At 41.4% G+C, this 121,896-nt stretch overlaps 4 protein-coding genes across 4 annotated transcripts; 2 read left to right on the top strand and 2 right to left on the bottom strand.

Annotated features, from left to right (window-relative positions):
• Positions 1-1,351: 1,351 nt before the first annotated feature.
• LOC310997660 (fasciculation and elongation protein zeta-1-like) lies at positions 1,352-1,693 on the top strand (the record flags this gene model as incomplete). The annotated part of the gene is made up of 1 exon (XM_083987441.1): positions 1,352-1,693. One exon carries the CDS (start codon positions 1,352-1,354, stop codon positions 1,691-1,693), a length of 342 nt encoding a protein of 113 aa, XP_083843567.1.
• Positions 1,694-5,969: 4,276 nt separating this feature from the next.
• Positions 5,970-17,408, top strand: LOC310996564 (fasciculation and elongation protein zeta-1-like; the record flags this gene model as incomplete). The annotated part of the gene is made up of 9 exons (XM_083985986.1): positions 5,970-6,046; positions 6,371-6,458; positions 8,879-8,965; positions 10,715-10,880; positions 11,851-12,164; positions 13,369-13,449; positions 16,479-16,554; positions 16,636-16,701; positions 17,392-17,408. The coding sequence occupies exons 2-9, from the start codon at positions 6,444-6,446 to the stop codon at positions 17,406-17,408; spliced, it is 822 nt and encodes a 273-aa protein (XP_083842112.1). The 5' UTR covers positions 5,970-6,046; positions 6,371-6,443.
• A 3,645-nt stretch (positions 17,409-21,053) lies between these two features.
• Positions 21,054-85,776, bottom strand: esama (endothelial cell adhesion molecule a). Its single transcript, XM_083986332.1, has 7 exons — positions 85,648-85,776; positions 30,863-31,014; positions 27,016-27,214; positions 26,776-26,931; positions 25,008-25,130; positions 24,747-24,879; positions 21,054-23,386 (listed from the first exon to the last, which is right to left on the bottom strand). The coding sequence occupies exons 1-7, from the start codon at positions 85,715-85,717 to the stop codon at positions 22,831-22,833; spliced, it is 1,389 nt and encodes a 462-aa protein (XP_083842458.1). The 5' UTR covers positions 85,718-85,776; the 3' UTR covers positions 21,054-22,830.
• An 8,676-nt stretch (positions 85,777-94,452) lies between these two features.
• Positions 94,453-101,312, bottom strand: msantd2 (Myb/SANT DNA binding domain containing 2; the record flags this gene model as incomplete). The annotated part of the gene is made up of 4 exons (XM_083987448.1): positions 100,860-101,312; positions 97,274-97,529; positions 97,119-97,182; positions 94,453-95,410 (listed from the first exon to the last, which is right to left on the bottom strand). Exons 1-4 carry the CDS (start codon positions 101,292-101,294, stop codon positions 94,453-94,455), a joined length of 1,713 nt encoding a protein of 570 aa, XP_083843574.1. The 5' UTR covers positions 101,295-101,312.
• Positions 101,313-121,896: the final 20,584 nt, after the last annotated feature.

Raw genomic sequence — 121,896 nt, 5'->3', positions numbered from 1 at the left:
ATATTTTTTTTGTTTGTTTGTCTTGTGGACCTCAGGATTATAACTATCCTGATAACAATATGCACAAGTATATAACTCTACAAGCTGCTCAGAGCAGTAGAATAAACTCTGAATACATCTAATCATCAGTGTTCCTGGGAGGAAGTTTAATGTTTTTTCTAAACTTGGCTGCACTTGACTGATGTTAATTGTTTGTAAGAGCTCAACCCCAATTTGAAATGTATCATAGTACTCACTGTGCTGGGTAGATATTTCATGTGAAGTTTGTTCTGTGGTGCTATAGACACACACTGAAGATATTAATTCTAGGAAGAAGAACCTAGTAAATCAAACATATTGTAGGCTGTAAATGACAAAGCTTTTCTTCCAGTTAATAAGTTGAACTGTTGTCTGTTTTTCTCAGTCTCAACAACATATTTACCTCCTCTCATGAGCAGTTTGATTTGATTATATCTCCCTCAGTGGTGTGTCAGCTGCCTGTGTGACAAGCTAAACCAAATACACAAGGGACATCATAATAAAATGAAAATAAAAGAGCAGCAAATTAAACCATGGAACTCCCGTGACCTCCTGAAGGAAGATGCTATATTTAATCCAAATAGTTTGAAGTAATTCAAGTGTGTGTGTGTGTGTGAAGCCCAGAACTGGTGAGGAGGCCATGATTTTACGCTGTAAAGTGGGTCCTTGTGTAAAAACTGATAGAAAGGCTTGGATTGACATTGAAGCATGAGTCTATCTCACTGGTCTCAGAGCAGCAGTATAATTATCTGACACAATTTATGACACCATTTGTTAAAGTTGTTAAATACATCTTTACACACGTAACATATAAACCCCAGAAGAAACCCCTACCCTCTGTAAAACATGCCATACTTTGACAAATCTTCCTCTGATTTCATGCCCCAGAATCCTCCAACCTCATCACTTCATTCCCAGTAGAGGCTACTTAATTAACTGCGGTTTACCAGTAAAGCCAACTGGTTGGGTCCTCCCCTGGGACCTGGTCCCCTTCTGGCACATCTACCTCCATCTCCTCTTTGTCTAGACAGCGTGGTGCCACTCCACCTGAGGTAAAGCAGGCATGATTTAGGAGGCGCCGGATAAACCCTTCTGGGATGTTGGTAAATCCAGCAGATGGGGACAGATTTGAAAAAAAAAGAAAAATCATGAGAGACGTTTGTGCTGATCTGGTCTTTGTTCTTAAACATATTCACTGCGGCAGTGGGCCTGAGGAGAAAGTGAAACCGTCAGTTTTACAGGCTTCGCTGATTTAGCAAAAACTTTCAACTCTTCTCCGCCTCTGTGTTGTGTTGTGTTCAGGGCTCAGACTTCAACCTGACGAGGGGACACCATGGAAGCCCCTCTGGTCTGTTTGGATGAGGAGTTTGAGGATCTCCGGCCATGTCGGATGGATGAGCTGGACTATCCAGCTCTGGATCACTCCTCCTACTCCACGACCACCACCACCACCACCACCATCCCACTGGCTCCCATCAGCCGGGAGGACTTCTCCGAGCTGGAGAACTTCTCTGAGATGATGAGCTTCAAGTCGATGGAGGACCTGGTCAACGAGTTTGATGAGAAGCTCAACGTCTGCTTCCACAATTACAACACCAAGACGGAGGTCCTGGCCCCCATACGCAACCAGTCACACAACCAGGAGGATGAGGAGCGGCTGCAGGATGAAGAGTGAGTGACCACTGTTGATACTGTGTAACTGTTAAAGGGGACATATTATGGAAATATCACTATTTGAAGACTCGTTAACTTATTTCTCTTGCCTTCTGGTCCCCAGAATGTAAGAATTCACAAAAAAATTCTGTAATTTTCAGGCTCCCCAGGTTGAAATCCATGTGGTTTTACGAGCTGTTCCCTCAGTTGTCTTCCAGTGATGTAACTAGTTTTTGAAATTGCATAATCCCACCCACATTTAAAGGGACAGACACCAAAACCAGCCATTCTGAACAGGGCTGTTTCATGAGGATGAAAAAAGCTGTGATGTTTGATCCTTTGGATATTTTGACTGAAGCGTGTCACAGACATGTCTTTAAGACACCTGGGAACTATTTTAATTTGTGGAAAGGGGGCATAGTATGTCTCCTTTAAATGAGGCTCAGTTGTCTTTTGCTTTTTGCTTGTATTCATCCTTCAATAAGCAAAAGGACATGCAGCATCAGTATTTTTCTTTATGTCTTTTTAGACCTAGACCAGAAACAAGAAATAAATGCAATACAAATTACATCACAGATGACAGACAGACAACAACAGGAAGAACCAAAACTATGATTATATCTCTCTTATCACTTCCAGCGCTGAAACAACATGTGTTTGGCTGGAATGACACAGCAGGTTTTCTGATTTGTGCACATGCACAGATGTGTGTGTGAGTGAGTGGTTATTACTCTTTGGTCCGTGTCTGTGTTAGTACAGTGTTTTTGCTGGAGGGAGAAACAGAGAGAACAAATTGTGCCATGTTTGAGAACGAACAGGGCCGTAGTCTTAAATCTACAGCTTGGTTTGGCCACTTGTATCATCAGCATCATCCTGGTAGATGTACCATGGGATGTCCCCAGACCATCAGGAGGCCTCACAGGTCTAAACTCTGACATGTTCAGTAGAGGATGAGTTGAAGTCAGTCATGTGAGGCCATCATTACTCTGAGGAGGAGAGGAGGTAAACAGCAGAAATGTTGCTACATCATTTTGTCCTTCTGATTCTTTAACTGAGTATTGATCCAACACCACCAGCTGTAGTGTAGTGAATGAATGATATACTGTATCTGTCCATCATGAAAATGAATGTCAGAATAAATAACACTTCCTACACTTAGTTGTCCCAACACTTACACCTCCAGTTGAAACTGAAGCCTTGCTCACTGTGTAGGCTACACATTGGCCTTTTTGACTGGTAGGACCTTCCAGTGGATCATGTTGCTGCATTGCTGATATTTTGCTAACACATGCTTTTTGCTACACTAATTACTTAAGATCAGTCCTACGTCTCCTCGATATGTTAGTTATCAGTGGCTGCAGTGGGAATTCTGAGTTTGCATTATGCTTTACAGAAAGGAGAAAGCTGTTCAATCCAAGTGTGAAACTATTATTAATAAGGTATGATGTTTATCAGTGCTTGGATTTGATTTTAAAGGCAATATCAGATTCTAGTAATAATAAAAAAAAGAGAGGCAATGTAAATGAGTAAATAGATAAATAGATAGGAGAGACAAAGAAAAAAGAAGAAAATATTAATATTTTTCAATTTCACTCACACACAGATAACAAACAGAACTAATACATTTACATTTGACTGTTTGAACTCTTGCATAATGTCACATTAAGGCTGGAGGTTGGTAGTGCATCCTGCAGGGCCATCAGAATAATAGTAAGGAAGGAAAACAAATATTAAGGCATAGTGATTAATTACAGCCAGGCTCTCAAGCATATACAAAACAGAGCCTGTTCCTCCAGCTCTTTATGTTAATTACACACCAACACAGTCAACATGCTGCTACCCTGGCCATTTACAACAAGATACACACTCGCAGCCAAGACAGGATCCAAACAGGGGCAACACACACACCCACACACACACACACACACACACACACACATACAAAACCAGAAGCCAAAATCTTTCCACAATCGCAACATCCCAAAGAAGCAGTCAATCAGCAGGGTGACGCCGCCCTCCCCAGCTTCAATAGTCAGGCTGCGTGTTGAATTATTCAATGTGCAGCAGTTGTATGCTTCAGTTGGCTTTGCCTGGGCGGCTGTGTCTCTGCCTCTCCACCAGCTGACTGCCAGATCCTCCTCCTTTTTCCTCTGAGGCGGAAACACAGACGTCCTCACGCTGAGTGGATATGAATCAGGTTAAAAATAGCCTCATTGTAGGTGTAAGAGAAGGAGAGCTTTTAGGAAGGAAAGCACATGATATTAAATAGCCGGTCAAAACACGTTTGCATTCCCCGCTGTGACGCAGGGGGTTTGTGCGTGGATGGGATTTGACAGCACTACACTAATCTGCATGTTAAACCTACCTAATGCCATCCGCTGATGTGTTATTATGGCACACGTGAGGAGACAAGTATAGATTTGTTATTCCAGTCCAAACCAACTGGTCCAGTCTCCTCTGGCTTCTTTGTCACTGTCCATCAATGTCAACAATGTCTTCTCATTGTTCCTCCCTCATAATAATTCCTGCATCAGCCCCCCATGCTGTGGTTTCAAATACAGAGTCACTGCTACTCAGATAACGCAAGAATAAAGTGAGATATTACTAATCTTCATAACCTGATGATTTCCTATGGAATATGAGAAGAATCATCTCCGTTAACAGAGTCTGACTCTAAGCTAAATCTGCTGTTTAGTAGAAACCAGTCTGTCACACATTTTTTTTGGCCTAATCCCTGCAGTTGCTTGATTGGAGCCCAGATATGAGTGAGTCCAACAAGCTGATGGAGAACTAAAATATTAAACAGAGTGATTTCTCCTCGGTGGCTGCAGGCCAGCAAACACAGCGGGACGGCTTTGTAACATGGAGTCCCGGCTCCTGCTGGCCAGATGACCAAACTGGTTCCCCTGTGTCATGCTGGCAGCTTGAGCTGTTGTGGTGTTTTGGTTCAGCTTCACATGATGCAATGGTTTGATGCTTCAGATGAGAGACGGACACTTTTGGAAACACTCCTGACCATGTTTTTATTTGAAAACTCACCAGTAGGTATAGGTGCTAAATCTGGATGAGCAGAAAACTGAGACCTTTGGAAGTCATGACGGTAGATGTTCACTCCCTATTTCAGTCTTATCAGACTTGACTACAGTGGTGAATACAACCAGGATAATGAAATACAAGTGTTTTGTCCTTGTTCTCTTTGCAGGTGTTGTTCACTTTTTTCTAATCTACATCTACATCTGTCTATGTTGGTCCATTTGCTTGTAGTATTTTCTGTGGAGACAGTCTGCTTCCTATTCACACCAGTGTCCAGTGTGGATGGTCATGTATCCATGTGTTTGTATGGTGTGTAGACAGAGATTATTTCTATTACAGAGCCAAAACTGTTATCTGGACAGAGATATTATCTATTCTAAATGAAAATGCAGTAGTTTATTACGAGAATAAGATGGTTAAAAGTCTTTATAATCAAACCCGTAAACTAGGGAACTGAGCATTGACTACGGTATATATAAAAAGGAACCAAGTAAAGTAAAAAAAAAAAAAACCAGAAGATAAAATGCCAGAATGAACACACAATAGTATCAAGAGTGAGAAACAATATCAAATAAACGACAATATATCAAAATAGAACAGAAAACAAGATGTTACAAGGTGTTAGGTGTCTTAGCTTAGCATAAAGACTAGAAATAAGGGGAAACTGTTAGCCTAGCTCTATCCAAACATAACTGCACCTCTCTGCAGCTCTATAACAGGCTGCAGGATAAGTAAAGCACACAGTGTGCAGGGCCTTTCACAGCTATTTTGTCTTATCAGCTGTAGTGTGTTTTACACAATTTCATTTTTTGACACATCCCTGACTAATGTAAATTGGTGTTTTATGCTGCTAAATATATTCATCCTCAAACTCAGCTTCTTCTTTTTTTTGTGTTCAGTGTTGAGCAGTTTAAAGATAACAGATGAAACTATTCATGGTGGATAAACAATCATCTGTTGTCCCCAGATTGTTGTCAGTATTAGAACAGTTGTGATTCTCTTATATAAGCTCTTCTTAGTTTGTTTAGTTTCCACAGGGAAGCAGCATATTGAAATGTTGTGCTGCTCTGTGCATCCATGGCACGCAGACATGGCCGGTGAGGTAAGCTGCAGGCTCAATGGTGTCCACTGTGTGAGTGGGTGTGGGCAGTGCCACTGGGAGCAGGGCAGCCGGCCTGAGCCAACCTCTGACCGGAGGAGGAAAAAACACAAAAGCTGTGAGACAAAGGCCGCCTCTCTTCCAGTTTTATGTCATTCCCACTCAGACGGACACTTGCTCCGGCTGCAGGCAGAGACCACTGGCACAATGATGTGAGAAGCTAAGGATACCTTTAAACCAGTAGTAAGCTGTGCTTTTTTTTCCTGTTGTGCATTGTTCCTCTGCAGCCTCCAGCTCTGCACATTGACCACCATCATTGACTTGTCACAGTGAAATATTGACTGAGTTGCAGGCTGAGGAAGACGGGGCTGAAGAGACCGCCTTTATAAGCAGGGGGATAAAACAACACACCAAACTCTGGTCTAATGCTGTTATATAACAGTCTAATTACATCATGTGTGGATACACCAACTTAAAACGGGACTGTCTTTAAAGCTCCAAATAGTGGCTTTTTTGTTGTTGTTTTTTATTTATGTCTGTTAAGTTACTTGTATTTTTTTTTTACAGTGTGTGGGATGCTCTGACTGACAACTACATCTCCACCTGGGACGACCCTGACGCAGAGGGACTCAACGGCAACATGTCTGACCACGAGGTACAAGTCATCTACGTCTTTCTATGTGATTTAGAGCTGGGAAGAAAAAGAGGGTTTGTGAAAGAGAGACCAATCAGCAATCAATAATCTTTCTGTTTAATTTTGGAAAAACTGAATTTAATCATTTTCTTATAATGTTAGGATTTAAAAATGTGTCTATTATTGAAACTTAGTTGCTTTTATTTCTTGTTCCAGCTCACTTCTTGGTGACACTTTATAATAAGTACAAACTATTAAGCATTAGTTAAGCATTGAATATCATCATTTATACCACATGAATACTCATTAGTATGTAGTTCATAGACACAGTTAAAAAATGTTTTACTCATCATTGATAAGCACTAACTGTATCTATAAATTACATACTAATGAGTATTCATGTGTTATAAATGAAGAATTCAGTATTTATTAATACTTAATTAAAGCTTAATAGTGTGTACTTATTATTTTGGTCTCTGCTACTCTATTTCTTGTGCATTTTCTGCAGTGTGATTTTGTGTAGCTGGGCTCAATGTGAAGCATTAATCATGGACCACTGGTTCCTGGCTCTAGTGTCATGTTTATTTACCACTTTCATGCTGAAATGTTATAATAGTTTTATTAAAACTACTTAAGCCAACTCTGGCCCTGAAAACAACCTCACAGAGCCAGGAATTCTGTCACCTCTTCCATATTTTTGGCTTTTTTGCAGTTGTGGGGTTTATTCAGTGCTTATCTGTTATTCCACTGCTGCACTTTGTTGAATAAATGTTTACTAATGTCTGTCCCACCAGTTTAGTGGTGGTTCTACAAGTCTGTTAAAACAACGAGTCACTGTGTTTCATGTTGAGCAGGCGAACCGAGCAGCTCACTGGTTCATTCTGTCGGAGGCTGAATCTCGCTCTGACACTTGAAGACATGCTTGACCAACCTTGACTGGTCTGCTATTCAGCAGAGGCCTCCCTCATCCTCCCCTCATCCTCCCCTCTTCCTCCTGCTCCCTTAATTGGCTGTCACATGCAGCCGGCACTTAGCAGCCTGGTCCATGTTTGGGCTGGTCAAGGCCAGAGCAGACATTCAGTCCAGAGGGAGAAGGTTGTTGTGAGAGGAGAGCACACCATAGTGCTCACATTCATGACTCATACACATGACATATAAATATCTACCAGTTTCTCTGGGTATGGTATGTTTTTTTTTATTTTGTATTAACAGGGTTCTTACGGATCCTTAAAAAGTCTTAAAAGGCATTGAATTCATTAATCTAAAAACAAGGCCTTAATTGGCATTAAAATGTCTTAAATCAATTTTCAAAGGTCTTAAAAATGTTAACACTTGGTAAGTGGGATTTTATGATTGTAATTGGTCTCAAATCTCAAAATAATTGGTAACATTCTGACATAGAGAAGTTAGTGGCGGCCGTCAACGCTAAATTTCTCACCGCCTCCAGCTCCCGAGTCAGTGTTTTTTTTTTTTCCTGACTTTTTATGCATTTATTTTGAAAGGACAGCTGGAAAGAGACACAATCCAATGTTCATGTAGCAGTCACTTTACCTTGGAAGTGGGTCAAATTGTCCCTAACCCTATGAAATTGATGCGTTGTTTTTTTTCTGCATTTGTGTTTATTGTGAAGTCGGTCTTAAATTTAATTTCAAGTGGCTTTAAAAAAGTCTTAAATTTAACTTGGCTTAAGCTATAGGAACCCTGATTAAGTGCACGTTTCTTCTGCCACATTGGACCATTATTTATTTACTGTTTATTTTAAAACGTGGCAGACCAACAGAAGACATCTTCTTTTTGTGAGCTGTACTGTAGATCGTTCAGCAAAAATATAGCTACTATCACTCTGTATCGGTGACTAGCAGTAGATACAAGCTCTGTAAGAATCCACTGCCATGCTGAAGACTCTAGCTGTGATATATGATACTGGTGCTTTGACCTACAGTAGATGCTACCCATGCTAATATGCCAATTAGCCATTGTAAAGCAAGGTACGAGTACAATGTCAATCAGATCATTTAATGAAAAAAATGAGTATTCTAAGATTTGCTCATTATCACTAAACCACAGTAAAGCTGAGGTTGATGGGAGGACATCACCCTACAAGCTGAATGTTTGACCTTATGATAGCCAGATAAATATCAATGAGCGATTTTTAATTCTTTCAAATTTCTTGTCAGTCTGTCAAATAGAGGAGTTGTTGTGATATTTCAGGACGAACGCAGCTGACATGCAGACCCGGTGCCAGATCTGTTCATGTTACACCACCTGCATGAGAGTCAAATATTGCAAATGAGTACCAAATGCATTCATATTCATATTTTCTTCCCACACACTAATCTTGATTTTTAGATTATTATTCCAACGCAGAGGAAGCTTTGACTGGTCGGCCTCTTTTAGTCAGTAAACCATTTCCTTGTTGTCTGATCCTTGTGTTTCTGCAGATCCATGAAAAAGAGGAGGAGGAGATGAATGAGAAGAACGACAACGCCAAATGCCTGAATGAGGAGCCTCTCATCACAGCTGATCAGGTGTGTTCACTGAGACATTGTTGTTTACAACGACTTTCTTTGTTGTACTTCCCATCATAATCTTTTAGATATTTGTGCAGTATATAAATCTGCTGTTTTTGTTTAGTTTGTGTCAGTCAGTGTTAGGGTTAGGGTGAGGTTTTGGGTTAATAATGTAGAATTGGTCAGAGCTTCCAAGACAAGTAAAAAAAACAACAACACTGAATGCCACAGGTAGAAATATGCTCAAATGTCCACATCTTGGAAGAGTTGCTGTATTTAACACAAGCTAGAGGCAGATTTCAAGGGCAATTCAGCAAATTAGGAGCTCTGCTAATTAAGATGGCCAGAGACAAAGGCAGGATTAAGGCTTTATCAATCACAGAGCGAAAGAAAAGCTCTAATCTCGGTAGACACGGCACAACTCACACAGTGCAGCCCAGGCAGGCTGTGGACTGGTGGTGACTGTAGATAAATATGACAACTCCCACTGTCCAAACTCCCACTGTGAGGACAAAAGGTGCTGCCATCTTGTGCTGGTGATGTCATTTGGATCAGCCAGAGACTGTGTAGTAGGGACTGGGTGGTGGAGCTCTGGCAGCGAGATCTTCCCACCTGACCCAATCACAAGCCAGGAAGCTGTCATCTGCTCCATGTTGTCTTTGTTTTTCGTTTTTTTACACGGCTCTATTGAGTGCTGCACTCTGATTGGTCAATTGCTGAATTCTATGGTCTGTTATTTCTGTATAATAGCTTACGGTAAGTAGCCTATAACACATCGTTGCTAGGGAAGCTGCTCTGATCCGCCCTGACAACCGGCTACGCTTATGAATAATAATTTTAAAAAGATGGATTATTTTACCACTGATGAATCATTGTGGGTGGAGATTTACCTGATGTAGGCCTATTAATTTATGAACCAATAAAAGTTGTTGAATATAAATTATAAATTGAAACTTTACCGACCAATCATTTCATTTATTTATTTAAAAAGGACAGTGTGCAGTTGCATTAGTTATTGAAAACAATAAAAAGATGGCTGCACCAGATTTAGCGGAGCCGCTAATTTCCATCTGTAGTCCTGTCGCTGAATCATTGTTGGCAGAGGTTTACCTGATGTGTACATAAACTTAATAAATAACTTATACATGTCGTAGGCAATTTGATGCAATTTATAAACCAATAAAATTCGTATTTTGATCAATATTATATCTAAAATTATTTTTTTCACTTGTAAGCTTTGTAATAAGCGGGATAATATAGAGTGAGCTGGTCGCAGAATTCATCCTGTTAGGGTTTATTTTCCTATTTCAGCTACATAAACTATGAAAAATCTGTGTTCACTGACAAAGTCCTGTAGCACACACTGTAGGAGTAATCTCAAAGTAACATCACTACTGACCCCCAGAGATACAACACTGTTGTTTCTGTCAACCATGGCCACCATCATTTCTGAACTTTAACCTTTAACTGATTTTCAGACAGTGATGTCATTGTGCTCGTAGAGGCATCAGAGCCAGTATCCACATCAATAATGGATTTAAATGTGCTATGTCCACTTAAAGAGGCAGCGTTTGTTTACTGGACACATTCTACTGACAAATGGATTTTTATGGATATGTGTTCTTCCCCTTGTCTCCTCATCACTTTCCTGTCCATCCATCCATCCATCCATCTAACTCTCTCTCTCTCTCTCTCTCTCTCTCTCTCTCTCTCTCTCTCTCTCTCTCTCTCTCTCTCTCTCTCTCTCTCTCTCTGTCTCTCTTCAAGGTCATTGAGGAGATAGTTGAGATGATGGAGAACTCTCCAGATCCTGGTGAAACGGAGGAGGAGGACGAGGAGGAGAGCAGCCACTGCTCCACCAGGACCAGCCCCTCCCTGCTGGAGGAGATCAGACAGCTGTCACAGGCCTCCAACAACAACTGCTCCTACGAAGGTAAAACCACAGCACGGGACGTCCCGACTGTCTGGTCTGGGACGTGAATGGTCACATTCTTATCAAAACACTGTTGCTTTTGTCTCGCTTATGTAAGACTGAATTTTTTTTCATGATGAGTGCATGGTCAGACTTAAACACACACACACACATACACATTAGGGATCAACCGATATGGTTTTTTTCAGCGCTGATATCGATACCAATACTGATACTGATACCAATTATTAGTAATCAAGGAAACTGATAGCCAATATTTATTTTCAGTAAAAATTTAAATTGTGGTGTTGGAATAACACACCTCTGATTAGACTGAATACAGTTGACTGTTTGTTAGTTTTATGTACACAGTGAAAATCTGTGATAAAAAGACCTTTGATTTTTGTAGAATGACACAAACTCCAACACAAATCGTGGTTCAGTGGTGACTTAAGGCAGAGAGACGGCTGCTTTTAAATAAAATAAAATACATATATTTTATCAGTTATCGGTTTAAAAAATTGGCTAATACCTATTATGTAAAAATGCAGAATATAAGCCGATATTATCGGACATCTGATAATCGGTCTATCCCTAATACACATACAGTACACACACATACACCAGGCTTTGATTTAGTAACCCACATGGTTATATGTTATTTAAACTTTGCAAATGTCAAGGTCCTATTTGACTTGTTTTCCCATTGTAATGTAGTAACTTATATTATGTAGTATTGAATTAATACTAGATTTATATTTTGCCTGACAGAGCTTTTGACTGTCAGAGAGAGAGAGAGGGGTAAGGGGCAAATAAAACCTGTGTCTCCTTCATATAAGATGCCCTCACCCTATAGATGTAGTAAAATGTGTGGGCTGCACTGTTCTCAGTCTCTTCTCTCATTTTTTAATGATGACAGAAGTTGTTCGAATGAAACTGATACTTCAGACTAAATGACCAACTGTCTCTGCCTGTCCAATCCGCCCCGCAGGCCTGAGCCTGATGCCCAGCTCGGCGCTGGTCGAGCTGCTGCAGCGAGTAGAATCTGCCATCCGTGAATACTCAGAGGAGCTGGTCAGCCAGCTGGCCCGCCGCGATGAGCTGGAGTTTGAGAAGGAGGTGAAGAACACCTTCATCACGGCCCTGATGGAGGTGCAGAACAGGCAGAGGGAGCAGAGGGAGAGCAGCAAACGCCGACGCCGGGACAAGGCCCTGAGTCTGCAGGGGGGAGGGACGCTACCTCTCAACGCAGGGAACACAGGCTCCTTGGGACGCACCGAGAAGACGGGGACCATGCCTGTCAAGGTGAGGACACATGAGGGACAGACATCTCTTAAAGGGATAGTTCACCCAAAATTCAAATTTCACTCATTATCTACTCACCCTCATGTTGACTAAGAGCTGTGAGAATTTTCAGAGTCCTCCGTGCCCCGGGGGGGTCCACGTAGCAGTATTTGTCCATAATGGTTGTCAATGGATACCAACTTTCTTCGTCCAAAAAGACACACCAAAAAACATCCAAATACCTCCATGCTGCTTGTCTGTAATGTCCCTCTTGTATTGAAGCCCCAACATGAGAAATTGTTCCGCCGGTCAGTGCAAATCACGCAAGATTTGCACTGACACAGGAAGCGCAGTGAACTGAGACACTGGGAGCTTCCGCTACAAACAAGCTTAAAATATAGACTCATTTAATTTTTTTTAGAACAATTTCTCATGTCGGGGCTTCAATACAAGAGGGACATTACACACGAGCACTATGGAGGTATTTGGATGTTTTTTGGTGTGTCTTTTTGGACGAAGAAAGTTGGTATCCATTGACAACCATTATATGGACAAATACTGCTGCACAGACCCCCCTGTAACTCAGAGAAGGAACGGAGGACTCTGAAAATTCTCACAGCTCTTAGTTGACATGAGGGTGAGTAGATAATGAGTGAAATTTGAATTTTGGGTGAACTATCCCTTTAAACAACCAAAATGCGTATTTCTGTCTCCATTCGCTGTGAAAATGTACGTCCATGTTTGATCCTTGTGTAAATTAGAGAAAGGTGAAACCGCAGGGCCTGGCAGCTCTTCCTCCTCCACTCCACTGTTAGTATAATGGATCTGGTCCATTAGCCTCTAAAGTAACTTCCAGGAAAGATCCTAAAGTGGAGGTGACCCATTGTCTTCATACAGTAAGAGCCCAGTCCAGTCTGCTCCCGTCCAGTAACAAAGAAAACAACCTAATGGATTTTCCTTCCATGTAAATCTAAGCAGCAGCAGCGTTGATTAGTCCTGAGTACCTGAGGCTGCACTGCTGAAACAATGTAGATGTACAGATGACACAATGATACAGACGCAATATAAACAGGAAGACTAATGGTATCTCAGAGCACGGTTTGTGAGTGCTGTATTTAAATGAAATACATGACTCATCATCAGATTCCACTGCTTCATTTTAATCAAGGAGCTAATTTAGTAATGCTGTCTGTCTCTGTCTGTGTGTGTGTATTATGACGTGCAGCGTTTCAGCATGGAGGGATTGTCCAACATCCTGCAGACGGGCATCAGACAGACATTTGGAGGCACAGGGAATGACAAACAGGTGAGGTCAAAGGTGGACAAATATATTTTGACATAAAGGTGCTTTATTTTATTATTATTAGTTTATTTAGGGGACATTGTGCAATGACATTAATCATTTACAGAAAATGAAAAGATGGTTGCACCAGATTTAGCTCACAGCTAATTTCCATCTGCAGTCCCAACATGTAACATATAACAAACAGACAAGAAATGCAGACCACAAACTACTATACAAGAGTGATACACAAATAGACAGTAGACAGCGCATAGACAATACCAAAAACAACAGTTTCCACATCTAAAAAGACCAGATCAAGTGCAACACACCTGAGATAGGTGTACCCTATCCTATATAATCAATGGAGAGAAAAGCTAAGTTTTACAAGATACCAAAAACATTTTAAATTTCCACAATTCATATTCCATAAGATTTATATAGCCCATCAACCACCATCAATTCTAAAATTTACAGGGAGCCAATGTAAAGACCTCAGAATGTGTGTTAGGTGATCATACTTCCATTGTCCATTGCCATAATCCCTATAGTTTTAGGAGTAAGTTCCCTTAATTGTTGGTGCAAGCTATTTTTAGAACGGCGGAGCAGAGCCGCAAGCTGCTCAGAGCTACGCTATGGAGGCTAATGGGATTTCTTGGTTTCCCTCCTCAAACTCATCAAATACACAATCCAACAACTCCAAAACACTCTCGTGGGCAAGTTGTGACCTGCACATTCACCACGCTATGAGATAATAACAGAACGTTACAAGATGGAGTTGTTTTAGAGGCAAATGCAAACTGCTTGCCAAAAAACTGCTCCCGACAGAAACGCACATCAGCGGTTTTGCATGAATTTACCTCAAAAACAACTCTGTCTCATAACATTCTGTTATTATCTCATAGTGTGGTGAATGTGCAGGTCACAACTTGTCCACAAGAGCGTTTTTGAGTTGTTGGATTGTGTATTTGATGAGGCAAACCAAGAAATTCCATGAGCCTCCACAGTGTAGCTCTGAGCAGCACACGGCTCTGCTCTGCCGTTCTAAAAATAGCTTGCACTGACAGTTAAACGGTAACGAGCTACTAAGACTGAAGGGATTATGGCAATGGGGCAATTTGCCAAAATGTTGAACTATCCTTATAATCACAGTGTAACACAGGGAGGCCTGCAGGAGCTAGTAGACAGTAGTAATAATTGATCATAGTGAGGATGCTCCTCATGTGGTATAGATGTGATGTAACTTATTCCGGGTGGGACAGAGACCAGCTGTGCTGAGTTCATTCATGCACAGGCCTTCTCAGGCCACATGCCTGCGGCTGCACTGTCTGTGTTTAAGCCACTCCCTCAGTCCAACACACAGCTAAGGTCACACACAGGGATGATCAGCCTACTGTGTGTAATTGGATCTGTGGTGATAGCGTAAGCAGTATGCTCACTGCCTGTTTCTGTTCATATGAATAACAGGCAGACGCACAGAAGTGAAGGGTCTGGTGTGAGCACTTTGATAGTTTTCATCATGAGGAAACCATCTTAATATAGATTTAGTAATTAGCCAGTCTGTTAATGTAAACAATCAGATAAAATATTTTACTTTTTCCTGTTTGGGAAATATGTTTATTTGCTTGCTAAAACAAAGATGACAGTAAAGCAATATGCTAGTTCGCTTAGCTTAGCCGACAGCTACTGTAGCACCAGCACCTCTTAGCTCTCTTTTTATTCATGTAACCTCTAAGCTAGCAGTCTTCTGTCTCTAGCCTCGTGGTGTCAATTTTTTTTTAATAAACTCAATATCACAAAATCTTCCCAAAATGTTGAATTTTAAAGGGATAGTTCACCCAAAATTCAAATTTCACTCATTTTCTACTCACCCTCATGTCGACTAAGGGTTGGGAGAAGTTTCAGAGTCCTCCGTGCCTTTTTGGAGTTACAGGGGAAAATGAGTGAAATTTGAATTTTGGGTGAACTATCCCTTTAAGTCCTTTAATTCTGTTTTGTCATTGGGTCATTCCGCCAAAAGAGTGCCATTTGCTCATTGTAACTCTTAAAAATTAAACTTCATTTTTCATTCCATTTCAGTATAGAATTTTTTAATATACACATTTACTCATTCAAAATGAGTACTGGTCAATCTCAGGCTACTTTATTTAATTTATTGCTGCTTTTATCATTGCATTTTTGAAGAAAAAGTAACAGCAATGAGGGTAACAGCAATGAGTTTTTAGCATAAAATCAGCAATTGTGTGAAATCTAGCCAAATAGCATCTATACTAATAGCTTGAGCACACAGAGCACATTCTTAGGATTTAACTGAATATTTTACTTTTGATATCAACAAACACTGTCTAGAGATAATTTAGGTAACATGAATGAGTTTTAAGAGTGACGGACCCTGACATAGCTACAATATCATTCAATTTCAGGAAAAATAAATTACAGAATTTAATGTTGGTCTTCCCATGACTTTCAAAAGACCTAAATGATGTCACTTCCAGCAGAACATGTCACTGCTGGAATGTTCCAAAACTTTTAGAGTGTAGAATGTGTTCGGGTAACAGCACTGAGTGAAAACCTGGGGACGGGACTAAAATGTGAATTTTAACCAAAATATAATTAGGTTTTAATTTAAAAAATGTTATATAAATGTAGATATAATATAAAGTCACACTAATATGCAAAAAAAATGAGATTTTAGAAGGATTTTATTCATAATGCATTGCGGTAAACTATAGCGTTTGGCTCTGGGGACATGCAACAAAGGCTATGTTTCAGTGCTTTGAAAGCCTTTTTATAGTAATTAAAAATTATATATCTTTAATTTCTACAGTGATTCATGTGTATGGTGCTTTGTTTATTAATTAAATGCAATTTATATTATATTATTACATGTTTTTATACATTTAATATGCTGGGGACAGAAATGGCACTCTTTTGGTGGAATCGCCCCATTACCAACAATTGCATAATTACTCAAAATGATACCAGAGCATTACAGTACATGCTAACTATCCCAGCACTTTCTTAAATTCTCTGATCTTCAACTTTGTTTTCAGTTTCTAAACACAGTTATTCCATATGAGAAGAAAAGCACCCCTCCATCTGTTGATGACCTGCAGATGCTCACAAATAGTAAGTGTCCAGTCTTAAATGTTTGTATCAGAGACAAATCATTATTACTGAGCTGACACCGTTTGTTTTTCTTCAATCTAGTTCTTTATGCCATGAAGGAGGACAGTGAGAAGGTTCCTACACTGCTAACTGACTACATATTAAAAGGTAAATACACCAACATGCCTTTTTAGTCCTTCTCCAATGTGGCAAAGAAAATGTCAGTGGTTCAACATCCAAAGATTCAGTTTCCAGGTTTCAGTTTGTATACAGTGCAGTTGACCCTATACAGTGCAGGGGGAGTTTTAAAGTATAGTTTTAAAATATAGTCCATGTTGAGTCTGATTATAAAGCAGGTTGATTCTATTTTAATACTGTGAAAATATCATAGCCTCAGTCAGTCCACATGCACACAACCTGTGTTTAGAAACTGGGCCTTAAAACCAGCCGTCAGGACTTTTGTGACTTTGTGATGTCACAACAAATAAGTTATCGCGGCCCGCCCACCTGGACCCACCATCCAACCTGCAGATTTTGGTCTCTCTACATTTCCAATCAGAGGAGAGACTTTAGAAGTCCTGACACCAACCTGATGTTACTAAAGCTACTACTACTACTACAAAAAGATGTGAAACTAAACTGAGATAAATATACAAATATATCTTGTTATAGATCAGCACTTTAAATAAACCACAGGGGGAGTAAAGTGTAAAACATGAAGCTACAGACTTGAATTAAAGAAAATCAATGATGACAGTAGTTCAGAGCTCTTGTAAAAAAAAAACTCATTCACTACTCAAAGTAACTCTGTGACACCGTATCCCATAGTAACTACTTTCTGTTGTTTTCCCTCTGCAGTCTTGTGTCCTACCTAAGGCACTGGCATGCCAGGGGCCACGGCGTGACGGAGAATTCTTCCCCCCCGAGGGCCTTTCCAACCCTCCTCACCTCTGGCCCCGAGCTGCATGACATCCCCTGTTTTACCATTATCAACCATGGATCCTCACCATCGACATCATCATATTCACCTCAACTATGACTACTGCCTTTCGCTGAGCTCACCTTCTCCCTCCCTGCACATTACATCCAGGCCACATCCCCAAAGATGGCCGCCATCGTAATACTTAAAACAATTGGGATGGTCAGTCCCATTGTACAGGACTTCACTAATGGAGCATGACATGTTGTTAACAATCACAACACCACTTTGGTACAGGGATACGGTGTAATCGCTGCTTTTTTATCCTTGATTTCTTTACTTTTGGTTCCTTTTTTTTCTCTTTTCTTTCTTTCCTATAACAGAATTTCAATGTTGCCAAGTTTTGAGTCTTATTCATAAACTGACTTCTTAACCACAGCTGATTTTTTTTCCATTGAGGACATTTAAGGACAACACAGTAATTAAAAAGAAATGCCATACTGCATCCACAGCCCATCATCCTCCTGTACTGTTCCAGATGAAAACAAAAGCCATGCACCTCTCTCTGCCAACTTAGTACTGTAGCTCCATGTGAACAGCCAGAAACACACAACTATTACGGGTGCAGAGCATTACTAAGCTGTTTTTGTTTTTTCTATCACTTTTTGTCTTATATCCAGTGCTCTTTTGACTTTTTTTTTAGTAATGTCTTTTTATTTGTATCTAAATATTTGATATCAATTGTGTTGCTGAGTTTCTATTTCCTTTACCGTCATCAGAGCGATAGGCCTTTAGTGCATCCCACCCTGTCTAAGCCACGTGCAGGTGTATCACTCAGTTTCCTGGGGTCTGTCGTCCCCTGATCAGATGAGCTCATTTCAGTAAAGGCGTGCATATTTGCATATTACCATATTTATGACTTCCTTTGCGCCATGTAGATGAATGTTACATTGCTAATCGCAAATTCTAATAAACATTCTACCCAAATGCTGTGTGTCCATATGCTCCTTTTAAACCTACTCATCAGTGATGTATGAATTAGTTTTCTGGAGAAAAAAATGATTCACTTCGATATTATGAAGAGTCTGATAATCTGATAATGTATTTATAGATCAGAAATAATCCTTTAAGCCTCATAGCAACTTCATGGTAGATGAGTAGGCGATAACAAATATATTTACGTTAGAAAACTGAACAGATGAATGTGGAGATTTCTCCTAATGTCTGTAATCTGTATACAGATGACCAGTGAAGCATCAGTGTCCACCCATCACTGAGTGTACTGCACACTCTCCATACAAGAAGGCAAACTGCACTACTTAACCAGAGGTAACAAACTGATAGTTTAGAAAAATAAATACATAACACATATGCCCCTGAATAATCACTTTTTTATGAAACTGGTACTTGTATCAAGCATGTTAAAGGTGCAAAATAGTCATATACTATATCTTGTCCTTTGATGGCACAGTGCTGTTTCCTGTTTTCCTTGCCAAAAAGAACAACTTTGCTGCCCTCTGGTGGCTGATGAAGAGAACAAAATCACAGCAGCAAAGGTCGAGCAGTTGTGCTACAGTATACTAAGCTGTACTAATAGTTTATGTTTACACAGTTCACATGCTTGAGACTTCACTCCCACATGTACCTGCTCATTATGGTCAAGTTTGATCTCTAATCAACAGACAGATTTCTACTACAAATCATCATGTGGCTTCTGTAACATAAAGATAAAGAAACAGGACACTGCTCAGAGCAACAAACATTCAGTTTCTTCAAGTATTTTTTTTATTATCCTCTCCACTTGATATTAAAGATATTAAAGATGTCTGCCACCTCAGCAGTAGACTGTCTTCAAGCTCTCGATGATCAGCACTTTGGCCTGTGGTTGAATCTTGGCATGTTGTCAGAGGTCAGGTTGCACTTGTGTGTTGTGGTTCTTTTTATACACACCTGAGAATGTGTTAATTTGTCACAGGTGAAGCTGTAATCTGCGATTGGTGGAATCATAAAATATGACAGGACTTTTGTACTTGCAAAAACAGATTTTATGGTCTTTACCAAGCTATGAACATCAGGACAATTTTTTGACAGTTTCATTTTGCACCCAGTTATTAATGTGAACATCCTTGGCATTAAAATGAACCATTCATTGTAAAAATTGATTATACCACCCTGAGGTTTCTCCTGTTTTTTCTTGGGAGTTTTTCCTCAGTCAACGTGAGGGTCTAAGACAGGGTATTCAATTAAAATTCAATGAGGTCCAGTTACTAAACTTTCATCCAAGTAACAGGTCAGAACCTCATAAAGAGGTCCAGATTGTATAGCCTACCCGTATGTCCATTAAATCAGCAATGTACATTTCATATTCACTGTCAATTTTCAATGTACAAAACCTTTAACATAGTTCACTTCAGGAAACTTTTAACATGGTGCATTTGTATGGCACTTTAGCTATTTTACCATAAAAAAAACTGTTTGTAAAAATGGGCAATACAAATAAACTTGCCTTGCCTTTTGAATTATATTCAAATAAACACACACACATGATCATTTGTATTTAATTGAAAATATCATACAAAGCATTTTCCATGAACATAAATATGGAGGATACAAGTGCACACTGGATATTAATGTCCACAGTTTAGACCTACTGTATAAATAAGCATGTTTGGCCACCAGTTTGTCCACAGTTATACAATCCATTATAGCTCATAAAAACTTTGACATTTACTATTTATAATTTCTGGTCATGTGCTCTCATATGTTAATATATAAAAATAAAGGTTTGTTTTGAATAGTTTTTTTTTTTTTTTAATATTCAACATGTACACTTTAACAAGTTAACAGTTAGCCAGGTAACTGTAGCTGTAGTAAGTCCAACCTGTCGAGAGTATGAGCTCAACTTTCCCTTTTGCTCTAACACATTCAGAACAACACAAACCCATCACAACTTCAACATACAACTACATTTTGCGTCTGTTACTGTCCTACCAAGCGCGTGTCAAACAATATTCACAATGTGGGTCTGTAAAGCAGTGGTTCTCAAAGTGGGGCCGAGTGCTCCCCAGATAACATGGGAATCATTTATGTTCAAGATAATTCCATCCATATGTTTAAGATCCTTGACGTCAAAGGTTCTGAGTTTTGAGAACCACTGCTCTAAAGGAAGCTCAAATCTTTTATTCCAACAATGTGGAGTTTCACATGGATCGTTTTCTGAATGGTTGCACCATTGGCGCACCATTGCTGCGCACATTAACAAAAACAAACAAACAAAAAATATGCTCCAGTGTCATGACAATCCAGCAGAATAGGTGGGGATGTAGATCACTATCATGATATATGAACAGCCGCGGAAAAAATTAAGAGACCACTTTCACAATGTTTCTTTAAAAGCATCTCTACATATGGCACTCATTCCATTCCACTTTTTTTTTTAAATACCAACACGAACACATTCATTTTTCATAATAAGACACTGATTTGGGGATCACCTAAAACATGTTATAGGGATTGCCTATAAAAACACTGCTGGGTTTAAATATTGACATGATCCCAACAAAATTGAGTTATTAACTCTTCCTAAGTTAAATATTGGTGCTGTGTTTTTTAGGAATGAATATGAATAAGTTTTCTTTGCATTATCCAAGGACTGAAAAGACTAAATATTTTTGTTATTTTGATCAGTTGTCATTTTCTGCCAATAAATGCTCTAAATGACAATATTTTCATTTCAGTTTGGGGAGAAATGCGGTCAGTATTAACAGAATAAAACAAAAATGTCCATTTTACTCAAACATATAGCCTATAAAAAGTAAAACCAGAGAAAGTGGTCTCTAAATCTTTCCGCGGCTGTATATGCTTTTAATTCTCTTCAGACCATGAGGATATTTACTGAGACTTTCTATAGCATGAGAGTGATCAAAATAAGATTAACTATCAAAAATAATCCTCAGATTTCAGTGTTGTTAAGGAACATTGATTCATGTTATGTTCTGGGACTTTTCAGTGTCACACTGGGGCTCTGTAATAAAGGCCTCCCCCAGCTTTAAGGAGGACTAGTGTATCTTCTCATCCTATGGTGGCCCTGAAGCTCAATGCACTGCAACTTAAGGGAACACATGCAAATGCAGACAACACCTGAACAGACTGAACAGAACAGACTTGTTTTGAGACATTGTTTTGTAGGGACTCACTGCATGTGTTGTCTTTTTGCAAGTTGCTGTGAGTTGAGCTCTCGGGGCCACCGTACCATCCTCCCATCAGAGGAAATGGTAGAACATCACTGACTAGGCACCTTCATGTTATTGTTCTCATTCAGAGAAACGCTTTATCATTTTTTTAATGTCAATTAAATGGGTGAGATAGTTTGTCTAAAAAAGCCTGTAGATGATGGTAGTGGAAAAAAACCTACCACTACAAACCACAGCATAGAAGAAAGCATGTTGGCATAATGAAGTGATACATCCTGTGTGTCTTTGGTTCAGTAGGATCCAGTGTTGCAGGCAAACATATCACCACCCATCACATGTTCCACACAAGCTGCTGGCCGACGATATGCTCCACTGTTTGTTACACATTTAACAGAAAATAAATATCGTATTTACAATCTCACCACTGCAGGCAACTTTTTAAATTATTACAACCCCGAGTTGTGGACTCATGTATTAGCAAAGTCGTCACACTGCAGCTCTGAATAGTGCTCAATATTATAAGAAGCTTTCGCTAATCTGCGTTTGAAGAATTGAGTCTAAGAGCGTTTTTTTAGAAGCTGAACCACCGACAGAAATGAAGCCAAAAAAAGGATTAGGATGTTTTTGCAATGCCAAACTTTTTCATTATATGTGTAATGTTCTCTTATCTTTCTTTCCATAAGTCTGCTGCAGAAAATATAGTCGTTAGTACACAGATCTTCATATATTACACTCAGTTTCACTAACTTCCTTTTATGCTTGCACCTATCCTGGTGTTGATGAGTTTTCCTTCAGGTCCTTGTACGTACAGCTGACCTGCATCATCAAGCCCCCGGTGATGGTTTGACGTTGTGTCGTTAATATGGCAGGAGGAACAAAAAATAAGGTTTCTGGATGAAATAGTTAAAAGATAGATTTGAAAAAATAAAATAAAACATTAGAAATGCATCGATAAAGTAGAAAAGAGGATACTGGACAGATGTATGAAAATCATGTCTATACACAGTTTGCAATGCAGTGCATACGGAATATAAAAGACTGAAATATACTCAAAGCAAGTAAACAGTCTGTGTCTGAGAGTCTTGGCATGAAAGCTGAAGTGAATTTGACATTTGATCATGTTCCCTTTAAAAAAAGGACCCACTGTTTGTCAACAGCACTGTTTTCGCCAACACTGTGTGGCGTTTAGACCAGCGACCCGGCCTGGTTCTGTGCAGGCACCATGATGGGCACGCCTCCCATCCGGGCGATGTTGGAGGTGGTTACGCCCGAGGTGGGCAGCGGCGGTGGGGAGGGGGCGGCCTGCAGCTGCATCTGAGGCTGGCCGTAGGTCTGGGGCAGGGCGGCGGCCTGGGGCAGCTGGGCGTAGCGCTCCGGTCGGGGCAGGGAGCTCCCGTTGGTGCTGCTGGCCTCGGAGGAGAGGGTGTGTCCGCGGGGCAGGGTGGTGTTGTTGTTGTAGTTGTAGTGGGTGGGGGTGGAGGCTCCGTGCTGGCGGGACGGCCGGTAGCCCGCCATGCTGCCCGTGGCGGTGATGATGGAGGCGGTGTCGGAGGGGGGGCGCTGCGGGTACTGCTGCAGGTGGTGGTTGTTGTGGTGGTGGTTGTTGTGGTGGTGGTTGTGGGGCGGCTCTTTGTGATGCGGGCTGGAGGCGATGGACGACAGGGTGCCGTTCTTGGAGATGATGTCGGAGCCCATGCCGCTCTTAGCCCACGACACTCGCTTCGGGGCCTGGGCGTCCTCCCTGGAGGGGGGACAGGACAGAGGGGCTGGATTTGTCTGTACGGCACAAACACTACAGACTTCCCATCCCATAAAAGCTACATAAGACACATGTGTGAGTGTTAGAAATCTGGATGGAAATGCATCAAGTTTCCATTGGTCATTTTGTACAGTTCCTAACTTCAGGTTTCAATATCAGACTGTAAAATAAAATAACTTATTTGAAGTTTAACCCTTTCTAGGCCACTCAAATTTGCAGCTCTCAAGTGTTATAGGAGGATACTACAATACTTTTTTTTTTTTTACTTTTGTCACTTTTTTCAAAATCTTTCATTTTATATTGCAAATCAAGGTCAATGAAGTTACCATGTATGATTCCTCGTCCGTCTAGAGTAAAACATTTTCAGTGTTTTTACATAATATTCATTTACAATATTTTTTTGTATTAGTATTTTTATTTACAGTATGCTACTTTTAGTATTTTCACAGTATTCCTATTCACAGTATTTTTTATAGTATTTTACTGAATTATCATTAATCATCAATAAATGATAATTTACTGTATTTTCATTTCAGTATTTTTGAAGAAGAACACTAACCCCAACCCTAACGCTTAAGTTTGACATGCTCCAGGCCACTGCTGATTGGTCACATGCCAAGATATGACTATGTGTGATATAGCCTGATCTTTGATGATTGGCTGTGAAAAGTTGGTGTGGTTCTAGGACCTCATGGGGGGGCATGAGGTGGTCTTTTTTGGAAGTCTGCTGAAGTTACTAAATATGGTTCTTCGCCCCTGATTCATGAATACTGAACTTTGAACTTAGGTGTTTTTACTATAGAGCTAATTTATTCCTCTTTTTATTCCCATTATAAAGGTTAATTGTGGTTTAATTTTCACAGTGATGTGTTTGGAAGAGATTGATCAATGAAGGGTTTGAGAAGATATACACTTTATCTATCAAGGAAAAATCACACATGTTATTCCAACTTTATGGGAAACAGTGTATAATTCATTATTGGCTTGTTGCTTGGCTACTTGGCACTTCCTGCTCCTCACAGCACAGGCACAACAATCAGCCAAGTCACTGTGATCCTGAAGAGAGAAATCTCAATCCTGTGGGTCATGAAGCCTGTCTTCCTCTAATGCTGTTTGGATATCTCTACTCAGTGTCCACTTCCTGTTCATGGTCAAATCATAGAATTGCTTAAATCCCTAACAGGAGAAACACTTCACTGTTTAAGAACTTTAATTGTCCCATGTGTATCTCTAATTCAAAAACAGCATATGGTGTAAATTTTGTTATTTGATGTTTGAATCACAGATCTACACACACCTCTGTTCAGGCTGATTGAGATGGGCTGTGAACACAAGAACTCACTTGATTTCATTGGCCATGTCGTCCTCGTTGTCTCGTCGCCTCTTCTGCACGTAGAAGAAGCAGATGAGGAGGAGGAAGATGAAACCGATTATCGAGCCCACCGTGGCTCCAACAATCATGCCCACGTTGGTGGCTGTTATCAGAGGACACACACAGAGAGATGACACATCAATAAAGCTGATAAAAGGCTCTTATCCCATAAAAAAAAAAAATCCTGATTTCTGAACTGGTTGTTTTGTGTTGTTGCTGTGTGTAACGTACAGGAGACGATGTCCAGGTCGATGATGCAGTCCTCTGAGCCTGCAGTGTTGCTGGCTGTGCACACGTACTTCCCTGACATGTTGCTGCTCAGGTTGCTCAGCTTCAGAACGCCAGTCTTCTCATCTACAACAGCAATGGACACAGACGACACAGTCAAACACAGGATGACACTGTGTACAGTACCACACTTTGTGTGTGCAGACACACAAAATGTTCTACAAAATACGTTATTGTTTCACATTTCTTCATATATATCAGAAATGAATGTTGAGCCATTTTCGGCACTCCAGGAGAAGGATGAATTTAATACAAAATAATGTAATTTCTTTTGCATACTGTACATAGGCTACATCATGGCTGAAAGACCTGATGTCATTTCTGAAACTTGCAAAGTTTTAAATTTGCTCTCTGTGGATCCATTGAAGAATTGAATGAACACTGGCAACTTCTCATATCACAGTTTGAAAACATGAAGTATATTCCACTTGATTAAAACGTGAGAGGTTATCTTCAATGAATTGTTCTACTGCTTCATGATGTGTGTACATGTGTGATAATGTGTATGTGAGCAATTATGGACATACTGTAGATGATGCATACATGGAAAAATGCTTATTATTGTTATTCTTCTTATTACAGTACTATCTTATTAATTCATGTTCTTTCTTTCTTTCTTTCTTTCTTTCTTTCTTTCTTTCTTTCTTTCTTTCTTTCTTTCTTTCTTTCTTTCTTTCTTTCTTTCTAACCCCCTTATATGTCCATTAGGATAACGTTTGTGTGTGTTTGTGGCACTATGAACTATATACAAAAAATAAAACGTCATTGTAGTGAATTGAGTCTATATTAACAGATAATATTTTATCCATTTAGAGATAAGTGTACAACACAGTCAAGTAGCCTAATATGCAAAAGGTGAAAACGCTGTACATTCAAATTCCTGTTTATAGTATTGTGACATTAAAGTTCTTCCAGATATTTTATCTCACCATAGACCTTTATCTATGTATTTTCACTATTTACCTGATCGAGAAGAGAGACACACATATTAGGCAAGCACTCTTACTTTGAAGTAGAGCTTCAAGTGAATGAATTTTGTTTTATTCTGAAAATGTGATAAACCACACACTGTGTTCATTAAAGGAGGAAAAGCAGTCACAGCAACTCCTCCACTGTCAGTGTCCTAATGACGCTGAGTTAGAAAAAAGATGAGGCCAGGCCTTCACCAGGGACCATGATCTGATCTGAGGTCTATGTTTGAAGGTTTAGAAATCCATTCATTCATTTATGGCTATATATGTAGGCTTTGAGGCATAACCTGCTGTTAGCCACTCAGTCATTCAGCAGCTTGTTTCAGAGACATTAGGCTGTAAATGTGGAAAAATACAACAGTGTATATGGAACAGTAGTATTTTTAAAATCAAGTGCTCCAGTATTTTAACTGAGCTTATTTAACCAATCTCTAGGGTGCATGTGGAACAAGTTAAATCTGAGCTTTGTGATTGATTCTGCAGAATAGAATCTCACCATATATATTAGTCAGTACTGCATAAAAATAAAAGACACATGAAGTTTGGAAACACAATGAACAAGTGCTGAAACATTAAAAAAAAAAAAAAAAAAAAAAAGTTTTCAAACCAGATATTGAACTCCTGCCCTGTGTGAGACACTTTACAGAAACTCTCAACAAGAAAGTCAGTCAAACAACTGACTACTGATTTAAAGTTGCTCTTTTGGGTAAAATGAGGAGCGAGCGAGGATTTTTACTCACTGAGCATGGGTGAGAAGAAGACCTCCGAGGTGGGGCTGGTTTTCTTCCACTTGTACATGGGGAGGGGTTTCCCTGAGCTCGATCTGCAGCTCAGAGTCACATTTCCTTTCAGCACCGGCTTCCCTGACAGAGAGCACTTAGGAACAGCGGGAGGGACTGAGGGAAGACAAGAGGATCACCAGATGTTTATTTTGTTAGATTACACAACATACTAAGTCATTTAGCCTCAGTGTATCTTACCCTTCACATCCAGTCTCAGCTCAGCTGTGAGGACGCGGCTCTCAGACGTGATGACCTGGCAGGTATACTTTCCTGAGTCAGACTCCTGTGTGTTGTCGATGTACACGGACACGTCCCCTGAGGGCATAGGGTTGATGAAACCCACCCGGCCAGTGAACTGTTCGCTCCCATTAGTCACACCTTTGTTGTATACGATGACCTGGACAAGAGAACACAGAGTCACACTTCCAGAACTGCAGAGGGGCCAAGCACCACTGAGCTTCATCAGTACGATTGTGTTTGGCGGTTATCCTACAGTAGGTCAGAAGAATCAGAGGACTTTTTTAAATCCCAACATCTCTTGGCCAGGAAATTGTGATCGGCATTTGTGGGAGTTGAGAACAGTTGTACCGCACTGATCATGTGTTCTCACATACCTGGGATTTATGACCAGTTTTAGGTTGGATTTAGGAGGATGTGATGTCACACAGTGAGACTGATGAGGTACTGGATCACAGGATGAAAAATAAATTCAAACCAGTGTGAGCACAAACCTCTGATTTTAAAGGAGACATATTATGCCTCTTTTCCACAAATTAAAATAGTTCCCAGGTGTCTTAAAGACATGTCTGTGACATGCTTTGGTCAAAATCCCCCAAGGATCAAACATCACAGCTCTTTTTATCCTCTCAACACAGCCCTGTTCAGAACGGCTGCTTTCAGTGCCTGTCCCTTTAAATGCAAATGAGCCACTGCTTGCCCCGCCCCTTCCACTGGTCCCAGGGAGGGGTGGGGTTATGCAAATTCGAAGACATCTGAGGGAACAGCTCATAAAACCACATGGATTTCAAAAATTACAGATTTTCTTTTGTCAATTCTCGCATTTTGGGGGCCCGGAAGGCAAGACAAACACCCAAATTAAAGAGCCTTCAAAAAGTTATATTTCCATTATATCCCCTTTAACTTCTGAATTGTCCTATACACTTCAAAACGTTAGTGCCTCACTCGAAAATGTCTGTGGATTGCAAAAGCAGAGAACGTTGCAGTTTGGTTCACCTTTGCTCGGGCCGTGCTTGCAGACCCCATTTCTGTTGTGTAATTTAGTGTTATTTAGGGATAACGTTTTTGTGGGTGACCTGTGGGGGGTTCAGTGTGGTGGTTGTGTTTGTATGGCTGTGTTGTGATGTTTGTTTTTCTGTCATTGCCATTATTGTAATTTTTCTTTTTTTGTCATGTTTGTCATTGTTATGTTAAAATAAACAAAGAAATCAGAAATCAAATGAAAAATTTATCACAAAAAAAGTTAGGCCCCTGAATAGTAACCAGGAGCTGAGTCTGCAGGTGTTTTAAACATGACAGGAGGAACATCTCAAACTCCGTTGTTCCCAAAAACTATAACAACACACAGCACTGAGTGATGCTCCTCCTGTTACAAAAAACATTTGCCGCAGGAAACAACCTCAGCTTTAATTAGAACATTATATTATTTTTCTTATGATTATATTTTAACAACTGCATACAGTAGAACTGGAATCAAACAGACCTCATGTGAATGTATCATTCATTCAGCGCCCGCAGCAGTGTGGTAAATGGCAACAACAGCACAATAGCACATTGTAGATCTAAATTTAGACAATCAGCTTCCTCCATAAAGGGCTGTGAAAGCATCACCAGCTGAAATCAAATTAACCCCAGATATGAATTGCTTTACAACAAAGGTTAAGTGCTGCTAAAACAATGTCTTGGTAATTGTATTGTATTGTTAATTGTTTTATTAGACTACTTGTCTCCTGTTGTGCTATACTTGTCTTGTGTTGTTAGACGGTTCGTCCGTATATATTTAGCCAATTTGTAAGGTATTATCAGCTGCTTTCTTTCTTTTTATTGTTGCTGCCAACTCTCACATGTGTAGTGTGAGTTTTGTCGACAGGGCTTCACGGTGAGAGCTGGTTGTCCAGCTGTAGATCTGTGATGTGGTGTTTTACAGGTGCTGTTCACCAGCTCCTTGTTCCTCTGTCACAGTGTTTCCTGTGAGAACATCTGGAGAGACTCTGAGGCTGAACATTAATGAACTCACTCGAGAAACCAAAGATGAATAAAGCTCTAAACACTGAGAAGATGGTGTCTCTTCAGTGATGCCACCGGACAGGCCCTCTGTCCATTGGAGCTCAAATTGTGATACCATATGAAAAAAGATTGAAAATATATTTGAGTGTGTAAATAACTGTGCTTCCTGTCTTATTCATAAAGCAGTTAAAGTTGGTCTTTATTGTTTAGGAACTCTTCTTTTTAGACTTTTTATTTATTTTTTTTTACACTTTCCAATCCCATTCAAAACCTATTTTCTCTGATACTCCCTGTAATCAGCTGAACTGATTACAAAGATTAGCAGGACGTCATCAGGCAGCCAATTATATTCCTCCTCAATCTCAATCAACTGATCATGTCATGTTCCTCTCTCCTGCTGTCATCTGTAATTTCAGGCAGATTGCTGTGATCCTCCTCCTCCTCCTCCTCCTCCTCCTCTCCTTCCTCTCTTTTCACCTCCTGACCCCAGAATCAATTCCTCTTCATCCAGATCTTTATTTCATTTGCTTTAATCAGCAGAAGTTATGAAGTCTGTGCAACACATTTGCATGCTTTATATTGGATCTGTGTTAAATTGCATTGCTCACTGGCATACCTCAAAAGCACCCTGCTCGACTGCAGCTGCTCCACATCAGCTGCTCCAGTTTTAAAGGGACAGTTCAACGCTTTGGCAACTGCTATAATCCCTATAGTTTTAGGAGTAGGTTCGTTACCTTTAATTGTCGGTGCAAGCTATTTTTTTTTAAATGTTGGAGCAGCGCTGTGAGCTGCTCAGAGCTATGCTATGGAGGCTAATGGGATTTCTTGGTTTCCCTCATCAAACTCATCAAATACACAATCCAACAACTCCAAAACGCTCTGGTGGACAAGTTGTGACCTGGACATTCACCACGCTATGAGATAATAACAGAACGTTAAGACACAGAGTTGTTTTAGAGGCAAATTCCATCGGGGTCAGTCTCAGCATTTGCCTCGAAAATAACTCTGTCTCGTAACATTCCGTTATTATCTCATACGTTTTTCTTACTTGCGTTGTTCCTGTTAAATACACTAAAACTCAGTAGCTGATAAGAGGCCTTTACCTCATGTTGGCTGCTGCACTGTGCTGAACCACACTGTGGGAGAGTTTGTTCTTTTGTTTCATCTCTTTGGCTCCAAATGAAGGCGGAGCAGAGCGGGACAGCGGACGACTGTCCTCACCTCAGTTCCAATCGTCTCTCTGGCGTCTCTGTTCCCCTGCTTTTACTTTTTGATTGCGTTCCTCTGTCGGGCCGTCCATCTGTACAGCCCAGTAATCTGACCCAGGCACGGACGTAAACTGGGCCACAGCCAGGTCCCCCAGGCCACGTGTAAAAAAAAAACACTATACAGGGTGTTGGTGTTGAGGAGGAGGCTGCTCAGCTGGGCTCGTTACGCAAAAACTCCTCTGCTTCATTTCATGTTTTACCGCAAGAGTTACTTCACAAATGCTCTGATCTGGACAACAACATCTATCTCAGCCCTTAATGTCCTGACACAAACAAACACACAGTTGCTACAGCGGAGCAGTTGAGTAATATACTGTGCTCGGGTGAAGCTTTCAGCCTTTTTTGTCTTGGATTCATTTCTCAGTGTTTACAAAAGGAAAAAGATTAACAGTATAAGAACAAGCAGACATCCTTCTTAACGTTAATCTCACGTATAGCCACAGATGGCAGAGTAAAAAGATTTTACTGTCAGGGTGTAGATACTATGTAGCTATAACCCACACACACACACACACATACACACACTTCCTTACCGGCTGCAAGACAGGAGTGGCAAGGTTCCACAGCACGGTGTTGGCGTCCAGGTCAGAGAAAGGTGTTGGTCTGTAGGAGGCTCTCAGCTCCACCCGCTCACCCTTGATCACATCAATACTGGGCTGGGGTATCACCAGCTTGGCTAATACACCTGGGTAGAGGAGATGGATAGAAAGAAAAGTGATCAGCCAACTGGATCTGCTTCAACTGCAAAACTCTTATAAATCTGGATTAATAACAGCACTAAACATGATACAGTATGTTTATGGCTTTTAAGAAATTAGTTCATAAAAATTTCCCATCCTCACATGTTTAGAAAATGATGCTATTTCGGCCACTGACTAAAAATGAAGGAAACACATGATAGCCTAATAACATGTCTCTACTTGTGCCGTCACATGAAGATGCATAACACAGTGCTCTGTACCAACCAGAGTCTGTACATCAATGGTTTGAGGGTGGATATAATTGTTTACTATCCACCGTTGTGTTTGCAGGTGCATCTCAATAAAGTAGAACATAATGGAAAAGATCATTTATTTCAGTAGTTCAACTCAAACAGCGAAACTCATAGCCTAAAGTAATTCCATACATATATTTCTATTTTTAATGTCTTTATTTCCTTTAATTGTAATGATTATAGCTTATATTTAATTAAAACCCCAAATTCAGTATCTCAAACTCAGTATATAGTGAAAAAGTTCACCATTGGTAACCTAATGGTGTCACACTCTAATCAGCTGTTTGACTCATAACACCTTCTCTTGGTGTGATATTCTTCTGATTGTTGTCACAATGGGGGGAACAACCAAAAAATAAAAAATAAAATAAAATAAACTTTAGCTAAAGAATCATACATTCAGCTCAGTAGTTTCTCTAATAACATAATTTAGCTCATTACTGCATCAGCAAATCATCACAGTTCAAGAAACTACGAGCTGAATAAAACAGAACAAATATTTGTAGATGTGTGTTACATGGAGTGAGTGGCCTGGTATGAACCACTGTGGGCACAATGGCAGAGTCACATGTAGTTGGTATGTATGGCCAGAGAGGGGCAGCAGAGAGTCAACAGACTCAGAGCGGCTGTGTGAAATGTTTCTGTTGACATTTTCCTCTTGTAGTCACTTTGAGGTCATTCCAATATTACTATACATGTATGACAATTTATGTTTACTCAAATAAAGAGCACAGATGAAGTTGATCATGGTCATGTTGTGAATCAACAGGAATTACAACAAAATCTCCCCTTCTGCTCAATAAAACCAGCATGGAAGGAAGGTGAGCCCAAGTGGTTTATGATCAGTGCAGCTCTGGGTGTGTGTCCATTAGAAAATGTAGAGATGTGGCAGGTGGATGCACATTTCTTATAAAACCGATGGCATTTTAATCAAAACACTCCAAAAATAGAGTTTTAAATTGCATTAGCCTGCCTCGGTTAGATATTCGTACTAATTAGCACTTTTGTTTGGGAGCCACAGTTGTCACTAACTAGAGTACAGGAAGTGATGCAATTAAATGTAAGTGCGGTAAGTAAGGTAAGGTACAGTATAGACACCTGCAGTAAAAAGAAACTTGGTCTAACTAATCTCATGGTGCATGACTTCTGGGTATTGAAGTCTCCAGCATTCAAATAGCTGCCTCAGGCTGGCTGCCAGCTGGGGCCACCCACCTTCAAAGTTCCCCGCTGCTGCTTTAAAGTTACATTTTTGAGGCATCCTGCTTGTTAATCTGTTCCCCTCTGAAACTGTATATCAGTACGGATGAGTTCAAATACTTTTATATAACTGTGTGTGATCAATGTGATGTTTCTGACCATTTAAGCACTTCCTGATTTCAGTTTTTTTCACAACCCTTGTTTTAACTTTTGGACATTTGATTTTATAATGAGCAAGTGCAACAAATTTGAAGTCTGATTCTCCAAAACCTCCTGAATGAAGACCGTCAACTTAACTCACATATACCAGGAAACTACACAACTCAGTGAGTGATGCTGATGTGGTTTCTAATGAGCTTCTCTTACTTGGCACAAGTGAAATTACAACTGCAACAATGCACCATGTAAAGAGATCCCTACAGAGGGAAGGGTTGGGTATCAGTTTCTCCATCACCATGGAGACAGATAGGATGGATCAGTGATCAGAGAGACAGAAAACGTGTGGGCTTTTTACTCCTGTGGGAACACTGTCGTTAATGAAGCGTTGTGCTAATTAAGTCATTACTTTATGGATAGATTTAAGGAGGGAAATTAATCTTGGTGGAAAAAGGAAAGAGAAATGAAAGATGAAAGGAGAGAAGGAGGAGAAGAGATGAGTCAGCTTAGAACGTGAGAAGACGGACGGGTGGATGCGAGGGAGAGGGTCCGGTTCATCTGTGGTTGGGACGGTTTTTATTATCTGTTTTCCGTCGCTCCTTTTACATTTACACAGACAGTTTACTTGAATATTAGTTTACTGTTTTAATTAGATCATGATCTTTTTTGATTTTCTTATTTTAAATTAATATTTTTTGTAATTTAAAGAAATCTTGACCTGATGAACAGAGGTATAAATCCCTGACAGTTGTGAGCTGGAGAGTTGTTTTAAAGCTCAGAGTGAGCTGCTCCACTGGTGCCGTCTTGGAATAGTGCCCAAATGATCATTAAAATAAATTATTTTCCATTCAGATCGGAGCCTGAAACTCTGTGTGTCTTCCTATCTGTTCGTGTCTTAATGACCCGTATAAAATCTAATGGAAAGGGGCAGGGAGTGAATATTTCTCCAACTAATTTAGATTGATCACATTACTTTCTTAGAAACTGAGCTCATGTGTTAAGGTCAACTAATGTTCATCTTGTCCTGTGAGGACATTTTCAAAAAGGACTTAGCTGTTCTACTGCTGCAACTATTGTGGAAAAGGAAGTGTATTTTGTTCTTAACCTGCAGTTCAGGACCTGTTAGTGACAGCAACATCTCATTGGAGAAAATGGGGCCAAATCCTCAGCTCCTCATTAGTGTGGATGGGGCTGCACATCCCGATTTGTCCTGATCAGCTCTGCATAGATATATTATCTATTTTGTTTGTCATAAAAATCTTGCCAAGTGCTGCTTTAAGAAGATTTCCTGACAGAAATCCGATGAGAGTGCACCGGAGAGATGGAAAACCGAAGGGATAAATAGAGAAAAGAACAAAGCCACGGGGATCACATTCATAACATTCACTCTTCACTCTTAATTTGGTCAGTGAGGCTTAATCTTTCCCACTGTGGCAGGTCTGAAATCCAATCTGCAGGCCGCGGGACGATTGGCTTTAAATATTCCATGGTGACTGATGGCGAAGGCAGATGGGCGTGAGTTCGCTCAGTGTGACCAGAATGAAGTCAGTAATGAGGTCTGGATGTGTCACACTGGAGACTTCACTAAGTCTGATTCAACAAGGTGTTTCAATCTGTTAGAAGTGAATCTGCTCCTATAACAAGACCTGCAGGTGCAACACTTCAAGGATTGAATAGGATTCAGGTAAAAAACAAAACAAAAAAAACAACAACTTTGTGAACAATAAAACTAAAGAGTGACTGTTTCTGAAGTCATATTTGGTCCCACCCTCTGGTTGTTTGCCTCTGCCAACCCGCCAAGTTACAGGAAATATTATCACAATCTCTCCTTCCTGACTTGCATCATTGGATAATAACCAGTGTTTTTTTAAAGAATGATATGATGTCACTGTGAAGTTGATCTTTATATATATAAAAAAACAAACGTCATTCAAATCATTGTTGTAATGAGATAATAAATTCCTGAGTTATAAACAAAAAATGTGTTGTCATGTGAGGTCATAGTGACCTTTTGACCTTTACTCACAAAAGGCAAATCATCACTAAGTGGTAATGCCAAATCATATGGTCAGCCAGTGCCATTTTTATTGTCTTTTATCTGATTTTATTTCACTTCACTTTATTATTATCCTTGTTTTCAGGACTAATCGTTCCTTGATTGATGATGGTCCTATGCTTTTATCCTGACTGTTTTATCTCACTGTGTAGCAGATCAGGTCTTTGGTTTTATGTTTTTTTTATGTTTCTGTTGACTGTAGCCTATTTGTTCTGTAAAGCACTTTATAACTGTGTTTTGATAGGTGCTATACAAGTAAAGTTTATTTTATTATTATTATTTGGTGACAATTTTTAAGAACCATCATAATATCTTATAAAGGTGAGAATGTATCCTCTCTATGTGTGTCCTGTACAGAGACTGAGAGGAAAGGCAAATGTATTAAATGTTTTAATTACACAGATTCAGTGCATCAAACTCTACCCCAGTGTCATTATGTTAGATTACCATGTAACAAAGACTTTATTAATGTCAATTATAACTTCTATTGTATTTTATTCACTGTGTGTAATCAGTAGCTTTCAGTCTTTTAATGTTGAGTTCTTCGGTCATGTTAAACTATGTCCTGATAGTGAAATAGTGACACTGGCTCATAATGAACAAAAAAAAATCACAGAAGACAAAGTGGATGCACATTATTCATTCATTATCAGTGTCTGTCTAGTTATAATGTAGTTAAGGACCCGAAATACGCTGCAAGTATATGACGAGGACGTGAGCCAACATCAGATGAAGCTGTCATCATATTCCTCAGTTTGCTGTATGAACCTCAGAGCCAAATGTGTGTTGTACGCACGAGTTGGGCGGCTTTCCTCTTCGCGCTAAGGAGCCTGTTCTTTCCCTTGATGATAGTTTGCTTCGTGTGTGTGTATGTGTGTGTTTCTGTATGTCCAAGTCTCCTAATTACAGGAAATACTTTAAATTGAGCCTGTTTACTTCTACAGGCCTGACTGTACATGTAGATAAAGCAGGAGCTGAGCAGCCTTTGATGAGAGTGACCTTAACTAGCATCTTTCATGATAAAAAAGACAGGGCGGGGTGGGCTAGTCGCTTCCCCTGAGAGCGTTATCAGCTACTTTGAGTAAACTTCTACAGAGAGCAATGAGGATGGAAAATGAGAATGTCATAGGTAAGATGTTGTTGGGTCTCTGCCTACATCCTCATTTCTAATACATCTCCTCATAGTGTCATTACAGACGGAGAGTGAGGAGATGAGAGGATGACAGGATGAGTGATTACAGACAGAGAGGAGGATTATATGATCTGGATGATCAGATGTAGTTCAGTTTGAAGAGATATCCCCATGGAGGGAAGCTGCATCCTCTCTCTGGAGGTTGGGTGGAGATGCGACGCCGCATTCCCTCACGAGAGATAAACCAACGGACCCAGTCAACCCAGATTCCTCCAGATTGGACTCGCGATCTGAGGCCCATCTGTCCTCAAAGCAGGAACTACCGTATATGAGAAGGACCTCAGGACAAAAGCAAACTTTGCCATTGTTGTTTAGATGAATGGCGGCGTGTAGCAGTTTCATGTCAGGAAGCTGAGATGGCTCTGGGAAACCTCAGGCAGATGGAAGAGGTTGATTGTCTCAGGAACTCAGTTTGAGACACAGACGTGTTTGTTTGCCTCAGGAAGCTGCAGCTTTATTTTCTGCCTCACAGGTGGTGCCAGATGTGCGCGCACAACTGTCTTGCCCAGGAACTGATTTCTAGTAGTGTACAGTATGTAAAGTAGGCTGCTCAATGTAATGTGAGGACAGAGTGTGCGTGTGTGTATGATGTCTGTGGACTCATTTGAATGTTGTGACATTTATAACAAAGTGTGTCGACTGGATCAGTGGGGAGAAGTACATATTACGGAATTATGTAATATTCATTTACAGTCCTCAATACTCAGCTCACCGATCTGCTATTTTACTTTTTTTGTTTGACTGCCACAAACATTTCCAACCAGCCACGACACATTATACACAGCAGTGCTTTATCTACCCTACATTACTGTAGTATTAATTTTAACATATTAAATAGCTTTTATATTCAGAGCTGAATTATTTATCCACACACACTGCTAGAACATATTCATCCATTACCACTAACATGTAAAAAGTACTATCTATAGATGTGACCAATGTTGTTCTGTGGCCTGCCCTGAGCGGGTTTCGAACCTGGGTCTCCCGCACTGCAGGCGACGATGCTAACGGTTTCGCCAAGAGGTCAATGACCACTTGGCAAGTGGATTAGCATGTCTTTTATGGGTGATTGAGTTTAACTTCAGTACCGCTAACCGCCACACGCTGACGCTTCAGTTCAACTAGAGAGATGATTTAATTGGGCAATACACCTTTAAATTCAGATGTATAGCTAATACACTTCAGAAGCATGAGCTGCCCTGTTGTCTTAGCTCCACTAAGATCCAGGGATTTTAGTTAAGTGCTACGTTAGCGGCACATTTACACACAGACAGAACAAAAACACTTCACTGTGAATAATTGATGGGAGAAAAGTGAGCGTGGACACACTACTGAAACAGTGGCCCAGTCCTCATGCAGTCAAATCAAGTGTAGACGTCTGCATTGACAGTTCATTTCTGTCGGTTTCTGGTGCTAAAAAACTCAAATTATAAATCAAGACTCGCACGCACATCACTAAGTCTAAACGCTGGGTGCCGGACAACACAAGTAAATGATAAGAAAAAGGAAAGTCCGCACACCAACAACAGCTCCAGAGCAATAATTTATTATCACCCAAAAGGAGGAGTGACGTTTCGGGTTAGAAACCTTTCCTCAGACTAAAACAGGTGGGAAAGCAAGCCTCTAATATACCCACATGATGAGTCACCTGATTGATCATGTGACAAAATATACACGCAAGTGCACAATATTCAAAAAAGTTACGTAATAGGACACACAATATGAAAAGAAAAGAGAAAAATGTGTGCACAAGCCTGCCATGATAACAGTCACATGACATAACATCAGGCATAGAAAAACCATCATACAGTCATGTAACGGATACGTACATATCAGGTGATAAACAAGAAAAAAAGAGAAAAATTGAAAAAAATTCATCTGATGTCACCAAAGTAACAGGAAACAGAGATCTTTCCTGTCAATCAATGGTCACACTCAACGACATTTCCACCAGAATGCCTCTGTACCGTGAGAATATAATATTAATATTTTTTCAAAAGTGACTTCAATCTCACTATTGTTGTACTGTATGAACATTTAGTCCGTGAGTGCTCCTTCTCTCTCTTCCACACACACACACACACATCCACTCACAGCTCCTGATTTGCACAGAGGACTCAGGGCTGGAGAGCGAGGCAGAGCTCATCATCTGATAAACCGAGCGAGTGCCGCTCCTCTCACTATAATTAAAGCGGAGACACAGCGGTGAGAGCGTTGTAGAGAAAGAACGTGTCATCTCTGTCCTCGAGCTGCACAACCACCAGCCACTCATCAGCCGGGTGCACCGAGCGAATGAGAGAGAGAGGAGAGGAGGAGAGGAGAGGAGGAGAGGAGGATGGAAACATCTGCTTAATTGGGCGAGCAGAGATAGTGTGAGGCCAGAGGGGTCAAGCAGTTGCATGTGTTTGGAGCTGTGCAACTCTGCATGTGTGTCCATATGTTAATGAACATAATACCTGCGATACACATCTCCCGCTATGCGACAGATGCAAAGAAGTGTCTTGGGACGCTTCCTGAATGCTTCTGCATCTGAGGTGGTGCTGCTCCCTGACTGCTCCATCCACAGACTAACAAGTAGTGTATGTATGGTTGGCTGCACCGTGTGGAAGGTCCTGTTGTCCTTGCACACTGTGCAGCAATACGTACAGTATTTAAAGGGATCGTTCAACATTTTGGCAAATTGGCCCATTGCCATAATCCCTATAGGTTTGTTACCTCTAATTGTCGGTGCAAGCTATTTTTAGAACGGCGGAGCAGAGCCGCAAGCTGCTCAGAGCTACGCTACGGAGGCTAATGGGATTTCTTGGTTTCCCTCATCAAACTCATCAAATATACAATCCAACAACTCCAAAATGCTCTGGTGGACAAGTTGTGACCTGCACATTCACCACGCTATGAGATAGCCTAACGGAGTTATTTTCGAGGCAAATGCAGAGACTGCTTGCCAAAAAACTGCCCGTGACGGGAACGCGCATCGATGGTTTTGCATGCATTTACCTCAAAAACAACTCTGTCTCATAACGTTCCGTTATTATCTCATAGCGTGGTGTGCAGGTCACAACTTGACAGACAGAGCCAGCGCTGCTCCTATCTGTGTTCAGACACTTTGCTATCCTCGTGAACACCTAGGTCTTCATAAGTGTGCACCACCTCAGTGTCCTTCCCTCAGTGGTTGACTGGCTGAAGAATGTATGTAATGTAATGTTTGTTATGTAATTATTTATCCTCACATCCTAGACAGAATTTCTGTTAATGTTAACAGTTCAGCAAGTGGAAGATGAAATGATCTCCAAAAGTTATAAAGTTACAGATGATACATTCCCTTTACATTAAGTATATACAGTATATAGCCTATCTTTTATTTTCATCTTTTACATTTTCAAGATGACGGAAAAGGAAAAGGGCCTGCAGTCAAGGTTTGGCCACCCTGTATAGTAGTCCCCCCTTTGGAAAAAATCACAGCATGCCTAGTAGCCTAAATATCTTGTCTGATTGGTCAAAGTTATCTGAGAGCTCCAGTCTCCTGGGTTTCCCATTCTTATGCAGGCTGCTGCTTTGTTTCCCTTCCATTCTCCACTCTAAAGTTGTAGAAAACAAAATAATAGACTGATATTGCCACGCTCGGGCTGAGGAGGTTAAAATATTGCAAAAGAGTGTTTCATGTTTAACTTTATGTCTTTTGGAGATAATTTCATCTCCCACTTGCTGAACTGTTCACTTTAACAGAAATTTCAACCAGGGGCTCAAACTTCTGCATACTGTAACCTCTGTTCTTCTGCTTCAGAGCTTTATTCAGACATTTCACATCTTTCACAAGAATAAATTCCTTGTGTTTTCCTCTCAAGCAACATCATGAGCTCCGTTCAGTCTTTATAGAGATCTCTGACCAAATAAAAGCTCTACCAGCTCTACTATATTCAGTGTTTATTACTCACTGCTCGTGCTAAGCTAAAACGATGAACATGATTCATGAACATTATTCCTGCTACTGTACATACATCAGCATGTTAGCATTGTGGTTTGGGGCAGTGTTTAGCTCACAGCCCCACTCAGCCTCCGGCCCGACTGCAGACACGTAATCTTGCTATTATGGAGACCGCAGGAACTCAAGTCACGATGTTCTGTCGGGGCTAGCCTCTGTTCCAGCAGCTTCTGTAACTCAATCTCATACAAATCTCTCACTTCTTTCATCAGTGGTTCTGAAAACAGGAAGCCAGTTCCTGGAGTTTATGTTCCAGTACGGCTGATATAAGCTGATGTGAAGCCGAAGTGATTTCAGCATAGTTTAAGAATCGCTTTGTTAGCACAGAAAAAACTCGACATCTCTCATGAGACCACGACAATCTTGGGTTTATCAAAAATCAATAACACTCACCACTCTTTGTCAGCTTTAGTTGAAGCTCTGATACTTAGTCCTGTTGGTACAAACCACAATCCCTTAAGTCCCTTGCAGACTCCATACGTCTATGATGTTTAGCCTGTAAACATGTCTTATGGGAAATAGTGTCCAGTAAAGGCAACCAAAAACATAAACAATGATCAGATGATTTAAAAAAAAAAAACAGAACTACCACCCTTATCCAAACTTATGAAGGGAGCCACACAGCATAGCATCCAGCTGAGACAGATTCCACTCCAGGGCAAGACTTTGTGAAGTCACAAACATCATTGAGATGTTTTTTTTGTTTTGTTTCTTATTTTCTTTTATTAATTCTTGTTTCATCTCTATAGGGTGCCGCCATCTCACTGTGCATTTGGTACATCTCATTAGTTCTACCTTCATGGGGTCTTCAGCAGAAACACTGTCAGCAGTTGGCACAACATGCTTACTGTAACTCCCATCCAGAGTCGTCTGCTGTCTGATTGGTCACACAGTGAGGGAGATTCACTGTCAAATGCTAGAAGTCTGAACATACAGGTGTTGTCTGCTACTGTTCCAGTCATGTTCAGCTGCGTCAGCGGGTTAACTCAGTTCAGGAGGAAGAACTTAAAGGGATAGTTCAACATTTTGGCAAATTGGCCCATTGCCATAATCCCTATAGTCATAGCAGTAGGTTTGTGACCTTTAATAGTCTGTGCAAGCTGTTTTTAGAACGGCGGAGCAGAGCCATGAGCTGCTCAGAGCTACGCTACAGAGGTTAATGGAATTTCTTGGTTTCCCTCATCAAACTCATCAAATACACAATCCAACAACTCCAAAACGCTCTGGTGGACAAGTTGTGACCTGCACATTTACCACACTATGAGATAATAATGGAACGTTACGAGACAGAGTTATTGTCACACTAAACCTGTAGCACACACTCGCTATTTACTTAAAGCTATTGTTAAGGGTTTTTTTCTGGCTTTTTGGGGGGCATTTTAGATCTAATCCTGGTGATAGTCAGCCAACACAGGAAGACACATCTTAGATGTTTTAACATTCATACAAAGTTACCTTTATATGTATTGACATTATTAGTTCTTCACTGTTCAATCTAATGGTTATGTGAGGAAAATCACAGAAATCATATTGTGTTTGCATCCAGGACAGGCTTTCTCTGACAACCTCAGCCCCTCCTTTTTGCCCCTTCTCAACTTATTATCTCTGGTCTCATATTCTAATGCAGCAGTGTCCGTATGCCCGGCTGATGTGCAGGTCCCTGATAGCAGCTGAGCCTTTAGCGAGAACAGAAAGTGCTCTGGTTAATTGGATCTGATGGAGACATCATGGGAACTGCCAGTGCCAGAGAGGGGAAATTACTAAAAAATCTGTTGATTGACAAAGCTTGAAGCTCTTATTAAACACATGGTACAGATAAAAAAAATGGAAAAAAATCCAAGCCCTGTTCATCTTACAAATCATTCTCATGAAGCGACAGAATCAGTGGTTCAATTCTCAACTCCAATCCAGCTTTAGACCAGAAAGACTTTACAGCAGAAGAATAAACTGCTCGGCTTTTGTTGATTAGAAAGAGAAGTGAAAAGCAGCAAAAGTCAACATTATCCACAAAAAAAGAAAAAAAAAATCAAAGACGTTCTCCAAACTTTCTAAACACACACACACGAACATGAACACACACACACACACTTCCTCTGCATTGTGTGGACGGTGGCAGGGAGGAAAAAGCTGGGCGTCCTGATAGTGCAGTGATGAAGCTTTATTCCAGGATTAGCCTGTTGTTACAGTGCAGTCCAGTAGCTAGTCGGGGCCGGGCAGGAAGTAGCTCACACTGAAACAGCCTTTGACACACTACCTGCTCGCTAACGGCTCCCACATTTGAATCATGACTTGCTGAGGTTTATGTAAACTTTATGCCTGCAGAACTCCGGTCTCCCCCTCCTGGCAGGGAGAGTAATAACGCAAACAGCGCTCAGCGTCAATCGTTTATCTCTTTTGACTAGAACTGGAGCACCAGAAACTTTTTCATGCTTCTGGTTTTTAACCCTTTGCTGCATCTCCTGTGATGATACAGTCGCTCCAAGGCAATGGTAAATGAAGAAGTCTCACACTCCAGCTTTTTAGCTAAGCTATCAACACCATTTTACAATGAACAAAAATCTATTACCATAAATAATAAATTCACGATAATTAATCTAAGCCCCCGCTACTGATGCTGTTTCATTTATTTGCTCCTTGGTTGCTCTGCTCCTTCAGTAATAAAGACAAGAGTGAAATATAGATTTGAAATAATTCCGGGCTTCATTGACTACAAGAGTGAACAGGAAGTCAGGTACAGTAGGCTTACAGCTCACATTCCAGCTCACACTCCTTAACATCAGATTCTTGAGTAATCTGACACACTCACACAATAATTATACTACCGCTACTAGTCCTACTACCTGTACTTTCACTACAGTTTTTAATATCATACTCATAGTTCCAGGGACTTCCCCTATGGAACTTCCTCAGTTGACAGACATATCAAAAGCAGGGTGGCTGCTTTTCACACCACTGGTGTGCTTGTGTAACGATGACCTTTACAAAAATAGACATCAGAACCTGGACGGCACCATTAGTCCATCTGTGATGAAAAAAAACAACAACTCCTGGGCTGCTCCTGACTATTGTCATTTGCAGGTTTTTAATGCTGGAGTAAAACAAAGCTGCAGAAATAAAGTTGCATGTTTCACCACCAGTCAGCTGAAAGTTCCTACAACCTCAGAAAGTACAACACACTCAGCAAAGACTTTTTGAGGGTGAAACCATCTCCACAAAACTTCATCTGGGTCCTGATTCCTCCAGTGGAAAAGCAGGTATGTAGGTTGTGTTTTTGGGAAAGTGAGGCTGGATAGAAGGCAGCACCATCGCACAATGCTGGCTGCCCAATAAACACCTAAACCTTTTTATCATCCCTACCTGTGGTTACATAAACAAGTGATTGCAGCTTCACAGCACAGCTCAATTACACGCTCCATAGATCTATTTGGAATTCAAGCAGTGCACGACAAAGCAAGTGCAGGAAGTCATGACCCACAGAAAGCTGCCATCTGGACCAATCAGTGATAAATATGCTTCCTTGGTTTGGCCTGGACTTCGCTGACACCCTGGGTTAATGAGTGTCAATTTGAAAAACACAAAGGTGTGAGGCAACATTTCCTGTTTTTATTCAAGATGAGAGTAAATCTGACATCCCCCAAGGTTTCATAGTGGATCTCACTGAGTAGGTGTTAAATAGCAATGTATTTCTATTTCAAGACATTGCTGAAACAATACAAAGGGACCTGTGTGGGTACGAGCTCTCCCTCTGCACATGCTTGGCTATGTTTTGGACTTTGTGAGTGTGAACTCAACAATATTTTTAGACCTCCCCATTTACAAAGGCGGTTGACTACAAATTACCGCACTCACAGTTATTCCCTGTTGCACTATGGATCCTTTCATCCTCATTACCTCAAAAATCAGATCCCATATGGCCAATTTCAAAGGCTGCGAAGGATCTGTGACACAACTCTGATGTTAAAAACACAGTCACTATATAGGACGAGATGTTTTTAAAGGACCAGTGTGCAAAATGGGGGGAACACTGTGTTATCTAGCGTTCAGATCAGGAGCATGAGGTGAAGATCTAAACCATTTTACAATATGTCTGCTGTTTCCTACTCCTTCTTTCCTTCCGCCTTCTTCTTTGTTGGTGTATTTATGAACGTGAAACGTGCTCTCTGATTGGCTGGATTTTCCATTCGGGCTGCCGTACAAACATGGCGGCGCAAGATGACAACACTCTCTAAAGCAAGACCCTTGCTATATGTGTACAGTATATAAAATAATAAGTATAACCTACGAAAACCAAAAACATTTTATTTTATAGCGATTATACACTTATACAAATATATCCATGGGTAGTGTATTCACATTTTGCCAATAAACCTTGTTAATTATTACACACTGGACCTTTAAGACAAATCATATGGATCATTATCTCCACAGGCCAGACTGAAGCAGCTTCATCATCCCCTCCCTCAATGATCAAAAAAACACACTTCAGGATGTTGTCACATGTCAACAAGTTAGATAGATTTTTCCCTCCAATCTCCTCAGAAGTGACCCCTCCCTGAAGGAAATGTTTTTGTACCCTATGGCACGCCGCCTCATCTGTCATAACAGAGACAACAGCCTCTTGGATTTGAGAGATACTGAGCTTGTCCAAATAAATGACTTCAGAGACATACTGTACTGGATTTTCAAATTTGATGGTTTGGTGTATCTAATTAATGGATTCAGACTTTTCTTCTACCCCCTCTATAATTAAACAAATAGTATAATTTCATTGTGAACTTTTTTTTTATTTTTTTTTATCAAATACTGTGATGACAGTTATTAAGATCTTCATGTTTACACATCTTACACTTGTCATGCCACTCAGATCCATCTATGATACATTTCTCTGTGTGAGTGTGCATGCAGTATAAGCCCTGCAGCTTTCTTGTGTCTATGCCAGATAGATGGTTTTTCCTCTGGGCACTTGGGGATGAATGCTAATAAATATATAATATATAATATATAAATATGAACCAGGATGACGTGGACACATGATGTTGTTAGTGTACTCCTGGACACTGTGTAACACTGGTAAGTAAACCCATTGAAACAGTATAGAATCTCTAATATATCTATCTCTAATTCCTGTGTGTTTAGTTTCAGTGTTACCTTGACATCATACTGGATCAATAATACATTTGTGCTGCAGCCAGCTGACTGTGCAGCTCTGAGCTAACAAACGCAAAGCCAGGCTGAGGTAAACCTGATTAGATACGGTTATCATCAACATAAACTTTCATCTTAACTCCACCGATTCTTTGACAAAACGCTTTCATCAAAAAGAAAAAAAGAAAAAAAAAAGCACAGAAAGTCAACTGATCCTTGGGGAAGAGAAAGCTGTGTAGAAATATGCTGTAAAGACACAAAAGCGCAGGAAATTCTTGGTTTTTTGGGGGGAAGATGAAAGCAGTTCGTCTGCCGCTGAAGGAGCGGATGAGGTCCATAATGACGCCATTTGGTCCTCTCATGGTGCAATGCACACCCTGTGTTCGGTCCGCCTCCTCTCTCTCAGAACTAGAAGCAGCAGATGTTGATGTTTGGATGGCTAGCTCATGGTATGTGTGTGTGTGTGTGTGTGTGTGTGACAAATTTACCTGCCTTATTAGGAGGAAAGGAGTGTGTGAACGCATAAAAAAAAGAAACATTTCAGATTCTAATGGTCTTGATTGGCTTTTTCCTCCAAGTTCATTTAATTTCCCAAAGGACTTTAATAATCTGACGGCTTCCCCTTATTAGGATTTATAGTTTCCGTCTTCTTTTTTTTTAGATGTTTTATTTAGTGTCACACATCTTCAAAGACATAACTCTTTGTCTTTCAAAATGAATTTCTGCATAATTAAGAGCCCGGGCTTGCGTACCCTTGAAAAAGACGGGGAAGGAGAGAGGAGGACGACGCTTAGAATCAGAGATAAGGGCTCTGCAGTCTGAGAGGGAGAGGCATTCATCTTGTTTTGACACAAAGACTGATAACATAGGATCGGGGGGCGGATGGGGAGCGTAGATGAGGTTGTCTGCAGTGTTAGTGGTGACGTTAATTGGAGATGTCAAACATCGTGTGTGGGGGGGGGAAACTCTACAGTTAGAAACATGATCATATATCTCAAAACAGCAGCAGGCGTTTTGTGTTGTCTGGAGGATATCATCGCTGGTGGAGCAGCGGTGGACAGATGGCGAAAATGACAGTGAGCCCCGAACAAAGGAAATAAATGAGAGCGACCGTGACACGGAGCGCGGGACGGGCCTGCAGAAGGAGCTGGATTATAATAGATTATCAGAAACTGTTGTGGTTTTCCCATGACATGACAAGTCAGTCAACACTTATGACACTCTTGGTAAACACACTTCCACAGCCACAAACCACACACACGCACATACACGCACACACACATCTTTACAGAAGGCTTAAATATCTTCAAGAGGATTACCAGTGAAATTTAGCCTGTGGATACACTATGTCCCTGTTTTGACCTCACAATAAACGCATTTAAAAGTCTGACCTTTCATTAATGAAGAAGAAAGTAAAAAAAGTCTGTCATGACCCTTGAGGCTCTGACATCTTGTTGTGTGGCTCAGTTGAAGACAACCTGCTTGGGACTTGGGACATTAAAGGAGACATGTTATGCCCCTTTTCCACAAATATAAATAGTTCCCAGGTGTCTTAAAGACATGTCTGTGACATGCTTTGGTCAAAATATCCCAAAGATCAAACATCACAGCTCTTTTCATCCTCTCAAAACAGCCCTGTTCAGAACGGCTGGTTTCAGTGCCTGTCCCTTTAAATGTAAATGAACCACTGTTTGCCCCGCCCCTTCTACCGGTCCCAGGTAGGGGTGGGGTTATGCAAATTCGAAACCTGGTTACATCACTGGAAGACAACTAAGGGAACAGCTCGTAAAACCACATGGATTTCAACCTAGGGAGCCTGGAAATTACAGATTTTTTTTGTCAGTTCTCACATTTTGGGGGCCAGAAGGCAAGACAAACACCCAAATATATGTTAAAGAGCCTTCAAAAAGTGATATTTTCATAATATGCCCCTTTAAAGGGAAATGTGAGTGAAATTCTTGTAGAGAAAATGAGACATCAATACTATTTTCATTTTAGCATAAAGACTTGCAGGAGGGAAAAACAGTGAGTCTGGTTCTATGCAAAGGTGACAAATTTAAAAGAAAGAGAAAAACAAACCAAAAACATTCAAGTGGATAATATTTGAATCAGTAGGAGATGACGAGAGATATTTGAGAACTTATCTCAGTTTTTTTTTTCCATCTAAGATATAAAAGCCGAGCCATTAGAGCTGACATGATAAACATTCAATCTGTTCAACTGCACATCTATCACAGCTCTGCGCTCGGGCCCCAAGCATCCTATAATAACATACTCTCTTTCATATAGAAGAGGCTGCACATCCTAATTAGCAAACTCTCAAATTCCCAGAGAGAGCGTGTGGGGTGGGGGCATCAAAAAACAAACAAAACAGCTCTTGGAGGCGGGAAGTGGCGGCCAAAGTTCACTGTCTCCAGAGGAAATGGTTCTTTTTTTTTTTTTTTTTTTTTGCTGTTTTGGTCCCTGATATCCGAGCTGGGGACAATGTCCTTTTTTCAGTCCAAAGTGGAGAGGCTTGTCCTCATGAGAAAAAATAAATTAAATCTAAATAAAACAAAAAACACCTGAAGACTGAGTCACTACATCAGTATGGCAGGGGTATTAGCCTCCAGAGACAGTAGGAAAACAGAGGAGAGCCGGTCCCTGGTGAGTTCCTGACAGGCTATCAAAGAGCTACTTGTGGGTGGATTATTTAGACGCACATCCGTTTCTGATGACTCTCTATCATTGAACTGGAGGAATTGTTTACGGAAAAATACCAGTTTTACTCAGTGTCAGGTTTGTGTTGGCAGAGGACCAAGAGAGCTGGCTTTGACCAAAGATAGATACTGTATGTCAGACAGAGTATATGTTAGGGTGAGTGGTGCTCTTTATGAAAGAATTATATGGAAGCTTGGGTACGTGTTTAAGATATTTGAGCTCTTGTTGCTTCATTAGATCGTATTACTGGCTGTCAAGTTCAAACTTGACGTGATTGTTTTTTTTCTTCCCAGGCCTCGACACTGAGATAAAAGTGCTGTTTGTTTGCATGTTAATGTACCTGTGGCTGTGGAAGTGACAGTTTGGAGCTGAAGCAGAAGCCTTTAATCTACCAGCAAATGCATCAAGTGTTGAACAAAAAACCTCACCTGACATGTTCCACACTCTGCAGCGTTTATTTCAACAGCTTGACAGTGGTGTTATTAACAAAACACATGAGGTTCTGAGGTATCTGACTATTTTCATTTTATGCTCCTTTATACTTACAATAAAGATATGTTGTACTAACATACACTGTATGAGTATTTATTTATGGTGTGACATTATATTATTATTTTTTAGGGCCGGGACTCGATTAAAAAAATTAATCGAATTAATTAGAGGCTTTGTAATTAATGAATCGCAATTAATCGCATTTTAATCGCATATAAATATTTGACCTGAGAACAGTGAGAAGCATTTTTTTTCCACATGGATTTTAGTATACCATTGAATGACTGAATACATAAGCTTAAGCATTCAAGGTGGTACTTAACCAAGACCGACAGACTAGGGATGCAAATTATCGATTAATTCATTAATCGATATTTGATACATACAGATTAAATGGTCTTTCCTTCCAATACACTATGATGATTACTGTAGTATTTAACTAGGCTACTTAAATCACAGTAGCTAAACTGATTTGTTGAACTTAGCCTGATGTAAACATTAATAAAACTCAGTAACCAATCACACAGGCAGCTCCATGTTGTCCCTGTGTGATGTTCAGGGACAGGTCAGGACAGTCTGAAGACAGACAGCTCTGAGGGTGAAGTCCTATCATAATGAGATGAGATGCACCTGTGACAGTGACAGGTCATAGATATAGCGCTGCAGCTGAGCAATTAGCGCTATAGCGCATTTAGCGTGCGCCCGTATCTGTGTATCTATGTGCAGGCAGAGATCAGAGATGGTGTTTTAAATAACCATGCTAGCGTTTCACCAGCTCTCATCTTTGCCAGTCAGCCTCTCTAACTGCCGCCTCTCTCGCGTGCGGGCGCACCGTACGTAGACACACGTGAGGAAAGAAAAAAAAAAAATGTATAAGTGCGATTAAAATGCGTTAATTTTTTTAACGCGTTAATTTTTGTGTAATTAATTAATCATAATTAATGCGTTAAAGTCCCGGCCCTATTATTTTTATATAGTGTGTTGCTTATTTTTCTGTATGTGCGTGTTGCGTAAGTGTTGACCACTGTTGCACAGACAGTTGGCCCCTTGGGGATAATAAAGACTGATTGAATTGAATTGAATAGAATTGGATTTTATATTTTCTACCCCACTACATTTACAGTATGCTATATGCAGTTGGCTGACCTCCTGTCTGTTCCCTGTTGACACCAAGCCTGTCCCTGAGTGTGTTCCAGAGTCATCTGCATGGTGTCTCTTCCCAAGTCACCCACTGGTTTCCAGTTTGCTGGCCCAGTTGACACCAGCTGATGGCCCTGATGACACGCAGCCAGACAGTTGGTCAGGCTGACTGCCTGATGTTCCAGTTTCCAGCCTCTATCTGGTTCTTGGCCTGTCACTGGTCACCTCCTCTGGACCCAGTGTCCCGTTCTGCCTCTCTGTCTGTCCTCTGAGTTGTCCACCTGCAGGTCTCCTGTTCCACCTCTGACTGCCCCCCAGGCTGTCTCCCCGAGGCCCTCAGTTCTGCCCTGCTCAGTCCTCAGACTACCTTGAGATCCCCAGCTCCAGTCTGAGGTTCCCACCACCCACTCTGACTCGTCTCTGCCTCACATCCCATGAGCCTTTGTTCCTCTCTGTTTTAAATAACCACTGAACTAGAAGAGAGTCTGTGTTCAGGTCCCTTCCTCTACTTTTGTTTCCCTTCTGGCATCAGCTAGGGCAGTGTTAATGCAACAATGGTCTTTGTTTAATAATGCATTACATGACAGTACAGTTTAGTAATAGTTGGCTATGTCTGTATTTTTACCATCGACTTTTACTTTTACCATAGTAGTATGTTTTGATATGCTACTTTAAAAGGTCACCTTTTTAAATGTAATTTGATCCCACTATGGGTCTTAAAATTTGTGTAATCACTCATCTATCAGATGATGTAGCCCAAACGTTGTGCAAAATTCTGTTTTCGAGTAAATCTGGGGTGAAAGTGGGGTAGTTTCTTTTACACATTGGATAATGCAGGCGCACAAATTATGTGTCACATTGCTCATGATTCATCAGCCAATATCAGGATCCATCATCTGTCAATCAAACGTTTGGGAAAACCAGGAAGCCTCGACGGCGAGTAGTAGCAGATCCCTGCGGTCCATCATTTAGCCTAGCTAAGTTCGCAAGGTATAACATAGCTAGCCTACTACCTAACAGTTAGCTACGTTAGCTAAACACACACCGAGCTGGACAACAGCCAATCAAATTCCTGCGAAACACTATGTCCCGCCTGGTCCTGCCCCAAACACTGAATATCCTGCCCACTCGATAACGCCCAATTTATTTGTTTTCCTTACAAACAGCCATTTCTGAACACCTTCAAAAGTAAATCATAACTCTGGTTCAGTCTTTCTGCAGTTGACTGATGTTATCACTGTCTGGGGGATTTTGTGCTTCTCACAAATAATTTTGCCAATATATAAAAAAAAAAAGCTTTAACTGTGACTGGGAGAGCAGGAACACCGTCCTCCAGTGACTGAGTTCAGGAGCAAGGTGTGGCTCCTGAGGGCTGTTCAGGCCATCAAGTGTGAAAAATGTAATAATAGCAATCATGCCACATAATTATGTGTCTGCTGCAGATGGGGGAGGGTTAGGGTCAGCCCGTCTATAACTGGAGTGTGTGAGTAGCTACAGTATAGACCGAGGAACCTATATTTACACCGTAATTGTTGTTGTTGAGACAATTATTCTGTCACGGACATAAAGCTACACATCACCACAGAGAAGGTAATGTACACAAAAGTGACACTGATCACAGTGGGCCCAGCACCTTATTCTATGATTTCATCTTCTTGTTGCTCTCAGTGAATGTAAAGGACCATTAAAAAGCTGACATCACTCTTGATTTACCTTTTGAAGGCTTTAAACATTATTCAGAGCTCGGAGTGCAAATGTAATGTAAAACGATTTATAATATATAGATAGAGATAGATAGATAGATAGATACAGTACACCGCATCCTGACATACAGCGAGCGAGCGCAACGGCGACGTAATCTCGTGCAAAGGTGATGATTTTGTCACGAGTATATTCTATTGATTCAGAATCCAAACCAATCAAATTATCGAGGGACGTAAACAAACTTCTGGCACTATTTTGAGATTCCTGGTTGCCATTTTTCACATCTTGGAGTGTTTTTTATTTGTCTCATATTCTCCTCTCTCTGCTAACTAGCTTGTCAACAGAACTTTCAACCAATAAGTGTTTAGGGGCGGGACACCGCCGCAAAATGTTGTCCAGATAGAGACAGAGCAAGTGATTTTTTATAGATAGATAGATAGATAGATAGATAGATAGATAGATAGATAGATAGATAGATAGATTCACTGATCTGAGTGTTTTATACCACATTTATACCAGTGGCCACTGTCTGAAGTGGATATTTAAGTATATGAATATGTGTAATCTGTGCCCTGCATCTGGAAACATCTGTAGTAACTGTCAGATGATGCATAATTCTTTCTGGATGGGTGTTACAGCTTGTCTCATCGATCACTTAATTACATTTCAATTGAGTTACCAATGTGTGAAACAATGCCATGGCTGTATTGATGATGAAGGTCAATTATGAAGTTATTAAAAGCATCTTGCATTTTTAACATCTTCATCAGGAAATGCTACTATTGATCATACCACCCAGTGAAGATACAGATGAATGTCAACTGCTGCCTCTGCTGTTTGGCTGACCTGCAGCATGTGGAGTGTGACAGGATCTTCTGCTGCACAAACACGTTTAACCCACATATATCATGTTTTTTTCTGAAATAAACAAAGTCTGGACTTCCTGGGTCATTACACATGAACGTCTACATCCAGTTCTGTCTCCTAATTACACAACATATGTCACACAATGCCTGTTGTGCTATAAGAGCTGTCCAGCATTCAAACTAAATCCAAACTAAAGTCTAAATTTAGGCTCTGTTGTTTGTGATGGTGCTGGAGATACAATGTTGTTATGACTGGCACATGTTAGTGCTGTATACACTACATGCAGTATGCATTTCCCCTGGTACAAAGTGATTCCACAGCCGCTGTCATGTTTAAATCCATAGCTAAAGTCATTTCAAGATCCACACATAAAACATTGGTGTTGGATTCTGTTATACTGGCTGCCATGTTAGCTGTGTATCACTTTATAGACACATGACAGCATTGCTGCTGACAGTGTGAATCCAACAAATCCATTCAAATACATCTCTTTTTAAAGAGTCCTGCTTTAGACATTAGTTCTTCTGAAGTAAAACATGACTGGATGTGACTGGGTGTGTGAATGCCTTCCTTATTATGTCAGGGGAATACAACATAAAAGCGCGTGGACAGTGGTGTTAGCGCGGCTCCTCTTCCCCTCATCTCTGCTGCACTCAGAGTTGATTGGGTTAGATGGTGAGGCAGCGAGGACTCTACGCTAAGCCTCGACACTCCTAATCCTATCAGTGTTCAAAGGCAGTGCTAAAGGTAAGGCTCCCAAAAGAGACAAGCACATCTGGTGCAGAGGTGGAGGGATGCTAGGAGCAGACAGGAGTCACATATATACCCTACGTACAGCTGCGCCGAGTCTACCAGCCACGGTGACTGACAGTAAACATGTCACTGTCGGTGATCAAACTCACGGTGAGAAATATTACCAACTGCTGCCACGGTGGAGACCGACACACGGCCGTCAAGTGTTATCAATCATCAAGCAGGTCTACCTGTCATCAGGAGATGTTCTTTTCATGAGACCGACTGGGATGAAATGTAATACGGTGGATTAATGTGTTTTTTTTTTTTCTGAAAATGGAAAAAAAAGAAAAAGAAAAACGAACCACTAGAAAAAGGGAATGAATCAGTGATGTCCTTGGTGAGCACTGAACATATACTGACCATCTGTTATCATTTATTGAAGTTGCACAAATATGCTTTCCATATTATGCTTGAATGCACCGGCTTATACCTAAAAGATTAATCCCAGCAACAGTCCTGACACACTGATGATAATCAGGTTTACCCACGGACTGTAAATCAAGATGGACAGGCCCTCTGATGTCATCCACTGGTTTCTGAGGAAACAGCTGTGAAGCTCAGAAGGAGCCGCTTCGCCGTCGCCATCTCTCCGCGGTCGACCTGCCTCCACTGAACTCCCGGCTAATCCAAGAATAATCAAAGATGTGGGCGTGTGTGAACCAAGATGTCAGTTTGTGGCAAACATATGCTCACCCAGCTGTCACTCAAAGCAGCCATGACCTCAAATACAAAACTTTAACTTTAAACAGGTGAGTGATACAGAAATCCACCCCCATACTGTTGTTGTGAAGGAGGAAATTAGCCAGACCAAAACTGTATTTGTAGGATATTAGCATGTTAGCATGCTAATAGCATGCTAATATTGCAAATTATAGACTTCCATTAAAGGGGACATATTATGGAAACATCACTTTTTGAAGGCTCTTTAACATATATCTGGGTGTTTGTCTTGCCCTCTCTCCCCCAAAATGTGAGCTGCGTAATACCACCCCTACCTGGTACCAGTAGAAGGGGCGGGGCAAGCAGTGGTTCATTTGCATTTAAAGGGACAGGCACTGAAACCAGCCGTTCTGAACAGGGCTGTTTTGAGAGGATGAAAAGAGCTGTGATGTTTGACCCTTGAGGTATTTTGACCAAAGCATGTCACAGACATGTCTTTAAGACACCTGGGAACTATTTTAATTTGTGGAAAGAGGGCAGAATATGTCTCCTTTAAAAAAAAGTTTCCTTTCTTTTTCATTAACTTTTTCATTGATTCTCTACAGCATTATCCCATCAACATTTTACATCTTGTACACAAATTTCCCAAATATGAACATACCCACACACAGGAGCAAATACAGAAATAGGCACAAACTCACAATTAATCATAAAGTAGAGTAAATGAGAAGTAATATGAATTACTTGTAAAAAGATGTGTCATTGTGGGCTGAATGACGGACTGATACTGTCATCAAAAGAAATCTAAGGAAATGATTAGTCTACGCACCACATATTGTACAGTGACTAACGAAGGACTACAGCATAATGAGACAGATGATGACAAAATGACGCATATTTCCTTTGTGAAATGGAAAGTATCCAAGGTCAAAACATGTGCTTTGAAATCACAGAGTGAACTCTGAGACCAACAGATGACCCATGAGGTCATGGGAGAATTGGTGTGATGTGATTCACTCTGTCAGCTTCAGCAGACGTCCCAGCTGCAGCAGTGTCCTAACACACGCGAGGCAACAACACAGAGCTGGAAGAGGCAAACTGTGAATGACTTCCCCCCTGATCCCTGAATGAGAGCATGCTGGAGAAGGTTCAGCTTCCCTTTACACTGAAACAGGACTGTAATTTCTAAGTCAGCGTCAAGGTCAGAACTGTCATTTATTGTGAAGTTCTGGCAGCTCAGACACAATTTTGCTCTATAACAGAAATAAATGCAGATGTGGAACTAAGTTTTCAAAGATGGCTTTACATGAGATAAAACAGGAAAATTCTTGATCAGTGCTGGATTTTAACACAGCTGTTTAAAGGGATAGTTCAGCATTTTGGCAAATTGGCCTATTGCCATAATCAATATAGTCTTAGAAGTAGTTACCTTAAATTGTCAGTGCAAGCTATTTTTAGAAAGGTGGAGCAGAGCTGCAAGCTGCTCAGAGCTAAACTATGAAGGCTAATGGGATTTCTTGGTTTTCCTCATCAAACTTATGAAATACACAATCCAACAACTTCAAAACGCTCTGGTGGACAAGTTGTGACCTGCACATTCACCACGCTATGAGATAGACATAGAGACAGAGTTGTTTTTAAGGTTAATTCATGCACTCCGTCTCGTAATGTTCTGTTATTATCTCATAGCGTGGTGAAGGTGCAGGTCACAACTTGTCCACGAAAGCATTTTGGAGTTGTTGGATTGTGTATTGATGAGTTTGATGAGGGAAACCAAGAAATTCCATTAGCCTCCGTAGTGTACCTCCGAGCAGCTCGCGGCTCTGTTCCGCCGTTCCAAAAATAGCGTGCACCGACAATTTAAGGTAACTACTTCTAAAACTATAGGGATTATGGCAATAGGCCAATTTGCCAAAATGTTGAACTATCCCTTTAAGGTGAGACCCACGTATTTGTGTGTTTAACATTATGTAACATTATGACTGTTATATTGTGTCATGAGGGAGTCTCAGACCTCTGGTATATCAAATGTCTGGAATGTTCTTTTCATACAAAGTTACTAATAAAATCTTTCTATGAAGGAATATACTGCCCCTTTCAAGAGGAGTGCTGATGAAAACTAACATTCTGGTTATCACTGATGCATTACATTCAGCATTATTAGTGAAAGTTAATGTATTCCTTTTATGAATAAGGGAACAGTTAACCTCTGCTGGTAGCATAGTTTTATCTATGAGTATTTGCAGTTTCTCACTGGAATTTTATGTCATATTAATTGGGTAGAGCCAATGGGTAATGGTACCAATAATGCTTTTTTTTTCTCATTGAATGCAGGTGTTAACATTGTTGTCTTTTTGTTTGTGAGCATTTAATGAATCTGTAATAATAATAATGATTAGATAAAATATAACTGTCAGTGTACTTAGAAATTCCATAAAAATCAATGTGTGTTCACTGTGCAGTGAGTTTAATTGGTTGAAAACCTGCCCTACATGCAGGTTTAGAGAAGGAGGAACTAAACACTCCCTTCTCCATTTCCACTAGATAATGATCACCTCCTCCTCTTTGAAGGCTCATACTACGACACACTGAACCCTCACACAGTAAATTCTCTCTTACTCCTCTGAAGCACTTTCTTTTTGATCCAGACCTGGAGCAGGACTAAAAGTCCCTCAGTCCCTCTGCGGTCTCTATAGCTAAGAGCCTCAGTTTTTTACTAAATCAAACGATTGTGTGAGCCGCGGCCCGCTTCCACTATACCCAGAATCCCTCGGCACAATGCACAATGGGGTCCGAGTCCAGTTACCAAGCACCTGTATGCCTGTGCACATAATCAGAAACAGGAGACAGAAAGTCACACAGTGAGTTTAGACCCCCACCTCTTGTCCCTGAGTCCCTTCACTATAGCTATACCACAGCACAGCAGGGATCCAGTTACAGGAAGGATGGGTGTGGAGCCGGCTACACACTGGCTCAATTAACGGGCCCCTGCTCGATGGGGGACTCGCTCAGGTTCAGTGCAGAAGCGTTCCATCACCTTTCTACATCCATCGCCCACAAAAGGTTAGGAAGTATTGATCTGTGCTTGCTGAGCAGCTGGGGTCTCTCTACCATCTCCACATATTCCACAGTCCACACTCCCTTCTCCATTATGTCATTCCTCTCACTGAGATTGCTGGGTTTTTTTTCTCTCTCTCTCCACCCTGTTACAATAGCGACCGGTATTTGCCAACAACCTCGTGCTTTGTGCGGAGATGTAGAGAAGACAGAATATATTTATTTTGGCGGCTTATAGCTGTTATCGCTGAGATTGATCGCTGTAGGCACGATCGGCGCTGGATTGAGGTGAGAGCGACGACAGGAAGGAGGAATGTACTGGAAGGCCTTATCTGGGAGCGCCAGGCGGCTGTGACGGGAAGTGGAATGTCAGGAGGGGAAAGAGGAAGTAGGCTAGGATGTAACGCGTAAAAACACTCACACACACACACACACACACACACACATATGAATACAAATACACACATCCAAGCGCGCCTGCACACAAGCACACAAGCCCTTCCTGCCTAATCGGCAACGCTAGAGCGACAGACAACTCCCATCTTTCTCCTGTCTCTGTGACTTCACTTTTATTTCCCCTATCTCCCAGTTCTCTCTCCTTCTCCCCCCCCCCCCCCCCCCCTCTCTCTCTTCCTATTTCTCTGCGTCTTTATCAGTCGCTTTTTAATGGAACAGGGACAAAGAGGGAAATTGCAGCATTATGGTGCTGAAGGTGAATATTAAAGCAGAGGAGACAGTGACAGAACTGGATACAATAGGTTTCATGTGTGTGCACAGAGTGATCTTAATGTGTTCTTTTGTCCACCTCCTATATCAATTACTATCACTGATACAGTATAGAATAGTATATTGTGGTAGTTCTTGTGGTCTTGGGTCTGTTTGTCTATCTGTAAAAGTGACCACATTGATGCACCAGTGTCTAACACCAGTGTCTTAAGAGTGTAGTGCAGGCATGGGCAAACTAAGGCCCGTGGGCCAAATGCGGCCGGTCAGGCTTTTTAATCCAGTCCGTCAAATATTGGTAAGGAATTGTCCAAATTATAGCAAAGGGAAAAGCAAGGGTTTTATACGCACATCATGCTGTCTTGAGGTGCAGGGCAATAAAAAATGTCATAGAAAAAGAGAGGGTATGCCCACACACTAAGGTACTATCACAGTGACTTTAATTGACCGAATGGTCAGAACAATAGAATAGAAATTAAAGTCACTGTGATACTACCTGAGTGTGCGGGCATACCCTCTCTTTTTCCAAATTATAGCTACAGTAAGACCACAAACTTTGATGCACTGGCAAAAAAAGGGTGGCCAAAAACACTGCTCCCACTGAAACTGAATGTCTTTGACTTTCAGGTAATGACTTTTACATGTCATTTATATTAGTTGACTCTCCATCCATCTGATACTGGCCCGACCCTTCCGTCAAACAAAGTTCTAAAATCATTAAACCACTGCAGAAGGGAGTCTAACCTGCAACTAGGAAACTGGGACAAACATAGAAAGATGATACTTCTAATTTAATAATCTGATAAATCTCCTTATTAACATGTATGCCTTTCCATTGCACTTTTAATGCATTTTACTTCAGAGTAAAAAAAAAAATCTTATTTCAAATAACAAACTTTTTTGTATTCATTAAATTAAACTTCAATGTAACTCTTCAATGTTATTTTGCAAGTGCAATTTTACATTTTCCACATCCATATATTTCTTAAAAACATAATCATATTGCCTCGGCCTATTCTAACCCATGTGAGTGTACTAAGGGTATTCTAAAACTTAAACTGATGCAGGTGGATCTAGTTCTAACTGGATTGCATCCTGTATCCTCCAACACCTCTGAACATAAAGTAAACTTCATTTATAATAACGCACACATTGTATACCTGATTAAAAGCCGTTAGTCAAGCTTTGCACGTTAGAGAGTAATGAGTGTGCCACTGATGAAGTAAATAACTGTTTTCCTGAGCCATTGAACCAGACTCTAATGTCACCTAATATCACCATCCAATTATAGCAGCCACCACCTAATGATGCATCATTTTCACATCTGAAATGAATGGGCTCGTCGCAGAGCTGATGAGCCTTTACGGAACAATGCAGCAACAAACAGCTCGGCATCAAGGTCATGAAACAGAACAAACAGCTGAGAGAAGATCATCAACAGGAGACGGGCCGAGTGCTCTGCAGGTGGGCGGATCTGAGTCAGTGAGATGACTGACTGCCTCCTGCTGTCAATCATCATGTTGAACCTACAGTAGAAGCCTGTCCTGTGTTTTCAGCTCCCTACAGCTCGTTAAGAAGAGCCTGGAGACCTTCCAACAACCTCAAAACACTTCCAGCAGCTGTGTCTGAGCCTAATCTCAGCTTTTTAGCTGTAGAGCAGGGGTCTTCAGTGTTTTCCAGGCCAAGGACCCCCAAACGAATAGAGGGATGAAGCAGGGGCCCCCTACTTTATGTTATTATAAAATTATGTATTATATTAAACTGGGCCTAATACCATGTATAAACATACCCTGGATTCAAATACTAAGCTATTCAAACAATACACAGGTTCATATATCCATATTTTTATTTTAAAGGCACAGTGAGTAGGGTTGCCATGCCACTGTCATTTATAAACATACCTTCTTATATCAACAAATGTCTGTCAATTCCATGATAATCATGCATACAAGCTATTCTAATTGTCTTTTTTATTTAAGTATAAATGTGGAAACAAAATTGTATAATCAACCAAACATTTTATGACCCCAATGCAGTACCTCTGCAGACCCCCAAGGGGTCACGGACCCCCTGTTGAAGACCTCTGCTATAGAGGATGGGAGTGCTGAGAGTAGCAGTGCAATAAAGCTGGAATACCTGTCGACTAGGGCTGCAACTAACAATTATTTTCATTATGGATTAATCTGTCGATTATTTAAACAATTCATCGATAAGTTGTTTAGTCAATAAAATGTTGAAAAATGTCACTCAGTGTTTCCCAAACCTCAAGATGACGTCCTCAAATGTCTTGTTTTGTTCACAAACCAAAGAGATTAGTTTTGTCATAAAGGAACAAAGAAGAAAATCCAAACAAATTATTCGATTATCAAAATAGTTGACGATTAAATTAATAATCGATTATTGTGCGATTAATCGATTAATTGTTGCAGCTCTACCGTCCACACACACACACACACACACACACACACACACACACACACACACACACACACACACACACACACACACACACACACACACACACCTGCAGACGGGTCCGTGAGGCCGTGTGCACAACAGAGAGACAAACATCCACACATCACTGACACCCCGGCGTCTCTTGGCATTTGAGCCTGTGTGCTGGGCTGTCACTTGCTGTGTGAAATAATGCATGGACTCCAGAGCAGGGGCACTTTCTCTCCTCTCATTCTCCTGAGTGGCCTGACACTGAGGGCCAACATGACTTCAAGCCCCCCACCCCCACACCCACCCCCCCATACACACACACATACATCATCCCAACCACCCCCACCCCTCCTCAAACCAGGACCAACACCACTCTTGAGACATAGGCCCCAGTTAATGGCAGCCACTGGGTCCCCTGCACCGGGACACGACACAGGGAAGTGAAGTATGAGAAAGTGAGGGGTGGGGGGGGGGGGGGGGTGGGGGGGCAGGGGGGTTGAAGTACAGACTAATACAGCAATCTGTGAAAACACCACAATTTGTGCTGACAGAGCAGGAATGACAATGACGCCTGACCGCACCATGTGATGAAAATAACAACCGCCATGCATAATGCAACGTCCTCTCCTTCTACTGAACCCAGCACTCTGGACTCTCCAGGACGTCGCTGTCCCTCCTAAAAAGCCACTCACCATTGGAGGGGGTGGGGTGGGGTGGGGGGGTTTACAGTTTGTACATCTCAGTTTATAGACAACGATCAACCAACAGTGAGCATCCGCTGGGACGAGGGGATGTAATTACGTGATGGCCAATAGTGATAGTGACAGTGATACGGTGCCCTGCTCTCAGAAGAGACTTGTTCTTACTTGATCTGCCCAGCGAGTCCCCATGGGGGCGGCAGGAATTACCCCGCCATGTTGTTTAGCTGTTAAACAAACAAATGGGCTATGAAGTGAGACAAGAGGTGGAGGCTGGGCCGTCACAGCATGACACCGGATCCTGTGGGTTAAGATGCTCTATACACAGTGAAATAACGCATCATTTTCCAAGTGTTTCTTTCATTCAAATTATAAATTATAATTCCTCTGCTATGGTTTTGTGTAGTAGTAGAAATAATGGTAACACTTTATAATAAATACACATTATTAAGCATTAGTTAAGCATTAATACATACTGAATTCATAATTTTAACACATGAATGCTCATTAGTATGTAGTTTATAAACACAGTTAAAATGTTTTACTCATTAACTACATACTAATGCGTATTAATGCGTTATAAATGAAGAATACATTATTTATCAATGCGCTTAACTAATGCTTAATAGTGTGTACTTATTAAGTGTTACCATAATAATAATAATGATAATAATAACAATCATGATTGTTATCAAGATTATCTGCCGTTCTTCACCAAGTATTGGGACACATTTCAGATATGATAATCAAAATCATAATAATCAATCATCACCATCATCATCATTTGCCTGCTGCAGCAGCTCAACATGATCACAACAATCGTAAATTCAGTCTAACATTTGATAATGTGATTATAGCAAGTTATAGATCTTATGTAAATGTGTTTCCATAGTAGCAGTGACAACATAACCTGCTCCAGTACATAAACACACAGAAGACCGATAAAAAGGATCATTTAGGCCAAACATAAAACCTGTTACAAATCCAGAGGTTTTCTCATCCGTGCACTTCCATCAATCAAACCATCTGACTTTTGCAACGAGCTGCCGCAGCCTGCCTTCCATAATGTTCTTGACCTTGCGCTTATGGCTCACACTTGGTGACAGCTAGCAGGGTGGCATCATGGGTTTTGGCTGATATAATCAAAGCTGAGGGATTTGACTTCCTCCACCTTGCAATTGCTTTTTTTTATTAACTATATTGTAAAAGCGGCAACATTCCACAGCCCTGGTTCTTTCTGATGTTTCCATTGACAGTTCTTTGCACAGTTTGGGATTTTTCAGCAGTGTAACCAAGCTACAGAGGCATCACTTCATGGTCAGGGGGAATGATTGCACCAATAACTATCTGAACATATGTGTGTGTGTGGTGTGTGTGTTTGGTGAGATGAAATGCAATCGGAACCATCCATTGAAACTGAAGTGAAACAGCTCGTTTGTCAGGTAGGTTGCCATCTGGACATTCTTTGTTGTTATCATCTATGCTGAATATGCAACATGCATTTTACAATACATGAACAAATGGGATGGAGGAGTTAGTTTGGCTCAACGTACAATAACATCTTTGGCTACACACAAAATATTTACATTAAAGGGATAGTCCAACATTTTGGCAAATTGGTCCATTGCCATAATCCCTATAGGAGTATGATCGTTAATTGTCGGTGCAAGCTATTTCTAGAATAGTGGAGCAGAGCGGCGAGCTGCTCAGAGCTACGCTATGGAGGCTCATGGAATTTCTCATCAAATACACAATCCAACAACTCCAAAACGCTCTGGTGGACAAGTTGTGACCTGCACATTCACCACGCTATGAGATTATAACGATAGAGTTGTTTTCAAGGTAAATTCATGCAAAACCACTGATGCAAGTTCCCGTCGGCAGCAGTTTTTCAGCATGCATTCTCTGCATTTGCCTCGAAAACAACTCTGCCTCGTAACATTCCGTTATTATCTCTTATCTCATCTTATTGTTGGATTGTGTATTTGATGAGTTTGATGAGAAAAACAAAGAAATTCCATGAGCCTCCGTAGTGTAGCTCTGAGCAGCTCACGGCTCTGCTTCACCGTTCTAAAAATAGCTTGCACCGACAATTTAAGGTAATGAATCTACTCCTAAGGCTTAAGGCAATGGGCCAATTTGCCAAATTTAGAACTATCCCTTTAAAGCATATTAACTGTTTGTGGTGAGAGAAGAGCCCCCTCCATTACATCATCACTGGGCTTTTCCTGTTCTGTTCCCTGTTGCTTCTTTCCCAAATTGTCTTTGTCAGTTCCCAGCTCGGCACGAAGGATGAAAATGGGTTAGAAGAGCAGCAAACAAACACAAGCGTTAGTTGAGCGGTGAATAAGTCGCACTGGCGCGGCCCTGGGAAGAAAAAAAAACGTCTACCAACGGGCCCCGCGGTGAAGCGTGTGTGGCGTGGCGTGTGCAAATGTGAGACGATGTCTGCAGCCTGTTAGTGAGCCAGGTCCCAGTGAACGGACCCTGATTCAAATGGACACAAGGTGGTCGCCACAACAGGGGGTTAGGGGGGGAAACACATCCAAGGTGCTACTGTGGGGGCTGGAAATGAGCTCTTATATAAGCAACTTCATCCTGTCCTGTAATCCAACCAACCCCCACCACCCTAAACCCCCCCACCACCCCCCATTTTACAGCATTAATAAGTCATAAGTCAGATGTTTTGCTCTCCATACACCATCTATCCTCATGTAGCAAGGTGCAGTCAAGTCGGGCCGAGGTGAGTGGCAGGCCATTCTTCCTCGACCACCAGTAAACCCATCACATGTGTACAGGAGGTCTGTGTATCAACCTAAAGTGTGCGTTAAGAGCGTTACACACTCGGGTGCGAGTTCGTGCGAGCTTCCGTGCACGGTGTGCGGCATGTCATGGCAGATTACGCTGTGAATGCAGGACTCATCGGACTGTTTCTGCCTTCCCGGCTGCCTGACCTACCTGCTCTGATCAGGTTTCATCTGGGCTGGAGTGCTCACAGGACTGGAATTACTCACTTCAGTTTAGGTCTTTACCTGATGCTAATTCCAGCTGTCCCTGTGCCTTTACAGCTCAGCGGTTACAAAAAAGCTTCCACAGAGCATTTCTGCTGGAGGAGATTTTTCCTGCAGAAATTCTCAGAGCAATATTTACACTGGGCTCCTCAGACTCCAAGGAGTTACCTTTATATGCTACCCAGTAAAACTGAGGTCACTAGTTTTCCCTATTGTGTTTTATAGTAATGAATATGACACATTTTTCTTTCAGCTATGATTTGGACTCCAATCAGGTTGACAGTGTTGGTGCTAAATCAGCACATTTAGGCTACTAAACATACCCATGTGATGGGGGAACAGAGAACTGAATGTCTGCTACCATCGGGCCTAGGCTGATATGATAATATTGAATAGCCTATTGCAAATTTTCTCATAATGTAGAAATATGTTTTTCTTATATAAATAATCGATTTATTTATTTATTTTGGGGCATGTCAATTAAATCATGATCATCACACTTCATCTTAGTTCAAATAATACAATGCACATGGCCGAAAGGGAAAGTGGGAGAAGCAAAAGCTCATCTAGCCCCGCCCCCATTACCCACAGAATAATTATCTTCATCATAATCTTTTCTGTTTCTTTTTTCTTTTTACATTTTAACATAACATTTTATTTTTCTTATGACAATTTGACATACAGTAACATGTTACAACAGTAGGTCGTATACAGAGCTGAAGTATAGCTCTAGACAGTCCATACAGATTATGTGTCTTAGTGACATCACCCACATAAGAGCTGTTCCACCATCACCATCTTAGCCTGACTCCACCCAGCTAATGAAAAATACGGGCAAAGAGGTGAATTGTGTATGAAGCCAACAGTGGCAGGTGGCAAGCATATGCTCACTCACCTGTCAACCTCGAATATGCAAAAACATAAAATGTAAACATGTGAGTTATATGAACAGCTGTCAAGAAGAAGATCAGCTTTAGTCACCAAAACAGTAACCAGGCTGTAAACATGTTTTTTTCTGCTGTAAAGGGTTGGCAGTTTAACATGGGAGTCTATGGAGACTGACTCACTGTTGGAGCCACATCCTAGTGGTCATTACAGGAACTGCAGCTTTCATTTCTTCTGTGTTCAGTGCTTAAATTCTCAGCCTTGTAACTGATCATCAAATTCAACTATATCCAATATTGAATTATATTGAATACAACATTCTATTGAAGCACCAAGTGTTTTTTTTTATACAGTTATTATCTTATACATTAGAAAACAGTCAAATAAAAAGCATGTCACAATATTCTGTACCACAGAGCGACATCATATTTTTTTAGGACCTAGATTATTAATCAATTATCAAAACAGGTGTCCATTCATGTGCTGTGTGATAAAAATAAAGACTCGATTTGGAAATGAAGGAAAATGAGAGAAAAACAGTCCGTGGTATCAATGAGCTGTGACGTCTCCAGTGTTGTGTGTTTGTGTGTCTGTGTCAGTGCAGCCTCTCACGCTGAGCGTTTCAACAGACACCACAAACTATGTCACCTCATTACTTATGTGCTACACACACACGCACGCACACACACGCACGCGTACGCACACACTCGCTGCTGTCTGGTCAAGTACTTTGGCTTTGTCCGCCTCTCAGATTAAAGCTACCGGGCTAATTTGCTGCTATATCGCAATTCCTACATAATCCGGCTCTAATCCTCACAGACTCGATTAAACAGCCAAATCTCCAGCTCAGTATCTGGCTCTATCTGCTGCACTCTTCACTTGTATTCCACTTTCCCTCTGCCCTTCCTTTCTCTCTCTCCATGCCCTCCCCTCCACCTCTGGACTCTCAACAAAATCTCCTTTATCTTCTTTGCGTCGTCTTCTCTTTCAGCCGCTCTCTCGCCGTCTTTTTTTTCTTCTTCCTTTTCTAAACTCTCTCTCTCTCTCACTGTCCCAGCTTCCCTGAGATGCTTCTGTCACATGTCTTCTGGATTCTGGATAAAACCTAAAGCACGTCTCCATGAAAACAACTCGACCATGAGACCACCTTCAGTTTTTCAGTGTTTCAGATCCTTCTGGCAAACTGGGTCCACAGCTCCTTCAGAACCTTGCTTTTTTCTAATAGATATTTCTCTTTATTTGAGCACATACAGTTTAAATGGTTGTTGTGGAGCGCATAGGGAGAGGTAGATTTTCATATCCTTCATTTTTTTTTTTTTTCAAAAATCCTCTTTAAGAAAGATCCCACTGCATAGCTTAGACATTCAATGAGTTTAGTGACTCATGTCTCCTCAAAAAATAAAAACTGTTAGTTACACAGTTGAGAGAGGGACCATGAAGAGGTTCCCCATCCCATTTTGGGAGGGAACTAATATTAATAAACGGGTTCATTTTTAACATGAATATATCTAAAAAAATAACAACTATCTGCTGTTGAGTTGAATTCCAAATGTCCCAAATGTTTCCATCCATTCTCAAACAATTTGGTCGCCTGTTAATGATGTCACATCCTCTATGCATAATATATCAGTGATGTGGTTGCCTACTACAGCTGAATATCGACTTATTCAGTGTTAAGATTGTTGCCTGCAAATTTGAATTTGTATTGGTTTCACATGGCAACAATCATAGATTTCAAACACTGCATTGCAAGGAATAATTTAAAAGAAATTTGTATTCTCTGCTGTAGATGTCAAAAGATGGAATTCATTAACTGTATAAAAAAAGTGATGTACAAATATATTTCAGTTAAAGAATATGCACATGCAGAGAAAAGGGAAGCTACAGTTTATAAAAACATGTTATAATGACAAGTTTTAATTCTGGATGTTATTCTATATATTTATTTGGCCGCATGTAAACCTGACTCGTTAGGCAATTCATCTCGTTTGACTCCCTGATAAAGGCGTGTAGCCGAAATGCGTAGGAGTCTTTTAAAGGTTAACATGACCAAGACATAGCAGTAAAGGCTTTTTAACTGGTCACAGAGAGTGCCTTGGCTATTTCTTCTTTTTCTAATTCATCTTATTTGTTTCAAGAAAGGAGCAGGTATTATAAGTTATCTTCACCTTGCTCCTTTCCAATCACTGGATGGGAAGGAACAAAAAGGTTTTCAACTATATATATTATCTAAATGAAGCCTTGGAGGCCCTTGGAGTAAATGTCCTGTCCTGTGTCCAGTGAAGAGCATCAGTGAATCACTGATTTGTAAAGTGTGGTTATTTAATTCAGTGTTCTCCTGGTTGTTAACAGTGTGTCTGTCTGTTGCAGAGAGGAGTGGATCATTCAGCTCCTGAACAACTGACACTGAATCTAAACTGGTACAAACTGACAGTGATGCTGGTGAACACAACTCCCATGATCCCATGCTACAGTACTTCAACCACTAAGAAATGCTAGAATGTAAAAAAACAAAACTAAACTGAGTTAAATGTTTTTCATAATCATTTCACACCTCTAGCAGCCCCTGACCCTGGGTCAGCTTCATGGAGACCCTTATTCTCCAACATGTATGTGAATGCCCTACATCAGCCAACAGGGTGAGCTGTCTCCACCTGTCAGTCCATTCATCATGACTCACACTCATTCACTGAATCTCACTTATTCTCTGGCCACTGTAATATTCAATAGACTCCAAGCCTTTGTTTTTTCTAACATCACACCGCCAGCCTTTCTCTTCTCTGCGGACTCATGATTTATTAAGAAGCACTGGGTGGTGTCACGCACCATCTTAGTGAGCGTGATCTTAGGCTGACATCGCCCCACTGAGTAAAGTTAAACAGGGCTGGGACGAATCAGCCTCAGAGCACTCAGCTGTCACTCTGCTGTCACTTAGTCAGCTGATAATGAGACCATGGAGCTCAGGAATGAGACACTTCCTTATTCTGACTGCTCTGGAAGTTTAGCCATTCTCCAAAAAAAAAAAAAAAAAGGTGGAGGACTGGATGTAAATCCTCGGTGTGGTCTGTGAGGGGTGATAACATGTTGTGATTGGCCGGTTAGTTCAGTCCCAGCTCCCTGAATCACAGGCACTCAGAGAAGCCTGGTAACAGCAGGGGTGGTAAAAACTTTATGGATATTTTGATGATCCAAGTGCAAGCAGGGCAGACTATGACAGACTGATCCACTGCTGTGTGTGTCTCTGTGTGTAACCTACAGCTGTTTGCTGCATTTTGTATTTGTATTTTTGGAAACTTTGTGTTGATACTTGGGTGATATTTCTCTCTCCCAAACTGTCATGCCAATAAAGCTCCTTTGAATTTGAATATGAATTTGAATTTGAGAGCTGAAGCACAGGGAGGTGCAGCTGATGGATCAATGTGCTGCAATAGCATGTATGGAAATTACTGAATTGTGTTTTCAAATGTTGTTATTTTGTCTGAATATAATAAATACGTTTGAAATTAAAAAAAAAAAAAACTACATCACACCAACTATTGCAGATATAGCATATTTGGGGAAAAACTTAATCACTCTGATTTCTCTCTTTTTTCCCCAAATGTGTCAAAGCAGCCTTTATGTGTTGCATCTTTTCAATACACCTGACTGAAATTTCACCTATAAATAAGAGTTAAAGCCATCCACGCACACATTACTAAGAAGATTTTTAAAAGCAGCTTCATAAATGTAATAAATGCTGTATACATACTAAATATATGTTGGATGTATGAGGTCAGAACTTAATGGGTACATGGCAGAGACCTGACATGATGAACACGTCTCTATGCGGACACGGAGACACAGACTGGCTCCTCTGATTATTTACATAAACCATCCATCACACACTGAAGGGAAGATAAATGAGCCGCCCATTAATCATAGATCTGTGTGTTTGTTTGTGTGTGTATGTGTGTGTATGCGTGTGTGTGTGTGTGTGTGTGTGTGTGTGTGTACACTTGTGGTACACAGAGGTATTCATGAACATGTCCCCAACCTTATCGCACTAAAACCTAAACACCGCATGTAGTAATTGATTGATTACATCACCGCTGCTGTAAACTTTGATGATTAAAGATAAAGTGAAGTTTGATGGAGGACCAGAGCATCATCAGCATCCGTCCTGATGAAAGCAGCGGACATTCCTCCTCCCACACCCACACTCTCAGCTGTGTGAAGTATACACACATACACAAATGTTATAGATAGTATCATAGTTAAATCACACTTAGATATATTACAAATCATATCATCAGTATCACCTTTCTGACAGCTTCGCTCTGTGGCTTTAATGATTTGTGTATGTGTGTACTAAAGATTTATGCACAACACAACACAACATTGATGGACTCATGTCGCCTGCATGACTCGCATATTTAAAGCTGACACCTGACTGACACCCAGGGTCACAGATAAATCCATGCTGCTGCCTTTTCTAACTTTCTCCATGTTGGAACCAGAACAGTTCGGACTGAATCGATAACTCATGCATGATCCCGTCACATGGCTGCTGATGACCAACAAAACTGCTGCATCCAGCAAATTCTAAACAGCTGAGAACAGTGAGTGAAAGAAGGAGAGAAAGGGGGAGAGTCGGGAAAAAAAAAATTTTGGTTGGCATTTGACAGCTTGGTTCTATTTTTAACACGGGGGGGTGGAGGTAAGAGACAGATGAGCGACAATTTTCAGCAGTTAGGGGGAGTTCTGATCGTTCCTCCTGCGACTCTCCGTGTGATGTCTTGCTCAGTGACAGGCGGTGTCAGGGGAGGAGATGAGACAGGAACTAGTATTCCTCTGTGGTCCCGGCGTGCACGCCTGTGCCGTTATTAAATGGGATCTGTTATTTTCCTGATGATGGTGATAGTGGAGGAGGAGGAGGTACACATGGGAGGGGTTGGGTGTGGGGGTGGGGGGGGACTTGAGAAAGCGATTACAGATCAGACGAGGCTTGCCCTTCGTCCTCCCGGAGGATGTGTGTTAAGACGAGTCAGTGAGTGATTGTGTGTGTGTGTGTGTGTGTGTGTGTGTGTGTGTGTGTGGGCACGTGGATGGAGGGGGTGGGGTTATATATACGGATGTGCCACCGTGATTAAAGTGGGAATTGGCAAGGGGTGTTGTGGCAGCGGTGTGGGGGTGTACGGGCTGAAGTGAGGGTCAAAAAACATCTAAATGAGGATTTTCATTTCATATGACAACATGATGAAGATATTTAATACGGCCCTTGTTTGTATGTAGCCTACACTACGTGCACACACATACACACACACACACACACACACACACACACATATATATACAATATATATAGTTGCATGCATTTGAACGTGGCCTATACGCTATTTGACAGGATCCCTCCAGCGCTAACACAACCTCAGCAGTTTCACCCATTTCCTCTTTATTATACTTTTCTCTCAGTCAGATCTACATTAAAGGAGACATATTATGCCCCTTTTTCACAAATTAAAATAGTTCCCAGGTCTCTTAAAGACATGCTTTGGTTAAAATACCCAAGAATCAAACAACACAGCACTTTTTTTATCCGTTCAGAACAGCTGGTTTCAGTGCCTGTCCCTTTAAATGCAAATTAACCACTGCTTGCCCCACCCCTTCTACCGGTACCAGTTAGGGGTGGGGTTATGCAAATTAGAAAACTAGTTGCATCCAAGAGGCTTGGATGAGAGGTGAAACGTCTTCCTAGACAAATAACCAAGTCCAGTTGCTTTCGATTGAAAACTCCTTTGAGATACTATGACCTGGACAAATGAGAATATGCACAGGCCTAGTTACATCATTGCCAGACAATCGAGGGAACAGCTCATAAAACCACATGGATTTCAACCTAAGGAGCCTAAAAGTTATATGTTAAAGAGCCTTCAAAAAGTGATATTTCCATAATATGTCCCCTTTAAAGCTCATACAAACTCAACCTTCTAATTCAAAAACAGAGCACTGAAAGGTCAATTGCCTGTCTAACGTAGACTGCCAATTGCCCTCAGGATGTTGCACATACATTCACATAAACAATCCAGCGAGTGAGAATCTCTGCACAAAAAGTGAGCACTTTGCCTAATTACTCTTAATGTCTGAGGTTAATGGGCCCGCACGGATGGTTGGCCTCAGGAAATCAGTGAACGTAATGACCAGTCACTAATGAACGCTCAAAAACATCAATGATGATACTCCACTGAAAGGCTTTCTGTCTGTCTGTCTGTTGTGTGCTGGCTGGAAAAAAAAAAGAGAGCCCTGGGTTTTTGCCCCGGTGTCTCAGGGACGTGAGAGAAATCTGAGGCTTTGTGGTTCACGCGGTGAGCACTTTTCAAAATTTCCAGTTGTGAAACAGAGTCAGCAATAAGCTAAACTGCTTCAAACCCCGGACTTAATCCATATAGATCCTGTTTAGCATTCAGCGGAGCGACTTCCACCTCTTCAAACACATGTGCTGTAGGAGATTATATGAGCTTTCTGTGCCTCTGCTGTACTGTACCTCAGAGTCAACGTACTGTAGTGCTGCAGCCTGCAGATACATGACAAACGGGAGGGGGGCATAGCTACATCAACAGTGACATTTAAGAGGAGGCTATAGTATTCAATGTGGCAAACAGAGCGATGTTAAAGTTAGTATTTCCTTCGCATTCTCCCCTCTGGTGTTTACGGATCAGTTTACCTGCCATTGTTCTTGGTCGGAGAGTTAGGAAATAGAGCTGACGTCAGACCAGCGCCGCAAGGAAACCGATGTGGGTTTAGAGTGGGACGCAGATCCTCGGTGACACTCACAATTAACAATGGTTGCATGTGAGGACAGCTGGACCAGAGGAGTGGATGTCAATGGCTTGTGAGGGGATTTACAGTGTCCCCCTGAGGACAGACACACAACCGTTTTGTCCAGAAGGACTTAGAAGGAGACAGTCCACTCCAAGAACGACGGCGTCACTCGTTCCTGTGACTGGTATGCCTCCGTTTGAATCGTGGTTCCCTTCGAACTTAGAGCTGAAAGTTGTGACCAGGTTAAAGTTATGACTGGTGCACCACTTTGACTGAAGCCCTGTAAGTGCTGCACCTGGTATCCATGGTAACAAAATTGGAGAAGTCTGTTAAGCTATTCAGTCCCACATGATCGCATGTTTTCAGTAAAGAAACACTAGTAGGGAGGGACTCCTGCATAGTCAGGTGGGGATGATATCTATAAAAACGCGAGAGCTATATGTTTGAGCCAATAGCTGAAGGTAGCAGTAGCCACGTTTACATGTGCATTTTTTCTAGGCTACAATCTGATTATAATTATTCTGATTGGAAATTCCAACTTCACTGTTTACATGGATGTGAAATAAAGTGATTCGATTAAAATGCGCTTGTACATGCATCAAGGAATTAATCTGAATAAATTCACTGACATGCGCAGTGAGGTTTTATCGCTCAAATCTGTTGAAAACAGTAGACAAAGAAGCTTTTCCTTCCATAAATAAACACTGTCAAATTGCTCCTTCGCTCTCCCCGTGCTGACCTTCTCTTTCGTATGTGCCTGTTGCCTCCTATGATCAAAATTGACCTATATTGTTTTGTCCCTGGTTTTCTCTTTAAAGGGATACTTCACCCAAAATTTATAATTCACCAATTTTCTACTCACCGTCATGCCAAGGAAGGGTTTGGAGAACCTTCGGAGTCATCAAAACACTTCTGGAGTTCCAGGGGGGTTCCAGGGACGAGTCAAAAGTGAGCCCAATCCACCGCCATTATATGAAAATCCGTTGCCAGCTGGACCCCCCCTTGAACTCCAAAAGTGTTTTGATGACTCTGAAAGTTCTCCAAACCCTTCCTTGACATGACGGTGAGTAGAAAATTGGTGAATTTGGGTGAAGTATCCCCTTAATTAAGCTGCAAGCATAGCAGTTTACACTTGTCCTGTGATCTATGTGAGGGGGTCGGCTACAGGAGGCTCTTGATTCGAAAATCGACTGGCATAAACCACCCATCTTGGGTGGGAAGAAATTTCTCCAGAATGAATCCATTTAGATTAAAAATTTCCAATCGACGTGTTTACATGACACAGGTTTATTCGGATCAGCATTTATTCCTATTCTATTCAGACTATTTGTGTCCATGTAAACATGGCTAGTGATGCTAGCAGGGGAGAGACACTGGTGTTGGTCCACTGTAAACAATGGAGGGACTGCAGTTCATGCAAAGTTTGCTGGAGTTCACACAACTGAAAATACAGTAGGCTAATTGGCCTACACTCTCAAAACTAGCTAGCAGGTCCTGCACCGAGGTTTCCACAGTGATTGGAAGGATTGATAGTTTGAGGAGTTAATTAAACATTTGAGAAAATCTATTTTAAATGGATAGTGAATAACCCCATTTCCTGGGGTCCATGAAAGACTGATCTGACATCAGCCTGCTTGTGAACAGATTGCCCGCTTCATCTGAACACATGTTGTACTTGAACACATCTTTTAAACCAAGTTTTGTAGGAAACAGATACGTTTCATTCTTCCAGGAAAATGTGGACAAAGATCTTATTCTGTTGTTTAATTTGGTGCAAATGATGTGCAAATGCCTGTCTCTGTGTGTAAGAGTTTGTTAAAAGCACTTTAGTGCTTAATCTGATGATAGCAAACATGTTTCCTCTGAGGGCTGTTGTCACTTGGACTGAGAATGGAGAAAGAGAAATCCAATTAGAGGCATATTAAAAACATGTCCACTCTCATGACTGAGGGAACATTGGCCAAGAGAGAGAGAGAGAGCACAGGGGAGGGCGGCTATGTGGGAGATATTTTCAATAAATAGCAATTATACTATGTATGGTAGAGCGTGGTGAGGAGAGAGGGAGGGGGTTCTGCACCTCGGAGTCATTATTGGAGATAATGACATCAACTGGGCTCTCTCTGGAGTGTAGCTGTGTGTGACAGAAAAATAGATAAGAGCCTATAGTTACACACACCACCCAGGGAGAGGGAGCGGCGAGGACAGATGAGAAATGGAGAGAGAAATAATTTGAAAGAATGAGTAAACGTATAAAAGTGTGGGGCCGAGAAGTGAAGAGGAAGGACTGAACATATTATACTATATATATGTATGACCCCTCATCCAGTCCCTTCAAGGGATAGATGAGGGACTATACACACATAATATGTGCAGAAAGAAAAAAAAACACAACACAACACAACATAACAAACACGCATGCATGCACACACACACACATCCCGCTGGCTGGCTGTAACCCTCCCGGCTGACCCCAGACACTGATGCTGATGAGATGCTGGAGCTGCAGACCTCAGGAGAGATGGGATGAAGGAGTGGAAGAGGGTGGAGGGGAAGGGAAGGGAAGGGAAGGAGGGGGGGGGGGGGGGCTGCACAACAAGATGAGGAAAGAGGAAAAGAAGATGGAAAGGAGGAAGAGGGGGTCGGGGGGAGATGCAATAATAGTGATGAAAGACAGAGAGGTGAGCAGAAAAAGAATGGAATTAAAAAGTCGACGACTTTGTCTCCTCCTGTCGACTGTCAATAAACTACGTTATTAATGAAATGGAGGGAAGGAGGGAACAGAGGAAGACTTAATGCACCCAGCTCTGAGATGACAGGAGGTCCTGCCCTGTGGAGCATCAAACACAGGAGCTTGTGTTGTGTGTGAGATAATGTGATGGGTGGAGGGACCTGTTTCCTGTACTGATGGGCAGGGGGCTTTAAGGACTCAGGCTGCAGAACCAGGGCTTATCCTGGTCCTTCATGAAAGGATCCAGCTTCATTCAGAGCTCACATCACGTAGAGCTGAACCAAACCCTGGAAGTTGTCAGATTCAGGAAAGGTACTGCACCTTCACTGGGTTGCACTTTTCTAAAAATGATGTGGACACACTAAGATTATCCAGTACCACTTTATAATAAGTACACACTATAAGCATTAAGCATGAAATACTGAATTCATCATTTATAACACATGAATACTCATTAGTATAGTCTATAAACACAGTTAAAAATGTTTTACTCATCATTGATAAGAACTAACTATATTTATAAACCACATACTAATGGGTATTCATCGTTATAAATGAAGAATTCAGTATTTATTAATGCTTAACTAATGCTTAATATTGTGTACTTATAAAGTGTTACAGATTATCAGTATAGAGGGTTTATGATTGATTTATAACCAAAGCTGTTATATAACACAAATAGATATAAAAAGGGTAACAGTCACTTGTTGCTTGCCAAACAGTGCGCCCACATTTCTCTATACTGTTAACCTTCATGATTGTTTTATTATTGCCAACTCTTACATGAGTAACAGTAGTGTTTCTTTCCCCACTTATAAATGGTAATAAGTCATAATGAGCAGTAAGGAACGTGTGTAAGCTTGCCAAATAGTAAGCCTGTATCAATATGTGAAAACTGTCAGGACTTGTTTAACATATTTTAATGGTTTATAAAATGTTAATCAAATTGACAACATAATTATACACCGTGTATAAATCCTTTATAACTGTAGATTTATTCCAATTCTTGCTTTTAAATCAGATGAACAGTGTTGACACTTATAGTGACAGTCATCCTCAACAGTGTGACTGACGCCTGCTCTGTGTCAATGGGACACATTGACAGACCAAATGGAAGCAGCTCTGTTTCCTTCAATTAGCAGTGCAACACACACACACACACACAGTGCTCAGGCTGAGGGTGCAACTGATCTTTATAATTTCATGGTCAGAAATGCGCAGCTACCTCCGGGGTTCATGCATGCCCAATTAAATTACCTGCTCTCTTTTCTCTTTACGCCAGATTCGAGACCAACCGAGAGAATCTCTGCTGCGAGGGGGAGGGGGGAGAACTGCCACCAGCAGGGTTTAAGAGATTTATTCCAAAATCTTTTTATATAAATAAATCACATTATCATTTACATGCTGTACCTTTAATGATACAGATACAGCCAAACATTATGATCACAGCTGAGCTGACTAATGTTGATTATGTCATAAAATCAGTGAAGGGTGATATCTATATGTACTGTATATACCCACACCTGCTACCACAGTTGGATAGTTCACATTCTTCTCTTTCATGTGTGATCGAACTTTAATTAACAAATTAATTATAAAAATATATAAATTATTTTGTATCATTGTCATGTACCTGTTGAAGTGTAAAAGAGAAGCCGTGCGGACTAAATGTTACAAAACACTGTCAATGCACATGCACACAAACACACACACACACACACACACGCCTCGGTAACTCTCTAGGTATTATTATTTCTGAGGAACACGCTCTTTTTTTTTTGTACAGGGTTGGCTGGGATAATAATTTTGAATATGCGTACACATCTAAATACTCTAAACAGGCACACACACACACAGGAAAGCACTGCACACCACACTGCAGATGAGTGACAGGCAGCAGTGTGTACCTGTATCAGTGTGTGAGGAGGCAGACATGTCTCCTACAGTCTCTTTGTGGTTCTTCTTCACTCGTTCTGCCTCGGTGAAGAGCACCGATACATCTGTGATGCCCTGAAGGCCGGGGCTTAATAGTGAGACCGTAATGACTTTTTCCACATAGCTGCCTGCTGCCACTGTCACCTCACATACGATTACTACATCTGGCTTTCACAGGGCCAATAATACTTTGGCTAATGTCATAGGATTGTGTATGCAAGGCTGAAACCTCTCGTGGACAAGTTGGATTGTGTATTTGATGAGTTTGATGAAGGAAACCAAGAAATCCCATTAGCCTCCGTAGAGTAGCTCTGAGCAGCTTGCGGCTCTGCTCCGCCGTTCTAAAAACAGCTTGCACCGACAATTAAAGGTAACAAACCTACTCCTAAATCTATAAGGATTATGGCAATGGGTTGTTTTTTTTGGCAATTTGCCAAAATGTTGAAATATCCCTTTAACATACACCTTATCATCACATTCATTTTTTTGCTGTGGCTATAGAAAATAAGGTAGAAATAATCTGATCTACATACAAGACTGAACTTCCTTCAACTTATCATGAGGTGAATCATCACATCAGTTAAAGGTTTCTTGCAGCATTTGGAACCTTAAAATTAAGAGAGGTGGCACTAACATTACATTTAAATTTCATTTTCATGAAATACAAATGCAGAAATAAGAATATAAGAAAAATAAAAGGCTTATTAAACACCATGAAATGTGCTGGTGTAGCAGCAGAAGCCGCCTCACAAAATTCAAAACAGATTTAACTTCTAGGATTTGGTTTTCTTTAAGTGAAAAGAGACACTGCACCATGTTGGAAGAGGATGGATGCTCCATCACTGACAGTGTAGGTTTATAACATCGTCCTTATCTGAAAAGGAAATTGTGAACAATTACAGGGACTGTATCTGATTGTATACCAGATATAAGTGTCACGTTAACATTAGCAGCTGTGTGCATAGAATCCCTCTGTATTCAACAGCAACATGGGAAATAAAAGTCACTCTGCATTCAACCATTAAAGCAGGAGGGCAGCACAGTGGCAGCGTCTCCATCTGGTGATACACCTACTCTACTGACACTGGCCTGTGCAGCAGGCAGCTCACAAATGGATATTTGGCAGCGTGTGTGATTACGGGCTGCTCAAACACTTCAAGAAGAAAACCAGGATTATGTCAGTGTTCCTTAAGTCATAAGTGCATCAGGCTCCAACCCCCTCCCCCCCCACCCCCACCTAAGTACCTCCAAGTAAGAATAATTTAACACGGCCTATCTTGTCTAAGCCTGTGCCCTCAATTCCCGTCTGTCCACAGCTTTATTAACTTTTTTTTTTTTTTTTTTTTTTTGAAGGACAGGTCAGAAGGATGTGTTGTTGTGGTTGTTGTTGACTTCTGTGTGTAACATCTGTCAAGCACCACTGGAATGGAAGCAAGCTGCATTATTTTTTTCTCCCCCCAAACACAGTCCGGGAACAACCGTCCCTATACTCGGCCTCTGATTGGCTCTGACTCTGATATTCTTCTTCACTAGATGCAAATGGAGAAAATAAATAATGCATGCATATACACATGTCATCTGTGTATTCCTCCCTGGAAACATCACAATCTTGAAAACATACCAATTGCCACTTTGCTTCGTCAGGTGGCTGACAAATCAAACAGCACAAAGCCCTAGCTGCTTCTGCTTCTGGATCTGTTTATTTTCTCCTGCCACTGCTGGTACTGTATGTAGGTTTGTCTGTGAGAATTAAAATGCAGTGGTAAGATGCCGCCTCTCTCCACTCCGAGGCGGAGGCAGTTGCAGGGCTGGTTGGGAGCCGCCGGGTTCTTAATCTCTGAGGACGTTCCTCATGTTTTGACAGCTACAGTAAAGAACCGGCTCTGTGTCACCAAAACTGGTCTGAGAGCAGGACCAACTGCAGCGGGGATCATGGGATTTCTGTGACCACCAAGACCAGCTAAAACTTTGTGAGTGTCATTTCAAGAAAAAGAAAAAAAAACACCACACCATCGGCATCTCCTGTTACTTTTCCTTCTGTGAGCTCACTAACCCTGAACAGCTTTGCGAATCTGTAGCTGTAGCTGTGATGATGTATTTTAATAAACTTAAAGACCCTTAAAGGGATAGTTGGCAAATTGGCCCATTGCCATAATCCCTATAGTTTTAGGAGGAGGTTCATTATCTTTAAGCGGTTTAGCATGAATTTACCTCTAAAACAACTCTCTCTCGTAACGTTCCATTATTATCTCATAGTGTGGTGAATGTGCAGGTCACAACTTTTCCACCAGAGCGTTTTGGAGTTGTTGGATTGTGTATTTGATGAGTTTGATGAGGGAAACCAAGAAATCCCATTTGCCTCCATAGTGTAGCTCTGAGCAGCTCATGGCTCTGCGCCGCCGTTCTCAAAATAGCTTGCACCGACAATTAAACGAAACAAACCTATACTCCTAAAACTATAGGGATTATGGCAATGGGCCAATTTGACAAAATGTTGAACTATCCCTTTAAGTCAAGATGCCAATTCATAAATGATCACTCCACACAGAAAAGAAATACGTGTCAAATCTTTTAAGACAGGAATGCTAAAATTACCCTTACTGACTTGTGTTTCTGTTGAAACTATAAACTCTGACCAGCTGGACGGTTGCCAGCTATTCACTCGTATTTAACCTACAGCCTTATCTCTGTTGAGCGCAAATCCAGTATCCTTTAATTAGCTTTCATTAATGGTTACTGTGACAATTGGTCTGCAGAGCCAGATGGGAAAAAGAGTTTTTTTTTTTTTCTTTTTTTTTAACATCAGCAGTCTGATGTGAGGCTGAGACGAGGGAGAATACCCAGCGAAGCAGCCAGACCGGCCTGAAGAGCCACCTGATCAGTCTCCTGTGGCTCTCCTGGCTGTAAATAGTCATTAGCCACTGTACTGTCAAAGCCTGGCTACAGGCAACCCTGAATTACAGAAGCCGGGTATGAGGCTGACACTGCAGTCTCGCACAGTGAAGAGCAATTCAGCAGCACATGCCACTATTATGACAATGGGACAGAGCAGGGATCAGGATAACATCTCTATGTCTATACTAGTATTACATATATTTACGGCATCATTCTTTGTTGAGGGAAACTGTTATTGTCCGTAAACTGCCATGGGGCAAATGCCAGCTGAGAATAACTCTGTTTATGGAGCCTAGATACAAAACAATACACAAAACCATGTTTTACTGTCCACAAGAGAATTCTATCAGATGTCGCAGGCATCATTTGTGGGAATAATGTCAACAACACCCATATACAATCACTCTGCCCATGTGCGTAAATCTCTCTCTTCATACTCAGAGGATGGAGAAGAGGACAGTGAGAAAACAGAGAAGGAGAAAAGATGAAGTTTGAAAGTTATGTGCGCCTGCGCCTTTAAGAGTCCCTAGGCCAGGGCTGAACGTTGGGAAAGTCACCCAGTGCCTTTCTCATGACCCCTGTGAGGAGGCCTTCCTCCTTCTGGGTCCATCGCTGGAGATGGGGACGTCACCGAAAACCCCAGGAAATGGTAGACCTAGACCAACACATCCACGCATCACAGCGTGGCCCACACTAAATATGTGGTGATGCTTTTAGAGCATTTAATATTCAGCATGGCTATAAATATCATTATTTTATGAAGTTGTACTACTTGTGACGCAATTTGTCATTCTGGTACGACCAATCAGACGGACGGCAGCAAATTCTCACTGTTTGATAACAGAGGAGCTGTTAATATATCAGAATATAACACACGTCATGTCTGGCGCCGACTACGGTCTACGTTATCCTGCAACAACAACACACAACTGGAAGTGCTGCCACACACTGCATCTCCCAAGCAACATGTCTGACGCATACACAACAACATGCGTATCTTTTTCCCACATTTTATGCCACACCAAGACTAAAAATATCTATAAATGTCACTGTTTGTATAAACTTAAAAATAGTAGGAAGTCAGTGAATGTGGGGCAGGAGTCGCAACTCATCAAACCTCTCATGGTTGGCCTGAGCTGAGCGTGCTCGTCAGAGGTCAGAGCAGCCTTTTAAAAAACGCAGCTAATACCGCGGTGCTCCACATTCTTTAATCACGGCATTCATCTCGCCAGTGTGAGTTTAATTAAGGTAATATAATTAGATTAAGGTGTTTACATGACCCCGGGCTAGAGATGAAACGGTTACTGTACCAGTTTGACGGGATATCACAGTAGGAATGCCAGTCGGTGGTTAATTACAGCGGGTAAATTGCCTCTGTACGGCTTCAACTAGCTATAGTCAGTAAAGATAATGAGCATTATTATTTATATTTAAATGCAATGGATGGCATGATTTCAGGTTGTGTTTTATGAGCTTTTGAAAATTTGCAGCACATTTGAACAAAACTGTGATCATTATAGTCACTGTAATTGTGATTCTTTTAGTTTTTAATGCAGAATTTGTACTGTAGGATTGAAGCATCATAAACACTAGTGCCCCTGTCTGAACACTTATTTGACTCAAATGACCAGTAAATGCAATTCATGCTAAATGAGAAGTATGAAAAATTAATGAAATAACAAACAAAACAATAAGGAGATAAAAAAGAAAGAAAAAAAAAGACGACAATTAGAGATGAAAATAACTGCAAAGACACACAAAGCAGCCACAAAGAAGATGTGCGTAGCTAATGGAAATGACTTAGGGATTAGTGGCTTGAAATGATTTAAGGTTTTAGGCCAATAACACAGTGGCGAAAGGGGGAGTTTTACAGGATATAAGGGAAAATGATCTTCTCTTTTTATGTATTAATATAGTACTGTACTAGTCTATTCCCCTATAAATGTGCTTCACAATCACAACATACGCCTCTTTATTCATTCACACACACTCACACACACTGACAGCTGGGAGTTCAGTGCCTGCTCAAGGACACTCTCTACAGGAGCAGGGTATCGAACCAGGAACCTTGCCGTTACCAGACCACCGCTCCCCTGTCTCCTGCACCCTGATGTCTCTCTGTCTCTTTATCCATCACCACGACAAAGCTGAACCTGCACTACTAATCTCCCTTCAGGTTCTTGTCCTCCTGGGCCTTGTACTGAGTGCCGGTGGGTGTAAATACACGGGATTACAAGAGGCACTGGCACACTTGCGCAGTCTATAACGATTGGACGGCACACTGGGGAGGGAAAAAAGTGCACCGTTGTATTTCTCTGTCATTACGTCCCCGATAAATCCCTCAATCTCCTTCCTCAAATCAAAATTGCACCAGTTGCTGGGGACATACATGAGGACTGTGAGCTTCAACATGCTGTAATCCTGGTGTAAAGTGGAAAGGGGCTTTGCTGCACATCCATTTGGTATTATTCTAAGAAATAGGCAATTAGAGATAAGGCCGCAGTTGTAAGTTGGATGAACTGTGTTCCATAGCATTCCTTTAGCCTGTCTTGAGGGACATACAATATAATATATTTCCACTGAAGTGTTATCACAGCAACAATTGCGAAGTGAACCAGGAAACAAACAAAGAGTAAATGAATATGCCAAGCTTTATGATACGCTACGTTTTGACGGGGGAAAGGGTCAGTGCCGAAAATTGCCACGTGGTAAAATAAAACATGTAGCTAAAGTAATTCCTCTAACCCCTGTTACTCACTGAGCGCTGGCAGAGAAAATCAGCAGTGACTCCCCCCCTCCCCCTGGAGCCTTTGAAGCTTGTATGGATTGACCTTGTTAAATAAGTAAAGTCCATTGTGGGACCCACCTGGAAAACAAATGAAGATGTTCTTTTGCCAGATGGTGTGTCCAGAATAGGAGAGCACACATACGATGGTTGCTTAAAGCGATAAGGCACGGCTTATATGCTGTTGTTACCGTGAACAACCAACCTTTGATAAAAGGGGACATCTAGCTTTGAGATTACCACATGTGCTCATGTAAATGCATGGACGTCTCTCTCTCTCACACACCACAACACAATGCTAATGCCAGCACAAGGACCTCTTTCCGCTTCATTGGAGCTGTGAGCATCTAAAAAAAGTACGATTGGACCGTCCAGGTTTCCATTTAGGAATCAGGGGTCAATTCCCATTAACAGCTGCCCTGGAAAGTGCACCAGTTCCCTAAAAAGTTTGAGTCAGCAAAACCTGTTGTATATTTAGTCAGTGAACATATTTATGTTCCTGGGATCAGGCTGTGCAAATCACACCAGTCATGGGGCCTGGAGCTGACATTACCATGGATACAGGTGACAAGAATGTCCTACAAACATTTACTGAGGGTTAGTTTCTTCCTGAGTGTGAATTTTAATTTAACCTGCCTCAGAAACAAAGTACTTACAGGAGGGCAAATTAATCTAATTTGCTCCCAATTAGAACACAGTGCATAATTAGGCACCCGGCCTTGAACTCAGGCTAATGTAATCAGATTAGCTGATCCAAACACAACTTAAGTGAGACAGTCATAATGAGTTCATGTGATAGTGAAGTACTCAGAGCTCGATAAAAAAGAAGAAGCTTAAAACAGAAAAAAAACACGCATTTAGTGTCAAATTCCATTTAGAAAAGTAAGGTAACACTTTATATTGAGTACACACTATTAAGCATTAATTAAGCATTTAATACTGAATTCATCAATACTCATTAGTATGTAGTTTATAAACACAGTTAGAATGTTTTACTCATCATTGATGAGCACTAACTGTATTTATAAACTACATACTACGTTATAAATGAATAATTCATTATTTATTAATACTTAACTAATGCTTAATAGTGTGTCCTTATTATAAAATGTTAACGGAAAGTGATAATTAATCAGCAGGAGACAGACTTGGATTTGAACTCACAATACTGTGTGTGTTCAGGACAGTGTAAATAAGTGGAAGTGATAAAATAGGTTTTGCTGATATAAATCACTTCCTTATATCTTAAATCACATCTAGTTTTTTTTCCCTCACTTGACTCTAGTAGTCCAGTAATTTTAAGCCAAAAAAGGGGTCAACATTGAATATAGCCCATTCATACGCCTATTAAAGCAGAAGTAAGCGATCCGGTCGTATTGGCTAACTTCTTGTCAGCCGATGGAGTTAGCAGTCCCCGCCCTCGTCCCTACGTCACCACATTCATGCGCATCCCTTGGCTGCACACACAGAGAGGACCGCCCCTTTATGCCGTTCTCTCTCCTCATTGGATAAAGCTTGTAGGATACAAGGAAAGTTTTCTCCTCGGCTTACAGCAGAGCAGAGTGACTGACAGACCCGTGTTTCAGACCAAACACTCTATATAAGTGATTGCTGTCGAAAGATATAACTATTTAAGACTTATATTAACTCAAATATTCTGCTTACTTCTGCTTTAACTAATGCTTAATAGTGTGTACATACGCATATAACTAATAGGCGTATGAATGGGCTATATTTGGGTCTTTTTCAAAACTTTCCCCTAGTGGGATTCTTCAGGTCTTTTTTCCCCTCACTCAGGACATGTTGCGGATACAAAATCAGTTGAGTTTGCTTCTGTTGCAATTTGTTCAATGTTGACCCCTTTTTTGTCTTAAAATTACTGGACTACTAGAGTCAAGTGAGGGTAAAAAAACTAGATAAATAAATTAAATTGTTCTTAAGCTATAAGGAAGTGATTCATAGATGCATCAGCATAACCTATTTTCTCACTTGCACTTATTTACACTGTCCTGAACACACACAGTATTGTGAGTTCAAATCCAAGTTTGTCTCCTGTGTTTGATTCATTAACACTTTATAACACTATTAAGCATTAAACTTCCCCCTGATGGGCTTTTTTTCCTTCACTGAGGTCATGTTGAGGATACAAAATCAGTTGAGTTTGCTTCTGTTGCAATATGTTCAACCTTTTTTTCATAAAATGACTGGGCTATTGGGATTCTGTATATTTAGGGTTGAAAAATGACCTCACAATTAATAATTAAACACAATGGTCACAGTCAATGAGTCACATAATCATTGTAGCTGTGCTCTATATTGTATTTTCTCTCCTAAAATACCGAGCATGCAGACGACGAATGACTCAAACAGTCAGAGGCCAGCCGTGCTCATGTCTTCTCGTGTTGACAGGCTCCTAACGTCCTGAGCAGCTTTGATTTTTGAACTCAAACGCCACAATGAGGCCTCGTATTGTTTTGCTGCACGTTCACTCACTTCCTGCCCCCCCCAACACTTATCACCCTCGGCAACGTCGGGGACTCAAGGAGCGCACGGCTTTCCTGTTGCCGCAAGCTGCTATTCATGACCGTTTCCTGCCTGTATCTTGACCACTGAGTGTTTTCAGGACACACCTGCAGGGTGACTGATTGTGAGCTAAGCGCCGAGGTCAAGGTCAGCTGCTGTTGTTTGTATTGTCCTGTTGTGCCGTGACACTGAATCACGGCCCGCTGTTAAAACTCCATATTAGTCCCCCACAGGGAGCGAGGCCTTAGTCCCTTCAAACACCTTAAATCACTGCTTCAAAAGCACTTTAAGGTGTCTAAACCATGTCACATCACCAGAGCAGCCTGGGTGGTGAAATAGTAGCATTTCCCAGGTAATACCCTCTCCCCTCAGGGTGGAAACAAGCCACTCTGAGACCGCCTGTGTCAGCGCAAGTGATTGTTTTGGCAACAACTCTGAGAAAAGCAAGTGCACATGGGCAGCTCAGGGCAGATTCAGGCAAAACGTGAATCTCCTGCTTTGCTTTGCTTTTCGTGTCTCGCGGAGCCAAATGCCACCAGCCCGTCTCCTGGAACTAATACGCACTCACCTGGAGCGGACAGAGGCCTCTACAGTAGCTTAAATTGATATATCCTGTTTTTTTTGTTTGTTTGTGTTTTATTTTTCTTTCTTTTTTTCCACATGAGAGCAGGATGGCTCAGAGTGGCCAAGTTAAATCTGTCCTTGATAAAAAAAAAAGAAATTGTAGTTTCTGTTAAAACTGAGAATTGAGCTGGGATGAAATGATTCTGAATTCATGATCATTTCAACATGAATACACATCAAATCATTTTTACTGTTGAAGGACAACGACTGTCTGTTAAATCATAAGCATGTGCTTTATTATGACCTCCAGTCTGGCAGAGACTACATGTTAAACTCTGCCACTGGGAACGAAGCAAAAACTCATCTCATGAACAACAACTTTTTTCCCCCCCTATCTTGATTTTCCTGTCAAATGTAAATTACGCTCCCCTCCGGATTTCTCTGTTCAAATTTTTACCTGAATAAATCATTTAGAACTAGTCATTTCTTAAAACATTTGCTAAATCCTCGTGCAGCTGCACCGTGCCCCAATTTCAAAAAATCAAAGAGATGGCAGGGGGAAAGTAGGCTGTGTGTGTGTGTGTGTGTGTGTGTGTGCACTGTACAGCTATCAGTGAAAGTAGGAGTTTAATACATTGCTAGAGAGAGTGATGGCTGAGCCAATGTTGCAGCAGCTATAAAGGGATTATTCTTCCCTGGAAGACATAATCATGTGTAACACACTTGTTTCAAATCCTGTGAAAAACAAACAGGTGTTTCAGCTTTAAATCCATCCCTTCATCCTCTGGCACACATAGGCTACAGTACAGGAGAGAACCCCCAGAAACAGACCTCTCTCCTGTCATCTCCACTCCCTGTGGTTAGGACTAATGTCTCCATGCTTTCAGGACATATTTACTAAACTGGAGAGAGACACTTCTAGAGATATTAAAAAAAAAAAAAAAAAAAAAAAAAAAAAAAAAAGCTACAATAATATTCCCTGTGATTGATCCATTAAACTGGATGAAAATGAGTCCAGGTGACTGAATGTCACCTTGGGTCACATCATTATCCCAATCATTGCTCCAATTTGTGTTTAGAAATAAAAAAAAAGGAAAGAAAAACTGAGGTCTATAGGTGTAGATGAGAAGAAACAGGGGAAAAAAACGACCCACACGCTGATGAATAAATGAGAACATGAGTGAAACTGACCTGAGAACGCCCACAGAAAGGTGAATGAGAGCAAAGTAAGTTTCCTCGAAGTAGTAGGATAGACCTCCATGGTTGACTCCACTCCTCACTGTGTCAGTGTCCTTCACTCGGCTTTATATATGAGCTCTGTTCCGCCTCAGGCAAACCCCCCCACCCCCACCCCGCCCCCCCACTTCTCCAAGTCTGTCAAGTGGTTCTCCTCCGGTCGGTGCTCCAGCAGCAGCAGCAGCAGCAGCAGCAGCAGTAGCGGGGACTCAGCGGAGGAAGGTGAGGGACCGTGCAGGTGAGGACGTGGACGGTGTCTGATCGGGAGGGGGGGTGGGAATCCTCTTTCCTGACTTTGCGCGTTCAGGCGGTGGTAAAGTGTTTGGTGTGAAGTGGATCAGCACCTCCGACACCGACGCTCCTCCGCTGCTCTTCGGGCTGCATCTGCGATCCCTCTGCTGCTTATAGACACGGCGGCGAGAACAAGCCCGCAACTTGTCAGGCTGTGTGTCCTTTCCTGAGAGGGAGACAGAGAGAGGGGGGGGAGAGACAGAAGGAGAAGAGAGAGAGTAGAGTCGCCTCATAGAGCAATTTGGTGTCAACATTATAACTAATATCCGGTTTTGGGCGTTAAAATAAAAGTCACTGCACGAGGATCGCTTTAAATGAATAGTTTGCGTGATGGTCCCGCTTTTATTTTGAAATCCAACATCCGGAATTTCCCTGCTTGTGTGTTACAGAATGACGCAAGTAGCGTACACCTGTTCGCTGATCACATGCAGGTGCAAAAAACAACTTTTCATGTCTTGAATATATTAGATTTGATTTAACTACAGGGTCAGCACAATTCACAAATGCAATAAAAAAAATAGAATAAAAACAAATAAACTACCTGAAGAATTGCTTTGTGGAAAACAGTGTGATAAATTGCATTGTGACGGTCTCAGTTAGTTTTCCTCAAAAGCACACACAGAAGAAATAGAATAACAGATTTTAAAATAATAAAAGGCTGACGTCTACAACCTTGATTCACAATAATCATATTTTCAAACCAACAAAAAAAAAAGAAAAAGAAAAAAAAGGCCCCTGATGTGGTCAGACCCTCAGACATTCATTTTCTAAGGTCACCTGGTTGCCTCAGAAACAGGGGTGAGGCTAATACAGGAGGACTGCTCACTTATGAGAGGTGAACAAGGGTTATGCCTGTGATTAAATCCAAAGAAGCAGGGTCCAATCCTTCTGGGGATGAGATTTTGTCGTGTTGTTGTAAATTGCATCTGGGGCCTCCGGACCAAATCTACAGCATTCAGAGAAAAGCTGTCAAAACAAGCCTGTTTTTATTATGGTGCAAAATCAATTTGTGCAGGCCAGAGAGGCTAATACAGGATTCTGGACTACACTGCTGTAATTCCAAATAAACACAATGAAGTCTGGTCAAATGGTAAGAAAACCTGACACCTGGAGGCCAAACACATTGTTCACAGCACGCTGTTACTGAGCCCAGGATCTGATGCTTTGTGCTCTTGTTAGTTTTAGAGCTTTTCTCTCATGGGATGAGATAACATTCAGAGGAAGTAGCAGTAATCTGCCGGTGTACTCCTCTCAATCATCCTCCTCATCAAGCCCATCCGCCCTCCCACCAGCAATGAAAGGATATAATAAAGAAATGAAAATAGATACATAATAGTCACAACTATTATTATACTGCCATCCCCAACATGAATAATACATAGATTAAAAATGAAACTTGTACCAATAATGTCAATTGGAAAGACAGACCAGAATATCACATCCACATGTGGTTGTAATGAATATTCATCACACTTACATATAGAACAAATATAGACTAACCCTGTCAACATCTCCAGATTTGTGGTTGTGTAACAGATATTTCCACACAAACACACACATTATGAACATGGACATTCACTATATAAAAAAAATTGTTAGCAATTAAATATTTCTGTCAGCTTGTCATGAGACATGTTTGGAACTTGTTTACTGTATCACAGCCTACCCTGAGGGGAAAAGCACCACATCTGCAGTCTCACATTCAGTGTTACTCTGAGCAATAAGTCTGGTTTTGCCTAGTCAAAAAGAATATTTCAGATATCCACTACATTCTTCCTAGGACAAATGACGTCACTTTTGCCATTCAGGGTTTGTCATTACAGATATCTACAATTCCGTTGCAGATATCCGCCATGTGAATTACGGATATCTGTAATTACAACTAGTAGTAATTCCAGTATCTACAATTTGATTCTGACTAGTCATAATTCCAGTTCAAGATATATTTGATTCACCTCAATTAAAGATATTTACTAGCCAGGCTAGCGCCGCCTACTGGTTCCGGCAAATTTCATTTGCCTCAACAATGTAGTCAGGACACTAGCAATGCGTTTCGGTTTGCTCCGTCCGCCAGAGCGGACGGACCAATCAGCGAACAGACGGGTAAGTGAAGGCGATGACGTTGAACTCAAGCGCTCAAGATTAACCTATGAGCTTAACCGGTGTATAGCACACGTGACCACCAAGCAGCAGCGATTAGTTGAAGCAAATGTAAGCAACCGCCTCCCGGAAGCAAACAAATCCCTATGGCTCGTGTTCAGACGCTATATGAAATGTAATGAAGTAAGCGGCTGATGCATCAGGCTAGATATTTACATGTCCCTTTTCAGATATCTTAAATTAAGATATGACTAGACGAAATGACGTTGTAGATATCTGTAACTTGAATTATGATTATTCAAAATGACATTGTAGATATCTCAAACTGGAATTAGGAATAGTCATAATTCAGTTACAGTTACAGTTACAGTTACAGATATCCATAATTCAGATATCTGCAACTGAATTGTAGATATCTGTAATGACAAACCCCATACACATGAATGTCAAAAGTGACATCATTTGTCCTAGGAAGTATGTAGTTGTGGATATCTAAAATGACAATTGTGGATATGAAGAATGTAGTGGATATGTGTTTTTTGTGACTATATAGGCAAAACTGAATTACAGAATTTTGAATGAAAAATCCAACTATTCAAAACGTAATTATGACTAGTCAGAAAGACGTTGTTGATGTTAATTCTGGATAGTCAAATTTAGCTTTTAAATGTTAAATCTGCTTGCCATATGGCTACACACTGCAAAAACTCAAAATCTTACCAGGAATATTTGTCTCATTTCCAGTCAAAATGTCTCATTTCTAGTCAAAACAAATCTCATTCTACTTAAAATAAGACTCATCACATAAAAAGTAGCTTGTTTTTAGACACTTTTTACTTCTTTCAAGCAGATTTTCACTTGAAATAAGTAGAAAAATCTGACAGTGGATCAAGTTTTTCTTTCTTATTACAAGCACAAACAACATGCTTTCACTGGCAGATTTTTCTACTTATTTCAAGTGAAAATTTGTTTGAAACAAGTGAAAATTATCTAAAAATAAGTAAATTTTTAGGTGATGAGTCTTATTTTAAGTGGAAAGAGATTAGTTTTGACTAGAAATGAGACATTTTGACATGAAATAAGACAAATATTCTTGGAAAGATTTTGAGTTTTTGCAGTGCAGCCTTACACAGTGTAGAGAGGTAGGACCGGTCACTGCTCATGTTCTGATGCTGTATTTCTCTCAGCATCTTTGCTACATGTGTGTGTGTGTGTGTGTGTAAAGTGTAGAGCAGTAAAGCAGTAACATCTCCTTGGACTGATATCTGTCCTAAACAAGAAGAAGGAGGAAGTGATGCTTGGAAAAAAAAAAGTGAGAAAACATAAATCTGCCTCCACCACTCAGACTAGTTTCGGGTTACATCACTGTTTATCCACAGTCATCATTTCTGTGTGAAAACTTGAGTAAAGGTTAAAAAGTGTTTTCTTAGATCACTGTGACCTTGAGCTTTGACCTTTGACCACCAAAATCCTCATCAGATCATTGAGTCCAAGTGAATGTATTTCTGCCAAAACTGAAGATATGATGTCTTCACTCTGACTGCTGCTGGAGTGGAGGCATGAAAAACAATATAAAAACCACAGAGAATCCACTGATGAGGTTATCTCAGATTATACTCTGTGGGTAGATGTGTGAAATCTACATAAACCTGTTTAAAGGATGATTGTTTTATAGTTGTTGTGTATTCAGGATACTTTATATGTATTGTATATGTCCAGATGGTTGTATAGATAATGTAAGTTGTATGTGCATAGTCTGTTGTTATATTTCCCATCAGTACATTGGAGTATGTTCAGTACCTCTGACCTCCACCTCCACACCACAACAGGAACAAAATGACATTTAGAATTGAATATTTTCTGTAGATTTATTCTGAAACTTTGATGACACAACAAAATTTACATGTAAAAACAAAATCCCTGTTATTTCCTGCATGCTGCACTGCATTAATGAACAATTGAACATTACATTACACATTCATTGGGAACAAAAGCAAATATCAAACATACACCAGCAGGGTACAATAAAATATTTATTTCCATTATGTATGAGCAATCTCTGTCGCTAACTCAGACATGCTCTGCACCTTCAATGTAAATAAAATAGTGAATGGAAAATGTAGCATTAATAATTAACAAACAAAGGGCAGAATACAGTACAGGGACAGTACATTTCTATGTGTATAATCTATTAAATGTGAAAGTATTTAATTGTGTTTACATGTACTTATTATAATGTTACCTATTTTTAAAAAAAATATTGTTATCATTATTTCACTGTTTTTGGATTAGGTGGGTGTGTTAAAGTGTCCAGTGTAGTTCAGCATCATTTACTGGCATGAGTCATAGACTGTCAGCTGTGGCTCTATGTCTCATTGACCCTTTTAATTCATCATATATAAATGATTTTCTCTGAGAGACTTTATTTCTCAATGATGATGAATTACAGTCATGTCCATAGATGTCGTAGACATGTCTATGGTCATGTCTGCACCATGATGGGGTTTTCTACAGCAGCTCTCTGTGGCCATCTGCTGGCCACATGGGTGAATGACAATCCTGAAGTCTGAGTTCACATAATGCTTCAGTGCTTGATGATGAACAGGGGTCTAGACAAAGGAGGTTTAGTGAAAACTTTATTGATAGAATATTTCTTATCATCGGTCAGCTCAGTCTGGCACCTTCTAAGCCAGTGTTTCCCCTCTGGATAATTTCACTTAGATCCTTAGAAGTAATCCATTAGAGACCGCCATATGTCCATAAAAGTGTTGTAATTTCCTTTTCATTTGGCACTTGGCCTTTCCATAGGAAAAACTGTAAAAAAGAATCGTTGTACCTGGTTACAGTTGGAGGTTTCTCACTAATCCAATTAAATAATATACATTTTCTTGCCATAAGTCAGAGTTTATTGCGTCATTTTGATCTTTTCACATCCATAACTCTATTCAAAGGTGGAGACTGGTGCAGATATTTATTGCTGTGTTTAAATATTGCTGTCACTTCAGAACTTTGATATTCTTGGACAGCTCCAGAAGCAGTGTATGTCCCACCTGTTAACTTACATTTAAGGCACAAGTGACTTATGATAGCTTTTTAAATTCCCTGTGCTCTTAACTCAGAATGAATATACTCAAGTTGATTGAACTCACCCAGAGCAGCTGTTCTGGAATGTGTTAATATTTGCTACTTAGCACTAAACACAAACACAGCTGAGGCTGATGGGATTGTCTCTAGCTTTGCAGGTATTTGGTTATAAACTAAATTGAGAATTTATCTCTTTCTCCCACTTGACTGTTTTTCAATCTGTGAAAATTTCACTATGGGTAAACTGATTTATTTCTATTCCCACATGCAAAGCAAGAGAGGGAAAAGTAAGAATGTGAGAGAGGTGACTAGACCTCATTGTGATGTGATTGTATTTGAAAAGTGGGGTGATGCTGTGCAAAGTACAGGAAACCCCCCTGGGGTCTGGACACAAGGTGTGTGAGATGTGGATGTGATGAGGACTGGACTAGAAGAAGACTGGAGGGGGGTAGAGTCAAGGGTCAGTGTGGAACGACTGAAATGAGAGCTGAGAGAAGATTTTAAAGTTTGACAATGTCAGTAGTGGTGAAATCTGAGATGCTACTGAAAACACCTGAAGCTGAAGTTACAGGATGTGATGTTTTATTTTATTTTATTTTATTAGTTTATTTAACAGGGACACTGCAAACCAATGCTGTAAATGTGACAGCTAGGCTATTTTCCACCTGTAGTCCTATTACAGTGTCTCCCTAAAAACAGAATCTATAAGATAATGTTAGAATATCAGATAATGATAAGAGACGGACAGAGTGAGAGAGATGTGTTCTGTTCAAGTACTCACAAACCCATCTCCACTTTGTGGCAAATGACAGTGAGAGCTCCATTTATTGTTTTTTCAAACATGTAAACATACAAGACGGTGACTTCAAAACAATCACATACAAGACAATCGTGTCAACCGATAAAATAGAAAATATCATATTCATCTTTATATACTGTATACCCAAACAAATGAACATTGCAAGTTTGCAAAAGCCAGAATGCTAAAGAACAATAATATTCTTAAATATATATTTCCGATATATATATATATAAGGTAGATTTCATATACATAGATTCAGTATGGACTCGTCCATCGTTTGATTTTTCTTCACACAGTCTTTCCTGGCACATTGCACATAACCTCAGGAATCATGTTCAGTTTGATTATTGGTCGAAGGCGAGTTCACCTCTGCAGCTTATAGGCTCAACCTGACTGGAGGTTGTTGATCAGCGCTCTCAGGCCTGGTTCATACCCTGCATGTGAGCAGATTAACACCAACAAACAGCCAACAGGTTATGTGTCATTGGAAATACCCGAAATCTGGAAGGTGCTGGTAACTGGTCAACACGGCTATATACTGATACGCACGACCTCAACAACTGCAGCTAGAGATGCTCTTTAAAGGGATAGTTCAACATTTTGTCAAACTGGCCCATTGCCATAATCCCTGTGTTGTTAGGAGGAGGTTCATGACCTTTAATTGTCGGTGCAAGCTATTTTTAGAACGGCGGAGCAGAGCCGCGAGCTGCTCAGAGCTACGCTACGGAGACTAATGGGATTTCTTGGCATCCCTCATCAAACTCATCAAATACACAATCCAACAACTCCAAAACGCTCTGGTGGACAAGTTGTGACCTGCACATTCACCACGCTATGAGATAACAACAGAACGTTACCAGACAGAGTTGTTTTCGAGGAAAATGCAGAGACTGCTTGCTGAAAAACTGCATCGGGGACGCGCATCAGCGGTTTTGCATGAATTTACCTCTAAAACAACTCTGTCTCGTAACGTTCCGTTATTATCTCATAGCGTGGTGAATGTGCAGGTCACAACTTGTCCATGAGAGCATTTTGGAGTTGTTGGATTGTGTATTTGATGAGTTTGATGAGGGAAACCAAGAAATCCCATTAGTCTCCGTAGCGTAGCTCTGAGCAGCTGGCGGCTCTGCTCCGCCATTCTAAAAATAGCTTGCACCGACAATTAAAGGTAACAAACCTACTCCTGAAACTATAGGGATTATGGCAATGGGCCAATTTGCCAAAACGTTGAGCTATCCCTTTAATACTGGCCCTACCAATGCATTGCCATTGGCGCGTGTAGTGTTTTTTACTCTCCAGTGTATCGTCATAGATTCTCTCCAAGCGTTACAGCTATAACAGATCATGCAGCTAAGCCCACACATGCTCCAATTGGTCAAACCACTATGGGTGGGGAAACGTATTTTGTGAGTAGAGGTGAAGCAGCTGATGAGCAGTCACCAGCAGGTGGTTGCTCTGGCAATCAGTTAGTTTTTCAAGTGCTAAGGAAAACTACAGTACATTTTTCATATGGATTCATTCACAATAAGATGTGTGAAAAATGTTTCCATGAGTCTGCGTTATGGTGCGTGTGTTATTTTGTTTGCTTGATGCAGACGGCCGTCGTCGAGGGTGGTTTCACCCAGCTGTCCAATGATTGCTAACCATATTTGTTTTTCTTTTTGTCTCTCGTTGGCATCGAGGCATCTCTAGCTGCAGCCCAGTTACATGTGCAAAACACGACAATTAAATCACTGGTACTCTCCGACGCTTCGTGGAAATTTTTAGGTCCAAGCAGTGACGGACTGGCCATAGGGCAATACGGGCAAATGCCACAACGGCCGCGTGATAATGCGGCCACGTGAAGAAAAAAATAAATAAAAATAAGTCGGTCGGGGCTATCTGGTTTACGGCTGGCCAGCTCTGACAGACTGAAGACGTAATAACCCGGTAGGGCCTCTTTTTGGTGCCAGTCCGTCACTGGGTCCAAGGCTTCAACAGTCCCCAAGTAAAAAGGCAGTTTAAGAATAAATACACACTATGGTCCCATCGCTGCCTTGTTTGCTACATCCTACTGAGGTAGACAGATGCATACTGCAATAAGTCACCTTGCCAACCCCCCCAACGCTCCCTGATGAGGCAATATTTATCTAACACTAAAACAAGCAGCAGAAACCTTTGTAGTGCACTTTAGCCTAAAAAATAAGAAGTACATAAATCTGAAATGTTGCAGTGAAGCTACTGTTCCCATGTTTCCAACACAATACACAATGTGACATATTGTGCACTGTCATTCTTTTTTATATACTAGAAGGATCTGAAATGAAAATGTGTTCAAAGGGAACTGAAAAGACTGCAAAAATATGGCGGGCTCTTGCGCACATCCATGCTTTGTAACAGAATTGGTCACCTTTTCGTCGTGTCGCCTTTTTCGCAGGCTGGAACTCTTGTTAACTCTATGTAGTGAATACAAACGGGTAGCACTGTTGTGTTGCAGCGTGTAGTTACGACGCCTCTTTGTTGTTGTATTTCAAGGAATAGCCCGCGGCGGTTTCGAGGCACTCCAGCAGGGACCCTGCCGAGAGGAAGTCCAGCTCCACCTCGATGAACTTTATGTAAATGGTCAAACGTTGAGACGGGTCTTCTGCTCCCTCTCCTCCGTCCTGACCCGCCGGAATGCCGCCGCTGCCGCTGCCGCTACCGCCGCGGCAGTTCTCCTGCAAGAAACGCGTGACGGCGGGTTCGCCGTGGACGTAGTGTTTGGCGGAACCCTGAAAGTGCTGGAAGAGACACTGCTGTATGGTCCTGTCCTCAGCTATGCCTAAGTAGCAGTAAATGACTTTAGCCCCAGTCCTGTCTCCCTGCCCCGCCGCTTCTCCGTCGGCCGGACCGTGAGCCCCGTTTTCCGTCTCCCACTGAGGTAAGCTGTGGTCTTCGCCGTCGCCGTTGCCCCGGGGAGAGGTCAGAGCGGCGCTGTTGTAGGACGACGACGCGGCCTCGTAGCCGATGGCGTAGAGTCCGTACGCCTTGGGGATGTCCCCGGGGAGGAGGTAGTGGGACGTGCCCTTGCTGCTGCAGCCGGCCGGCCTGGACTGGGACACGCGGATCCAGTCCACCTCCATGTGCAGCTCCAGACAACGCGCCTCGCTGATGGTGATGTCCAGGAACTTGTAGTAGACGTTCTTCCAGTTCATCTTCTGGACTTTGGTCATGATGATGCGGCCCTCGGGCTTCTCCGGGTTGAAGTACTCGCGCAGCCTCTTGCCCAGCGGCACCTGCGAGCTGATCTCGGCGTAGTGGTAGCGCACGTCCTCCCGCCAGCGCGTGTTGTAGCCCACGCCGAAGATGGCCAGTTTGTTGGAGAGGTGCAGCCGGGAGAACTCGGTCCACGTCTGGAAGTGTTCCCACTTCAGCTCCACCGACTCCAGGATGCGCATCACGGTGTGCATCATGTCCCTTTTCCTGCAGAGAGACAAGAGACACATGGTGAGGACAAGGTGACACAACATGTTTCCCGTACTGGCGCTTGGTTGAAGCGTCTGTGTGCAAGACAGCTGACAGGTCACACAGTCGCCAGCGACAGCTGATGCACTGTTACCCCCCCTCCTCCTCCTCCTCCTCCTCATGCACTTCAGCTGCACTATGTAACACATCATTAAAATATTGCACTGCACAATGTGTACCTTGATGCTTTCATTTGTGTGTTTCTGTGTTCTCTGACACAATTTGGCTCACAGCCACCATGTGACCAGTACAGTGTTTTTCCTTTGGTGCAGCAGAACTGCTCATTTTAGATTTCTTGTAGCAAATAAAGTTAAAAGATCCTCAGGCTAGTTAAAAAAAATCTCTCCCATGTCTCTCAATTGACTATAACACATGCTATCCATTTATTATATTATCAAAATGTTTGTAAATTTACTTAAAAAGACAGGAAATGCTTCTTCTCCCCAAAACTTTAGAGGAAAATGTAATATGTGATATATAATCCTGTGGTTGTGATATTCATTTTAAGATTTAAGCTTTCATGTGGCCCACCCCAAACACACATCATGTGTCTGCTATTTCTATTAGGTCTGTGAGCTTGCAATAGAAATTTTGGAAGTTCCTGTCAGAACCTTTCAGAATTAAAGCTCACAATAGCTTGAATTATACATTACTGGAAAAAAAAAAAATATATGAAGAATTCATTTGCAAAAGCAGATAACTCAGTTTTTTTTTTAAATATTTGAAATTGTTTAATTATTATTTACACCAGGTGATATCAGTCAAACCAAAGTTGAGTGGCTTTGACCAAGGAGATGAGATGTACAATTCAGCCTAACCTTTGCAATTCACCTGCCCAGGGACTACGGATGGAAAGTAGCTAATAAGCTAAATCCGGTACAAGGCATCTCTTCTCATTTCGAGACTAATGTTATTTTGTACATTGTCCCTGATACAAATAAACTTATTAAACTAAACAAAAACAGATGTAAATCAAAAAAGTAAAACTTTATTGAAAACAACACTATGTAAAGAATCATTCAAAAGCATCAGCTCATTTTTTTCAAAATGGCATTTACTGCTTTTGCAAATGAACTATATATTATTTTATTCTTTTTGTAGGCAAATCACTGGGAAGAGAGGGTAACTGTTGACATGACATGAGCTATTTTGGAACCAGGTGCTGTCTGACTACAGCTCAGCTGATGTACGACTGTCATTCACTCTGCACATGGAAAACAGTAGAATAAGCCTCTTCAAATGGAGGTAGATTCTCTGTTTGGACACTGTGACTGATATGTGACGAAATGTGGGACTGAAATTTTAGGACTGGAAAAAAAAAAAAATCTGATCAAAAAAATGCTGAAGAGTAGGGTTTAAAAAGTCTGTCTCCCAGTGGTTAAAACAAGAATGACACTTCAACCCACTTCCTAACAACATTTCTATGATAGAATGTAATTTTGTTCAACTGTGCATTTGTGCAGCCTCCTCACCTCTGATCAGTTTACCTCTGTCAAAGTGAGATTGAAGAAGGAAAAGATAACATTTATACCAGGCACATCTCATTAAGAGTAATGTCAAACAAATTAGACACTGTTGAATTATCATCAGCGAATTGCAAAGGTTAGGCTGAGTCAGCTCACAGCACGAAGCTTCATAACAAACATGTCTGGTCTTTGAGACTTACTGGGTTTGTTCTGACAGTTCTGCTTGAATCTGGAGAGCTCTGCTTTTAGGCACCTGGATTTCATCTGCAGGGAGAGCAAATACAAACATTCAAATGCAACATTCCTGTGTCATTTACTGCAATCCGACCACCGCTCGCTCCCTCACAGGACTCACCGGTCTCCATGTCTCCCTCCTGGAAGGCTGAGTCCAGCACCTGGTTGCACCAGTCCTCCTGGGAGAAGTCCCCCAGGGTGCTGCCATCAGACTCCATCTCCTGGTACAGCCCACTGCTGTTGATCAGCACCGGGGCGCAGCTCTGGGAGTCCCAGCCTCCCTGACCGAACACCTTCTCCAGCTGCTCGATGGTGTAGCTGCTCTTCCTCTTGCCGATGCCGTGCTCCTTCACGCGGCTGTAGCAGCGTCGCAGCGTCTGGATGTGATGGGAGGAGAACCTGATGATTTTAGGCCGGTCATGTAGTAAACTAAATATTTTTTTTACTCAGCTGTTGATCAGAAACTTTAGCTTTAGTTTGGGCAGTTGTATAGTGACTTGAACAAAGAATGCCAAAGAACAGGAGTATCACTGTATGGTTACTCTACACACTTTGCTAATGTTAGCATCACTACTGCTTTTACTGTGCAGTGAATGTGCTGCACAATAAACACATCTTAACATTGAAGTGAATGTGTTTTGTAGCTACTATTAACAGAGACTGACTCAGCATACCTTAATATTCATATTTTCTGCACTTTTTGTTAAAGGACAATTCCGGGCAAATTCAACTCAAATTCCTAACATTTTAGGTCTAAAAGAAGGAATCTGAAGATTTTCAGTTTAATTGCTCCTGTTTTGCGGTAGTTGCATCTGTCCCCGCATCGCCACGGCAGCGATGAATGGGAGCGGATGCAAGTTCCGCTGCTTAGGCTGTTTACATCCCTCAAAGCCATAATTTTTTTCCACAGACAGCGTCAGATGGTTACTCAAACATGCACCCAGAAGTTTATTTACTTCAAGCAAGCCGACATGTTTGTAAAACTAGATCTAATTCAAAGTCTCCCGGAGTCTCGCGCGAGACCCAAGTTGACGCGCTTGGTGTGTTCAGGTGCAGTCGGAGCTACTGTTTGTGTCATAAACACAGGAATATCAACTCTTGACTTGCTTCAAGTAATAAAAACTTCTCGCCACATGTTTGAGTAGCCACCTGACGCTGTTTGTGGAAAAAAATGTACACTTCAAGCAAGTCAAGAGTTGATATTCCTGTGTTTATGACACAAACGGGAGCTCCAACTGCACCTGAATACACCGAGCACGGCAAACTTGGGTCTCGCGCGAGACTCCGGGAGACTTTGAATTGGATCTAGTTTTACAAACATGTCGGCTTGCTTGAAGTAAATAAACTTCTCGGTGCATGTTTGAGTCGCCATCTGACGCTGTCTGTGGAAAAAAATTGCGGCTTTGAGGGATGTAAACAGCCTAAGCAGCGGAACTTGCATGATCTGCTCCCATTCATCGCTGCCGTGGCGATGCGGGGACAGACACAACCACTGCAAAACAGGAGAAATTAAACTGAAAATCTTCAGGTTGCTTCTTTTAGACCTAAAATGTTAGGAAAATACACCCCCGAGTTGAATTTGCCCGGAATTGTCCTTTAATACGTTATTTGAAACATTGCAAAGATGAAACAACATCTACATTTATTACATCCAATGATAATTTCTATACAAACATCCTGCCTATAATAACTTCCATCAACAAAATTACTTTAATTTAGCTCAGCTTCATCCATGTATTGTTATTGTTCTAATTGTGTGTCTGTTGTATGTGAATATGTTATTATGGTTTGAAATAAAATTATGGAGAAAAAAAACAAACAGTTATTACCATTGTAACAATTATTACTAGAGATTATTTAGTGAGCTCATTTAACACTGCATAATACAAAAGTGACATCCAGGAGGCAAATGGTAATCTCCCAGGAATAACAACAAAAAGTCAAACATAAACTTAAAAGACTCAGTGTCAGTTTATTATTCAATCAGTGGCCTGAGGGGAAGTCCCAGACAGAAACCAGAGGTGTGTGAACCTCCTCCCAGAGGACGTCACCTCCAACAGAGCAGCAGCTGGGAGTCAGCTCTCGCCATGATCAGAGGTGAACTTTAAAATCTGATGAGAGGACGAAGGGAGCGGTCGATACTATTCTGTCTCACGCTTTGTTTCCTGTCAACCGGCACTTTGACAAAATGTAAAAGTGGACTGCAGCATCCTCCAAAATACTAAACTGGTTTCAAGATGTTCTTTTCCAACCTCTACCCTTTACTGGAGTCTATGTCTTTATCTATGACATATTACCTAATACCTAATGAATTGAATAGTTTGCTTTGCACATCTCTGCACTTGCATTAAGCTGCACAGTGAATCTCAAACATCCATGTGAAAGAAAAAAATGAAAAAAACAACAACATTTTTTTAGACTGCTGCCTTGCTAAACATGAGGAGCAGTAGTTTTTTGACTTCAGTATGAAACATTGTGAATGAAGCGCTGAGTAAATTATATGAACCTTCATTATATGACACACGATCAGTGGTTCTCAAACTTTTTTTACATTAAGGACCCCTAAACTGACACAAATTAAACCATGAACCCCCCATTGGACAAAATTTTGAAACAAACACAAGAAACACACAAATATTTGTTCTGAGACTGAATAACGTTACTTTTTTTAGTCAATGTAGCTAAAATTACTGCCAATGGCATGAATTCTTGGAAAAACTTCAAGAAATTTCTGGGAAAAAATGTAATATATCTGGAAAAGAAATGTGGTAACATTTTGAGAAAAGGTTGGGGACCCCGATGGACCCTCTCAAGGACCCCTGGGGGTCCCCAGACTCCACTTTGAGAACCACTGATCTACAGGATATGATAATGATTTGTAATTGTTAAGAAAGGGTATCATTTCAAATGCACTGAATGTGGAAAATGAATGCAGTGGTTACAAATGTCACACAGCTATGCAGTGTGTTGTCATAGTTGAGTGAATGAATGAATGAAGCTGAATGAAGCATGCTAAGCTTTAGTGAAGGTTTGATTCTCTCTGGCATATCATTTCTGGTTCTTGTAGCAAACATGTAGATTTTATTAAAATATTATCTGACATTCTTTTCATTTACAGCCTTATTTTTATCCCTAGGTGATCAGCATCTAAAGACTACTCTGCTAAATATGAAAGTAGGCTAACTGTTGTATCCAGTGCATCCACAGCACCCAGCCACTGTTCAGTCAGGGTGTGAGAGGTGAGACTATGACACTTACTGTCCCCCCACCCCAATTTCACACATTCCCTTCATGGACATGCACTTACACCCACTGACACGCACGGACACACACACTCAGGGACCACAATGGAAATAAACCGATGTAACAAACATTCTGTATGTTGCCAATAAAGATGTCTATCTATCTATCTATCTATCTATCTATCTATCTATCTATCTATCTATCTATCTATCTATCGCCTACTTGGTTTTTGTTGAGTGGGTATATGTAGGTGTGTGGAACCTGTCCTGGTGTCATATGTCAATAAGACAGATATAATGAGACACAGGACAGGCTGTCTCTGTATCAGTCTCTAACTCCATGACAGCTCCTGCAGCCACAGGTATAGGTCCTGATGATGGAGGATGCTGTGCAGCCTTCCGGCCATTGTTGTGTGTCCTCCTCCTCCTCCTCCTCCTCCTCCCCATCATCATAACCTTATTTACCTTCATCCTCTCCCTGCACTGGGAGGGGGTCCTCTCGTATCCCAGGTCCGACAGGGCTCTGGACACCCGCTCGTACATGGCGGGACCGGGGGCCTTCCCGGAGAACACGGTCCCCGCCACCTCCAGCTGCTGCATCCTCGCCTCCGTCAGCCTCTCGTTGCCCCACACCGCGATGAGGGCGTTCGTCTCCGACGGGGTCCATGACATCCCCCGGCAAGCCGTGAAGCTGTTGGAGGAGGATGAGGCCGCCGTCCGGCCCGCGGTCCCCCCGGAGCCCACGTTCAGAGGCGAGAAGCGGTTCGGCGTGGAGGGGTTGGAGTGGTATTGATTACTGTCACTCAAATCCTCCGACTCGGGGGATGGCACCTCGGTTTTCGGGATCTTTAACGGCGTCGATATCTCTGGAGAATGCTCCGCGTTACTGGACGCCGCCATGTTGCCTCTGTTGCTAAGGGGAGGGGAGGGAAGTGTGACGTCAGGGCTTGACGCTCAGACAGCGTGGAGGAAAAAAAATAAAAAATAAATCCTACGGCGCGGATCCAAAAGAGGGACGCAAAGGTGGAAGAGGAGGAGAGAGGAGGAGGAGGGGTCCGCCTGGAGTTAGGTGAATAAGTGAAATAGAGAAAAGAAAAGCTTTATTCTACCGAGTTGTATGAGGAGTGTGTGGATAACACGGTGTCTGCTCACTGAGACAGAGGCAGACACTATTTAGCCTAGTTAGTGCAGGCACATCAATCAATCTTTATTGCAGAATAAGTGGTCCACATCACCAAAAATAAAATAGCCTATAATCAGACAGATTAAAAAATTAATAAATAAATAAAAAGTGTGTGTGTGTGAGAGAGAGAGAGAGAGAGAGAGAGAGAGAGAGAGAGAGAGAGAGAGAGAGTGTCCCAAGCCTGGATGAATACCGGTAGCCTACCTGAAGCAGCTCCTCTTAGGGATGGTTAAAGCCTATAATGCTGTTCCCTGAATCATTCAGTCGGCACATAAAATTATAGGCTACATCACAATTCGTAAAAGTTCTTCACAGTTAGCCTAGGTAGCTAGTAGGCGAACCACCTAACCCAAGACCAAGTACCAAAACCAGAGTGACCAAGACAAAACCAAGACTTTGAGGGGGTCAAGACTGAGTCAAGTCCAAGACCAATTCAAGACCATTACTGTATTCAGTAATAGCCTAATCATGTGGCTTGATATTTAGCCTATTATTTCTCAGCGAAAAAGAAAATATCATTTGATATAGACCTAGCCTAAAATCTAAACCATATTTAATTGAAACAAAGTTTGAACAGAAGAACACAACACAGAACCTGCTGAAATCTCCTCCCACTGTTGACTCCAAGTTTTTCAGATGGTTAGCCTACACAACAGATAGCCTACTTCCTACATTTTAATTATCTTATAATTAGTAGGCCTAGTTGTGTAGTTATTGATTTACATTAGCCTACATAAACTGAAGTGAGTGAGTGACAGAGAGACATTGCGGTAAAAAAAAAACAGATGTCACCGCAGCTGTGGTCTTGACTGGTCTTGAGAAAAAATCTCATGTCCAGCTCGACCGAGACAAGACTGAGTAAAAATGTAGTCGATTCCAAGACCAGGACCTTGAAATGTGATCTCAAGACCAGTACAGTTACATCAGTAACAGTTGACTAGCACTGTGCCACCTGGGCACCTGAAACAACAACCTCAGAATTATAAGAATCAGAATGATCAGTTTTGATACTTAATTATTTATCAATGAATCCAGAAAGTCTGTTGTTCCTGCAGCAGAGGTGTAGAGTCCAGCAGGACAGTGGTCACTGCTGGTCAGTGAATAAGACCTTTTATTGGATTTTGAGGGTATAATTGGTGATTTGATGTCCTGATTGTGGAGTTGTGTCATTGCTCACTTCATCCTTTTTCTGTGACAGTGTTTGATTGGCGTCCCTCAGGAGCTACAAGTCATTCCAGCTTGCTCCGCCATCTGTCTGGTGTTGGCAGTGTGTATGTGAGTGTGTGTGTGTTTGTGGTCATCTGGGTCATGACCTGGCCAAAGGGACAGTTAGATTCTTTTTTTGGATAAGGTCTACACAATAGCTGTCCAAGAAAGGTCAAAGACAGGAAACACTGGTCAGTGGATAACCTTTACATGACGACTGCAGCTGTCAATTATTTCTGCTGTCAGGAAGAGATGAAATGTCCTGTTTATGATTGGATCAATCTTTTTCATGAAATTCAAAAAGTGTGTCTCATTCTCTGAAGTCTCTTCATATTTTATATTTTCAATAAAAAAAAACATTTTTATTTATTGGCAATATTCATATTTTAGGTACAGAAAATGATTTTTTTTTTTTTTTTTAATTTTGTGATGTGATGTGATCAATGCAAGTAACAGAAATGTATATGTTGCACGAACATACATTTTCCTTACACGTAGGCCTAATTTCACCCAGTACACAATACCTATACAGGTTTAATGTGTGCAATTGGCTCACTTACAGCTTATAAGAACTAAATGAGGAACATTTAAGATGCTATATAGAGTGTTTCTCACCAGGATTTTTTTTCTCAGACACAAGCAGAAAGCACTGGAGTCTTCTGTGGCCTCATTTGTGTTTTAATATTCCAGAAAGCACATCTGAACAAAATAGTGAGGATCTGTGTTAATCTACATGGCATCAAGAGACATTTTCACTCACATTCTGTGAACATGAACAGACATAACTTAAAGTTAATGAGATGGGACTTTATTTGCACATGCTCAGGACATAGACTTCACCTTTCATTTCCACCAGCTTTGCTGACGCCTCATGAATTTGAAAGCCGAGAGTCGCTTTTTTTTCTCTTCTTTTTATAATTAGAACAGGGTTGTGATCATAATCCTGGTTTTATCATCACAGGAATGGTTTGCTTTTTCAAACTGTTAATGATTGCTAAGAGATTGGAGTTGACATAGATGGATGTTAATGGGGATGACATAAATGACCAATGAAAGGATAGATTTGATTTTTTATAACACCAGTATGTACAAATATTCTCTTTTTTTTTTTTTAGGAGAAACTTTTTTGTGAGTTTCAATGAAAAGAGTTGGAAAATTCAACCGTTGTGTTGCTTAAGGCAGCAATATTAATTTCCCCCATCAGTTGGGTGGTGGATTTCTCTTTCGCCTCGATGCTCATCTTTGATCGGGCCACATCTGTTACCCATGAGCCTCAGTATTAATGACAGTGCCAGAATTGGCCTCAAGTGTTTTCATTTAAGCGTATCTGAGTGCAGTCCTACTTATGGCTCCAAACTCATTACTTTACATGTGTGAAGTGACATGATGATTATGAAGTTAAAGTGCAGTCTGTCAGCTCAGATTTGATGCTCTTTCCGCCCGTCAGATGATTCCTGTTTAATTCAAGGTGGTACAAGTCACACACACGTTACTGCAGCATTTGATTCAGCAGTCGATCTGCATTCTTGATGAGAATCTTAATGCAGAGTGATTTCTAGGCTTCAGCTGCCCAACATGAATTTATTAGCGTTCCTCAGGGTGTAATATATTCATGTATTAGAGATGGCTAAACACCTACACTCATCATATTCACGTTTCAGGTGTTCTGCTCTGCCTTTTTTTGCATTTCAATGTGTCTCTGTGAGGACTTGCCTCAAACTGCACTTGGCAATGAATTGAAACAGCGATACAAAGATACTGATCATGTATGACTAAATTATTAAAAGTTCTCATTATATGTAGCCACAAGCCAGCAAGGCCTGAGTGTTAAGTTCTGCTTTTACATTGTTATGTTAGGTGCTGGTCCTGGATTGGCTCCTCTTCCTTGGGTGGAAGCTGCTATTGGAATTAGAATTAGACATGACTTACACAATTGTTAGTTAAGTATCTTTGATTTATTGATTAATTAATCAATTGATTGATCCATTTCAACATAATCTGTAAGCTTTCTTAGCCTTGTTGTCCAATCTGCTCCTGTATCATCTCATTAAAAATTCATCCAACAGCAAAACTGAACTAAAAGCAGCAGTGAGAAAAAAAGAGTTGGTTATGCAGTAAAACAATTTATTCATAACATAATGGCTAAAACACATTAGGACTTTTAAACTTCTCCAACCTCTGCATGGTCTTTGAAAATGAGCTATATGCGTTTCAGAGAAGGCTTTTTTTTCACAGTCTCCACCACTTTCAGTGTGATTTCACTCGGCTCATCTCAGTGGTTGGATCATCACCTGATAGGTGTGAAATGACCATTATGTGGATAGCTTCCCTGATACTGATTGCAGTGGACATGTCATCTTAAAGCACATCAGGCTGAAAAAAACATGGCTCTCCTGTCCTCTCTGGCATCTGAAGATCAGGTTTGAAAAGCTGAACATTTGAACAAAGGTTAATATTGTTAAATGCAACTAAGAAAATTATAAAACTAGAAGAAAAGTTCATTGAATCAAGAATAGAACATGGCTTCACAGAAAAACAATGCAATTTGTACATTATAAACAAAGTGGAAAATAATTTAAATTCTGTGGTATTTGATTTGATTTGTATTTAATAGGTAGTTCCATGACTTGATTGCGGGGGGCTTATTTAAGACTTAAAGCAGAAGTAAGCGGAATGTTTGTGTTAATATAAGTCTTAAATAGTTATATCTTCCGACGGCAATCACTTATATAGAGTGTTTGGTCTGAAACACGGGTCTGTCAGTCACTCACTCAGTTTTTAGTGTCATATGAAGCAGTTTATATAGCCGGTTGTAGTGTACAAAACACTTACTAACAAGTAAATTGTGGACTATTTTATCGACCGCAATGATGTTCAATAGAGCTTCTGCACCAACGATCAGAATGCTGGACAGTCTAAGCTGTTTGATGAGCTTATTACAGGGTTGTTCAAGTACCAGGTATCCAGAGTTTGATGGTTTATGTCTTGATGTTTTTATTACACAATACTTTTTTCTGACCTTACCCAATTCCAATATGTTAAAATGACTCAAACTAGCAAAAACTAAACTAAAAGTAAGCGAAGATGATACAAATCCAATATAAAACTATCACAACCTTGATCTGATCAAACACACCTTTCAAATTCTGGGATATTTCTCAGCTAAAAACTTAAACGGTCCTGTCGACATCACACTGTAGAAGTCTGTACCAGATTTAATCAGATCCAGTAGCAAAATATTCCATGAAGAACCACAAATGTTGACCTGCTGTTGGCTCAAGAGAGACATTCAGGCAGGAGTTCACCAAAGTTGGTAGGATTCATCCTCTGGGGCCCATGGACAACTACACAACATTTAACAATACATTAAATAGTTGTTGACATGTTTGAGTTTGGACCAAAGTGGTTGACTGACAAGTAGAGCCACACTGCCACACTTACTTAACATAACCAAAGGTAAATATAGAACTTAATCTGCAGTTTATTTTTCTGCCAATCAATGTATTGACTATTCCATTGATTTAGCTTCTCTTTGTTACAGAGACCTGACACACTGTGTTTTATTGCTTAACATTCAAAGCAAACACCAAACTAATGTATTCACTTTCAGAGAATTTTCCACAGGACAGTGATGTTGGATTCTTACACATTTCCTCAAACAAAAGAAACCCCCCCGAGTCCCCCCGTTGACTCCCCTGATGCTGAGACACCTCTCTCATCAAAGCCAGCCCCAATCAGCATTTAGCTCTTTAACTTCCTCCAGCTGGGCTCACCCCCCTCAGTGGATTCCCCTACCCTGAGCTAACCTCCCCCGAGCGACAAGGGGGCCCAGGTGCCATCGCGGAACGAGACGTCGGGGTAATTTGGCTCGACATGCCCTAACACACACAGCGTCCTTATATCAGGGGGCAGAGAGGGACTCTGGACATTAAACACTGTCTCATTAGGTTTATTTGGACCAAACAGTAGACCCTAATGAGAGGCGGTGTAATGACCAAAAACATCTGATCTCCACTGGCTCCAAACAAAACATCCAGGTATAGGGGCCCGGGGGGGTCAGGGCCAAAGTCATGTCACGCCTCCCTGGCTCCGAGGGAGGAAGGAGGGGGGGCACTGAGGGAATCCAAGTTCAAGTACTGATGAAAAGGAGAAGAAAGGGATACTTGAGGGCAGAGAGGAGGATTCTTTAATGCTAATCCATCAGGACTTTTATTTAGGTCTCGTGTGGATTGGATTAATTCATGGCTCATGCTTCCTTGTTGGTGAGTCATCACATGATCTCTGTGTCTTAACATTGCCTTAATCAAACAGTAAAACATTCTCCACCACCGCCGCCTCTTGTACAATCAGCCTTTTCTGCAGATGTTGCTCCCATTTGGGAGGCAGTTGTATGTATACATGGCTTGGGGGCAGAGGGGTTGGGGTGTTTGTTGTTTCCGGCTCGGCCAAAAAGTTTCCTCACCATGCGGCAGCTGGGTACCATTACCCAATTAAATCTGAATATCACAAGCAGCTTTTTGAATTAAGGACATTTCCCAGCTCATTATCATCTCATGAATGTTAAATCAAGAAGCAAGTAATTGGCTGGTGATGATATAGTTTGCAGTGTCATCACAATGGAAATTCATAAGCCCCAATGTGAATGCTTGTGCTATAACGATTAGTTTTTTTTTATTATTGCAACAAAGCTCAGGCAAGCAGATGTACTTGGTTTCATAAAGAGCTTTATTCACTCTCAGATCATTGGGCACTCTGCCTGCCCTCCCATTTGCTTCCACGTTCAGAGAGAAAGACTATCTGAGGTGGAAATGTACCGTTTCATGGTGGAGGGGAGCACTGAGATCTGAGTGCCACCCACGATCCCCGCCACTCCCCCCCACACGCCACACACCCCCGACACTCATCATCTCCAGACCCCAGGTGTGGAGCAGCTGATCCACCCAGGCCTCTTGACCCATGGCCTGTCCACAGCTCAATACACCATTAGCCTCCACAGCTGACCTGCAGCAATGTGGCCAGGCTTCACTGTCTATAAGATACAAGGAAAAGTTTGACAATGAAGCAATGTCTACATTGCTCAAGTCCCTAATTTATGATAAATGTCATGATTATTATAGGCACTGAAATAATTACATGGGTGGATTTATTCATTTTTTGTACTCATGAATGTGCAAAAAATGTGAAACTTGCTTCAGGAAGGTGTCACATGATAACAAGGCCTGTGAAATAGTTCATAACACTGCTATGGTTATCACTTTAAAGTGTGATGTTTGGAATTCATTAGTGTGTTTGACTGCATGCTGTTAAACACTTTGTACAGATGTGTTTTAGCTTCAACTTGGTTAATTCTGCCTGCAGTGTCCTTGTGGACTTTATGCATGAATTTAAGCATTAACCATTTATAGTCACCATGGGAATTAGCCCATTGTATTGTCTCATTTGGACTTTCCCCTACTCTGTCACTGGCCCACAGTCAGTCTATTATAGTCCAGTAGATTCATTGTTTAATTGTTGGTACTGTCCAGCAACTTTTTTTTAATCTTAGGTAATTTATATTTGTATGGTACTTTATTTCATCTTGCATTTTACTGTTGTAAATTAAAACATTTTTTTACTTGAACATATGGCCTTTTGTGTCTGTGTTGGTGTGACCTGGGATTTAAGTGTAAACACTTCATCAAACTGCAGTCAGTGAATACATTCAGACAGGACACCGTGGAGGGAGTTGTGCCTCTGCTGATGATTTTAGAGGCACAGCACAACACAAGGAACAAGGATCACTCAAATGTATGAGTGAGTGCAACAAAATCTGCAGAGTTTTAAAAAGAGTAAAACACTGTGACTGTGATAATGTAAAAAACTGAAAGATGTGACGAAACTTAATGATGACGTATGAGGGCTGGTGTTAATGAATGAACATTTGATGTAGACACTCAGAGGATGTTCCTTTGTTCCACAGCTGCTGCTGACCTGCACACTCCTCACCACAAATCATTTAATGATCAAACTCCTTCTCTTGTCTTTGCCACTATCATTTATCTGATTTTCTGTTTAATGTTTTCAACAACAGAGGGAATATATAATGCCAAAAAAACAGTGTATTGATAAAACTCAAGAGCTCAGAGACTAATCCTCCAGCACCCCCCCATGAAAAGGATCAGTGACTGAATAATATAGAAATGGTCTTCAATGATGCAAATGTCAACCAATTACACAGATGAACGCATGGGGCTGTGTACTTTAAATATCAACATTCCCCAGGTCCAACAAAGGAGCTTTTCAGACACCAGGCAACACAAAGTTAGGATCATATCCTTGATGTCCATATTAGATATCTATTTACTGAGGATGAGACTGTATCATTTTTAACCTTCATGAGCCTGCTCCCTCCAGTGTCTGTATGAGTAATTCACCGTCACCACTCCCCAAATATATAAAATGTGCACCTGCGTTTGAGTCAAACCAACAAAGAGAATGTTCTTTTTGATTATTTGAATGTTGTTCTCTTCTAAACAAAGTGCAGTTTATTTTTAAGTCTATTGTGTTAGCTTGACTTTTGATGTCATGGCATGTCCGTGTAAGGTTAAAGGTCACTGGTCAAATGTCAGCGGACGGAGGATTCCAGGCAGATGGCGAGCTGCACTTCATTGCCTCTGTTGCGGAAAAAAAATCTTGTCAATAAATCTAATGAGCTTATACTAAAGTTCAGGCAGCAGTGATAGTTTGATGAATACAAAAGGGGAAATTATGGGTTGTTTCCCTCTCACTACTGTAACATATTTAGCACCTGCTATTGTGTTCTTTTGAATTTGGAATCTGCTCAAATGAGTTACATTTGATATGTAATTTGTAATGATACATTATCTAAGAAACAAAAAACATAAACTTTCAGACATCACCATGTTACTATTTCAACATCCACATCTCCACTTTGTCCTCTGCAATTAAATGAAAACATGTGGGCTCATACATACAGGCATTATCAGATCCAGAGAATGCCTCAGAGGTTATGAATGAATGCCCTTGAACACATATGACACCTCTAATCCCTTTGTTAGACAAAAAGCCCATGACAGAGGAGGCTTACCTGAGAGAACATCAGAACACACCCTCTCTGTTCCCCTGATGGCTGCCGGGACAGCAGACGTCCAAACCCCCCCTCAATTGAACAGAAAATGGAGATGACACATACGCCGGAATAATAAAGCAATGTGACTGTCAGTTTATATGAGTACGTGCATGCATCTGTGCGTGAGTGATGAGCGGTGTGCGTGTGTGTTGGTGCAGCGTCCCTGCTGTGAGCCTAATTAAAAGGCACTGGGTGCAGAGGGGGCCGCTCTGGCACCCAACCGAGCCCCTTTATATCCCCGCTTCCCTTCCTCTCCATACCCTGCCTTTGATTACGGAGGAGCACTAATGCCTCGCAAATGCAGCCGCACATGTGACCGCTCTTTAGCCAAGGAGAGAGGAGGGCTGTCAGAGAGCACCTTTCCCTCTCTCCACGATTCACCGTGAGAGCTGCTGGGCATGAAAGATCCTGTTTCGCTCAAACATTTGTCAAGTGGAACTGAAATTACTTCTCAGACAAGACACACAGAGCAGAGTTTACCAGGTTCCTCAAGAGACATTGTTCCGGTCTCTGAGGTGGCTCTTAGACCAGGACTGCCTTTAGGCACATCATGCCACCTGGGGAGCCAACCGCTGGAGGAGGGAGAAACATTCACTTTCACTCCTGATACCTTTAGTTCTCCTCTTGTCATTCTGGGTCATATTGACCCAGTCTGTTCCCTTCCTCCATTCTTCCTTCTTTCCTTCCTTCCTTTCTCCCTTCCTTCTTTCCTTCCTTCCTTTCTCCCTTTCTCCCTTCCTTCCTTCCTTCCTTCCTTCCTTCCTTCCTTCCTTCCTTCCTTCCTTCCTTCCTTCCTTCCTTCCTTCCTTCCTTCCTTCCTTCCTTCCTTCCTTCCTTCCTTCCTTCCCTTCATCCTTACTTCTTCCTTCCTCTTTTGATCCAATTGACGATCTGTTGCCTTACTCCATCTTTCTTTCCTTCCTTTTTCCCTTCCTTCTTTTGTACCTTCTTTCCATTCTTTTTCCTTTTTTGAACAAATATTAAGTCAAAGTTAAAGATACTTCATTAATCCTTTGCAGGAAATTACAATGTTACCAGCAGCAGATGACAACACAAGACCACACACACGCATCATCCACAAAAATACACAATAACAACAACATTGCACAACCCGTTAAAACTGTAAGTGAATAAGAGCAGCAAGGTCTAAAATAATCTGTTCCCTCCCTCCATCTTTCTTTCCTTCCTTTTTCCTATCCTTCTTTCCACAGTCATATTCCCCTCCCTTTCCTCCTTCCTTCTTCTTCCTTCCTTGAACAAATCTGTTCCCTCCCTCCATCTTTCTTTCCTTCCTTCCTTCATTCCCTTTGTCCTTACTTCTTGTTCCTTTTTGACCCAGTTGACCCAATCTGTTCCCTCTCTCTTTCCTTCTTTCCCTTCGTCCTTACTTTCTTGACCCAGGAGGACAACAGGAGGGTTTAAGGTCTGTCATGGATGTCTGGTGTGCTCCTCTGATGGTTAAACGTACGGCAGCCTGCATCACCTGCTTTCCTTTGCTCCTAAACCGGCCTGCCCTCCCTGCATATGGCCCAGCCTGCCTTCATCAGCTCTGTAGGAGCCAATATTGTTGTGAAGAGAGTTGAAATCTTTATTGTAGTTTGCGGTGTGTTTTATATTTAAGTATTTGTTGTGCTATGTTATGACTGCTTTTTTGCATAGTTGTGAAAAGTCCTATAGCACCTGAAGTAAGCACTGCGCATACGCTTTTAAAAAAGGACTAAAGGGCAAGATCGGAAGTCAGTACTTTGATTAGCGGAGATGCTATAGGTACAGCATAAAAAGGTTTTTGGACCGTTTACGTTACTTTAAGATGTTTCTGACGGATGTTGCAGTTGGAAGCATTTTCTGACCGTTGTAAACCCAATAGAAGATTGGATGTGTACTAATGGAACGTCGTGAAATAAAACCTACAAAAGGACGACCTGACTCCGGTGATTTTGTGAGTGTGGAAGTAACGTACATGAGTCAAGCCAACTGAACCTCGCCTTCCACAAAAAATTTGAGTGGCTTTCAGTCTAATGTGTTTGCCACTACAAGCTCTTCCTTGACTGGAAAATCCCAGTTCATTCCATTATTCCATGTTGTAAACTGTTTTCTTGTCTGTACACAACATCTATATGTCTGCCCGTCCTGGATGAGAGGGACAGTGATGGACTGGCACCAAAACGAGGCCCTGGCACCTTTGACAGAGAGGCCACACATTACACAAACACTATACAGGTATAGTGATGATTGTAGGGGGCTGCTCTACCAAATGAGCTATACATTGCCCTTACCGTATATCTTTATATCATTATTATTACTTCAGTCTTTCTGAGTTGGCCTGTAAAACAGCCAGCCCTGGCCCATGTTCACATGGACATCAAGGACATCATGACTTTGACTTTTCTCCTGTTTTTTCTTGGGAGTTTTCCATCAGTCGATGTGAGGGTCTGAGCCCGACGTGGGACTCGAACAAGGGCCGACTGCAGCAGGGGTCTGAGGGATGGTGTTATGCTGTGTAAAGCCTGTTGAGACAAACTATTTGTAAAAATGTACTATACAAATATATTTACCTTACCTAAACAAGACAAAGGCAGACATCAGCATCTGGCTGAACTGTGTCATATATATATATATATATTTTTTTTTTAGTATATTTTTTGGGGCATTTATGCCTTTATGGATAGTACAGTTGAGAGACACAGGAAACGGGGAGGCAGAGAGAGGGGGAATGACATGCAGTAAATGGCGCCCGACGCGGGACTCGAACAAGGGCCGACTGCAGCAAGGACTGTGCCTCTATACATAGGGCGCCCGCTCTAACCACTACGCCACGCGACGCCCCGAACTGTGTTATATTGACATTCAACCTAAAGCCAGTTGCTCTCAGCTCCCTGTCTGTGCTTTTCTCCTCCACTCTGTGCCTATTTCCAAATAAAGTTCTCATTTACATCTTTTCTGTGATAACCAGAAAATATGATTTGATGTTGTATGTTAAAATCACAAATCAATAAAAACACATCAAAGACAGAGACTGTGCTGTATTCTCTGTATTTACTGTGCAATAATCACACAGAGAGAAAGTTAGAGGCTCAGTCACTATGTGGGAAGCTGTGTGGTCAGCTGAGTGAGAGGTGTGGCTGCAGAGGGTCTTGTACCTGCACAGGAAGTAGCTAAACTTTGTCCAAAAGGTCACTTGAAATAATGAATGAATGAACTTTATTTGTCATTATACACATTTTCTAAAGAAATTCAGTGTGGCTTCCTTTAAGATCAAATGTGAAAAGAACAATTAATACCAGTTAAGAAAGGGCAGCCCAAGTAAAACCAACGGTCGGCTGACCAATTACGTAGCTTCATCACTCAGTCAGTGTGTGTTTTTATGAGGCAGGTCTTGCTACTGCAATCAGATAACACAGCTCACAATGCCTTAAATACCATATAGACAGACTGTGACTGTCTGTAAGAGACTGACTCTTCATAACCTGCTGTTTCTAATGCCATGGTTCATTTGCTGGCATCGCTATAGTGTAATAAAAGAGCGCCTGTAATGATACACTGAGGCTACTGTGTAATTGACATTATGTCATGAGGCAGCAGATCCAGCAGCCTTGGTTTCTGTTCTGTAACAGCAGCACCTGAACAAAGCGAGTGAGCAGTTTTGCATCCGTCTCGTGGGTATTTATCTGTTGTTTTGCCCTTTTCACATAAAGATTACCAAATTAGCACTTTTTTTTTTTTTTTTAAACACCCAAGGAGGTTGACTCGATTCTCACACAGACTGAGTTTGCTTTTTGGTTCAGACAGAGATGACACAGGCATACTGCTGCAGAGAGCATTGTCAAGTAACATGCACACGCACGCACACACACACACACACACACACACACACACACACACACACACACACACACACACACACACACACACACACACACGTTTGTATGGCTATCTTTGTGAGGACACTCATGACATAATGTATTCCCTAGCCTCTTACCCTAACCTTAACCATCCAAAACAAATGCCTAACCTTAACCATTACTCTTAACCTAACTTAAACCTTATTATAATAAGCTAGTCATTATAAAGTCTTAACTCTCAAACAGCCCTTGGAAGGGGTTTGAGAAAGTGAGGACCAGCCAAAATGTCCTCATAGTCCCAAATGGTAAATGGTTCGTATTTTATATAGCGCTTTTCCATCTGAACGATACCCAAAGCGCTTTAAAGTACACATCACATTCACCCATTCACACACACATTCACACACTGATGGCGGAAGCTGCCATGCAAGGCGCGAACCACGACCCATCAGGAGCAAGGTGGGTAAGGTGTCTTGCCCAAGGACACTACGGCAGCAACCGGGACAGAGCGGGATTCGAACCGCCAACCCTCTGATCATTGGACGACCCGCTCTACCACCTGAGCCACTGCCGCCCCAACACACACATTTTCAACCCTTGTCCTCACTCTGATGGTATAAAACTCAATCCGGTCCTCACATGTATAGCTGTACAAGTACACACACACAGAGGGTGAAGAGGATCCTTCATTTATTGGTGAAACGTGTCACTTGTGATGGTGTAGCTGTGGTGTTCCTGGTCTAACAGCAATTTCCTGGGCAAGTGACTGGTCTGTGTATAATGTGTGAGTGAACACTGTATGAGTGTGTCCTGTGAAAAACATCACAGCAGGAAAAGGGTTGAAAATGTGTGTGTTCACTCAGGCGTCATGCTTCTGTCGCTGCTAACTGGAGCTGCAGCTGATAAACACCCTGCAGAGTCATTTACCTCGTTCAGAGTGGATCCTGATTATTCTCTTTCACAGAAGTCAGACATTAGTGGATCTTTGCAGAGTTCTAGACCAGTGTAAAATGGGCTGAAGACTTGAACCTGACAGTACTGCAGGAAACTGAACCCAGGCCTAACACGGAGGATCAATTCAACCTATTTAAACCTTGCACTGTGTCAAAAATATACAGGTTGTTCAGTGTCTGTAAAAGGAACCAGGTGACATTTGATGAGTTTGACAGGTAAAAGAATACGGGGAGTCAGACCTGTGGAGCCTGCGCCAATCATATGAAATTATACACTTCCTGTCTCCTAAGTGGGCAGGGTCGCCCGTACCGTATGGATAAAAGTTGTCAGTAGTGGAAAGTAAGATATTTAAATTCTGTTAACATTAAAGGTCCAGTGTGTAAAATGGGGGGAAATCCATGACATCTGCCGTTCAGATTCTAGGTTGCAGCACTCACTCACCCCTCCCGTCGGCAATGTGACGGTGGCCTCCGAGGACAAACACATTCGCAAACTTTGTTTATAACTCAAAAACTTCTCACTATTCTCTACCGAGTAACTCACTCAATCTGCTTCCTCCATCTTTTTCCTTTTTCGTTGGTTCATTTATGCGCTCTGTGGCTGGCTGGATTTTCCGTTCAGGCTGCCGTTCAAACATGGCGGCGCAAGATGGCGACAATCTAAAGAAAGACCCTTGCTATATATAAAAGAATAATTATAAGGCTACGAAAACCAAACCAATTTTATTTTACTGTGAATTTACACAAATATATTCATGGATAGTAAATTCAGATTTTGCCAATAAACCTTGTTACTTATTACACACTGGACTGGACTTTAAATATTTAGGCTACACAGCAAACAGTCAGAGTTAGCATTATGAAAATTTGTTAGCAACGATGTTCGCAAAAATGTTAGTTGTTACTGTGGCAGAGCTCATGAGAGTGTGTTGTTGAGACAGAGACAGGTCTGGAACAAAGTTAATTTTCTCCCGATTTGTCTGAATTTGTCATTTCCATGTCAAAATGTTCAGATGAGACGTGTTGTGAAAAATGAGTCCAATATTTACTTCAGTGACTATGAGGCGAAAGAATCAACCAATCTGTGTTCATGTTCACTTCTCCCATTGGAGTCAATAGACCCAACCTGCTGCTGGTCTCCTCAAGGGGCGGAGTCATGGAGAAACCCACGTGACTCAGGTCCAGGAAACTGACTTGTCATGGGGCATCTTGTTTCTAAACTGTCTTTGCTGAAAGCATAACACACTCATCTCCATAGAAACTGTCAACAGTCGAGTTGAAGTGACGACTGTGCTGGATAAAAAAAAAAATATTGCTAATCCTTTTTTTTTGTTTTAAAGGGATACTTCACCCAAAATCGATTATTCACCAATTTTCTACTCCGCCATGTAAGGAAAGGGTTTGGAGAACTTTTGGAGTCATCAAAAACGCTTTTGGAGTTCCAGGGGGGGTCCGGCTGGCAGCCGATTTCCATATAATGGCGGCAGATAGTGCTCATTTTTGAATCATACACACTATGAAACATCCAAATACCTCCATACTGCTCGTTCATACTGACCCAAGTGTCCTGAAGCCGCAACATGAAAAGCCTTGTTGTAGTAGTAGCTCCCAGTGGCTCTGTTGATGTTTGTGGGCCTGCGTGAGATTTGCTGCAAAAAGTTTGTTCGTCCTCGTGAACCATTGGATGTCTGATGTAAACATGGAAGAACATCTAGCAGCAAATCTCGCACATCTCGCGCAGCCACTGGCATGGCGGTGAGTAGAAAATTGGTGAATTACCAATTTTGGGTGAAGTATCCCCTTAAAGCAGCTGACACATCAGGTGAACTTGCAGACATATTTAGACATCTATCTCTATCTAAAACATTGTGAACATACAGACTTGCCATGTCCAACACCAAACTGTAGTAAAGTGGTCATTTCTGCATTGTGTGGTTGTGTTTCATAACTGTCATCACTCAGACCACAAAGGTCCTTCTGACAACAACAGATATGAATGATTAATTTACTATATTTATTGACATACCATGCACTGTGCAGCAGGCTGTCTAAACAGAAGCAGCACAGCAGTGTTGGTGCTGGTGATGAAGGAGAGGCCGTGAGGGAGCTAGTGAGGGAGGGGGGACGGGATCAGCTGCCAATAACAGCCCCTCCACTTTCATATGCAAAGAAAACATACACTTAAACACACACTGTGGCCAGTTTGAGTTTGTGTATCCCCCACTGTGGAGTTAGGGACATAATCCCTCGCTGTAATTGCATTCAGGAGTTTTCTGAGAGGCTTAATTCACCTGAAGCCACTTCAGCCGGGAACTACGAGTCCCGGGTCTCTCCAAGGTCGCTACTCGACGACATATGTCTCTCCATGCCTTAATCTTTCTATTCCCAAACAAGAAGGCTAAAATAAACGCATCAGGGCTGGTAATTAGTCAGCCCCCGCTATGTGCCTCTTGATTTGGCTTCATTTGAAATGAGCAGCTGAGTCGACTAAACAAAAGGCAGACCTGTGAAAATTGAGAGAGAGAAGGGTAAAAGAGAGAGTGGAGACAGACAGTATTGTGGAAGAGTGAAATGTAATAATTCTCCAGTGTGACTTTAAATTTAAATATACGCTTTCAAAGAGATACAGGGATGAAATTGGAAGAGATCAAGTCTGTCCTTGGCAGGAATTAGTGTCTGCACTTTGTTGGGTTCAGTCGGTACAGAAAGAGAAAAGGGTGACTTTGCCAGGAAGGACTGAAAGGAACGTGCGTGTTCATCAATCTGTACAGTTAAGAGGATGTTTTATGTAGTGCATATCTTTATACATGTGATGGACAGGAACACTCCCTAACCCTTCATCCCCTTTTCATCAGAATTGCTTCTCGCCTCCCATTTTCTGCTGCTACATTGCCACGCTCTCTTTATTAAGTCGTGGAACTTCAAACCCCTATTGTTACAGCATGAGGGACCCCAGATGATGCCCGACCGGGGTCGTCCATCACCGTTGTCACATATCCCCACAACCCTCTGATGACTCACAGCCCACTCCCCCATGTCCCACATTCATATGAGCTGGTATCCTGTCTGAGGAATCCAAATTGCCTCTCCCCATGTCTCCTTTTTTTTTTTTTTTTGTTAAAGTCAATTTTAAAATGGGCTAATAAAGAGGGGCAAGATTCCCCCTGGTAATGGCTCCCCAGAGATCCCTGACTAATTAAAGGGCTGCCCCTTCCAATGAACAGTAATCACTCACGGCTCTGCATAGACAAACACATGAGCTTTCAGCTGATAAACAAACAGGAAACACTGGTTTGTATTGTTTCAAGATTTAAGAGATAAAACCCTCAGTGCTGTGATGCTGACCAGAGCTGCTCTCTATTGTTTTTAGTTGACCTCTACTCTTTTAAAGGACACCTAATCCAATAATGAAGAACAATGATTATGTGAAACTAAGTCAAATACATTATCTTTTATGGATTTCACATATTATATATTCCAGTATGTGGTTGTTGGACAAAGTTGGGCTGGTGTTGATGAAAATTTGTATATGTATTTTTAAAAAGAAGAGAGGTATATTATATCAACATGATTAATATCCTGATGGCAGATGTACAGACCGTGGGTGTTTTTTTTTTTTTTTTTTTACTGTTCATCTGGTTGTTTTTCACTGTGTATTAAGTGTAATTGCTCTCGTGGTTGCACTCTCCCTCTCCACCTCCTCACACTTGTATTGGAGTCTAATTCAAATACACAGTTAAGTTAGATATGATTTTGACTGACAGCATTTATCAATTCTTCAAATTTCATGATAACATCACCATTTATTCCGGCCACTGATCATGTCGTGAAAATTGATATCACTGGACTGCATAAAAATTAAAACATAGGGAAAAGACTTTACTAAAAAAAAAAAAAGCAAAAGTAAATAAATAGATAAAACTTCAAATAAGAGTTTATTAATATTTTATATCTGAGTCAGTAAGATGTTTTGCTTGTTTGTAACCACAATACTAGCAATTACAGTACTGTCTGAACTTTTAGCTTTGATCAGCTTCCTATAAAAGAGTGTTCACCCGTCTGCTGCTGAGGAACCCATTCAGATTGAAAATGATCTTAATAAAATCATTCATCATTGTGACAGTAGAGCCTAATGTGTATAGCATTTTGCATACCATCTCCCTCTATATCTTCTGAGTTACCGAAATCTTTAAAAGTCGTTCAAACATCTGGAACCACATAACAATAGAGAACAATACAAACGAACAGTCTCGTATTTAAATGTGATTTCTGTCTGTCTGAGCAGGACCTGCTGTGATTGGACAAATAAAACAGACACTCAGCAGCAGACTGTTGTTGTCACTGTGCTGCATTATGAACTGAATAAAAAGGCCTATATTCTTCAGTCTGGGGCTGATGATGCAACTAAAAATAGCAACATTTACACATTTTTTCATCATTGGCAGAAACATATTTTTTTAATTGTTCACAACTGTGCTTTTGTATGTGAAGCTGATTAGTAATTTAATCAAAAACTGTAAGGAGAGCCTCCATATTATGTAAATGTAGTCAGCAGTATGTGCAGAGATCCTGCTCACCATGTATTAGTCTAGTGTGTTAGGATTCCAGAGCCCTGTGCTGACTGGCTGCAGCCTGAGACCTGATCAAGCATCAAATCTTAACAAGACTCTGCTAATGATCTCAATGAAATGCTCAGTGACTTAATTAGATAATATGCTGGGCCTGTGTGCAAATGTGTGTGTAGGGGGAGAAGATTAGAATAGGAGGGTCGTGTGTGTGTGTGTGTGTTGTGTGTGTGTGTGTTGTATGTGTGTCCTCTCTCAAGCTAACTGCGAGTCGACAATGGAGCTGACCCAGAATTTAGCCATTTAAAGCCGTGAAGCCAAGATCAAAGTGTCAAACAAATTAACACAAACATCCAATGACGACATCTGAAAGTTTCTCAGTTAATAAAAAAAAAAAAAATTCCGTCTGGCCTGAAGCTCTGGTCACTGTAAAATAGCTGTGTCTGATCTCAGGAGCCTCTAAATGATGGCACCACCATTAGAACCACTGTCATTTCCTGAGAGGCCAACAATTAGCGGTTGCCAGCGGGCCAGCCGTGCTAATGGCTTCAGTGTGAAAGACGTGAGTGCTGGTACCAGTGGCGGGAGGGAAGGCCAGTAGGTGTCTGGAAAAGAGCCACTCATCTCTCCACCCTAATTGCCATGAAAACTCCATCTAGTTGGGTTTATGGAGTGGCAGGAGGGACCGGTGCCCTTTGAGAGGTTTTGTTAAGCAAGCCCCGTTCCTCTGGCTTGCAGTGCCTGCACCCAGGGGGGGGCAAGGGGAGGACTACAAAATGGACACCAGATGGAGGAAGCATAACAGCAGCAGGGGGAGGAGGGATTTAAGTATGGAGCCCGGTGGGCAACTTGGCTTCCTCTGCAGTTCTTGATGTTCTATAATGTTCAGGCATATGCCCACGTATCTTTAGATGACTGAATATGTCAAAGAGCTGCATTGTGATACCATGGAATCATGGAGGACTCAGGACTCAGAGTTGTGAAAAGTTTGGGTTTCTTCCCCAAAACTCTCAGACAGGGATCTTCTATGAGAAGTTTAAAAAAAATAAATAAAAAACACACAAAAAAGTGAAAACAAACCTTGTGATTTTCCATCTGGTGCTGTACCCGCTGTGTTATTCCAGCCAATTTTCTGCTTGTGATGGCACAGTTAACCAAGCCGGACCTGCATTTGCATCACAGAGACAGTGGTGGGAATAAATGGACGGGGGACTAAATTGAGAGGGAACGTCTGACGTTGGATCCATCTTGTTGTGCCGTCGGTTAATCATCCCCCACAAGCCCCTCTGGCTTCAATAAAGGAGAATAAAAGAATATAAAAGAACAATTTGGGCTGCCCCAGCTGTGAATAACCAGCCCATCATGCCACACAATAGCCCAGTCACGCTAGCTATAATTCAGCTTGTGATCTCGGACACGCCCCTCTCTTGCCACATCTTTGTTAGAGTCACCCGTCAGGCATATCATTTTCCTCTCCACACCCCTACTGCATGGCCAGATGGTTAAAATCCATAATTCACTGCCAAAAAAAATACTCGGACCCCCCCATCCCACGTCCCTCCATGCTCACCAGGGCTTATTATTGGCCAGTAGTAGCCTATACCCCCCCTTCTCTGGCTAATTAAGTTCAGCTTTGTTGAGCTGTGGTGCAATAGCTTAGTGATCTGGGAGGAGGTCCCTGCACCTGGGGAGTCTACCTGTTACAGTGCCTGGCTCATCAGCCTCACAGAGAAGAAGGCAGGGGGGTGGGGGTGGCGGGGGCCCAGCTGTCTGGCCTGCACTGGCACTTTCCAGAGGAGGTGGGGCGGCGGACGCTGGCGTGCGATGCAGTTGTTTTTAGCGGCCTTGAGGGTATTTAGGGCACAGTACACATCACTAGGTATGCATACACAAGTACACAGGCCCCGTGTCCCCCCCTCTCCCCCCCGTGTGTTTGTTTTACTCAATAAAACACACTTCATCCCTCTGAGGGCCAAAGAGGCTGAAACCACTGAACCAGCCCCGCACATCCAGCATCAGTTTTCTGTCAGATCTGTCACAGCTTCGCTTTTTTTTTGTCTGTCAGGATGGATGGCTGTTGTGATTGGGATTGTTAGGAACAATGGTGACACCTTCCTCTTAATAATAATTATGCTAACTTTATTTGTATAGCGCTTTTCATCCATTGTTTTGTAACAAGTATAACCCTTCTCTGGTGTTCGGGTCACCAGTGACCCGTTTTCAGGTTTTAAAGAGGAAGGTTCAATTGAAGCCAGTGGGTATACTGACAAATAATGGCCCAGTGGCCCCACACCAAAAATATTTAAACCAATATTTTCATGGATAAGGAAGCCTAACAATGTAACCAAGAGAAGAACGAAAAGATGGATGAAAAAAACAGTTTTTAGTGTATTTTACAGCTGATTTAAAACGCGGGTCAAAACTGACCCGAACACCATAGATGGCAGTAGAAAGCTAACACAAGACGAAGGATAAACAATAAAATTAAATGATTATGAATCAAGAAGGCTTTAGTATAAAGATGTGTTTTCAGTTCCTTTGTGGTTTGCTTTGTGGACAACTAGACAGCCAGGTGTTACAGATCTCAGAGGTCTTTGTGGCTGGTAAGGGGTTAGAAGTTCAGC

Source organism: Trachurus trachurus (assembly GCF_905171665.1).
Source record: "Trachurus trachurus genome assembly, chromosome: 14".
In the NCBI taxonomy this organism is placed as follows: domain Eukaryota; kingdom Metazoa; phylum Chordata; class Actinopteri; order Carangiformes; family Carangidae; genus Trachurus; species Trachurus trachurus.
Note: the sequence above shows the minus strand (reverse complement) of the source record. Positions and strands in the feature narration are given on the sequence as shown.

What these genes read in the sequence shown, in the direction of transcription:
- esama (XM_083986332.1), bottom strand. Translation starts at nt 85,717, where the DNA reads ATGGAGGTCTATCCTACTACTTCGAGGAAACTTACTTTGCTCTCATTC. An exon ending in CTTTCTGTGGGCGTTCTCAG is followed by an intron (nt 31,015 to 85,647) that starts GTCAGTTTCACT and finishes TCCTCTACCCAG; the next exon opens with GTGTATTAGCCAAGCTGGTG. An exon ending in CGACCTGGACATCGTCTCCT is followed by an intron (nt 24,880 to 25,007) that starts GTACGTTACACA and finishes CTCTGATAACAG; the next exon opens with CCACCAACGTGGGCATGATT.